The following is a 144,179-nucleotide window of genomic DNA, read 5'->3' as shown; positions in this document are numbered from 1 at the left end:
GTCTCCATGTGCCACTCTGACCCTATCAGCTTCTGCCTGTGACCCTGACCTTGAGAGAGGGAGAGAGAGACTTACGAATTTCTCGCATATAGGCTGATTACCCCTGATTGGAGGCAATCCCAATCATGGAGAGGACTTTCTCTATAGAGTACTCCTTACTTAAGTGGCCTCACCTGACACACCTGGGGGGTATCCAAGCAACGTTGCTAAAGGAAAATCCAGGCTTATTCTGATAAGTCTTGCGTGATTTATGAAAAATAAGCCTGGATCTTCCTTTAGCGACATGATGGAATACCCTCCTGTCCTTTATCTGACTATACTTTTTTTCCCCTATGACTTTACCTTAGTTGCCATGCGTGTATTCCTGAGACATTTATGTTTGTGACTATTTATGTTGCTTTGTGTTCATTTCTAGAATTAAAATCTCCCATGGTTTGCTACAATTGCAACCCCAGCCTGAATTAAGTGAATCCTTTTTAGAGATTGTGTGTGTGTGTGTGTGTGTGTGTGTGTGTGTGTGTGTCTGTGTGTGTGTGTGTGTGTGTGTGTGTGTGTGTGTGTGCGCACGTGCATGCGTGTGTGATCTTTCATGAGTCGTAGGATAAAAGAGAGAGAGAAAAAGTGACACAACACGAGTCCCTGTATTTGTACAAGTAGAAAAAAGAGTTCAAGGCAAAACCAGTCAATGAGTAATGTTAAGTAAGTAATGTGTAATGTATGTAATGTTACCAGAGGAACATACAACTCTACATGTGCAGACAGTTAACATGAAAAAGCCATGTGAAAGCTTCCTTATTATGGCTTTTTCATGTTGACGTAGAGCCCATTTGATGTAGCTTTTGCTTTAAAGTTGTAGTGGATAAAGTAGTATTTATAAAAAAGAAAAAAGGTTTTCTTTATCATCTGAAGTTTTACATTATTGTCATACCACTCAGTGGCCCTGACTTTATGCACAGTATTTCATCACTTATCTGGCTTTGAACTGCTTTTCTGGCTGATTTGGCTCAAGCTTTTTCGGACTCCTTGTTCCTCCTCTCTGATTAAATTTTTCCTCCACAGCTGAAGGGCCATGAGAACTCCAAAGCACTCATTCCTGTTGTTGAGCTACCAGAGGGTAGAATTCATAGCTCTGTCTAAGAGTTGGTCTTCCTGGCAATGACCACGACCCTGGCCCCAATTGTCTTCCGCAGAGCAGAACAGAGCAGTCCCCTCTTACTCAGCCGTATATACCCTGCCCTGTCCATCCTTTGCTGCATCCGTCACTTCTGTGTTTTGAACAAAGGTTATATTTGATCTTATATTCCAGAAAACATACACTGGAAGCAGGCATATAATGATATAACTAGATTAGATTAGATTAGATTCAACTTTATTGTCATCGCAGAGTACAAGTACTATACAACAAAATGCAGTTTAGTATCCAACCAAAAGTGCAAATAGTGATATAAGGACAAGACATACATAAAACAAGAATGGTAGTGATTGGTAACTATGCAATATACAGTATGTGCAGAGGTAGTGTTGTAAACATCAGTTTAGTTTAGTTTAGTTTAGGTATATACAGTTATGGGCTATATACAGTTATGAGCTATGTGCAGTGAGGTAGTTTATGTACAGTATTTAATGTGCAGAAGTATAAAACAAACTATCTCAGGAGTCATGTACAATATACAGTGCTGCTTGAAAGTATGTGAACCCCTTGTGCAATTATAGATTATTTTAGTTTTTACCATGAAATCTTTATTTAATCAGAACCAGTCTTTTTTATCAGACATAACAAGTTTATATTTACCAATTCCATATGTTGGTTTAGAGGGAATCATGCATGTAGTAGGAAAACTAAATTATAATGAAATTAGTGCAGGTGCAAAAATAAGGGATTGCATATCTGGATGATGACATAGTAGCTTTAATATCTTTTTTGTAGAATTAGTAGTAGTAGTAGTATTTAATACTATGGTAAAGTGATTGCATCATAATCAAAGAATACCATGACAATGAAGCTGTCTTTGGACAATCATCAACAAGTTTGGCTCGACATTCTGAAAGTTTGGATTTGAAATCTAACAATTACTGTATGATTAATGTATGATGTTAGATGGTATTCGTGTAGATATTGGTTTCACTATACAGAAATTTCAACAGTTTGTATGCATAGTCCCCCTATTCCAGGATACCCAAAGGTCATTTCTGATTTGTTAGCTATTAGACTTAATAAAATATGCGGTTTAGAACATCATTAAAAAGAAAGACGGCATTGGCGAGCTCAGAAATCATAAATGGCTTGGTAGGCCAAGGAAGACTTCTACAGTGGATGACTGAAGAATGCTCATTATTATTAAGAACCCCCAAAACCTCTGCCGTACAGATCAGGAACACTCTCCAGGAGGTAGGTGTGAATTTGTCAGAGACTTCGATCTGCAAAAGACTTCACCAGCAGGACTACTGAGGCTACACTGCAAGGTGCAAACCACTTAAGTCATAAACAGGATGGCCAGGTTATGGTTTTCTAAAAAGTACCTAATAGAGCTTTCAGAGTTCTGGAAAAAGGTCTTATGAACAGATGACACAAAGATTAATTAAAGATGACAAAATGATCTTACCCTAACCCTAACCTTAAAATGTGTTGTAATTACCTAATGGTGATGACACAACCCTAACCCTAAAATGTGTTGTAATTACCTAATGGTGAAACCAATATTTACACAAATACCATTAAATAAAAGCTGAGTATCTCAATTTACGAATCCTAATTTGAAACCAAACTTTTGTAGAGCCAAAAGATTAAATAATGCTGAATTATATTTGTGTTATAATATATATTTGTTGATATTTGAGACAAGTGTACTGGTACATGTAACATGCCTAATGTTAATATAGCTAATATAGCTGAATATTTACTTTTGAAAAACAAAAATCCACACTGTTTTTCCACACTGTCTCTGTTTCTGAGATGGTAGGGAGAGTTAAATAATGAACACTAATCGATCGGTGGAATCAAGTTTAACAGCCAAATATGACAATTTCCTGTCGGTAGGAGTAGGGTTAGGGTTAGTGCTCAAAGTTTGTCTGGGTGTCTCCAGTGACGTTCCACTCTACCAGCTAATTAGCCTCTAATGAACAACTATCTGTGTTCTTCTTGACCATTTTCCTGATCATACATTTCTTTGTTAAAGTCGACTCTTGTCTATGGTGCTCATTTTGTATTAATGCTACTCAGTGCTACTAGTTATTTAGTTATTACCAAACCTGTAACATACTTATTGGTGCTTGTTGGTGAAGGTTGACAGTCTTAAGTTTAGTGCCAGATGTGCCAGATCTCTATGGAGTAGGGTTCCAGACAGCTCATTATCCTGATGCAAACACAACAGATGCTGTGTGTGTGTGTGTGTGTGTGTGTGTGTGTGTGTGTGTGTGTGTGTGTGTGTGTGTGTGAGAGACAGAGAGAGAGAGAAAGAGTTTGTGTGTGTGCGATCTTTCATGAGCCGTAGGATATCTTCACTCATACTGACTGTACTCTGAAGTACGATTGCATTTTCACATGTTCCCTCCCAGCACCTCCCTCTCTAATCTCCAACACGTTGGAAATAGAAGAGTTTTACATTTACTCTGTGGTCTCTGAGTTTTGACACTTTGGGAGAAATCGCTGGATTGGAGTGAAATAACTACAAGAATGTATTCAGTTGTGCTTGATAACCTACAGTACGTATATCAGTAGAGGTAACTCGATTGTGAGGATTACAGATTAATTAGATAGTGTTCTGTTAAAGGGATATAAAAGGGCTATAAATTAGATAACAGGTGTGATACTAATAGCCTGTGCTGCCGTGGCAACACAGGGACATAATGTGACATATGCCTGGGTCAGAGAGATATCGGTCAATATGGCCTTTAACCAAAGCCTCTGCAAGCATTACATTTCACCAGACTTGGAGGATGTTTAGACCTAGAGTGAATGTGACCACATCCGTTTGTCTAGACAGGGTCATTCAACTGTATTTTGCACTCAATAGTTAAGTTAAGAAGTCTAGTTTGAGAGTCTGTGAAGTTATGAAAGTATGGAATGTACATTATACAGTATTCTTATGTAAGTATTGTACATTTGCAAACTCCCAAACACAGATAATAAACTGCATTTCTGTTTTATAAGTCATGGTTATGTAATCTGTAGCATTGCTTGCGCACATGTCATCCCATCCCAGCACTAACACACTAATAAACAATAATAAACTAACTTCACATTCAAATTTGTGTTAGTGCTAGTTTTGAGCTAAAGGACATTGGGCCATTCAATCGTAGCCTAATGATGAAATATTTGGATATTTGATGACTTCTGTAAAAAATGTAATTCTCTCCCTTGCTCTGCTGTCAGCTTTCATGTTTCAGCTGCTGTGCTGTCATGCCAACAGCTCAGGCCGATGCATTAACCATATTAATATATATTAATATGGTTAATATATATATATGTACAGTATATATATACAGTACCAGTCAAATGTTTGGACACACTTCCCCATTCAATTGGATATATAGACAGAGATCTTTTTTTTCTGTCATCTGCTAATCCGTCAAGTTTGTATGGCCTTTGGTTGGAACGTCTCAACCTAGAAATGTGTGTGTGTGTGTATGCATTTGTTTTTGAACATAGTTTGACAACACGACCAGAGAGTTGCATTTCTAGCCCCCAGGCCTCACCAACTCATCTGCATAATATTTGCCTTCTCCTATGGGGGGAACCAGTGTGAGACGGGAGATCTTACGTAATTCCGAGTGTTGGACTGACGCAAAGACGACAGCACTGATCTCCTAGACCCCCCCGGGGGAGGAAAGGTTAGGGGGAGGCAGGGGTGTCTCAGGGAACACTCCCAACGGGTGTCACTCGCCAAAATAACCACGTCAACCTTCTGGGGGAGCGGTGTCATGAATTTCATATTTCCATCCGGCGTCTCACCTCTTGGGGTGGCTGACTGATGTTCAGAGCCAGAGGTCTCAAACCCACTCCTACTGAGAGTTATTTTCCCAGTTACATGGTCCCTCTGCAGCCTGTGTTTTGTGGAGTGAAAGGGCAACTTATATTGCCCCTTTGTCTCATGAAAACCATCCATCCATGACCTTGTGCTCTGATTAGAAAGGTGATCATATAATCATTTTTGTCACATCTTAGGATCAGGATCTATTATTTGTGGATCTGACAACCCTGGCAAAACTGTTGTTTACAACGGGTGTTTCCAACCTTCATATGTACATTACAAAAGTGTATGCAATTGTTTACCTCCAATTACAGCTCCAATTAGGTTATATTTGCATAAAACACACATGAATCCATTTATTATCTAATTCAACTATCTTTATTCCCCTACGTGTTACCAGGTATGAAGCATAACAGTGATTACTAAAGGTGCAGATGCATAAATCTATATAAATCTATATTATTTTTTTCTCTCTCAGTATCCCCAGTGATATGCTGCATCTTTAGAATGGAAAAGTTCAGATGCACCACCTTGGTCACTGTGGGGCTTTTCAGTCTTTCACAATCATCTTCAATCTGATACAATCTGACCTTGCTACAGTATTGACCCTCGGTCCTAATCAGTGTCTTATCTTCTTATCTTATCTTATCTTATCTCTACTGTCCTCAATGAAGATATGGCAAAAGTTAAGTTATAAAGTTCATGAAGACCTGCCAATTGGGAGTTTCTCCCAACCATGTGATCTGACTAGGAAAAACTGATCGTTCTAGTTATTGCCTAGCAACAGACCCTTGAGCCAATAGCAGTGCCAGGATTCGAATATTGGCTAGGCCGGACACATTTGTGGGTGGAAATAATGTCTGTTTAAACATGACTTAAGCCTATTCCAGACCAACATTATAGCTCATACTGTACATGTAGTGCAAGTATAAGTGACTAAATGTAATATTGCAACACAGGCCTAAGCCCAACAGGCCAAAGCGTGCAGCCGCCACTGCCTTGAGTGCCAATTGAGGAGATATGGGTGAAATGGACTCATAAGTACAGTAGAGCTATGAGTTTTCTTAAGGCCCTGGGTTTTTCTTATTTAACTCTGAGCCCTGCTTATGCTCACCAACACTCTTTTTTACTCCCACCCATTCCTTAAGTTCAAGAGCCTGTTTGTTTGCATGAATTGCTCCTCTATTATTGTCACTCTTTCGTTCACCATGGAAACACCTCAGTAGTGACAGAGTGTTCCGTTAGTCTAATTAGAGGTGGCTGGCAGATTGATTCTCGCCAGCACTGCAATCTCAAACGGCAGTCATAATTACAGACTTGACCTTTGCCATTACGGAAAGGTCAAAGGTTAATGACCTCCTAAGAAGCGGGCAACCTGGTGAGGGATCCATACTCTAAGTGAAAGGCCATACTTGTCGCCACAATAGAAACGCAGTCGTGCAAAATGCCACTGACTGACTACTTCTGTCAACTAATGACACAAGTAAACATAGTGCCAATTTAGTCACAGGTCCCAAAATCGATATGTAATCATGATTCTGAGGTAGTGTGGGTTTCACGTAATGAATATATGTACTCAAGAGGGAAAGCTGGCTGGTTGAAATCCTGTCTCTTACAGTACATTTTGCAGTTTTACCTCTGTGTAAGATTGCAAGACATGAGAGTTGAACAGCATCTACAATGGAAAGATATACTTAACACTTAATAATTAAATACTTCAGTTTTCCGAAATCTTTGTAGCTACTTAATTTTTCCTGACAACCTAATCACAAAGCTTGTAAAATCAATGTTTCACTGTCGACTTTCTGTGCGTGAAATAACAAAATCTGTTTATGAAATACTTTGCTGATCAGAATTTTTCAAAAGAGATGGGGACTGAATATATATATATATATATATATATATATATATATATATATATATAACTCTATAATAATTAAAGGTTTTGAGAAAACTGTAACTATTCAATCAGAAGTGTTTGTAAACAATCTGAAAATGCATTGTATATATAATTATTATTATTTAGGGATTTTAACAACCAGTCCTATTAAGAATCCATGCATAAGCTAGATTCAAAAATCTCATTAGATTATTTCTCATTGCGTCTATTAGAGGTATTAAGGTATGGCCTTAATTTGTCCCAATTTGTCCCAATTTTACACATTTCGAACAGACCTGCTCACTTTCATGATGCTTTGATGTTTATTTGTGTCTAGAAAGAGCTGAGTCAGACTTCTCTTAAGCATATTTAGAATTAAATATCTATAACCATCGATTGCCTTGCTGAGGGAGACAGGAGAAATATCCTTCTAAACATTTTAAATGAGAGATTTTTGCAAACTCAAGATTGAATCTTATTTCTAATACCTCAAGGTATTCTGCTACTGTGTTAGGGTGCCTATCAATGTTATCATGTGACTAGCAAGGAGGCGGAAGAACACTCAAAAGGACATCAACATTCAAGGGAATGAATTGTGTTACTGTTGATGTCTGTAAGCCCCACTGGGTATGATGTTATATTGCTGAATCTACTTTTAATCATTATACAATCAAAAATCAAGTATTTTCCCATGAGGAACATAATTCAATTCAATTCAATTCAACTTTATTCGCCATGTGCAGTGCACTAGGTACATGATTTGGTATTCTACCATACTAAACAAGCTACAGTACATACAACAACAAGACGACAACACGACAATACTCAAGACAAAATATACAGTACCAATATGAGTGGATATTATTAATAAATACTGTACAACTAAGTGCAAGAACATGTAAAGTGCAAGGTGCAATGATCAGCAGTTATTGAGAAGGGCTATGGCTTTGGGGAAGAAACAACTGTTCAAGTGGCGTGATGTTTTTGTCCTGGTGGCCCTGTACCGCTGTCCAGAAGGGAGTAATGCAAACAAGCTGTGAGCTGGATGAGAAGGGTCAGCCACAATCTTGCGTGCTCTCTTCAGTGATCTGGAGCTATGGAGGTCTGTGATGGGAGACAGGGGGCAGCCGATGATCCGCTCAGCTGTCCGTACGACTCTTTGTAGCTTGGCCTTGGATCGGGCAGACGCAGAGTCGTACCAGACAGTGATGGAGGATGTCAGGATGCTTTCATGATTTCATGATTCAGACACCCATGACACTCGTCATCGACCTCTGTAACATCACCTCATTGTGGGCCCTTTGCAGGAGTATAATGTCAGATAGTTCACCATGCCCGTGAAGGGGGGGACCATGAAAGGGCACATCACAATGTTGAGCAGGCCCCCTTACTTTGGCCAGCATAAATAGTATTACATAACTGGTGTGTCTCCTTATTTTGTGTATTGTGAATTGATGATAATAGTCAATCTATTTCATTTACACAACAAATCCTTCGAAATAATACACTGAACAAAAATATAAAGGCGTTTATAAAGGTGTTTCTGAGAATTGGAATTGGAATTGGAAATGACTTTGGAGACGGCTTATGGTAGAGAAATGAACATTCAATTCACCGGCAACAGCTCTGGTGGACATTCCTGGAGTCAACATGCCAATTGCACGCTCCCTCAAAACTTGCGACATCTGTGGCATTGTGCTGTGTGATAAAACCGCACATTTTAGAGTGGCCTTTTGTTGTGACCAGCCTAAGGCACCACTGTGCAATAATCATGCTGTCTAATCAGCATCTGGATATGCCACACCTGTCAGGTGGATGGATTATCTTGTTAAAGGAGAAGTGCTCACTAACACAGATTTAAAAAAAAATTGAGAACACAATTTGAGAGAAATAGGCCTTTTGTGTACAAAAAGTCTTAGGTCTTTGATTTCAACTCATGAAAAAATTGGAGCAAAAACAAAAGTGTTGCTGCGCCTCTCGTCACTCTTGGTCGTGGCAGAGGACGGTGAGAGTCTATCAGCCTTTACCAAGCCAGTTGAGCTGTCGGGCGTCAGGATATGCTCACTAATCTCAGGAAGGTACTGGGGGTGAGGAGCAGGAGATCCCCCCCCTGCTGGGTTGGGAGTTGATCAAGCACAGAGATAAAACTCCCTGCAAGCTCCACCTCACCAGTGACCTCAGTTAAGAGGCTAACAGCCTCCTTGGCCCCAGAATCCAATCCTAACAGAACAAAGTTGAAATTAGCATACAATGGGTATGTTAATTCTGTTGTTGAATGACTGCCAAATTTACTTTATGACTTTAAGGACCTCTGAGTCATGCATTTGAGACCTTTGCCTGAGTACTCCAGTTACAAGGATGAGTCACAGTATTTCAATAAGAAGAATCATAGTACTCATGACTGCATTTACCCTCTTTTTCAGGAGCTCTCTGCTGACTAATGAATAAAACTAATGAATAACATATTTCACTGGTAAACATATTGACAACTAACAAACTGGTGTACAAGGCTACTGTGTTTCTATTGCACATAAGGAGGTTCACAGTAGGACCTAGGTGTGAGACATCAAGAGCTCTGCCACTGTGAACCCCTCCACACTAATAAGGGACAAAGGTGTGGAGGGACACACCATGGAATACAATTGAATTTCAATAGGGAATTATAGAAAGGAGGGGATGATGGTGGTTACTTACTATTCTTTCTGGCCCGATGAGAGTGTGTGCTGTCACTGAAATGACGCGGCTCTACCTACAAGAAAAGTCGCTGGACTCCACTAATGAACCCCTGGCGCGATGGAGTGACAACCAGGGTCGCTTTCCTCTGATGGCGAAACTTGAAAGCCAATGTTGTCAATATGCGGAAAACATGCACAGCCTCAGAGAGAGTTTTTAGTACAGCGGGGAACATTGTTACCCTGTTACAGTTATTTGCACTAACTAGTGCAAGTGCTATAATATAGGGTAGTCGTTCGTCTGGAAGTGGGAGAGGGCAGAGAAGGGTGGCTTCTCGGTAAGTTGCATTTGTAACCTTTGATCATGACAACTAACCAGGCAAATGCTTATACTTAGTACTCAAGTTGTAAAAGAAAATCAGGGGAGGTGGTGGATTTTATCATATGAGGACAATTTTAGCATCCCCTCAGCATCAGTGACTTCAGTGTCAGTAACTTGGTAAACATGTCATTGCATGTGTGCGTGGCCCCTCAACTCGAGTGCTGCTTATACTGTAATAATATAATGGTCTTATTCTTATCAGGTGGTCTTATTCTTATATGGCTGCTCACTCCCTTTGCTCACTCTACGTACGACATGCGTAAGATCAAAATTGATCTGAGTACTTTCTATAAATGAGGCCCCTGATGTTCTTTGTTGAATCAATAAATATGTTGGATGTAGGGATGGGAATTGATGAGATGTTATTGATACCGATTCTGTTATCGATTCTGCTTATCGGTTCGATTATTTATCGATTCCCTCATCGGTAGGCCTATACAGGTTTTTAAGTGTCAACGCAGCTCTTTTATTATCTCGAGTCTCTGAACACAGTGTATAATATCTGAACATAACATTTGAACATACATTTAAATACATTTTAAAAATAAATAATAATACATTAAATGTGTTTTCTTGAAAGGGTATAACTTTAGCTGTAGCTTCCGAGCTATCTGTAGCAACAGTCTGTCTGTCATCATCTAAAATTGATGAAATGGGAGAACATTTGTACAGCATTCTTTTTCATTTGGCATTTCTTAGGGTGCGTTCGTAAATACGCTCTGGAAATCTGCTCTGGTTTCAACATCATAGAGCGCTCTGAAATCAGTTAATTTACGAACAGTCAGTTAAAAGTCTTTACAAAATAACTGTAAACATGGTGGGCACCAACGACAACATTAAAAATAATTTTGCTGGTGGCCAACAATTTTACATTATTGTGTTAACATTAATGTTAGATAGCCTTCTGTTGCTATTTTTTGTGATGTTGACAGTATATACTAACGTTGACATTTACATCTTTTAAAATGAATTCAAATGAACGTTGTGAATAATGAAGTTATTTTCCTTTCAATTAAATGGTGGTGATCAACAGTCCACAATACAAATGAAGGACATTGTTTATTCAACCCTAATACTGTCACCGCTTAACTTATGTGAAATCACCCAATCAACACCAGCTAATTGGGTGGCAGAAGGCAATTAATCTGGGCAACTTTCTGACATGAGAAAGACGTGCTCTGATCTCGCAGATGAGAGTGGTGACACAAAGACAAGAGCTCCAAAGGCTCCACATGAAGAGCTAAATACACAAAGAGGGAGCTTGAAGTATAGCTAGCATTGAAGAGACACCCTGTGGTTGGAATGGAAATGTGTAAACAAACAGGGGCTTATTTGGTAGGGTGCAATATTAAGAATAGGTAATAAAATGGTTGTGATTGTTTATACAACAAAACAGTTCTACACAACACATTTCCATCTAGATGCTACCTTGTGTACTCTTGAATAAACATGATAATGTCCTAAATGTATCTGCAGTGCCAGTGACTAGTGGAGAAAAGGACATTGTGACACGTTCTAGTGTTTTGGTCCGCATGTCGGCAACCAATCAAAATATTCAGACTTTTATTTTGAAACATGGAAATACATTTCACCATTGCTGAAAATCACAACACAAACTCACTAGTCAAGCCAAAATACTGTTACGCATGATTTGGGGGGCCAATATCTTTAGCTAGCTCAAGTAACTAGCTTCCTGTATTGTTGTCTTGGTAAAAGAACAGGATTAAAATAAATATATATGAGCAATAACATATCGTGGGCTTGCTGCAGCAAGCACAATAACAACCAACTTGTCCGTCTGAAGCTACAATACTGGGATCATTTGTGATTGGGCTACAGGCAGTCAAATACTAGGCGAATGTGTGTAGGACACGAATAAACTTGGATTTCATCCATTTCAAGTGGCATCTTTGTAATCATGATGACGTAGACATGTCTAAGAATACATTTAACCATGTAGATTCCCAATATAGGGAAAATACCACCGCTCATCCGTGATCAGACTTAGCTGGGGTGCTGCAGCTGAAGAGTATCAAATAGAGTGCAAAAAAACAGCATCTGCACACTCATCTGTGCAAAAAACAATGTTTATTGCGAGCTTTCGGTCTCCAGGCTATTGGACAATGTAAACAACAGCTGTATGACGAATTTGTATGACGAGGTTTGACGAGACTGAAGAGACGCACAATGCATTTTGGGGATTTAGTACCCCAGTAGTGTCCAGTCATATAAATAATTCCGAAAATCTAGTATACATACTACATTTCTCGCATACTCAAATCTTGCATACTGTACAGTGTGAACGGTCTCGCATACTCAAATCTATGTCATATCTAGTATGAGTAGTATGCTAGTATGCCATTCCGAACACAGCCAATTACTTGCTCCTAAAAATTTTTATTGAAAAGTTCAGACGCTTGGACAAACCGTCTTTTCAGTTAGAGCTCTCTGAATTTTTTAACGGGACACTCTGAATTTCCAGAGACCACCCCGGGTGTGCTCCAGTGCTCTCCATTGCTTGTATATTTCATTGACATATCACTATAGGTATAAATTGCATCCAAATCCAACTGTTTACTCTGTTTGAATCCAGCAGGGGTCGCCTGCGCGGTTTTCTGCGCGCCCCTCTTGCGCACCCGCCTCGTTTTCACACCAGCTCTGGTTACGCAGTCAATTTTCTCCCGAACCCATTGGTCAAAATGTCATGATTGACCACTCATTTGAAGCGTTAGAGCCAATAGAATCGAGCAGAGGCAAAAATTACCTTCGAGGACCAATGATATGGAAATTCGGGGGTTGAAACCAAGCACGCCTGGTTTTCCTATGTGACGTGATTGTAAACAAGGGCTTGTGACTCGCACTCTATTTACCGGCCGACAAAAAAACCGATATGGACGTTTAGAATGGAATCTAATGAATATTCTGCGACATCGATGAACATTATTGATAAAGGTAAGCTCTTTATATCTGTTATATTAAACATAGATCCGACTTTCCCCCCAAATATGAGGGAGTGGATAGGGTTTTGTGTTTTGTAATCATTGCTCACTTCATGGCTGACTACATTCTTAGACACAAACATCAACTGTGAGTTGATAAATGCTTCTAATTTTTTCTCACCTGTAATAGAAATCTGGCAGAAGTGCTTTGAACTCTAATGCTAATTTATTAAGTATGTACATGCATGAGAGGATATAACTAATTGGGTAATAGTTGGACAGCATTAAATACATACATTTGTAATGTCAATCTTCTCATCTCTGATTTTAAAATGCAACAGGTATAACATAAGATAACAATGCTGGCAGTAATAAATGACTCTCAGTGCAAAATGTAAAGGCTGCAGTATATGCCATAATATAAGCCAATTAAAGTATATAAATACGAAAATGGGACATAAAACTTAGGTTGAAGGACACTGGTGATTGTTTCACTCCACTGTGGTTACTGAGCAATTACAGGTATACACATCAGTGAAGGCTGGTGACATTTTTAGGAAGATGAGAGACTCGACGGCGGATTGCATATAGAGAGCAAAGCTGGTTTAAAGCATTATTATGGAGAATGGCACAATTAAGGAGACAATCTAATGAATGGAAGTGTGCAGGATAGTGTATGGACGGTGTTGGAGAAAAGCTCAACTCTTCCACTCAGGGTAGGACCGTGTTTACTGTGAAGACAAACACCACACAGGGGTACTCACAGTGCTTGGAGATGAAACAATAATGCCCCAGGAGATGAGAGGGCACATGGGACATGGCTTCAGTTTAGGTCAGGAGAGAGTTGACAAGAACTAGATAGTTAGCTGCCTGATTAGGTGACTGGTTATTCTAACAATTTGTATAAAAATCTAACTAAAAACTAGAATTTAAAGAAACCAAAACAAAAACTAGGTGCTGGGGAGGATCCTGAGGGTGTGCGTCGTAATCGCCCATCTGGGATTTCACAAACCCTCAGCACGACACAAATCACAGCCATAATATCTAAATGTGAATGAAGCATTACGTAGGCCTAGAGTGTAGAATATTTTCTCTGTTTCAGTGATACAAGAAGAGATGAAAACTTCTGGCCCAGGTTAAAAGTATTTATTCAAAAAGGTCGGTTCTTCAGATTACAGGCACACTAAAACAGTCACCGTCGAGATAGTCAAAAAAGCAGGCCGCTCACGCCTCTGCACGGAAGTCTTATAGTCCTCCTCCTAGGCCTCTGATTGGCCCAGACCCTCGGGGGCGTGCATATGCGTGTGTGTGTGACTGCGCATGCGCAACAATTCGTGTGTGTGTGTCTCAGCGCATGTGCGACAAGATCGTTTATAATGAAGTATCAAAAGTATTTAATAAAGTGTATATGAAGTAACAAAAATATACGTGAATATATGTGTAAAATATACGTGAATATATGTGTAAAATATACGTGAATATAAGAAGGCCGTTAATGTGTAAAAATATACTACACATCCCCCCTCGGACCACCCAGAGGGTGTTCCGAAACTAAATGATCACATAAACCAAAACAAAAACACAAACCCCACATATCACAGCTAAGAAAATATAAAAAAATTAAAAAAATAAAAAATCAAAAAAAAAAAAAAAAAAAAATAACTAATAAGAACCCAAAGACATCATGCAAAAAATAGAAATCAACCAATAACAAAAAGAATCTTGAAAATAACAACCACAATTAAACTAAACACAATCCATCATGCACAAATTAACATAGAAACTTCCAACGACCGATGTTTTCTTTGTCCTAGAAGCGTCGGGGTCAGAGGTTACTAGCACTTGTACCCAGTTGGAGAACAGCCTTTACCGCTGTCTCAGATTGATATCCTTTCCCAGTCAAGAGCGTTTTCTTCGTTGCGCTAGGAACAGAACCGCTTTCCTATCTTTGCATAACCACCACACCACTTCTCAACTGACATTAATCACATGATATAGAAAGAAACAAACAGTAATCGACGCAAATAATCACAAACCATCACTTAATAAACAAATCATCAAAAGAGGAAACAAAATCAGAAAGCAAAACAGAATCCAGCTTTTGCTCATCAGCTACGTTGGTCAACACCAAAGCATTAATAGGAACATCCGAAATACACTTTCCAAAACATTTGATCAAAATACCAAGTAACATAATACAGATGATAATGACAACAAAAATAATAGCGACGGACCTGATCATATTACCAATACCTGAAAAAGCAGAATCAAAGAAATCTAACATATTCCAACCGTGTTCTTTATGTAAATCCTCAACACCCTTCTTGTTAGATTCATGAAAATCATGCAAAGCGTTACCAGAATCCGAAATATAACTGCAGCATTCACCGCCTATCAAAGCACAAGTACCACCCTGACTGGCCAAAATAATGTCCAAAGCCATTCTATTTTGGAGAGCTACATTCTTAGTTTCAGTCAATTCAGTGGCCAGGGCAGACACTACAGCATCCGAAGCATTAATGTGTTTTTCAAGAACGGATGATAAGGCACTTAATTCAGTCTGAGTGTTGTAGACACCATAACTTGGGAATATTAGGCCAAAAAACTTCTGAGCGGCAGACAACGCCCTACGACTACGATGGGTTGCTTGTTTGTGAAGTACAGACATCTCCTCCCGAGTAACTTTCCTAATCAAAGGTATCAGATGAGCCAAATAACAACCACCCTCAATGAAAGCAGGAAGCTTAGAGAATGCATCATTATCACACACAAGAAACACATGTTCCGGGAGTTGAAGCTCCGTACCAGGATACGAGAAAATGGTTCCACCTACACAAGACGCAGCCCCTAACTGACGAACCGAGCTGATCTTGGGCCGTACTTGAATGTCAATACAGGTTGTAACATTTACGAGAGGCATGACTTTAAGCTGCGTGGTGCCTCTCTGCCGTCTGGTAGTATTGGTATCATGTAATTTCATTTGAGGCACCATAGCACAATCAACAACTTTACATTTTAATCCAGAAATAACAACTGAACCCCTCCACCGTGTAGAAGTCACACTCCCAGAACATGACAGATGAGGACTCAATGCAGTACCATTTAATTGAGCGAACATAGCTTGGATAATATATATCTTCTTCGGACCTGTTGGTTGTGACAAATGTGTAAGCCTATCAATAATAACCTTCCCCACACCGCTAGGCCTATGGTGTTTGTTAACCGCTGCTGTCAGACGTTCCAACACACCAATATCCACACCTGCATAGGAAGAATTTAAAGGAACCAGAATCGTGCTGGGCTGACAAGAAGAGCTCTGGTTCTTGCCCTGTAAAACAAATGGGGCTAAACCCTGCCAATTATAATGAAGCCATTCTGCTTTAGTTAACGGGATGGGGAAAAACATAGGAGCAGACGCACTTACAGGGACCTGTTGACAAATCCAGCAATCAGAATAATTCATTTTTGAAGCAAAATCTTTCATGATACTAGTGGCAGAATTAGGGTGGGACCGTGTCCCCAGGTGATTAGAATCATACAACAAATAATCGTCAGTAGCAACTACAATCGCCTTCGTAGGAGCCTTCACAGCAACATTTTCAACCTTTCCTGGTAACTCATCGTGAACATATTTATGCACCAATGTCTCACAGTCCGAGGTCCTATAGTGGTGTGGATAGTCAGGCCTGGTCCTACAAATATTGTCCTTGAAATTGTTGGATTTACTAGACACCGGTTCACCGATATCACGTCTAGCACACCAATACGAGCTCTCTTCCTGGTCAACATTAGTTAATGTCACACGAGTTTCTTGCATGTTGCTTGAGTACTGATCAAGTGTAATATATGTAGTATCCAATAAATACCACTCGCTCTCTTCGGCGGTATAGATCAAACAATCATCAATAGTACAACGTGAATGTGGGCAAGTAAAAGCTCTACTTGCTATGATCATTCTTCTCTGACGTCCAGGCATAACAGTGTGTGAGTAAAGTGTAACATTGTCCAAAGAAGTCAATGGGGTAGGAACACTAAGGGGTATATCAGTCTCTGAAACGGCATGGCTTGAGTTTCCTCCTAATTGGCCTTGGTGTTTTACGGGGTCTGTCTGGTTGAGGTGTATCACTGACAGGTCTGTGTCTCTCAATGGTACCTCGGTCCGGGCATCCGCCCGGGTTGCTGACATCTCCGTCTGGAGCATTGTCAGGGTCGGAAGGGGTGACAACAGGGGCAACACCAGGCTCGGTAGAACCCCCAAGAGGGGTGTCGCAGTCACTGGATCCTTCACGGTCTCCGTTGACCCACTCATCAGTGGGCTGGACAGGGTCTGGGACGAGGCCCCCGGCATCATCTGCATCATGACGCAGATACTCACCAACATCTTCGTCAGCCTGGATGTCCAAGCTGTGGATTTCCTCGTCCCCAGGGATCTCCTCACCATCCTGCTGAGGTTCTCCCTCATCGTCCTCATTGGGTGCCTTGATGCAGTGATGAACGTGATACCAGGTGGGGGACCCCTTGATCTGGAGGGCAGTCCCAGTGCACCGAACGACCTCGTAAGGTCCTTCCCGTCGAGCCTCATGCCACTTCCGTCTGTAGACCTTCACGTAGACCTTGTCACCCGGTTGCAACGCGTCCTTCCTCTCCTGTGCGTTCACCTCCTCCTCACGTTCCTGTTTGTGGAGCACATAAGAAGAGATACTCTTTTGCCGGTTAGTCATGTACTGTACATAGGCTTTCATGTCACTCTCCAGGAGAGCCAAACTTGGCCCTTTCCCACTGGTTCGTACACAGGGAGCTGTCATTATCCTCCCCATTACCAGTTCGTGGGGAGTCAAGTGCAGCCCTCGAATCTCACTGGAACGACAGGCCATCAATGCAAGAGGGAGTCCTTCCAACCAATTAAGACCTGTATGCTTACAGACCTTAGAAAGACGGTTCTTAAGGACCCCGTTCATCCTCTCTACTATCCCCTGGCTTTGAGGTGAGTAAATACACCCAAGTCTCTGCTTGATTCCCAACTTTTGTAGTATAAGCTTTACCGTCTTATCCACAAATTCCTTACCATTGTCTGACGATATCCTATCTGGAATTCCAAACCTAGGCATGACTTCCCTGCATAGGAACTTTGCTACAGACTGAGCATCCTTTCTTCGAGTGGGGCAAGCTTCTACCCATCTGCTGAACCTGTCTACTACAACTAGCATGTACCTGTATCCTGCAATAGGTTGAATCATGTCCACATAATCAATCACTAAATGTTTCATTGGCCCGTTTGGGGTAGGGATATGCCCAGTTCCCACTGGTATTCCAGGTCTGATATTGTTCTTCAAACAGACCACACATTGACCAAGGACATGGTCTATTTGTTCCAACAAATATGGAGCCCAAAAACCATATTCCTTGGTGATCTTGCGTCTTACCTCCCCCCTGGACACATGTGCTAATCCATGAGCTTCCTGTATCAGTACGCCTAATAAATCTGGGGGTGCCACAACCAGCCCCTCATGATTTCTCCATAGACCTGTGTCATCCTGACTAGCTCCTCTTGTTAACCATAAGTTTTTGTCTAGCGCATTTGCCTCACTCTGTAACATCAACAAATCCTCAAGCGTGACCATGCCCTGTAACTGTACTTCATGTGTGACCAGCAGAACTTTACCTGCTTTGTCTGCTCCTGTAATAGCTTTGGCTGCATCATCTGCAGCCCTGTTACCTTGTGTGACATGTGATGAGTCAGATCTGTGTGCGGCACACTTCACTATGGCTAATTCCCTTGGTTTCATCATGGCTTGTAACAGCTTCATGATTTGAGCGTGGTGCTGAATAGGTGAACCATCAGTTTTCTTAAAACCCCGTCCCTTCCATACAGCTCCATGTAAATGACACACATTGTGGGCATAGGCAGAGTCGGTGTATACTGTCACTCTTTGTCCGGTTCCCAAATTGCATGCTTCTGTGAGGGCAATCAATTCAGCCAACTGAGCTGAACAAGGCTGAGGAACAGCCTCGGCTCGTTCCACAATGAACCCCGAATTTTGGGATCGGACTATGGCATACCCGGCACGTAAATGTTCTCCTACCCGGTAACAAGATCCATCAGTCCAATACTCAACGTCAGCTTCCTTTAAAGGCAAAGCTAGTAGATCTGCTCTAAGCTTAGAGTACCTCGTAGCTTCCTTCACACAATCATGTGGTTCCCCATCTTCTGGGGTTGGCAAGGTCTCTGCTGGGTTAAGTGTGTTACATCTTAGTAAGGTTACATCTTCCCTTTCCAACATCCTGTAATAATCCCTAATCCTAGGCATCGTCAAAGTGTACTTGCCTTGATTCAAGAGGTTCCTTAGACTGTGGTGGCAGAGAATGGTAATTGGGTACCCCATGGTTAAGGCTGTTGCCTTCTCGTACATAAGATAAGCCCCGGCCATTGCTCTGTAACATGGCGCGAAACCCATTTCTACCTCTGAATATGCGACAGAGTAATAGGCTATGGGCTGTGGACTAGGTCCAATGCCTGTTGGTTGCGTAAGAACAGCGCAGGCATACTTCCCCTCGGCTGAAGAAGAAACATACAATCCAAATTCTTTGGAATAATCTGGAAGCGCTAAAGCTGGCGCTTCTTGCAATTTGTGTTTAATTGTCTCAAACGCCAAATCAGCTTCCCTTGTCCAAGTAATGCAAGATTGGAGGTTATCGCTACCTGTTTCCTTAATCATCCCCCTCAATGGAGCGACTAGTCTAGAGTAATCCTCCACCCATGCTGAACTATACCCAGTAATGCCCAAAAACATCATCATTTCCCTAACCGTTCGTGGTTTTGGAGCCCTCTGAATAGCTTCCAAATGTTCATTTGTGACGCTGCGATGTCCCTGTGTAATGGATTGTCCTAAGTAAGTTACCTTTTCCTGACAATACTGTAGCTTCTTTTTAGACACCTTGTGTCCCTTCTCCGCCAAAACCTTTAACAGTTTGACGGAATCCCTGTGACATGTTTCTTCATCTGGGGCACAAAGGAGTATGTCATCCATGTACTGAATGGCAGTACTACTTATCATCTGTTCTAACCCGTCTAAGTCCTCCCTTAAGACCTGATTAAAAACATGAGGACTGTGTTTGTACCCCTGTGGCATTCTGGTATATTGATAATGCTGACCTTTGTAGGTAAACCCAAATAACCCTTGACTTTCTACACTAAGAGGTATAGAGAAGAAAGCCCCGCATAAATCAATCACTGTAAATACTTTGGCTGTAGATGGAATCTGAGTCAACAGCACATGAGGATCAGGAACTTCAGCTGGATAGCTGACGACTACCTCATTCACAGCCCGTAGGTCATGTACCAGACGATATGAACCATCAGGTTTCGTCACTGGCAGAAGAGGTGTATTGCTTAACGGATATTGAGTTATCTTCAGGACTCCTGCCTCTAACAGTCCTTTGATCTGTGGCTCAATTCCATCAATTGCTTCCTGTTTCAATGGGTATTGGTTTTTCCAAGGGGGTTCTGCACCCGGTATGAGTTCAACTCTCAATGGACGAGCTGATTTCACAAATCCAATGTCCGTACTGTTCTTTGCCCACAGGTCGGCTGGCACGTTCTGCATCATTTCTTCTCTGAGGTCTCTGTCAGCTTGTACAGGAAGGATTAGCTGGTTCATTAGCTTCACAGTCTGCGGATGTCCTATTCCTTGAGCAGAGATCATCAGTTTTGTGAACTGTCCATCAATGCTCCTCCAGATAGCAGGGTTTTCTTTTGTCGTTACAAATCTGGCTTTTTCTGAGTCTGCCATCATTGCCCCTAAATGCTTCTGCTTATAGTGTTCAGATATCATAAGTGTCACATGAGGGATGCTACCCTCAATCTTATGCTCCTGATCTAGATAAGTGTCACTGTTTATCTTCATAGCCACTCCCTGAGGGCCTAGGATTATACAACTTGCACTAAGCTGTACCTGTTTTGGCTGATGCTTCAGCCACTCATCTGGGGTTGCATCTGCAACTTCTCTAAAATACTGGAGTGTACAATGCAATGGATCAGTAGGCCTTCTGGCCTCTGCCATGTGTGCCAGGATATAATTGTCCCACATCCTTGCTGGTTCCATTAGGTCTGGGCTAAGCCCTCCCACCCAATATACCATAGATGCGTTGTTGTCCATCATGACAGACAGTTGTCTGTTCTCTTGTGGCACTGTCACCTGACAGCCGTCCGGTGTGCATTTCACGGTACAATTTAACTGGCATAGTGCATCTCTCCCTAGTAGCCCTATTGGCGTGTGTTCTGATACAAGTATTGACAGATTTGCTCTCTGTCCTTTGTACTCTAAGCTTACAAGCTCAGTAGTAGGGATCAGCTGTTTAATTCCCTCGAATCCGATTGTCTTCACATATCTCCCAGACATAGGAAGGTGCGTGGCGTCTTCAGGCTTCAGACAGGTGTAGGCTGCTCCACTGTCCACCATCAATTCTAATGGACGTTGGTTGACCGACACCCATATTGTAGGTTCATCTTCAGGCCTGTTTGTCACCACCAGCTGGCACCCCCCTTTCGGATCTTCCGGGCACCCCTATAGCGCAGCTGCTGGGCCTCCATAGGGGTTCACCACTCCTGGAGCCGGTGCAGCAGGGGGCTTATTTCCTCCTTTCTGTTTCCCCCCTGCGCCCCCCTGGTTCTTCTTAAAGCAGGTACGTTTTAAGTGTCCATACTGGCCGCATACGAAACATGGTCCTAGTACCCTCCTCGGTGCTGTGGTCCATCCCTCTTGCGGTGGTCCTTGGCCAGGCTGGTTGTATGGAACCACTTGCACCCCTGGTGGCCCCTGTGGGTATGGATTCCCCCCTTGTGGCCCCTGTGGGTATGACTGGGGAGGGACAATTTGCAGTTGCTGTGGCTGAGATGGGACCTGTAGGGCTATAGTCTGCTCTCTCTCTTTGGTTTTCTTGCCTTCTTGCAATTGCACTTGAGTTAGTTTTCTGAGTGAGTCCTCGTCTTGTGCCTTCTGTGCCTGAATCTTCTTTCTAAATAATTCTACTTGGTGTGCTATGTTGTCTATATAAACAGCCTTGCTCATGTGTCGTAGGCCCACCACTTCTGCTAACTTGTTCTTAACTGGGGTAGGGAGACCTTGTTGAATCTTTTCCCTGATTATGGCTTTTTCTAACGGGTTATCTTCGGCATCCTTCCCTGTCACACTTCTCCATTGAGAGTGCACACGGGCAACGTACCCCCGGGGATTTTCATCTCCCCCCAGTGGCTTCACAATGACATTGTCTGGGTGAATGTGAGTAGGGTATGTTTCTCTGATTGCCTTCCACAGCTTGCCTCTGTTTGCTGCGAAGAGTTCTGGATCATAAACGGATGTATCGATATATCTATGAAGTCCCGCCTTCATCAATATTTCCTGCATGGTGTCCAATCCTGTAATGGTAGCTAAGAGTCTTTTCAAATCCCCCATAGCAGCGTGCGTCCCTGTCAATCTCACGTCGACTTGTGCCGTCCAAGGATGACCTCCATCTTCCAGGACTGGGAGTTTTTCGATCACTTCTGACAGATCCGTATGATTCCAAGGACGATATTCCATCTGGTTACCTCGAATCAGCACTGGGAAGTTCCCCTGAGTTTCCTCTTCTTCCGATGCTGTTTCATAATCGCTTACTTGTGGCTCTTGTGGCTCCGTTTTTATTTCCCGCCTTGGTGTCGCTTCCCGCCTTGGTGTCGCTTCCCGCCTTGGTGTCGCTCCGGACCTTGGGGAGTTCAACCGGGATGCAGGTGATGCTGCCGCTTGAGATTGACGACACGTTTCTCTCTCTACGTCTAGGTCCTGCAGCTGTTGTCTGTAGTCCTCTTCGTTTCTTAGGATTTTCGCACGGAGTTTTCTTGCCCTCCTTTCTCCCTCCTCTTCATCCTTGTCTTCCTGCAGCTTCTTCTTCTTTTGCTCTAAGCTCTCTCTTCTCTTCCCTGCCTTCAGAGACTTCTGCTCATCTTCCGAACTATTTTCTTCTTTTCCCTTCTTATAGCGTATTTTCCCTCCCTGCTTTTCGGCCCTGGCTAGTAGTTTTCTTATCGGAGAACTGTAGCCTCCTTGTGCATTGCTGTCATCACTGGAATCTTTGCCATCTCCTCCACTGCCATCTTCACCGTCATCCGTCTTGTCCCTCCTGTCGTCCCCTTTTTCCCTCGGCTCCTCCTTTATTTTCGGTTTGGCACCAGACCTGTTCTCTGGTTCGAAGTCCACGGTCACTTTCGCTCTTCCCCTCTCCAGTACATTGTCATCCTTATCTTTGATAGTGAAGGTTCCACTCGTACTTAGGACAGGGACCTGAGGGTAGATCCGCTGAGAATTGTCCTCCAGTCTCTTGGCATAGGGAGGAGGACTGGAGATTGGAGCTGTGTGTGAGAATGGAATGTTCACTTTCTCTTCCATTGCTTTGGCCAATTCATCTCTTTTTTCTGGATCCATGTGAGCTGTTTTCTCTTTCCAAGCTAATGCTACTTTCTGCCCCTCTACCTTGAAGAGGTCTAAAATAGCTAACTCTAACCTGCGTTTCTCTGATCTAATCTTTCCTTTTTGATGCGCCTTATGTACATTGATAAGTATCTCCAATGTTGCAATTAATTGTAAATCAAAGGTGCCCTCTGCTGGCCATGGTTGTTCAATGTCTGCCCAACGAATATTCCATTTCGTTGATATCTCGCTAATCTCCTTAACAAGAGGATTCATTTTTTCCACTATAGCCACAGGAGATGAATTGGCTAATATTCCCTTGGCTGTATTAACAGCCCTCACAATGTTACTGGGTTTGGCTCCCATGTTTGAAGTATTTATACTGCTTAATATGCTGAAAATATGCTATAAGGTGTACTTTCCTTACAACCCACCTTCTGTTGCTGTATCTGCTAAACAGATGCTAGTCCAACTCTTAACTGTGTCAACTGTCCACACAGAACACTACAACTCCGGAACAACGGATTGTTTCAGTGGTATTGTGTATTATTGACTTAAATGTAATCTATGTGTATGCGTTTTAATCTAAATGGTTTTTTCCCTTATTATGTATGAATGTGTCACTTACTTGCTCAATCAATACTAATTATAGTTTAGGTCAACTTAATTATTAAACTACAAAGGCTGTTCAACACAATTATCAAATTACAAAAAGCAGGTCACGCTTTAAGTCTTTCTGATCCACAACCCCTTGCTTGATCAATCCTCTGATAGAAACTGTTCTGCTATTCTTTAATCAAGAACTGTGAAAAAAGAACTTAGCTTCAAATAAAAAGATGTAAAACACGAATATTAATCACAACCTGAAAAGAAATCGACTTGTCATTGGGAAGGAATAAAATGATTAATTATTCATTACAATCTGTAAGGAAATCGATTTGTTATTTGAAAGGAACAAAATGATCAATTATCAATTACAATCTGGAAGGAAATCGACCTGCTACTTGGAAGGAATGCACAATCAACTAGACTTAGTCATTTACACTTCATTGATGAAATCCTGTGGAAGAAAACGTCATCCCTAGACCACTATAAACCAATTGCTCAAAGTTTTGTGAAAACTGAAAATGAAATAATCTGAATAATTAATTAAATCAATTTGTAATTACTTAAATTAATTGAAGTAACCCTCCATTTATCATTGTAAAAGACTATATCGTCGACCTCAGGCGGATGCACTGATGGAGAACCAGTGGTCCAGTGTGATTCGTATTCCGTCCACTGGAGAGCAGCAAACAATTAAAAATGTCTTATATTGTTTCATCCACTAGAGGGCAGTACACAATTAAAAACGTCCTGTCTTGTTTTATCCACCAGAGGGCAGTACACAATTAAAAACGTCCTGTCTTGTTTTAACCACCAGAGGGCAGTACACAATTAAAAACGTCCTGTCTTGTTCTAACCACCAGAGGGCAGTACACAATTAAAAACGTCCTGTCTTGTTTTATCCACCAGAGGGCAGTACACAATTAAAAACGTCCTATCTTGTGTCAACCACTAGATGGCAGTCAAGAATTAAAAACGTCCTATCGTGTCTCGACCAATAGAGGCCGCCACACCGAAGATGTTTTACAGAATGACTACCTTACCTAAAACTCTCAATCTTCTGATTTATTTTTACAATCTATCCCTAAATCAATTGTTTAAGTGAAATGAATGAATGATTCGTTAGAATTATTCACTATATCATCATATACATTGATTTAAAACTTATGGAATCAATCTATTGTTCTGGGAAACAGAAAATGAATGCTCTGAATAATTAATTCAACTGATAAGTAATTAATTAAATTAATTAAAGTAATTTGCTATAGGACAATCAATTAAAAACATCAATCTATGAGTGATCTCTACAGATCTCTCGTCAGCATTCTATGCAAGCAGACAGGGCCGTTTTATGGGGGTCTGTGACCCTGCTGTGATTCTGCTCAGGGAAAGCAGCCTTGTCTAGACTCACGCACAAATGCCACATATGCTTTGAATCTAACCTAAAGTCACAATCTATCTTTACTTTTAACAAACTATGACAAATATCTTTAAACTACGTTAAATCTATGTAATGCAACAATCCCACGCAACGTGTCTGTATGTTTGAACAACAGAAGAAGAAGGAAGAGAGGGAGGGCCTTTGTCCTTCTCTGTGGGGCAACCCCCGCGTGTTTGTAGCCTGCTTTAAAACAATCTCTTTAAACTTATTTGAAATACCCCGAGATCAATTCACTCTATCTGTATGGTTTTATCGTTATCTTTTAAAAGATGAGTACTGACATTTATCAAAACCCGCGCGTGTGTATTTGAAAAAAATTGAATGTCAGGGGGGAAAAAAAACCAAAACTGTAAGATTAATCTTCACAACACTGCTTTTCCACAATAATTATTATTCTCCACGACACAGCAATTCTCAAGATAATCTCTACAGTCTACAATCTCTATAGTCTACACAAAGGAAGAAATTGGCGCCAACTCAGACATGCATCTACACAAAGGGAAAACTAGCGGCCTTGTTCACAGGTCTGACATGCGTTTCAGACAAAGGAATATTATGGCGCCCTTTTCAACCAGCCACGTTTCTCCTCCGTACTCCCAAGTAATTTAACAATGCATATCTCTAAAATAGCACGGACTCTGCTCTTTCAAACTAGGAATTCCAATTCCATTACCATTTGAATAAAGCTATTTTACACTCCACCAGACTATTGCCTGACACAAATCACAGTTATTAGCCCGCTTAGAAAAACGTCTTTCCCTAGCTTATGCCAATACCTTGTTCTTAAAACAAGACCACAATAATAACCACACACACGATAGAAATCGTACAATTAAAACACTTTCCTCAATACAGGCTTTATAACCCGGCTCTCTCTGACTAATCTCGACCCAGTTATATATTAAAGAGGATCCGTTTAAAATATAGCTTACACAGTCTTATTTGCACAGCTCGCCTTGTACTTACCCTGGAGAGCTGCAAAACGACCGATCCAAAGCTATTAAAAAGGGTCCCTTCGTGGTTGCCACTTATGTAGAATATTTTCTCTGTTTCAGTGATACAAGAAGAGATGAAAACTTCTGGCCCAGGTTAAAAGTATTTATTCAAAAAGGTCGGTTCTTCAGATTACAGGCACACTAAAACAGTCACCGTCGAGATAGTCAAAAAAGCAGGCCGCTCACGCCTCTGCACGGAAGTCTTATAGTCCTCCTCCTAGGCCTCTGATTGGCCCAGACCCTCGGGGGCGTGCATATGCGTGTGTGTGTGACTGCGCATGCGCAACAATTCGTGTGTGTGTGTCTCAGCGCATGTGCGACAAGATCGTTTATAATGAAGTATCAAAAGTATTTAATAAAGTGTATATGAAGTAACAAAAATATACGTGAATATATGTGTAAAATATACGTGAATATATGTGTAAAATATACGTGAATATAAGAAGGCCGTTAATGTGTAAAAATATACTACAAGAGCAACACATTAAGATATCCAACAACTTTGATTGATAGAGCTTGATATGACCGATACAGGCTCCTATTGCGGTGCTCATTACCAACACCATTCATTTTGAGAATGAGACTAGCGAGCAGGATTAATTCATTTCATTAATGTAATCAATTAATGGTTTTTGGTTAGTCTGATCATCAATCTGTCAAATACAGTATAATGAGTTTTTAGGTAATTATACTTATCACATTTCAGTAGATGTTTTATGTTGATGTTTGATGTTTACTATGTTCATTATACCACAAGTGCTGCAATTGATGAGTATGGAAGTTTGAACCATAGAACCGTATGTACAGTGGGGGGAACACATCCACAATTGTTTTATTCAACATATTTCCATTGTAGCTATTCACGTGAAATTTAGACCGTTGATATTAACTCAACAAAAGTAGACATCTAAAGAAATTGTAACATTCCAATCCATAAACAAAGCCATGTGGAATAAAGTGGAATGACGCAGGAGGAAAGTACCGAACACTGTAAGAAAAAGCACTGAACCAGCTTATGCCACTAATGAGTTCTAATTAGAATCAGCTGGGTTAGTGCATGTTGGTGGGTAAGTACTTCCACTCTTTGAAAAAGGATTTCCCACTTCTGAATGCAGGTAGAAAAATCATTTGTCAACAAGCTTTCCTGTAAGAAACATCTCATGATGGGTAGAGAGGCAAAGAGCTCCCCCAAGACTCAACAAGACTGTCGAGCAGCATAGTAATGGCACTGGTTACTGATGGATTTCTCAACTCCTAAATGTTCCTGGAATGGAATGGAATGGTCTTTATTTGTCATTGCTACAGTACAGGTACCAAACAACGAAATTTAGGAGGGGTGGCTCCCCTGGTGCTAGGAAAGGAAAAAAAAAAAAAAAGGGAAGGAGCTGGTTTACATAAATAAAGGCTATGTACACTATCCACTATACTATACTGTACAGATAGACGACTAGGGTTGTCATATTGCACCAGGGCCATTATCCACAAGTGGAAGGAACATCACTCGACCATCAACCGGGCAGTCAATGTCCAACATAAGGGGGCACGTTCTCAACAGCATAAACTTTATTCTAAACACTCCTCTCTATTCTATTTTGAAAGTGAAACCATCTTATTATATTTCATCAGGGGTATTTTATTTCTGCTCTTTAGATGTCATTTGAGACGCATATCCCATTTCCTCGTTATAAATGTTGGAAATCCCTGAGGCGCATTACCTGAAGAAGTTAATCTATCCTGGATTTAAATTAATTTTCCTCCTACACAGTACCTTTTGGCATTTTTTTTTATATTGGAGCCGTCTTTATGAATGAAGCCTCTCTGAAAGTTCCAGAGGCATGTTTTTCCCTCTTAATCTATGCCCAAAATACCAAACTGTGAATACCAAACTGCTGTGAGCTCTCATGACCACAATAAACAAACCAACAGATAAAGGGACGTGCGTGTCTGTTTAATTGCACTTGATACTGCTGAAAATGGACCGATAATTCATGCAAGTTTTTTTTACCTTATCTGAATCTGAGTTTTGTATGCCTTTATATATTTATGGAATTCATTACGAGCCCGTTACTGTCGTGAGAAGAGACGACAGGGCCATTCAGTTTGGGCGCCTTTTGTTCTCCAAAATGCCAGCAGCTTAAATCGACATGCTGTCGCCATCGCAGACTTCTCTCCACAGAGGAATGGGTGGTCAGGCTATGAATTTAAAAGCAATGGAGACAGGAGGCAGACAAGATCATGAAGGAAGGTGAAAATACTCAGGTCTCCAGCCATCTTTGCGTGTTGAGAAAATTGTAGATAGTAAATAGATGAATTCAGTTACTTCCCCCTCTTCCTCCTCCTCAACTCGGCCTTCACTCTCCATACCTTTCCTAGGATATAGGTAAACAAAAAGTATTTTAATATGGAATTACACACTGTCATGAGGTTGTGGAAGTACGTTCATTCAGTTTTTAAGGTTATATAGCTTCTGAAATACTGTTCAACAAGAGAGAGTTCACCACAGATAATAAATGTCATCCTGCCATCGCAACAGTGGACTACGGGTTGTCCTATTTCATAGGGGAAGATTTCAACCACTACCACTTGTATCTCTGTTCGGAGGGGTAGGGGTAAGAAATGCCAAAGAATGGAAATGTACAATCTAATTTACTGGAACAAACTCCCTGAAGAAATCAAACAGGCCCAAACCCTAAAAATATTTAAATCTAAGCTAAAAACCCTAATGTTTTGCAGCAGTTATGATTAAACACAAACACTTCTATCAATGTATTTTATCCATTAACTATTGTCTTGATTTTTATTTTCTTACTATGCTCCTGAATCTTTAAATAATGTGTGGAACTGTTGTATGAAATGTGCTATTGTAGTGCCGAGACGGGAGTCGTAGGCGGTGTATCAAATGTCACAGCTAAACGTTTAATGTAGGACATGAACGATTGTCAACAACACACTCAGAGCAGTAAGTAGAACTGAACTAAACAACTCGGGTACCACGCACTTAACTGTCCGTGCGGAACAATACTCCCAACCCATAGTTCCGTGGGTGAATTATGTCAACCCACCACACTATACAAATAAACTTGCCTTGTCTTGCCTAACAGGAGGGAGCAATAGCAAGTGTGCTCGGGAATTGTGAATTTCTTTCTTTTTTTTTATTTTGGAATATCTCATTAACAGATATACCTGTGATGTTGGTTCTTATTTGATTCTAACTGTATTCCATCTGTCCTCATGTTCATGTGACATCCCAACTTCAAACAGGGGCTTGAAAGGAATGAGAATAACAGGTTACAAACAGTACCAGGAGGAAAATGACTATGTGACTTTGTTGTACCTCAATGGTGCCATATGGCGCATAAGAGCTTTTTTTTCTAATAGTGCACTGCCTTTGCCTTTCTGAGTTTCCTGAGTAGGTCAGTGACACAGTTGGACATCTCCTTAGGAGCTTCCTCTGTGTTTCTGTGTATCCGGATATAATGAAGCTACTCTGACCTTCAACATCAACGTCCGCTTGAAACGGCTTGGTTTCCCAGTGATGGTCTGTTGTAGTGAGTCACTTCGTCAACAACACTGGATGCTCTTGTTATTAGTGAGCCTACTCAACAAACTATCTATCTAACTAACCTTCTCTCATCTCTCTATCTATATATTGTACATCTATCTTTCCTTCATCTATCCATCTGTTCCCATATAGATTCATCTTCAAACGTTATGTATCTCTCTCATCTATCCATATTCTCTATCCTTCTATCCTAACCTAACCTCTCATTTATCTGTCTATCCTACCCTCTGACCATCTTTTTATCCATCTGTTCTTCCTACTATCTCACTTTCTTTCAACTACTTGGCTAACAACCTTTCTTCCTATCGCCAGCCACTACTGCTTTCACAGTATACCTCACACTTAAGAAACTCTTCATTGTATTGATCTATCCCTCCCCTCTTTAATCTACAAACCTATCTATCTACGTACAGTGCCCTCCACAATTATTGGCACCCCTGGATGAGTAAAAAGGGTTATTCTGAGAAAAACTAAATCTGTCATCAAATGGACTGCACTTATATAGCGCCTTATTCCAAAGCGCTTTACAATGGCCTCTCATTCACCCATTCACACACCAATGGCTGAAAGCTTCCATGCAAGGTGCCGGCCAGCTCATTGTGAGCAATTTGGGGTTCAGTGTCTTGCCCAAGGACACCTCGACATGTGGCCAGCTGGGGGTCGAAGTGCCGAACCGTCAACCTTGCGATCATTAGACGCCGACTCTACCTCCTGAGCCAGAGCCACCCTTCATCAAGAAATAATAATTTCTAACGAATGAATGAATGAATGATAAATACATGCACAACAAAACCATGTGTACCACAATTATTGCCAATTCATTTATTCATCCGCCTATCAGATCTATAGTTCAAACTTTTAAATGTCACAACTACTGAAATAACACTAAGCAAGCCCACAAATTTCTTCTGGAACTTATTTCTCTAGCTGTTACCATCATAACATGACGTTGAAAAGTGAAAGTGAAAATGCTGGGTAGGGCCTGTGGCATTCCACAAACTGGTGCATGCCACTTGATTGAAGTGGAATTGATCTTATTCAGTCAACACATGTTCTGTTTTTGACAGTGAGAGACATTGTATTAAAACAATTTTCCATATGTTTATTAATGCATAGAGGGATGATGTGTATGAATGCATGTATTGATGTTGGAGCTGATACTGTTATGGCCCAGACCGTTCCCCTGTGGCGCATATTTAAATGATGTCTGTGTTGTATCATTACTGTGTGAGCGTATGTTGTGTGTGTGACAGAAAGAGAGAGAGAGAGAGCCTCTGGCCTCTAATGTCACCACATTATTGCCTTCAGAAAACCAAGCCTTCCTCTGAGAGCCTACGGCTAGAAAATAATTCATTGGTTCATCAGCTGAGAAGAGCTTGACGAGAAAGCTTGACGATAGCAAGTGTCCCCTCTGTTTCATATCAGAACAGAAACATGGCACTGACATACTGGGTCATGCAATGGAACGCCAAAACAACATATCATACATCACATCAGGGAAACATATTTCAGAGAATGGTGCTCCATCCATAGCCCTGAGGAATGAAACGTGTCAGCTGAAACTCATTTTAGTCACGCAGCTTGGTAGGGTTTATAGGTTATAAAAAACATATAAACCTAATACATTGTTATGAAAATGTACATCATCCAATTTGTTTTCATACAAAGGTTCTTATTAAATAAGCATGTAATACTGATGAATATAATTCAACGCTTCAATGAGTTTAAATCCAATACCGATACCACTGCCAGGTAGCAATGCTGGGTCTGAGAGGAATGTTTGTAGAGGACAGCAACATTTTATTGGAATATTACTGTAATCTTACTGACGTTTTGTAGATGGTATTGCATTAAACAGGCCTGACCATCTACTATACATATACAGTATAATTAGTACCACAGCATAGGCAGGAGTAAGGCCTGAAGTTAGACGCCACTAGTTTAATTTCCTCCGCTTTTCATCCTATTATACGCCAGCCTTTCTCAACCCTGGGCTGTTGTCTGACTTCGTCAGGGGTGCCGTCAAATGAAATATTCTGACGTTGCTGACATAATAAAATAGATTCCATTTCCAAAAAACGTTACTTATGCAGTTTATTATGAAAAAGCAGATCATTAGCCGTCTCATACATCATCAAAATCTGTCTCACATGTCCCTTTCTCCATGTCACAACTTCAACGCAGGGGTCCGTGTATGACGTAAATAGCCTACTATGCAATGCATTCGAGTGTTGTGTGAAGCACATGGAACTAGCATGGAATGGTTTTTAAGAATCACATAACTCTGGATTTGAGCCATCAACTTCATCATCCAGTGGTAGCTCGGCAGTGAGGGTAATAGAGGCCAGCAGCAAGACAGTATGATGACAGCTACTTGTCGCATGGTTTCATCTTTACCGGGGATCCATCATGCCCTCTCCCTATGGGCCTGGTAATTTAAATAAATTGTCAAACCAACCAATGATTTTGAGCACTTAAAAGACACCTGACAACAAATTATCCGTCACTAGCCAGCAAGAGTGCAGAGTATTTGTGACAGGGTCTGGTGAAAGAGGTGACAAGTCAGGAATCGTCAAGTCGTGCAAATGACCCAAAAAATGTGTTCTCCATTTTTTTTCATTTTCATATTATGAAGGTTCAAGTGTTGAAGAGCCCGCTCAATATGATAAACAATAGTTTTAGGATCGCTAAATACTTACTGAATTTGTCAGCTTGTTTTGGATTCACTGTATCATCTGTCGTCCTGCTTTAGTGTGTTGGCCGTCAGGGGGATGCAGAGTGTCCATTTTTAAATACATTTTAGATTGGGGTGACTCGATATTTTGCATACTTTTAAAGGGTGCCATGACTCAAAAAAGGTTGAGAAAATCAGTAATAGGCAAATGCATGAATGTGTGCTATAAATAAAATAAAAAACTCACTGTCTACCTCCCCTCTCTAGTGTGAAATTTACAGGCATTGAGGAGTAAATGAAAACGGCTCACACAATGGTGGGAGCCGTCAAGCAGGCTAAAACGAATTGGTAATTACCTTCTCTGTTCATCAGCTGGAACCAGTTTGAGAGGCATAAATTATTTCAACTCTTCTAGATTCCATTTACTACTTATTGTTAAAGGAACAAAATGGTTGACTAGGCGCAGTAGAGGCCATTCAATTGCCAATATAAGGACACAGTAGAAAGTGAATTAAAGTGTCATCTACGATGGTGAAGTGACAGTTTAGTAAAATTGCCCACTTATTGTAGGGCCATGGAAAAAGGGCCATGAAAAAGACAACCTTACGTAGTCACTGCTCTATATGAACTGATAAGCTTGAATTAGACATTAGACAAATGCTATGGTGAAGACAATCAAGATGAGATGGTATTTGTGGTATATATAACACCAGCGTACTTAATTAAATGAACATTCCACTAATCTATAGTTCTCCCCCGTTGACTCCTCCCTCATCACTACCATCATTACCGCCTCCAAAACAACCACCTGCTCCCCGACCCCCTCCCTACCACCCTGACCAAGGCCTGCCTCCCTGCCCTCATCCCCCACCTCACTGCCCTCTTCAATCAGTCACTATCCCAAGGCCACATTCCCTCAATATACAAACTCGCCGCTGCCCCATTCTCAAAAAGCCCACTCTTAATCCAGCCAACCTCTCCAACTACCGCCCCATCTCCAACCTATCATTCTTCTCCAAAACCCTTGAGTAAGCTTGTCTCTGTCCAACTTCACTCCCACCTTCAGTCCAACAACCTGTATGAACCCCTTCAGTCTGGGTTCCGCCCACATCACAGCACCGAAACAGCCCTGGTCAAGGTCATCAATGATCTCCTCACCTCTGCAGATTCAGGTGCCCTCAACATCCTGATTCTACTCGACCTGAGCGCAGCCTTCGACACAGTGTCTCACCTCATCCTCCTTCAAAGGCTGCGCCAACTGGGTGTTGAGGGCACTGGACTGGCTCACCTCTTACCTCACCAACAGACAACAGTTCATCTCCCTCTCCGGTCACACCTCCACCTCCTCCTCTGTCACACAGGGGGTCCCCCAAGGCTCAGTCCTCGGCCCCCTGCTCTTCCTCTGGTACATACTCCCCCTCTGTCTCATCATCCGCCAATTCAACCTGGACCTCCACTGCTACGCTGATGACACCCAGATTTAATCACAATCAGCACAAAATCCACCCAGAACCCACCCCTCAGTCACATTGAAAAATGCATATCTGCAATAAAAACCTGGCTAACCCACAACTTCGTCAAACTCAACAGTGACAAGACAGAAGTCATCCTCATCGGCACCAAATCCACAGTCAATAAAACCGGACCCATCACATTCACCATTGAGGACACTACCCTCACCCCCTCCCGCCTGGTCTCGCAACCTTGGCTTCATCCTGGACCCCACCCTCTCATTTGATCCCCACGTCAGCTCCATCATCAAGACCTCCTACTTTCACCTCCGAAACATTGCCAAAATTAGACACTGCCTCTCCCCCCCCGCTGCTGAATCCCTCATCCACGCCTTCATCTCCTCCCGCCTTGACTTCTGCAACTCCCTACTCACCGGCATCACCTCCCGCTCCCTCCATAGACTCCAGATGGTCCAAAACTCAGCCGCCCGCCTGCTCTCAAACACCCGGTCCCGTGACCACATCACCGTACCCTCCGATCCTCATCCACTGTTCCCCTCACTGTCCCACCCTCAAAACTCAAAGGCTTCGGAGACCGTGCCTTTTCACGAGCTGCACCCCGCCTCTGGAACTCTCTCCCTCAACCACTCAGAAACTCACCCTCACTCTCCACTTTAAAATCCCACCTCAAAACCTACCTGTTCTCCCATGCATACCACCTCCCCTACCCCTAACCCTGCCACCCCCCTCCCCCCTGGACATTGCTGCGTTACTGTGTTCCCCGTTCGTTAACTCTGTGTTCTATGTGCTCATCTTATCTGTTGCTTGTTGTTTCTGTGTTTTCTGTTTTTCCCATATTGTCAGCGTCTTTGAGCCTCGTAAAAACACTATATAAATACAATGAATTATTATTATTATTATTATTATTATTATATATAGTTAGTCTATGTATGCTGTGAATATCTAGATCTCCAATTGGTATTTATGCCTATCTCTCAATCAACAGAATCTTATTAGAAAAAGAAATGTGTGTCTTGCCTAATTTCCTTGCAGTTTTCCTGTTCTCATTTGTTGGCAGTGGTCAAAGAGACCAGTTCTCTAACCATGTCTTGAATTTTCATCAGGCAAATTATACAGCCGCCTAACAAGGTCCCCTCAGAGGGCGGCACTCAGGGGTCTGGCTCTGTTGCCAACAGCGTTGGGGAACATTACTTTTAAAAGTAATTTGTTACAATACGACATTACTTCCAGTAAAATGAACTTCTTATGTTACAACATTACTTACTGTGGAAAGTACCGTGTTATATTACTTCTGCGTTACCAAATATTTTAAAAATCTTTTGAAGATGCTTTGTTGCATGTTGGTCATTCTTATACCCAGTAGAGGGCTACCGTTGAATGGCTTGACTGACTTGACTGACAGGCCTAGTGGCTTCTATCATCAACAATGACATTCACTAAAGAAATCATCCAACCAGCTACTATCGGACATTTCAGCTGTCAATCGCACAGATTTAGCTGGTGTTTCAGAATGTAATAAAATAGCTAGCTCAGAGAATCAGAATTGCTTTTATTACATCCAATGTATGGGTACACAACAATACAATTCTTAGGTTCAAGTTCTTTCGAATTAGTATTGCAGAATACAAAATCAACAATAATAGAATAAAGTAAAATAAGTAAGGTAATTAATAATAAAAAAATCGAATATGGTAATAACGTGATAAAGTGATGGTAGTTATACTACAGCGGGACCAGTTGTACTGCAGTAGAACAGTAGGGCAAAATTCTGGGCAGGTTACAATGAGATGAAATGCAATATCATACAATATGAAATAATATAGTACAGATATGATACAGTACAGGAAGTTCAAGTTGTAGTCAGATAGTGTTCAGGTAAGCAGGTAATCATAATATATATTATTTATGCAGTCAGGATGGTTTGGGGGAGACAGTCTTTTTCTTTCTTCCAGTGCATTTCCCCAGGAGCCTAATTGCTTGAGGGAAATAGCTGTTCGACATCCTCTGGGTTTTAGCCCCAACAGCAGTAGTTCGAACAGTTTCTGATTTGAGTGGCTGGGGTCTTTGATAACCCTGAGGGCCTTTCTGACACACCGGTCGCTGTAGGTGTCCTGGATGGAGGGAAGCTCACAGCCGCTGATCTTCTTGGCTGTCCGCACCACCCTTTGCTGCACTTTGCGGTTTAACTAGCGGTTAAAGTAAAGCTAGCTGGTTAGCACAGATAGCTAGTTAGCAACTACATCAACAGAATACGGCACCTTTTGCGGAAATAAATGGTCAAATACCAATCAGATTAAAGGGGCAAATTGGGATTTGTACATTAATATTTGGAGTTCTAAATGAATTATGTATTATTACCCCATCAGAACCCAAAAGCATGTTTTACCATGTTGTTGTAAACAATAGCTTTATAACATAGTTAAAACTATCATTTTCATCTCATGTCTATGAATTAGTTTTCTCCAACCCCATCCCTCAGCTGTTTACCCAAAAAGTGGCGAATTTGGCTTATAACTTGCAGGATTTTATGGTAGCCAATATTTGTAGTATTCATTATAACCAGATTTACTACTACTACTACTGCGCTCAGGGTAGCATGTGGATAACTAGCGACCATTGGCCATAACAACAGAGTTGTAATATAGCACTGTCTACTATGATGGGTTTAAAGGTTTATCTTGATTTCGTGTGACAGTATGTTGATAATATGTAACTTATTTAAAATGAAAAATAAATGTGTAAGTTACTCATTAACACAAAAAAAGTAATCTGAGTAGTATTACCTCCAATACTGGCTGCCAGTCATTAGCATTAGCATGTGTGCACTTAAATAAGTTGTTTCGGCTAACGCTAAGTCAAAAGGTCATAAGCTATTAGCAAAACTTCAGGTGGCTGGGTGAATGCCTGAGACTTTGAATTGTGACTGGTCTGTGTAGATGGAAAACTGACCCCAGAGAAGAAACACCTTTTAAATCAAAGCCGTTGTGATAGATTTGATTCCTGCTGCATATTTTTACTGTTACTTTTCAAACAAGTTAAGCATCTTGACCTTTTAGCACACCTGTAAAAGGCTGATGATTGGGATACTTGACTTTTATCAAGCTGCATATATTGTGAAATATTCATGATATGCTCCCATAAACAATGGCTGGCTGACTAAAGAGACTTTGACTTTGACAAACTTTGACTTTGAAGAATTGGTGGCCATTATATGCAGAATTAGAATTACACTGGAATTAGAATTAAATACAGTGTTGTTCTGAGAAAACATGTTGACTCAAACATACACATTGACTGGATACACTGTACAGCACTGTACTGGTAAGTAAGAGATTTTCAATTGTTAGCAGCAGTTAGAAGTATAGCAGCCTCCCAATTATCTCCATCCTGCAAGGTTCATCTGTCCATCTGACGTCCTTCCCAGTCTTTGTCTCATTGATGTGACTACTACAGTATCTTCACAGTATCGTCACACAGTTTCCTTGCAAAACATGCAGGCAGAAACAATAGTACAAGGTCACCATAATTATTATACACCATATATAGGGTTTTTTGCTGTCCATTTGTGAATTGATAAGTGGGTGTGGCTGCGCCTTGCTATTTAACATCAGAAGCCATGGGACGTCATTATTAACCAAAGTACCCAGAGTGATATCCAGAGAAGTAATTTGTTAACGTTAGTCTAACAGTGGAATCATTGAATTACATGAATACCATGCAAACAATAATGCACTGGTTGTGTTTACTCAGGACTTAAGAATTATTAGACTACCACGTTTTGTAATTTAAAGAGCTACATATTCAATCTAAAATATTGACAGACGTATTTCAACCTGTGGTCAAATGTGGAGAGCATTACAGAATGGGAGTTGCTTCTCTCTTTACCACCTGTAGCCATGCTGACATGGCGAGGGAGAGAGAGGGCGGAAAGCTCTGGGTTCAGTTTTTGCAATTAACTTGTTTGCCAGGGAAATTGATGTGAATAATTTGCCCATTTCTGCCTTTGCAGCCAACTGAGGTTTCGATGGACTGAGCGCAGTAACTGTTTTTTCATAAACACATAAACACACACGGGAGAACAAACAAATGATTTGCCTCATCCGTTAACCACGTCATTACGCATTGACTGCCCACTCTCTGTATTGTTATTAACATCACTGGCCTACGCCCAGACACACATACGGTAGCCGACATACACACAGGAGGAGATATCATAGGATGCTCAGTGAAAACAAAGTCTAAATACACTGAGAAAACAATAAGGCTGTGTTTCAACATAGGGGGTGATGAAGGGTACGTCTCTTCTTCTGAGGCTGGGTGCGCGCTGGCCTTCATTCTCATGTAATGACACATTGATCATGCAAATAACTGTTATTGTCTTTCTGTCTATATGTGTGACCCATTACAGTTGAAATGGTAAGCCATTCATAACTGTAAGGTCAGTTTCAATTTACCGTGATGAGGGTAAAGCTACAGTAATGCTTGGGGGCGGCTGTTAATCGCTTCTGTCAACAGCAGAGTAATTACACAGCACGAGAGTTATTTTATTATAAAGTGTCACATCAGCCTTCCCTTTGCATAAATAAAACATTGTATATGTCCTAGGTCAGCTTTTTCATGAGAAATGGAAATGTATCCATCACTGTTGCTGCTCCAGTATCAGTCAGTGATTACAGTACAGCTCTTGGGGCACCAGGTTTAATTCAAACTCTGTGATGTAGTTACAGTAGCTTTTTTATTCTGTATCCATTTCGCCACAGCGTTCAACTAGTCGTGTCCCCCCAGGCTTCTCCTGTCACTGAGGCCAATCACAAGGAGAAACCAATTCCCCTCTCTCTTTCTCTCTCTCTCCCTCTCCTCTCTCTCTCTCTCTCTCTCTCTCTCTCTCTCTCTCTCTCTCGCTCTCTCTCTCTCTCTCTCTCTCTCTCCCTCTCTCTCTCTCTCTCTCTCTCTCTCTCTCTCTTTCTCTCTCTCTCTTTCTCTCTCTCTCTCTCTCTTTCTCTCACTCTCTCTCTCTCTCTCTCTCTCGCACATTTTAAATGCTTTATTTATGTCCACATAAATACAAAGTGCATTAAGAACATAAACACTAACAGTGCAATCAGTTCATTGGGAGTCATTCAGTTACGTTTGTGACTGTACAGCAACCATCATACACATACAATGTTAACACAGAGGATGTTTCAAATGTGGGTTAACAGAAGCAATAGCACAAAGATACAAAAAGAAACGCTGTCTCCATATTGAGCGGCTACCGATAATAGCAGATATAGAGCAATACCTTGCTAACTGTTTAGCCTTTCTCTTGGAGATGTGGACCATCTGAAGGCCCCTAACCACCTGCTTGTGAACATGACCCAGGCTGCCAAAAATGAAAACTAAAAGTTGACACTTGTAGCCTAGTTGTGAGACGTTCAGCTTGAGCTGCTGATATTTCAGCAACTTGGTTAAAAAGGCTTCTCCAGGCTGTGGTCGAAGGTACAGCCAACCTCTAGAATGAACACCTCTCTACTACTCTCATTAACCACCACAACGTCAGGGGTGTTGGCTGAGATGTTACGGAACACCTCTGAATCATTATCACACAGGCCAAACATGCTGGGCTTAACAGTACAGTGCTTGTACAGTGATGCAGAGGACCCAAAGGTCGAGCCGATATCTTTCGAAATCAAGTCTACAATTCTGTTGTGCCTACATATGTAAAGCCCTTTGTCAGCATGGCAACCATTTAGGATGTGCAACATGGTTTCAGTGATCTGCACATGGTCATGGTGTATACAGTGAGGGCTATGACTGCCAGGTGGAAAGATTCAGCTTAGTTGGTAAAACCTGCAGTCTAGCTTTTAGAGTGAAGATGATAATACTCTCATCGAGAGCTACACTCTTAAACACTGCATGTGAGACAGTGAGTCTCTGCTGAGTGCTGCTGAGTGATCAGCAGCAGGGAGACAGGCAAGCTTCCCTTGTAATTTCAGCTCAGTCCAGTGTTGACGTTGACGTTGCTGCTGCGCTGACATGAGATGACCACGGCATTGGTAGGTGGGAGTTCATGCTCTGTTCCACAAATGTTGATGGTTACCCTCACAGATACGTTAGGGCCAGAGATTATCTCATCAGAGACATACACAGTCTCTGAGTTTGGCCCCACCCACTCTAGGGCCGTATTGGACCAGCCGCATAGGTCATTCAAGTCCGGCCAGTCAGACCACACCCCGAATCCTGGGGAGCGACTGTCCAGCTTCCCGCTGGGTTTCCTCCTGTAGCCCAGGAAGCTTGGGTCCAACCCCTGCGCCAGGGGGACCTTGTGCCTCTGCAGGTCCAGGAACAGAGAGGCTCTGGCCTGCTCTCTGACGTGCTGGTCGTCACTGTTCAGCATGTTGAGAAGATGGCTGAGCCTTGTGGCAATGTAAGTCCATTCAAAGTTGGGAACACTCAGCCCACCCTCCTGCTTGGTGTGAAATAATCTAATCCAGACCACTCCAAAAAGGAGTCAGTTCTGGAGAGCATGGTGTTAATGACATCCTCCTGCCTGAAGGCTATTACTACGTCATCTGCATCCCGGACGGACGGGGTTTGGGGAAATTACATTTAGGAGAGCCCATCTACAAAGCTACTTTAATCACTGGTTGATAGCGAGTACAAGTGGGAGTGGGGTTGAGTTTGTGAGCTGTTTGCCACAAATCACCTGCATGTATGAACCAGAGTATCTCGAACAATGTCAATAAAAACCTGGGGTAGATGTATTTCCTCAAGGGCTTTCACCATGACATTATGTGCTAGAGTTCCAAAAGCATCACGAAAAACAAAAAATGATTTACTGGACATCGATGAAATCATCAATACCTGTTTTGAGACAGAACACATGTTCATTCATGCTTTTGCCTGTTAATGTAGGCCTTTTGCTTAGGGGAAAGGATGTTTTCATCTACTAGCTAAGGCAAAACACGGGCAAGAATGCATTTCATAAACACCTTGTAGATGGTGGGAAGGAGTGAAATGTCTCTCCAGGTTGATGGGTTGTTTGGGATATTGTCCTTTTGGGGGATTCTGTGAACAAGGGCGCGGTGTCCGGGAGACAGGCTGGCTCTGTGTGGGGTGCAGCATTGTGCCATGGAGGTGGTGGGAGGGGTTAATCAATAGACGTCTCCCCCCGGCACTTTTGCTGATAATATAACTGCACTTGTTCACAGTTACTGGGGCACGGAGGGGGGTTGGGATATTCACTGTTGTTCAAAACAATCTGGATGGCTTTAAATCGTTTGCATTATCAGAGGTAGGACAGCTTGTTTCGGCTCACCTTCCTCCTCCGTTGGCCGCCTCCCCTTGATGTTATTGACAAACACACACACACACACACACACACACACACACACACACACACAAACACACTGCCACAGTCTTTATTTTAGAATTAGAGGGAGAAATCAAGGCCAAAGGGCAGGACGCAATGATGTGTTGATGGTAAATAGAAATAGAGATGTTGTGTGTGTGTGTGTGTGTGTGTGTGTGTGTGGGTGTGTGTGTGTGTGGGTGGGTGATATGGTGTATGTGGCTCAAGAAAGAGAGGGAGAGACTAACAAAAGGCAAGAGCCAAGTGGGAAGTAAGGCAGAGGGAGGGGAGATGAGATGAGATGGTGGATAAATCAATGGAATAGAAAGAGAGATTTACAGAAAAATGCCACAAGTTTCATCAAATGAATAGGAGTGAAAAGGTCGGATGTTAAAGGTGAGGTATGGGATAGAGGTCGACAGGCAGGTATCCGTCTCTGTGAATAGCTGGAGATGGAGAGAGCTTGTGTACACAAACGTGTCTGTATTGTTCACTGTTACACTAACTGACTAAGACTGGTTGGCTGAGATATCAAGTTCAAGTTTGTGATATATTATTCACCCTGTTGTGTGTGTGTGTGTGTGTGTGTGTGTGTGTGTGTGTGTGTGTGTGTGTGTGTGTGTGTGTGTGTGCGAGAGAGATTATGTGTGTACCTATGTATGCATTCTCGATTGTGTGTCCTCTTTCATGCATACAAGAGATTTTTGGATGATACGTAAAAAAACTGCTGCGACAGATGGGAGTCCCAGGACAGGCCCTCCAGCAAGCCATCAGGTCGCTGTCAGAGGCTGCTGAGTGAAGCAGCAACTGGCTGCGGTTGAAAAAGAAAGGACCCCAACAGGACTGCAAGATGACCATCATACAACAGTAGGGGTAAAAGCAGAGGGAGGTGCACCTGGGAGGCCATCAACGACAGTCCTCATTCTGACACGATTTTGGGTTGGGATGGTTCCCATCTTCTTCAGTTCTGCCTCAGTGTCTCGCCCTCCAGGTGTTTCCGACCGTGCTTCCTTTTCCCCTGCAGTTTCTAAGTCAAAGCTTGGCGGGTGATTCTGAAAATTCTCAGAGTGTGTCCATTCCTGCCCCACTTCCGCCCCAGAATCTATTGGGTAACAGGATCCTGCCTTTCTTTCCTCCCCAGTTCTTCGTTGCTGATTCAGTCCGGCCATCTCACACGAATATGTTCCTCAGACAGGTGTTAGTGAATGTCTGAATCTTCTGTATAGTTGCCTTCGTCCTCCACCACGTCTCGCAACCGTAGAGGAGGACGGATTTGACATTTTTGTGTTGAAGATGCACAACTTGGCAACGTGGCCATTCAATGTTTTTTTGAGGACCAGATGTTTTTTTAGCATAACAAATGCTGTTCTTGCCTTTCCTATCCTGAGCTTAATGTCTCGGTCAATAACCCCCTCTCGGTCAACCACATTTCCCAGGTATACAAATGACTCGACTTCGGCAAGGCAAGGAGGTATGTCAGGCGGAGTTTCAGGGACCGGGTGATTCAGGATCTCCCTGAAATGCTCTGCCCATCTCATCAGCTGCTCTTCTGTTGTTGTGAGGGAGTTTCCATTTTTGTCTTCAACAGGCTGGTCAGTTTGTTAAAATGTTCCTGCTTGATCATCATGTAAAATTCTCTAAAATGTCCCTTTCTGACAGCCTCTTCTGCTTGTTTGGCTATGCCTTCAAAGTAGCTTCTTTTGTTGTTTTTAACGCTTCGCTCTACTTCTTCTTATCAGCAGCCATGTACTCTTTCTGCATCTTCCAGCCTTCGACATTCTTGTTCAGCTCCGGTTAAGCTTCGCTTTCTTGATTCGAATTTCTGTAAGCTGCCTACAGAAATCTACTTCTTGTGCTGTCTTTTTGATTTTCCTAATATTTCTTTGCAGGTTTCGAGACACGTTTTCTTCGAATGTTGCCATTTATTCATGGCTCTCAAGATCTGTGCTGTCACCTTCAAACAGATTCTGAAGTGGCTCGAATCTGTTTCGTATCTCTGAGCAGTCCAACGTTATCTGTTAAGCATGCTGGTTGTATTGGCATGCTTCTTTAGTCTGAGCTTCCTTGTCATCACAAGCAGATGGTGCTCGGATGCAACATTGGCTCTCCACATCACTTGCACATCCTGACACAAGCGCCTGAAGTTCTGGCTGATACAGATATTATCTATCTAATTCTCTGTGATGTGATCTGGAGATCTCCATGTCGCCTTGTGTATGCATTTATGAGGGAAGATACTACCTCCTATCACCATCTGGTTCAGGGAGCACAGATCTACAAATCGTTCACCGTTCTCGTTCTTCTGACCCAACCATGTTTACCCATGGCCTCTTCGTGGCCTGCATTGTCTGGCCCTATTTTGGCGTTGAAGTCACCCATCAGTATAGTAACATCCTTTGTTCTTCTCTTGTTAAGCACTGCTTGTAGTTGGTGATAAAAGTAATCTTTCGTTTCCTCTTCAAATGAGTGTACAAATGAGTCCCTCCAGATGTTAATCTATGCTGGCCTGCCAGCAACCATCTCGTCTCACTCAATCCCAAAAGGGAGATATTGTATTTTCTCATGAAACCTACCAACGCTACCTGAAATGTCTTGCCCCTCTCATACATCGTTCTTACATTCTATGTGGCAATTTTAGTGTTTTTTTTAGGAGTCAGAGGGGGCGTTGCATCATTGATGCTTTTGTAACTTGTGTTTTTTAAAGATAGGGGTGTTGTTGGCCCTATGCGGAGGTTTGGTCCAATTTTGTCTGGCTTCTTTCCATTGACCAGCATGGGTAACCCTACCAGGAACTTACAATCCCACTGACATAGCTCTCCGGATCATTGAAGCACACAAGCCCTCACAACTCGGCATGGTATGGACCACATGAAGGAATTAGCAACAATAATTAGCATATATTGTTGTCCATAGCGTGATTGGAACCAACACAGTGCAAGTTGCAAGGCAAATTGTTAATGCCTCCAGCATCCACCAAACCCCTTATACGTCGTTCCACCTTTCTGTATTCACCTGCCAATATAGCTATCTGCATGTACCATACCAGAACATGCAATTGGGAACGCATAGGTACATAATTTATGTAGGAAACCACTCTGGTATGTGCACATGTGAACAGTACCCTGTGTGTGACGAGAGAGAGAGATTAAAGTTTGTGTGTATATGGTATTACGGTATATGTGAGAAAGAGAGATTGCTGTGTGTGCGCTACAGGATTTGTAGGATGTGTACCTATTATATACATGTATATTTTTTGCCAACATCTAGTTATTGAGCAGTTATTGAGAGTGTCACTGTCTTTCACCCAAAAGAGTGGTTGAAAAGACAGTGACACAGTTGTGAGAGAGGTGTGGCCAGGCAAGCCCTTGACCATGCACTGACAGGATCTACTCTTTTTCTTCTCTGCTGTCAACGAAGGCAGTCGCATCCTCCTCTCTCGCCCTCCCACACTGTCCCACACTGTCTCGTCTCGTCTGCCTCTGAGCCCTTCTTTGCACACGTCTTTTTTTTTTTACTATCTGAGGTAAAATTATGGAATTGATAAGCTGGTCTCTCAACGCAATTGACAAAAAACATTCTACAAGAAACTCAGGCCCGGGGGAGCCTACTTGCCCAGTTGGCACCTTCGCCGCGGGCTACATGATGGACTCGTGGGAGAAGTGGAGGGTTGTGTGCCTGGAAATTCTCTCACTAGAGGACATCGAAGACATGTACCTTTTTGGATTTATGATAACAGGACACCTGCTGTGTTATCGCAATGACACTCTGCGGACACAGACTTCCTTTCCAAGGACTCACACACATATATGGACTTCCTTCCCAAGGACTCACACACACATATGGGTGTCATCATTGATGTTTCAAATTTGCTCTGTTATGTTGTCTAATCATTGATGTTTCAAATTATATGTAAAGCACCCTGTGCATTCGTGCTGAGAAGGGTGCTATATAAATAAAGTTTTACTTACTTACTTTACTTACTCTGTGTTCATCATCAATAGGTGCTGTATGGTAGAAGCTCTGTGTCCACTGTTGATGGGGACCAAGTGATAGGTGAATCAATGCTGAAATTGGACCATAATCACTGTCTGGAGTGGGTAGTTCCACCACGCAGACCAAAACACTAGGACGTGTCACATTGGCATACACGCAAGCACACACACACACACACACACACACACACACACACACACACACACATACACACATACACACACACACACACACACACACACACACACACACATCTGTGCTGTTTCTACTACAACAAGGCTTGCTGGAATTGCTTTCTTGCCCTGGGGGGTGATTGATTCATAGCAGAGAGGACTGTTGTTTGCATTGTTTCATTATCCTCCACACAGCCATTTTCCATTTGATAGGCAGGTCTGATACAGTACAGTGGATGAATGGCCAATACTCCAGGACATTCACTCGGAGCACAGCCCCTGAAAAGAGCCATCCCAGGATGAGGAGCCCCAGAGGAGACCAGTAAGAACTAGTGAGAACCAGAAATGTCATGCAACGAAAAGTTGTCTTTCTGTTTGTATATTAAAAATATTGACACATGCAGTACCTTTTTGTGAGTCTTTCAGCATTAATGTAGTTTGTATAGTAGCAATATCTAGGTATATATCTATAATATATCTGTAATAAGTTGAAAAGTTGCCACTGTGCAGAAAGTTACCATTGTGCAGAAAGTTGCCATTGTGAAGAACACCATTCACAGAATGTGCAGTTCTAATGAGGATTTTCTGCTTTGGGCTCAGGTTCAATAATAGTATTATAATAGTATTATTTTGCGACGCAGGTGAAATCAAAATGGCTGCAATTTGCCTGGCGGAAACTGTTCACAATAGGAGGTCCGCTCCTAGAGCCAAATAATCAAATCAGTGTTGTGTCTCCCTGTGGCTCTAATAACAGTCTCCCATAGCGTGGCTGTCATTTCGCCCAGCATCGAAAGGGAAAAGATTACAGCCTGAGATAATGATGACGATGATGATGATGATGATAATAATAATAATAACTAAATGCATCTTCCAGCAAGCCACTTTCCAGGGACAGCCGGTGGCAAGGGTGGTGTGTGTGTGTGTGTGTGTGTGTGTGTGTGTGTGTGTGTGTGTGTGAGTGTTTGAATGAGTGTATGTGTATGTGTATTTGTGTAGAGTGCCAAATAAAAAATAATGGACAGGAAATTAGCATTTAGCATTGCCAGTCAGCTCCCAGGAGGACTACAGGAATGAGGATAGTCGCAGGAGGATATGGTGCAGTTTTACTGCTTTACAATGTACAACAATGTATTTGTAGATGGTTAGGAATTGATTTGTGAGTGATACGTCTTTGCAATGTCTTTGTTGGTTGCTATTAGAGATCTTAGTGGTTTAACAATGTTGTCGACAGATAGAAGCTTGTTTTTGCACCTAGTGAAAAGCTAGTAGTCAAGTGAACAGTTATGGCGCTTTTCCATTGACCAGACTGGCACGGCTCGGAACGGCACGCATTTGAAAGTACGGTATGGTGCGGGTAGGATACCCTTCTCCATTATACACAACAGACCTGGAACGAGCGGGGACAGTAGGAGGAGTTAAGTGTCATAAGAGCACTTCACTTTAATAAGTGATACAGCTCAACAGGGGGAAATGCGATAACAATGATGTCAAAATGCAGCACTAACATGCACAGATCAGCCTTAAAACATATAACGTTAGATATATAACGTTAGACAGGGAGCGATGTATTTCTACGGAAAGGCTGTGCTTGACGCTTCCATTGGACTGACGCCGGGCTCATACAATCTCTGCGTTTGTTATAGATACGAGTGCTCCGGTGTCTTGCTGGTAGTGAAATATATTTATTTATACAGCATATGGATATTACGTGCCTGTTACTTGCCGCTTTCAGTTCTAGTAGATGTAGTTCTAGTTAGATCGCGCAACCAGGGAATCGCCGACATGTGTGAAAGGGAGCAACACGGAAATCTACCATAATAGCGTTTTTTTTGTTATGCTTGTTGTAAATAAAAGTTCTAAGATGCATTGAAATGACATTAAACTAAGATAATGCGTTAGTTATCACAATTCTTCAAATCTTTATTAATAAGTAATTACAGAAAAAGTAAATGACATTTTCCGAGAGCGAAATCTGTTGTGGTATTTTAAAATGGCGGTTAGCGGTGAACTCTATGAACATGGGATGACGATGTTGTGACCAATCAACGGTCTGCAGCGTCACACGTCACACACAGTCTGGCAAAAAGTACCTTTCGCTGCCCCTTCCGAAGTGTAGCTAAATCGGCCCGGCTCGGCGCGGCACGGCTCGGTTGGCAGTGGAGAAAGCAAACCAAACCGGGCTCACGTGGTATGGTACTGTAGTGGAAAAGCGCCATTATCGGATCACCCGCCTCATCAAACCAACACTACAAAGTAGAACAGAGTGTAGAGCTGACGCTGGGCACTACATCAACAGGTGTTGATGCACGGCAGGACACTTTTTTTGTGCATTAAAACAATTGAAAACCATCAGCTTACCTCTTATGAAGTTTAAGAACACTCTATTCATAGCACCTTTCCAATACAGTCATCAAGCATTATACAACAGCATAATGAAATAATACGTCACAAACTACAGTTCTACAAATGTTTATGAAGCTATGAGTCTACAGAGCACTTCACCCAATTTCCAATGGAAGCCTTTTCAATGTAACTGCCTCATTTTAATCTAGACAGTGTTGCAATGGTGGTTCTTTTGGCACGACCTTACCCATCAGTTGCTGTCAGAATATATTTTGGGTGTTGAGCTAACATAAGAACAACAATATAAAATTCTGTATCTCTTTCTAATGCGCATTATCTACAAGTGGTGATGGCATGTGGCGATCAGTTAAGCAAAGTTTGAGATGAGATTTGCAGTGTCAATGTATTTACTGAGGCACTGGGTGGGGCTGGTTGGCCTTACACTTTCTATTGCTTTTAATGAGGATGTTACTATGACAACTAATGGTTTAGTAAGGCACCCAGCGAGGGGTGCCTCACACGGAAGCGGCACACTCCTCAAGGAGCTACAGAATGTTCATGACATTACAGTAAATCGCATGTTTACATTTTTACATTTTTGGCATTTAGCAGACAGTAATCTAGCTCAGGCCAGGGACCATTGGCAGTCGTTGTGATAGAAGTTTTGTTTAAAAAATTTTTTTTTATTGACATTGGAGAAACAGTACAAGGGGGGCAGTAGAAGTCATAGGAGACACAGTATAGGGGAAAAGCAGGTAACTCAGGAGACGCAGTGCTGGGGGGTAGTAGATGTCTCAGAGGAGCAGTTAAGGTGTAACCTGAAGAGATGGGTCTTCAGTCTCCAACGAAAGTTGGGTAGTGACTCTGCAGTTCTGACAGCCGTGGGAAGCTCATTCCACCAGCGGGGAGCCAGTGTAGTGAAGAGACGTGACCAGGCAGCACGACTGCCATGTTGGCGTGGAGGTGGTGGGGCCAGTCGGCCAGCAGAGGTGGAGGAGCGGAGTGAACGGGCTGAAGTTTGGGAGGTGACCATTGCCTGCAGGTATAGGCAGGGGCTGTCCCTTTTGCTGCCTGGTAGGCAAGTACCAGGGTCTTGAATCTGATGCGAGCTGCTATCGGGAGCCAGTGCAGGGTGTGAAGGTGGGGGGTGACATGAGAACATTTGGGGAGGTTAAACACCAGACGGGCAGCAGCATTCTGGATGAGCTGCAGAGGTCTGATGGCGGAGCCGGGGAGCCCGGCCAGGAGTGCATTGCAGTAGTCAAGACGGGAGTTGCTAACAAAAAAAACACAACACCTTATGCATAAACGATGGCGGTGGCCAACATTGGCCAAACGCAAGTTAGAAAAAAGTCAATCAAGGTGATGAGACCATTTAAATTGTTTTAATGCGCACATTTGAAACATAGCCTGCCCAAAAATGGATCTAGTGTCTTACCAATTAAAAAAGCCACAAGCCACCTCTGACAGTGTGTGGGGTGCCATCTCTGACAGTGTGTGGGGTGCCACCAGTGTCAACCAGCCAGAGAGTCACCACAGCGCGGGCATCTGGTGAACGTCACAAGTCGCTGGAAATGCTAGGCGGGCATTGAGCAGGGGGCCGACTCCATAGAGGGGGTGATCATGGCAACTGTGCCCTAATTTAACCACATATAGTGTGTAGTATTAGAATGCACAGGAAGGGAACCACATATAGTGCGTAGTATTAGATCTCATTCCCTCATCGCTACTGATTAGACATAGTCCAATCAAAAGCAAATGTGATCAAGACAAGATTTCAATGTAAAGCAAAAAGACACTTGACGGTAGGGCTGCACGATTAATCGATTTTAAATCGAAATCGCGATTTGAAATGATGCGATTAGCTAATCGCAAAGCCTGCGATTTGCCTGCGATTTTTTTTTTTTTTTTTTTTTTTGCTTTGCCATTTAGCAGACGCTTTTAATCCAAAGCGATTTACAATTACGAATTACAGGGACATTGCCCCTGGAGTAACTGAGGGCTAAGTGCCTTACTCTAGGGCACACTAGTAGTGGTGTGGTTTCAGGCGGGATTTGAACTCACAACCTTCCGATCACAAGTCCAACTCACTATCCACTAGACCACCACTACCCGTATGGGATACGTCATACAGCGCGTCGGATTCAACGTCAATGAACGTCAACGTCAATGAACGTCAATGTCAATGAACGCACACGCACAACAACAACATCGCACGTGAAACGCCCACGTTTCGGTAGCTAGCAACATTCATGGTGGATAAATGACTTCAGCAGAGCCAGAAGCAACGATTTAGTCCCGAAGAAAAACAGCACTTCTGTTGTAAGTATTTCGGGTTTAGGACGACAGATGTGCAACAAAAGCAGGTGTTGGGCACGACCTGTCGTGGAACAGTCGCTACATCCAGACGCAACGCCACAAACCTGTATCAGCACTTGAAAAAGTACCACGGGCAGCTCTATGACGGAGAGTTAAGTGAAAGTCCCGTAGCCCAGTCTAACGTTAAGCAAACTAGAGTTTTAGAGTCGTTTGCGGCTGTTACCCTGTATGAAAAGGGCTCACGAATGCACCGTGAAATAACAAATTCCATCACGCATTACCTCGCTAAAGACATGGTGTCTATTAACACTGTGAGCAACGAAGAGTTTAAAAAACTAATCCAAACGCTGGATAAAAGATAATGTGATTCCATCCCGCACGTACGGAGCTGAAACATGTGGAGTACTATGCAACAACAACCGATCTGCGGTCGAGCCGTGCACTTACATAGGCCTACATTACGACGAGTTGAAGAGCTTTATCTATTTCAATGTTTACAGAAAGGACCTATTCTTTTTTACTGGACATTTTTATTAGCACTTTATTTAACTTGATTGCAGTATGTGCAATATTTAGATGCTGCTCCTGAGCCATAATTAAATAACCTTGTTTGTAGAAAGGTCATTTTATTTTCATATTGGAATTGTTCAAAAGAAATGGACACTTGAGAGAAACAAAATGGCAGCTGTTTAAAAAAAACATACATAAATATGTTGTTCCAATTCATATCTTTTAAGTTCTCATCCTTGCATTAGAACAGTTTGATGGCATAAGAGCAGTTAACAGTTTGATGGTATCATGTGGTAATGCTCTCTGAAATTAGCCCATGATAGACAGATTCATCCAATCACCTGCCAAGTATTTTTTGAAAGTACCTGCCCTTTTCCAAACAGCTTCCAATTAAGCTTTCCTAGATGGTTGTGTGAAACAAACCACCTGAGTCAGGTTAGTAATGCTCCATCACATGTTTTAATCTGAAGCTTGATTTTAAAGCAACCCAACTTTAAAGCAACCCAATGTAAGTTTAGTTCTTTCACTCGTAGCTCGGGCTGTGGGGGTGCTAGAGGAGGGAGCCTCTAAGTCCCCTGAAGACGTACAAACAAACTGCACGTTGATACGACCTTCCTAGCCGGAGATATGGCCACACTTTACAAAAACTCTCTTTTTTTTTTTTTTTTTTTTGCTATTTAAAAAAAAAAAATTCGCAAATTAATCGCAATCGCGATATCTGTCCAAATAATCGCAATTCGATTTTTTCCCCAAATCGTGCAGCCATACTAATTTAGAAATAATGTTATTTTTGCCTTCTGCAAATCAACACTTCTGGTCACCAGCTTAGATAGGTTCCTTGCTTTACATTCAAACCCATAAAGGAAAGGATGTCCACATATCTTAAAATCACCATTTCAACACAAAGAAACATCAAACAAAACATCAAACAAGATCTCTCTCTCCAACAACTGAAAGGCTTGTATTCGCATTTGAGTCATAAAGAGGGACAGGTTGAATGATGCCACTATCAACCGTGTGTCAAAGACGTAATTACCAATGATCAGACATCAGAGGACAACAGACACAGGAGTAAATGACGGAGTCTGAACTGATCCATCAGAATTTGGATTTGTGTTTGTTCTGTGTGGTTCAATGAATTACCTGACTGACAAAATCCATCAGAAACCTATTCAATCACACGCCTGTTATCTGACTGATTATACATCATAAGATCATCTCAGTCACAAGGCATCCTATTTAGAGAGGAAAAGAAACGTTAATGACAAGAGAAGGCTCTGAAATGAATGCTGTGGTGGCATCTGAAAACATTATGCTTGATGGTGTTATGACACGGGGGCGAGGGAGCTCAAGGACACGACACCGGAGGCAGAATACAGTGTTAGCCCCGTAGGGTATTTATTTACAGTGCAGGTGGGTGGAAACACAGATGATGAGTCCGGAGGTTTCAGCCTGGCGGGCTGGGGGTTTCAACCTGGCGGGATGGCGGTAGTGGTTGGCATGGGCTGTGGAGGAACAGGAAAGCAGGGTAAGTCTCCACGGTAGGCCAGTACATAAGATATCAACGAATCACAAGAATAGGCACAAGAGCAAAGTTCATAACTAATCACAGAGGATACTTGCCAGGTCATTCTTAGGGAAGAACTGACGATGAATGAAGGGAGTCCAGGGTAGATGTAGCCAGAGGGTAATTGGGAGTGGAGACAGGTGTGTTGGTTTGACTGTGGCTGGATAACCCTCCAATCACCGGGAACGAGCTTCACCTGCGGCGGAGAGCACGCTGTGCTCGAGTTGTGGGGGCGGGGGAGGGCGTGTGTGACGGCCCAGCCGTAACAGGACCCCCCCCCGAGGGGGAGCCTCCTGGCGACCGGCCCGGAGCCTCCGGGTGGGCCCGATAGAAGTCCCTGAGGAGGACTGGGGACATGATCTGGGACCGGGGAATCCAGCTCCGTTCCTCTGGGCCATATCCCTCCCAGTCCACCAGGTACTGGAAACCCCGGCCACAGCGACGAGCCCTGAGGAGCCTCCTTACCGCCCACTGGGGGTGGCCATCCACCAACTGAGGAGGGGGCGGTGCAGGGGCTGGTGGCATCAGGTCGCTGGCGACATGGGGCTTAACCCGGGAGACGTGGAACACCGGGTGGATCCGACGGAGGGAGTGAGGGAGGACCAGCCGGATGGCAGCGGGGTTGATGACCCGGTCGATGACGTAGGGGCCGATGTACCTCGACGCCAACTTCCGGGAGGGGACATTGAGGGGGAGATCCGCCGTGGAGAGCCAGACCCTCTGGCCCACCTGGTACACCGGAGCTGGAGTGCGACGACGGTTGGCGCTTCGGGTAGTTCGGGCGGTGGCCCGAAGCAAGGCCGAGCGTACGGAGGTCCAGACCCGACGACAGCGAAGGAGGTGTGCCTGGACTGATGGTACCGACGCTTCGCCCTCCTGGGTAGAAAGCAGGGGTGGCTGGTACCCCAAGGAGCACTCGAAGGGGGACCGGCCGGTGGCTTCATTCACCATGGCGTTCAGAGAGTACTCCACCCAGGGTAGGTCCTTGCTCCAGGAGGATGGATGGAGGGAGGACATGCAGCGGAGTGCCGACTCCAGGCTCTGGTTGGCTCTCTCCGCCTGCCCATTGGTCTGGGGATGGTAGCCGGAGGAGAGGCTGGTCGTGGCCCCAATCCCAGAACAGAAGGCCTGCCACACCCTGGATGTGAACTGGGGGCCACGGTCGGAAACCACATCCTGGGGAAGCCCGTAAAGCCGGAAGACGTGGGTGGTGAGTAGCTCCGCCGTCTCCGCCGAGGTCGGTAGCTTTGCCAGAGCTACCAACCGCACGGACTTGGAGAAGCGGTCCACGATGGTGAGGATGACCGTGTTGCCTAGGGACGGGGGAAGGCCGGTCACGAAGTCCATGGCGAGGTGGGACCACGGTCGACCGGGCACGGGTAGAGGCCGCAGCAGTCCTGAAGGCGGCCGGTGGGATGCCTTGCTGCGAGCGCAGGTAGGGCAGGCCGAGACGAACTCCCTGAAGTTCGCGGCCATGGTGGACCACCAGAACCGCCGGCGCAGGAAGGACAGTGTGCGTAGGGCCCCAGGATGGCAGGCGAAGCGGCTGGCGTGGCCCCACTGCATCACCTTGGTCCTGACGGCGTCCGGGACGAAGAGACGGCCGGGGGACCCCGGTCGGGGATCTGGCTGGGTGCGCTGTGCAGCTCTGACCACCGCCTCGATCTCCAGGGTGACCACTCCAACGACCCGGGAGGATGTAACGATGGTGTCAGGAGTGGTGGGTTCCTCCTCTGCGGCATGGAGCCGAGAAAGGGAGTCAGCCTTGGCGTTCAGGGAGCCCGGACGGAACGTGAGGTGGAAGTTAAACCGCCCGAGGAACAGGGCCCAGCGTGCCTGACGGGAGTTCAACCGCCTGGCCGACTTGATGTAGGTTAGGTTCTTGTGGTCCGACCAGACGGTGAAGGGGTGCTCTGCACCCTCCAGCCAGTGCCGCCACTCGTGGAACGCCTCCACCACCGCCAGCAGCTCGCGGTTCCCGATGTCGTAGTTGGCCTCGGCGGAGGTATAACGGCGGGAGTAGAAGGCGCAGGGGTGCACGGTCTGGTCCTCCGATCGTTGAGAGAGCACGCCACCGACGCCCGTGTCTGAGGCGTCCACTTCCACAATGAAGGGCCTAGAGGGGTCTGGGTTGATTAGGACCGGCGCCGAGGTGAAGAGCCTCTTCAGGTCACTGAAGGCAGCGCTGGCTGCTGGTGTCCACGTGAACTGGCGCAGGGGGGAGGTGAGGGCAGTGAGGGGGGCGGCTACCCGGCTGAAGTCCCGGATGAATCGCCGGTAGAAGTTGGCAAAGCCGAGGAATGACTGCAGCTGTTTCCGGGTGGTAGGTTGGCCCCACTCGACGACGGCCCGAGTCTTCTTGGGGTCAGGGCGAGTCAACCCACCCTCCACGATGAGCCCCAGGAATTCCACAGAGTGAGTGTGGAACGAGCACTTCTCAGCCTTAATAAAAAGGCGATTCTCCAGTAGGCGCTGGAGGACTAGGCGGACATGTTGGACATGCTCCTCAGGGTTCCTGGAGAATACTAGGATGTCATCCAGGTAGAGGACGACAAAGATGTCCAGCATGTCCCTGAGGACGTCGTTCATGAGGGCCTGAAAGACGGAGGGGGCGTTAGTGAGACCAAAGGGCATGACAAGGTACTCATAGTGGCCACGGGGGGTCTTGAACGCCGTCTTCCACTCGTCACCCTCACGAATCCGGACCAGATGGTAGGCGTTCCGGAGGTCCAGCTTGGTGAAGATGGTGGCCCCAAGGAGGGGCTCAAAGTTGGAGCTCATGAGGGGGAGAGGATAGGTGTTCCGGACGGTGATGGCATTGAGCTCACGGTAGTCAATGCATGGCCTGAGGGTTCCATCCTTCTTCTTCACGAAGAAAAACCCCGCTGCCACCGGGGAGTGTGATGGACGGATGAGCCCCTCAGCCAGACAGTCGGAGATGTAGGTGTCCATGGCTGCCTTCTCCGGGGGGGCAAGGTTGTAGAGGCGACTGACCGGAAGTTTGTTGCCAGGGCGGAGCTCGACGGCACAGTCGTAGGGCCGGTGAGGCGGCAGGGTGCGAGCACGCTCCTTGCTGAAGGCCTCTCCGAGGTCGTGGTAGACCTCTGGGATGGAGGAGAGGTCAGGGGGAGCCGGAGGCGGTCGCAGAGGCGATGTGGGGGTATGGGCGGCACGGAGGCACCGGGCGTAGCATGCGGTACTCCAGCTCAGGATACGTCCCTCACCATAGCTGACATGGGGAATGTGGAGCTCGAGCCACGGTCGTCCCAGGATGAGCGGGGACTGGGGGGTCTTGAGGATGTAAAACCGGATCTCCTCCACATGGTTCCCAGAGACGGTCAAGGAGAGGGGTGTAGAGCGGTGGGTGAGAGGCCCCAGGCTGTGTCCGTCTAGGGCTGAGACGGAGAGGGGGGTCTCGAGGGCAACGAGGGGAACGGCAGCTGAGCGGGCCAGCTGGGCGTCCATAAAGTTCTCGTCTGCTCCCGAGTCAATAATGGCCTCGACCGTGAGGTTCTGCCCCTGCCAGGAGAGGGTGACAGAGAACCTGGCTGGGCTGGTGGTAGGTGGGGATTGAGAGACACGGCTCACCCGGATTCCCCCTTCGGGTGAGCCTGCCCTTTTGATAGGGACGGGCAGGTGTCACGGAGGTGTCCCTTCTCTCCACAGTAGAGGCACAGGCCCTGGGCCCTTCTCCTCTCCTTCTCCGCCGTGGTGAGGCGGGCTCGACCAAGCTGCATCGGCTCCTCGCCAGTGCATGGGGTGTAGGTCGACTCCCGTGCGGAGGAGGGGTTGGCTGTGACGATAGGGTCCTGGGGGCGTGGCGAGCTGGTCTGGTAGCGCCCTCTCTCTCTCCGACGCTCCCGGGAGCGCTCGTCAACGTCGATGGCTAGGGCCACTAGTTCGTCCAGGGCGGCGGGTCTGTCCCGGACGAGCTCGTCCTTGATGGCCTCACTCAGCCCCTGGCGGAAAGCAGATCGCAGTGCCCTGTCATTCCATCCGCTTCCGGCTGCCAGGGTGCGAAACTCGGTAGAGTAGGCCGCCGCGGTCCGGTTCCCCTGGTGGAGTGACATCAGTCGCGCCCCGACCTCCTGTCCTGCAGTGGGGTGGTCGAAAACCCTCTTGAACTCCGTGAGGAAGGTAGCGTAGTCACCGAACAGGTCAGGGCGGGCGCAGAGGGTGGCCTGGACCCAATTCAGGGCGTCGCCGGTGGTGAGGTTGGTGATGAACGCCACCCGGGCTGCCGGCGACCAGAACTGGCTGGGCTGATGCGAGAACACCAACTCGCACTGGAGGATGAAGCCTCGGAACTGGGCGAAGGCTCCGTCGAAGGGGCGGGGGCTGGCTAGGTGGGGCTCCCGTGGCTGTCCAGTAGGTGGTGCCGGTAGCTGGGCAGGGTCAGGGAGAGCAGGGGGGGGGGCAAAGGCTGCGAGCGCGGCCACCTGTGCTGTAAGCGCTTGGGTCGTAGAGATGAGGTGCTGCATCTGGGTGGCGCGGTGCTCCTGGTTAGCCTCCTGGGTTGTCATGCGAGTGTTCAGGGCCTGGCACGCTGTAGCGGCCGCCTGGAGGAGGTGAGTGTGTTCAGCGAGGATCTGGATAGCCGTCGGACCGGATCCAGGGGTGGGAGATGGTGCCCGGTCCTTCGTGTCGTCTGAGCCCAATTGCATGGTCAGTTCTTCTGTTATGACACGGGGGCGAGGGAGCTCAAGGACACGACACCGGAGGCAGAATACAGTGTTAGCCCCGTAGGGTATTTATTTACAGTGCAGGTGGGTGGAAACACAGATGATGAGTCCGGAGGTTTCAGCCTGGCGGGCTGGGGGTTTCAACCTGGCGGGATGGCGGTAGTGGTTGGCATGGGCTGTGGAGGAACAGGAAAGCAGGGTAAGTCTCCACGGTAGGCCAGTACATAAGATATCAACGAATCACAAGAATAGGCACAAGAGCAAAGTTCATAACTAATCACAGAGGATACTTGCCAGGTCATTCTTAGGGAAGAACTGACGATGAATGAAGGGAGTCCAGGGTAGATGTAGCCAGAGGGTAATTGGGAGTGGAGACAGGTGTGTTGGTTTGACTGTGGCTGGATAACCCTCCAATCACCGGGAACGAGCTTCACCTGCGGCGGAGAGCACGCTGTGCTCGAGTTGTGGGGGCGGGGGAGGGCGTGTGTGACGGCCCAGCCGTAACAGATGGCACCTGATACTGAACGGAGGATATTGACAGATTAATTTGTGATTTATTTTCATTTTATAATTTGCTTTGTATTAGCCTGAGACATTTGGGGATTATCAAAGGGCATTATATTAAAGGGTAATCCACTGAGTGTACAATCCAACTACCGGTAGTGTTAGTTGTCACATCAGATTGAGATGAGTAGTTACATACTGTAGATACTGGTGTTGTTGATGATGCATTTGAGCAGACAAAACAGGATCAGTTTCGTGTTTAGGCCTTAGAGCGTCCCAACCCCACCACACACATTTGTTTGTTTTCCTGCCTCATATCATTTTAGCTGAGGTGTCTGTTAATATTTTACATTTAATTGTTTTATTTTGTAATTGTTCATCTCATCTTTGTCTTTCTCAGTGATTTTGGAATACCTCCATTTGATATCTCAATATGTGCACTTACGGTATGATTACAGTATAATTAAAATTAACTAATTAATTTCAATTACTATATAAAGTTGATGATTACTGTCATTGTACATACATCACATTCAGTATCTACTTTAAAAAAAAAGAAATCATACATACTAGGCAGGTGGCAGGTGCGTGACAAACCCTTCAGCACTCACATGTCCTCTACATGAATCCCTCCACCAACTCTTCACCTCAGTGCTCTTATGACATTTTGGTCACAATAACATTGATTTCTACAGTCAATGATACTAAATTGTAGCCTGTACGTAATAACACCAGAACACCTCGATTATTGTGCTCTATTGAAACCTTAACCTTAAGCACCTGAAGCCCCGTCACTTCATCTGAGTGGTTGGGGTGGTGTCTTGAGTTGCTGTTTGTGGTTGCTTTTGCTAATCACTGTGGAGAATGATTGGTCCACCGCATCTTTATTGATGCTTGGCCCCAGTGATTTCACAGGGGGAAAGGTCAAGTAGATGCAGATGAGGACACACAGAATGTTGATCGAAGATTCTGTTCAGATTTGTTCAAAAAAATGAAAGTATGTCCTTCCTTGACCTATTTATCAAGAGTTTTCACTATGCAAAATTAGAAGGTTTTGCAGTATGCAAAATTAGAAGGTTTTGCAGTATGCAAAATGTATGCAATTGAGTATGTATAAAATGACAGGATGTCATACTAGATTTGCCTTTCCATGGACATTGAATTGTGTAGTATGTTGAAATGTACCACTTACTTATTTGACTAAACAGTAGGTTTTAAATAGTATGTGTCTGTAAGAGTCTAGGCACAGAGGGAGGTCGACACAGAGGAACGATGTATGAAACACGGTTTGTGTCTCTCTCTCTCTCTCTCTCTCTCTCTCTCTCTCTCTCTCTCTCTCTCTCTCTCTCTCTCTCTCTCTCTCTCTTTCTCCCCACAGTGTCATGGTTAGTATGTAGTAGATACCTTTTGTAAACAGTAGGCAATATGAGCTTTCAGTCAAAGAAAGGAATCTACTACTTTACTTTGGGTCACATTCAGTCTTTAGCTTTTTTTTTGTCTTGTTGAAATACTATGCCACCCTTTGATATAACAGCATCATTCATTTACCGTAACATTTCTTGTATGTATTTGCCTTAAAATCAGCCAGTACAGCTCCTCTTTAACCAGCCCCATTCCAGTACAAACTCCTGTTTAAGTTAGTAGGCATCAGGCTTGTTACACTTTCCATTTGGCCAACAGTGAAACCTCATTAATCAAACGTGCAGCTGCTGCCTCTGTCATCATTATTTGAGGAATTAAACAGAGGTCCCCTCAAGGACGAAGGCCTGTAAATATAAATCTCTATATTCTCTATTTGTCTTCTTGTTATCCTGGACGGCTCAATCTCTTCTCTTCTTGCCCCCTCAGATCTATTCTATATTCTCTCCTTTCTTCCACTCTCTCTTTCTCTCTTGTTTGTCTCCATTCCACCTCTCTCCCATTGTACTGCACTTTTCTACTTCTCTTCTTAGCTCAAGTCTTTTTCATCTTCCATGTCCCTTTCTCTCCTCTCTTTCTCTCTTTCTGTCTCCCCCTCTCTCATGCTTGTTCTTTATCACTCACTTCTCTTTCCACCTCTCTGTCCCATCATCCTCCCTTCTATACCTCATCTCTTCTCTCCCATTAGCTATAATCCTGTTTTATCCTCCACCCTCCCTCTCTCCCTCCCTCCCCCTCTTCTCTTCTCCTTTCCTCCCATCTCACTTCTTCCTCTCTGTCAGGCGGTGTAGCTGCCATTGGTGCTGAAGTGAGCCTTACCTAACATCTCCAAGTATTACTCTACAACTGTGTGTGTGTGTGTGTGTGTGTGTGTGTGTGTGTGAGTGAGTGTGCGCATGAATGTGCATGTGTGTGTGCGTGTGTGTGTGCATGTGAACGAGAGGGCAAAAGAAAGAATGTGTCAGTGTCCACGTAGGAACTACAATCAATGTAATGATAATGGTATTGCCCTAATGATTATGGTCCTTATCGAGAGGATTTGATGACGTTCCTTAGTTTTCTACCATATATCGTGTTTGCTCCAAACATTGACTGTCCAATGCAGTCGTAGTGATACTCTGTAAGTTAATAATCATTCATGTCACGGGAGGGCTTTAATACAGTTCAGAGGTCAAGGAGGATGAGGATGGTGAGGTGGCCAGAGTCAGCAGAGAGGAGTATGTCATTTGTGATTTTTAGTAGTGCTGTTTCAGTGCTGTGTTTGGAACGGAAGCCAGATTGAAATGGTTCATACAGGTTATTGGAGTCAAGGTGGGATTTGAGTTGGGCAGCAACAACTTTCTCAAGGATTTTGGACAGGAAGGTGAGATTGGAAATGGGCCGGTAGTTGTTGGGGGTGTTGGGGCGAGACCGGGTTTTTGAAGTATGGGGTAATAGCAGCGAACTTGAGGGCAGTGGGGACAAAGCCGGTGGACAGGGAGGAGTTAATTATGTTTGTGATGAGTGGGGGGAGTGTGGGGAGACAGGCCTTGACTAGGAAGGAAAGAATGGGGTCCAAGGCGCAGGTTAAGGACTTCATGCTGGTGACAGTCTGGTTTCCGCTCCGCCCATAGCACTGAAACAGCACTGGTCAGGGTGACAAACGACATTCTCATGGCAGCCGATGCCGGCTCTCCTTCTCTCCTCATCCTCCTGGACCTCACAGCCGCCTTTGACACCGTCGACCACACCACCCTCCTAGACCGCCTTCACTCCACTATCGGACTCTGCTACACTGTTCTGGACTGGTTCACATCCTATCTTTCCGAACGCACCGAGTGCATCTCCTTGGGAGGTGCAAAGTCCCGGACCCAGCCTGTCACCTGTGGTGTCCCCCAAGGATCCGTACTCGGACCCACCCTCTTCACCCTGTACATGTTACCCCTCGGCCGTGTCATCAGCAAGCATGGTATCCCCTACCATTGCTATGCTGACGACACACAACTCTACATTAAACTGGACCCAACCCCTCAGTCAACCTCATCTGCACTCACCATCTGCCTGGAGGAGATAAAGGCGTGGATGAGAGTTAACTTCCTTCAATTAAATAGCTGCAAAACAGAAGCCATCCTCATCGGCACCCCTCACCAGGTTAAATCATCCCCCATAACAAGCATCACTTTCTCTGGACAGGTTATCCCTCTGTCATCCGTCGTCACCAACCTTGGTGTTCGAATGGACCCCCACCTCAACTACGAGGCCCACATTAAACACATATCCAAAACGTCATTCTTCCACCTTAGAAATATAGCAAAACTCCGCCCCACCCTGTCTTTGCCCGATGCCGAGAAGTTAGTCCATGCCTTTGTCTCCTCCAGGCTCGACTACTGCAACGCACTTCTCATCGGGATCCCTAGCAAGAGCCTTCAGAAGCTCCAGTACATTCAGAACAGCGCTGCTAGGATCCTGATGAGAGTGCGCAAATACGATCACATCACACCCATCCTCCACTCACTACACTGGCTCCCCATCTCCTCTCGGATCATTTACAAAATCTCACTGTTAACTCATCAATGCATTCACAGCAACGCACCCCCTTACCTCAAGGACCTGGTCAAATCCCACAGCCCCTCCACTCGCACTCTCGGCTCATCAAATGCAAACCTCCTCAAACCCACCAAAACCCACCTCCGCTCCATGGGAGACCGGGCCTTCTGCTCCATCGCCCCCGAACTGTGGAACGCCCTCCCTGCCCACCTGAGAGCACCACAGTCGGTCGACTCTTTTAAGAGCGGACTTAAGACTCATCTTTTTAACAAAGCGTTCCAGTAGCCAGATTTGTATTTATTTTTTTCTTTAGTTTTATGCCACAGTGTCTTTTTAACCTTTCTGCTTTTGATGTTTTTTAGTGATCTTTATTGTGTTGTGCTGTTTTTGTTTCTTTTATTGACTGTAGCACTTTGAGATTCTTGAAATGTAAAGTGCTTTATAAATAAAATCCATTATTATTATTATTATTATTATTATTATTATTATTATTATTATTATTACTGTGGAGGATAGGACGGAATCAGTGATATTCTGGTTCCTAGTGAGCACCTTGATGTTCCCCACTGTCATTGAACTGGGCCGAAGGTTACATATTGTAGCATTCCCTCGCCTCGGCCCGACAACAGGTGCCGCGGAGAAGGCAATCACCGCAACGCTATCCAATCAGCCCGACTCGGCACACCTGGGTGGTTCAGAGGTGCGGGCTGAAAAGGGGACAATAACCAGCAGACGACAGGGGATGGTGATGAGAGTACCCTGAGTAAAGCCAGAGAACTCAGTGAGCGAGACAGGGAAGGGTGGAGCGCCGAACGCAGACATGCGATTTACAAACAAGGTACTTACACGTCTCTTTCTCTCTCTCTTTATTACACTGCGGGTAGGGGTGTGCTGGAGGAGGAGGGTGTGTCAGAGAAGTAGGAGGGTGCCATGTTGATGAGGGCTTTGTAGTGAGGAGAATCTTAAACTGAATCCTAAATCAGCTTGGGAGCCAGTGGAGTTTTTGGAGGATTGGAGTGATGAGGTCTCTGGAGGGGGTTCTAATGAGCAAGCGGGCAGCTGAGTTCTGAAAAGGTTGGAGTCTGTTGAGGGCTCCGTTGGTGGCCCCAAATACAACTGTGTCGCAGTAGTCCAGCCTGGAGGTGACAAACACATGCATGACGATCCATCAATGAAGGACAGGGAGGGTCGGAGACGGGCAACATTCCTGAGGCAGTTTTAGCCATGTGTTTGACATGAGGTTCAAATGAGAGGGTGGAGTCCAGGATGATGCTGAGGTTACGGACCTGGCTTGATGTGGAGACAGTGAAGCTATCAATGTTGAGGGTGCAGTCTTGGGTAGAGTGGGAGAGGAACTTTGGGCTAACAAGTATGATTTCTGATTTGTTGCAGTTCAGTTTGAGACATACCACCAGTGTTGGCAATTTCGGGATGAGACCATTACTGACATCTATTCAAATTCACATTTTCAATGCTTTCATTAAAAGGCTGATGAACAATGATTTATTATATGGCTTTTATATGGTACGCTTTAAGATTAGGCTTTGCAATTTGCAATGTTTTTCAAAAGTGTGGTAGGATTCAGTTTAAGATGTTACATCAGGGACGGACCAGCTACCACGACAGGCTGGCTATGGGAAAAGCTTTCAAACCAGACATGGGGCCCTTTTAAGATTAATGACTGACCACTCATCCAAATCTAGTGATTTCGAAAATCTAGTGAGTCCAAGGAGTGTCGCACACCACAGCAGCAATCCCACTGTGACCAAGGAAGTTAGCCAGTTGTGTGGCACACTACAGCAGCAACTCTGTTGGTACTGCTGAAGTTAGCCAGTCGTGCTGGGCTAATGTAAAAACATAACAGAATGTCAGGCCCCCCATCTCTATATATATATACTGTATATATCTCTCTCTCAAACACTCACATACAAACACACACACACACATTACACACACACACACACACACACACACACACACACACAGTCTTTGTCACAGAGTTTAAACTGGGCTCAAACATCCGACAGACAATGTATTTCGATGAAACAACAATGAGCATATCTTACTTCTGTTGTGTAACCTCAATGTGATAGCAATTAATTTGACAGGAGGTCATTATTTAACAGTGTACTGCACTCCTGAAACCAATATTTCCAACTTCTCTCATTGATATGCTTGATCATCAATATTATTAGTATGCATCAAAGTTCTGCAGACAAGGTCACAATCTTCTATCCAGTGGTCACTACTCTCTGGCTCTCTGAAAAAAAAGTGATGCACCTGATTATACAGCTTTCTACCCAACCCAAACAGTCACTTCCTGAACCCTTTCTGAGGCCGGCAGCTACCCCCAAATCGAGAGGTGGTCGGGGTGGGGAAACAATGGGGAACTAGTCTGCTGATACAGGCGTTTTGAAAATAAACAAACTTTGACAGGATCGGTGAGAAGGGAACAGGAGGAGGGGGTCACTGTGGACTTGCAGTTACTGTACAAAGGGGGGAGGATGGGGAATTGATTACGCAAATGAGGTAGCGGGAGGGAGGATGGAGGAGAAAATAAAGGGCGATGGAGGAGGAAGGAAGACGCTTCAATGGAAGGACAAAGAGGTGGTGACAGAGAGACGTATTACATTTGTTTTTCATTAGAGGGGCTGTCTTGGCGTACTGCAGAGGCGAGGAATTAGGACGAAGCTGGTCCGCACTGTGTTGAAGGGGAGGTTGGAACAGTACAGGGACAAGGAAGAAAGCTACTGCTCCCTTCTCTCTGACCTTGTGACATAATTTATTGATGTAATGTAATGTGTTCAGAGTTTTTAAAAATAATAATAGAAAGTCAAATGCTGCACAAAATACATACACAAGGTCAAGACCTGATGCAAATTCAAAACCACCCCCAAAACCATCAAATGGCCAACATATCTGCCTTGAATTAGCTTAAAAGCACTTATTCGGTCCAGCTTGCCAACTGTATGTGAAGGATGTATGTGAACTGACCTGAAGGATTAAACTAACATGACTCCATAACATGTACAGTTATGTCATAAATGACTTTTAGTTGAGAAACTGAATTTTTGAATTTCATGACTAAAGTAAAAACTTTAACACAATATAATGAAAATAAGTACTCGTAGACCAAGTAATCGTTACCTGTTCCATTTTATTGTTTTAGTGCTAGTTGTATTCATTTAGATAATGAATGACATGAATGCAAAGTAGATTTAATGTTGATTATTTGCAAAAAGCTCATTGAATTACTTTAAGACAGGTGGAGGATTTGATGCCTTATTACAATGACTCAGCATAGCTAAAAGCACAGTATCCCCATAGATGGTAATCTAGTGGATATAGCGCCTTCTAGAGGATGATCTGTTGAAGTTCAGGGAGGAGTCAAGCTCTGTTTGAAATACTTGCAATGCATCCTTCCTACCTTCATGTTTTTCTTCCTTCATTCCTTCCTTCCACCCTGAAGTAATGAACACTGATCTAATACAATTGGAGAGGTGGAGACAAGAATTGTTCTACATGGCTTTTTCGCCTATCAAATCATTACAAATCAGTGTTTACTTTAGGTACTGTATGGAGGATGCCTTCTTGGAATTCATGAATGAATGAATGGTCTTTATTGTCATTGCTACAGTACAGGTACCATACAACGAAATTTAGGAGGGGTGGCTCCCCTGGTGTTAGGAAAGAAAAAAAAACACTTTAAAAAAAAAACACAAGAAGGGAAGGAGCTGGTTTACATAAATAAAGGCTATGTACACTATCCACTATATACTATACTGTACAGATAGACGACTAGGGTTGTCATATTGCACATAGTGTTATTGCACATTTATTTAAAGTGTCGCAGTTTGCAGGCTTGAAATTTACATATTTGTGCCTCAGCACTACACCTGATCATGAAGAGGATCCCAGATTCTTATAGACATCCAACCATGAGTGGTTAAGGTTAGCCAATGGCATTTCTTGTCTCTAGCAATTATGTTTTGAAAGGAGCATGGACACAATAAATGTACTTTAAATAAATGCTCAAACATGTCATAATTAATGACACTACCAAAGATTATGAATGAAACTTCATTGAATGTCTGTGCTTTTAGTCAGATTTCAACCTTGAAGACAAAGTAAGTAGAGATAATCCCTTTAACCTGGGTCACTAGTATTGCTTAGGTGCGTGTTTGTTTGTAATCACAGAAGTGGAGGAATAACTTTTTCTCGGTCATCTTGAAACCCTCTATCCTTTCCCAGCATCTTCTTTTTTTCACTTGAGCAATTGGCCACCACCCGCAGAACGCACCCAGCTTTTGTGTGATTGACAGACAGGCTCTTATCTGAGGCTCTAAATGGAGAATGTGCTTGTGCATTCATATACACTTATGCTAACCCGGCTCCCTGTAGCCATGCCAGTAACAAATAATTCCTCATGTTGACAGACTGCCATCTCTCCTAATTTCCGGCCGACTGTGCCGACATATTTCCATTCGGCTTGGATTAAACAGCTGAGAAAATGAGCTACCAATCAATTTTCCAAATGAAAACACAGGGCCCTGTCAGGCCGTCTCTCCCCCAAAGAAGATATTCCTATCCATCTAATGCAGACAGGAGTGTGTGCAGTGTTCCTGCAGGAGATAACTCAGAAAACAACCTGAGCAGGAAGAGAGAGACAACAAGCACACAAACACACACACAGGCAAACACAAACACACACACACACACACACAAGCACACAAACACACACACACACACACACACACACACACACACACACACGCACACACACACACAGGCAATTTTCAAGGAATATCACACAAATAGACGAAATAATGTGATCAGCAGTAAAAAACTAATTATCTATAGTATTTGTCCAAACAAATCATCAGCCTTGCGGCCAACATCCTCCACTTCCCCTTCTTAAAAGGCTGGAGTCAGCTGCTCTGTTTGCATACCCATTGATGCACGATATTGATAGCAAAATGTTCAATGCATTTAAATGAGGAGGCATTAATTCCTGAGGTTATCTGTAACAGAGAACTCCAAGATGGAAGGGGAAAAAAAACTTAAGAAATAGTCCGAAACAGACACCATTTATTAGATGCTCTGTCAGTCTTTAATGCAATTCTCAACCAGTATAGCAGCTTGCAGGTTCTGACCGTTGTCACTAAAACAGTTTAAGGTTGGCGGTAGTCTTAGTTTTTGGTCCCTATCTGATGTTGTCACCTTGATGAGATGATGGGTACAGTTTCTATCCATCACCATCCCTCTCACACAGTGAGATGCTTTGGCTCTATTTAGGACTGTAATAAAATGGCTAGCTAGGTAATATTCCCAGGGCTATCTTTGTTTCTGAATAGGATAAATGACCATATTCTTGGAGGTCATTCTCCTCCTCTCTGTGTTTGACGTAGTAACAGGGACAATCTGAGATGTGCTCAGGGTTCCCTCTACTGGAAGAAAACAAGAGCAGACTTGAAAATAACTTTGAAAACAACCCCTTTAGCTGGTACCACCTTCTCAACCTCTTAAGCTCATACAAACTTCTCAAAATGCATTGGAGGAGAATATACACTACCCTCTATAATTATTGCAAGAGTGAGAGTTTTTGGTTCTTTCCTCAAAAGTTTATATTCTAAATCAGGCATTTACTATGAGGTAAAGAAAATATTGTGAGCTTTTATTTAAGTGTACATATTGATTTCACCATTTAGAAACAAGAACACTTTTTATACATATTCCCTTCCCATTTCAGGGCACTAAAATTACAATTGGCTTAAGGAGGTGTTTTTTTCAGATGTGTTTTGTCACATCATTTGTGCAGACAAAAGAGGACTGTCAATGTTTAGTCTTGATTCTAGGCTTTGCGTTTACTTTTGAGTCTGCTTTCGGTGTCTGTCAACATGGGGACCAAAGAGGTGTAAAGCCATTATGAGGCTGAAAATCATTAAAAAAAAGACAAATAAGAGAATCAGAAACATAGCCAAAAACATATTTAAAAAGTACTAATGAGCAATTACAAACGGCCTGGTAGACCAAGGAAGATCTACAGTGGATGACTGAAAAATGCTGATGGCACTGTGAGATGAAACTCACAGTAATGCCCCATTGTAATTCTTGTCTTTCAAAGAGTAGAATTTAAGGAACCGTTTTATAATAGCAATAAGGCTCTTGAGCCTGTGATATATCTCCACCTTACCTTGTGACAATAATGTCGTAGCTTGCCATGTTTTGTGTAATGTATAAACCGGGTCAGGTGTCATAAGTGTTTCCTTGTAATGTTGGATTTGTTCATTATCTACTGTATCTGTATCTGTAGCATTATGTTAAGTCATGATAGGGAATGTCATAAAAGACAACCCAAAGGCCTGAACAAAATATGTAATGGAAAACGACTATCTAGCTACTAGAAACATCGGTCAATCCAATTATTCAATACTTAGTCTGTGACTATGTAAAGGGTTGTCATTTCTAAATGGTGAAACCAATCAGAAAAAAATCTCTAGTTTAGAGAATCTCTACTTTAATCTTGTAGTAATTGTTTGATTTCAAATCCAATGTGTTGGAGTATAGAGCAAAAAAAAAAGAGACAAAATGCTTCTTTCCCATATTGATGGATGGCACTGTAACTTCTCACTACATACAAAATCAGTTGTGTTCAGGTCTCAAGCAGGGTTACTCATCACACCAGTGTGAGCTCCGAACCACATCTGTTACTTGTGTGTGTTTACTGGGATAGTGACTTTCCCTATCATGACTTACTGTTATGCTAAGATCTCTTCCCTGATGACAAATGCGCTCTCCGTTGCCCTGACAGCCTCCTCCGGGAGGGGAGGGGTGGGACTGCCCTGACTGGAACAGTATAAAAATCCAGGCTCAACAACATAGCACAGGCAGAACAGTTCCTTTTAATACCCACATTAGCTTCCTCTCTGAAGATGTCCAGTGCTGTAACATCCACTAACGGGGTGGTAGTGGTCACCCATGTGTACCCTACTGTGAATGGGACTGGTGCCGCTTCTCCCCCTCACTCTCTGGGACAGGTCATATCATCACCACTTGTAAATTTCCGGAAGGGAGATCCAAAAGCATTGGGGGTAAGAATTGCTATTTTCAATCATTAGAAATTGTTTTTAGGTGGCTTTGGCAAGATAAAGTTGCATAGTATGTAGTTGTTTATAGTATTAGTCATAGTTATAGTATTTATGAGTCGCCATTGTCAGACAGGAACTAGAAAACATTATACACATTTTTTTTCTCACACAGACTGTCCAAATAATGATTGGGTTGATGATGGGATTGACAGGAATCGTGAAGACCTTTAGTTGGAGCAGTTTGGGACTGGGAGTATGCACTGGAATCTTTATCTGGGGAACTACTTTTGTAAGTCTTCCACAAATATAATCTTTATCTTAATCTTCTTTTTTTCTTTCTTTCTTTTTTTAATAAGAAATAATTCAAAGTACAAGATCCAAATATTTGAATTATGTTAGATTATGTTAGAAAATGTAAAAACAATTAGGGCACCTTAATTTATGACCGTTTTGACATAGACATAGACATAGAGTATAGTATTTTGGCTGCATTGAGACAGGGTTTATGTTTGGGGTCACCTTACACTGCATTTGAGAAAGTGTCTACTGTAATAATAATGGATTTAATTTATAAAGCACTTTACATTCCAAGAATCTCAAAGTGCTACAGTCAATAAAAGAAACAAAAACAGCACAACACAATAAAGATCACTAAAAACATCAAAAGCAGAAAGGTTAAAAAGACACTGTGGCATAAAACTAAAGAAAAAAAATAAATACAAATCTGGCTACTGGAACGCTTTGTTAAAAAGATGAGTCTTAAGTCCGCTCTTAAAAGAGTCGACCGACTGTGGTGCTCTCAGGTGGGCAGGGAGGGCGTTCCACAGTTCGGGGGCGATGGAGCAGAAGGCCCGGTCTCCCATGGAGCGGAGGTGGGTTTTGGTGGGTTTGAGGAGGTTTGTATTTGATGAGCGGAGAGTGCGAGTGGAGAGGCTGTGGGATTTGACCAGGTCCTTGAGGTAAGGGGGTGCAATTACGGGTTGCCGTAAATGCATTGATGAGTTAACAGTGAGATTTTGTAAATGATCCGAGAGGAGATGGGAAGCCAGTACTGTCTCTTAAGTTGCTCGAAGTTGCTACTTTTGCAAAACCATACAGGTAAATTGGTTTTCTATAAAATGTGTGATCTTTAGTTACAGTTACAGTTCGCTCCTTATTAACTATTTGTAACTATGAGTTTGGTTTTCTGGAGAGATGTAAGATGGCCTTGAAGTCTGCCTAACCACTGCAGCGATGTATACTTTATTATACTGTAATTAAATGACTATGACATTGATAAATTCAGAATATCGTTTATTCCTTCCCAGTATATCATTGCAGGCTCTCTCACTGTTGCTGCAGACAAAAAACTGAATAAATGTCTGGTCAGTATCTACTTTTCTAACCTTTACGTTTTTGGTTAATAATGTTTCATATATAATCGTCAACATCTTGTAGATACTGTATGTCAATGATTATTAGCATATCCATTAGTTATGTTTATTGACTTCCAATGGCCAATAGTATCGTTTACATTTACAAAGCGACTTACAACAAATACATTAACTAAATCATCTATCCACCAGTCATAGCAGGAAAGATTATCCCTCTCTCTCTCCCACAGGTGAATGGCTCACTGGGAATGAATATTATTGCTGCCATAACTGCTTCCATAGGCACCATTGTTTATTCTTACGACGCGGCTTATATAAATTGCTATTATGAGCCAGACCTTTGGTTGTGTCCACAATATATGGTATGCAAATTATTTATTTATTTAGTATTTGTCCAGTTACTGATAAATGTTTGATCAAATCAGTAAAGTGGTGCAAGCCACAGTGATTTGCATCATTGCTGTTTCTGTACTGGAAATGAATAACATGTTCTATTTGCCATCTACACATTGGTCAGGGTGCATTAAATTAATTATCAATGCATTTGCAATAAGCAACACATGTATTTCAAATGTGTTTGCTAAAGTCTTTACATGGTGAAATTGTGTTTGAATACAACACAAAATAAATACACTTTCAATGCATTTTTACCAAGTAAAAGCTTACAAGGGCACTTCAAAAAAAGAATTTGCTCAAATTGGTTATCTCCAGGATCATACATAATATGACATTTCCCGCAAGATGAATGTGTTCCATTCGTACAGATTTCTAGAACATTAATTTTGCTCTAGTCTGATTGTAGTAGTTCATAATTATTGGAGTGAATGTTTGACTGTTCCAACATGTTGATGTGGTATCTTAAGGGGCTATTTCCTGTGCCTTCCTGACCACAGGACACTCTCAAGGGCATTTCAGGTGTCATGGCTGTTTTCAACTTTCTTGAATTTATCATCTCCATCTACGTCTCATCATTTGCCTGCAAAGCTGTCTGCAACGATGTCTGCACCCCCATGCCTGAGGTAAGTCAAAAGTCATGAAACAGAGAAACAAAGTTATACACTCACTAAATACTTTATTAGGGACACAATTATTACAATTATTGAATCACCCAATTGTGTAGCAGAAGCGCAATGCATAACATCCTGCAGATACGGGCCAGCAGCTTCAGGTATTGTTCACCAACAACCATCAGATTTTCACGTACAACAGTCTCTACAGTTTACTGTAGAATAGTACAATAACGAGAGAACATCCAGTGAACGGTGGTTCTGCAGACAAAAACACCTTGTTGATGAGAGAGGTCAACAGAGAATGGCCAGACTGGTTCAAGGTGACAGAAAAGCTGCGGAAACTCAGATAACCACTCTGTACAATTGTGGTGAGCAGAAAAGTATCTCAGAGTGCACAATGTATCGAACCTTGAGGCGGATGGGCTACAAAAGCAGAAGTCCACGTCGGGTTCCACTTCTGTCAGCCAAAGACAGAAAGCTTAGGATAGTGAGTTGGTCTAGGGGATAGTGAGTTGGATTGGTGACCGGAAGGTCATGAGTTCAAATCCTGCCTGAAACTTCATCACTGGTGTGCGCTTGAGTAAGGCACTTAGCCCTTAATTACTCCAGGGAGAATGTTCCTGTAATCTCTAGTTGTAAGTTGCTTTCGATTAAAAGCGCATGGTAATTTTTTTTATTTTTTTTTAGAAAGCTGAAGCTGCAGTGGGCACAGGCTCACCAAAACTGGACAGTTGAAGACTGGAAAAACGTAGCCTGGTCTGATGAATCTCAATTTCTGCTGAGGCACACAGAAGGTAGCGTCAGAATTTGGCTCCAACAGCATGAATCCATGGACCCAACCTGCCTTGTGTCAACAGTGCAAGCTGGTGGAGGTGGAGGAATGGTGTAGGGAATGTTTTCTTGGCACACTGGGCCTGTTAACACCAATCAATCATCACTTGAATGCCACAGCCTATTTGAGTATTGTTGCTGCCCATGTGCATCCCGTCATGGCTACAATTTACCCGTCTTCTAATGGCTACTACCAGCATTATAATGCATCATGTCACAAGGCAAAAGTAATCTCAAACTGGTTTCATGAACATGACAATGAATACAGTGTTCTTCATTGGCCTTTCCAGTCACCAGATCTGCAGGAATTGCATGATGCAGTCATGTCATCATGGACCAGAATCTCAAAGAAATGTTTCCAACATCTTGTGGAATCAATGCCACGAAGAATTGAGGAGGCCCTACCCAGTATTAGTATAGTGTTCCTAATAAAGTGTTCAGTGAGTGACATGTTTTCACAAAGAATGTATTAAGATGAACCACTCAGAATAAGAACAGAGAAAAAAATCAAGCTAGTTCAAATGCGCTTAATTTGTATGAATCTACTAACAATAAATTATTTCGTGTCTGTCTTTTAGCAAGTGTTCATTATTGGGAATCAGATGCCTCAAGGCAGCACTATGACTCCAAACGTCACACCTTACAACCCACAACACTACGAGGTAAAACTAGTTAAATCAGCAAAAGATTGATCAATATCTGAAATATGGTTGATCAATATCTGAAATATGGTTGATCAATATCTGAAATATCAGTTTTCTCTTTAGATAGATGATTATTTAGTCTTTTTCTCTTTTAGTTTTTTCTTTAGATAGATGATTCACTTATTTAGTCAAATGTATTTGTTGGAAGTCTCTTTGGATAAAGGTGTCTGCTAATTGCCCCCCCAAAATAAAATTAAATGTAAATGTAATATGAATCTCCTAGATACTGTGTACATCTCATAATAATGGTTATAAATATAATGGCCTATGATGCTCTATCTATGTTACTGCAGACTGTTGGATACCCTAAAGGTCCAGAGGAGGTGTGTACAGCTGTTCCACAGAACAACCTGCCACCCCAGTACACGGCTACCATTGCTTGAGAGGCTGCTCTTTGAAAGCCTTTGAAAGAATACATCTGTTTTCGTGAGTCAAGCCTTTTGTAGATAACAATTCTGTTTATATCATTCAAATGGTTTTCTTTTCTGTATTACTGCTTCAAGTCAGGATTTATCTCACACCACCCCTTTTATCTTACTTATTCACAAGCAGAAGTACCATTGGAAATGTGCACATCTGGGCAGATCAGGCTCAATCTAATAAAACCTATCGCAAAGAAATACTTCAATCATTGTTGTTTTTGTGTTGCTTTTGATTTAAAACCATTGTATAAAAGCAATAACACACTCAAGGGTTGTCACTTATTGTGACAAAAACTGTGTTAGACGGCATGAGGTGCCATGCCGATATCCACAATCCAGAGTTTAAACCAACTCTCAGCAAGGACCTAGCAATGTTTGGCAAGTGCGAAAAAATAGAACATTTACATTATATTATGTACAGTTTGAGGAACTGTTTTATAAAAACAATAAGGCACTTGAGACTGTGATATACAGAGAACTGCCAAAGTAATGGGACCATTACAAATGTTTCTTCTTTTGGTTCTATACTCCAAAAATGTACTATGAGGTTACAGTAGAGATGCTAAGCTATAGTACACAGTACGTATTTGTGTACATTGGTTTCAACATGTGTGACATGTTCTAATGCTTAGGTCCTCATGTCGGGATCTGATGTAATGATCAGACTTTTCTTTTGAAAAATGTGACTACATTTCTGCGTTGTTGAAAATCAATGACACATCGCTAGTCAACTAACACAGCTTGTCTTTTGAGCCTGCTAACAATGTAAAGTATTGTTATAGTTAACTAGGTAGCAGTGGGAATTACTCACCAAATCCATTGCCTTGCAGTATTTTGGCTTGACTAACGAGTTTGTGTTGTGATTCTCAACAACGTTGAAACGTAGTTCCGTGTTTCAAAAGAAAAGTCTGAACATTTTGATTGGTTGCCGACATGCGGACCAAATGATCAGACTGTATTACATTTAGAAAGGAGAACTATTTTTACACAGTCTTCCTATTTCAGGACACCTAAAGTAATGGGACAATTGGCTTGACAGGTGTTTCTGTCTTGGTTTCTGTCACATCATTATGCAGGCATAAGAGTCCATGTGTATTCAAGTCTTTGCAATGACACCCTTAAAATGAGCTAAAATGCAAAACTGTCATCAACAAATCACCCAATAAGTTGAATTGAGTCCATCTTAATGCAAGGATAATAGTTCATGTAATTCTGGAATCAATATTTCTCGGATCTTTCTAAATTTACTGAAATTCACTATTATTCCCGTTTGCTCAAATAAAGAGTGCCTTTATTTTTGAATCATACTCCTGCATCTGTCTACTACTCTGTTCTGCTCTGCACCTGGGTCCAAATACATTAGCTCCGCGTAATTTACAGGTAAATCACTAAGTGATGGTAAACTTCACCAGCCGTGGTCTCCAGTGTGTGCTGTACTCTAAGTGTATGCGTCGGATACAATCTAGGGAAATGAGAAATCGAGTAGACATCAGATATCTGTGTTTTCCAGAGTGATCCATGTCTCTTTGAGAGGGAGAAAGTGGATGTGTGATTTCTTTTGATTTTCCCATGATATCAAGCAAAGAGACACTGAGTTTGAAGGTAGGCCTTAAAATACATCCACAGGTACACCTCCAATTGACTCAAATGATGTCAATTAGCCTATCAGAAGCTTCTAAAGTCATGACATCATTTTCTGGAATTTTGCGTGCTGTTTAAAGGCACAGTGAACTTAGTGTATGTAAACTTATGACTCACTGGAATTATGATATAGTGAATTATAAGTGAAATAATCTGTCTGTAAACAATTGATGGAAAAATGACTTGTGTCATGCACAAAGTAGAGGTCCGAAAAGCTAATTCAGGCAGAAGGGCAGGTGCACACACTGTCACAGACTGCAAAGTTATGATTCAGCATGATTTCTTAGTGACATTTCAAGGGGAAAAAGCTACATAGAATACATAGAATTCAATCATTACACTAGTATACTAACAGTGTTATTATGTCCTTTCTAATAATCTCAATCTATTTGTCTGTATTTTAAAAATAAAACGTTCTTATCAACAGTTTGTTGCAACAGTGAGTTTTCCATTAATAGTGCATCAAATAAGGCATGTGGTAGAATGTATTCAAATGATCAGGAGACCGAAGGTTATCAGAAGAATTCAGTCTTTATTTTATTATAACAAAGACGTGAATAGGTTTGCAAAGCCATGCCAAATTGTTCAACATGAAACACATCATTTATACTACAAGAACACGAGAACACTCCCCGACCACTATTTTAATCCAATCTAAATCAACAAATGAAGAGACAGGATCATCTTTTTCCCATAAACTTCAGCTCTGTAGGTGAAGGTGTCCCTGCTTATCACGATGAAGTGATGTAGTTCCAAAAACACGTCATTCCAACCCTGTCTTTGCCAGAGTGAACTTATGAGCATTTTATGTGGGGAAAGATGAGTCTGTCAGCTCAATAAAACTTGATACACATTTAATCATTCACAGAAAGTTTCAATAAATTGTCTGTTTCATACATTGGGATTTTCCACCACATAATTAAATGATTTTCCACCACAGCATTTAGAAAGTCATTAACAGGAAGGTCAATGCAAAGAAGAAAATGATATACGATGAATGGAATAAAATATTTATCGACACCAATTCAGTATCACCCATTGGGAAGCCTACAATAGCTTATGAATGTGTCATGAAGTCCGGGACGGTCTCTGCATTGTCGGTAGCGGTGTGGGTGTCATACTGGGATGATTGTCTTGCAGACCCAGCGGAGGCTAGTTTCTCTGGGAAACATAGGAAATTATTTGTGCATTTGTATTCATATCATGATTGTACTTTATTTCGTACCTTAGAGCTTATGGTGGAGAAAAGAAAATCGAATCTGTTCCTTGGTTTACTATTTCATTCCCTCAGTTAAAGAAACCTTCCTTCAAGGTTCCATAAATCATGCCCTCAATTTACTCAATTGTTCCCTCGATTCATGAATCTGTTCCCTCGATTCATGAATCTGTTCCCTCAATTTAGCATCTCGTTCCCAAAATTCACTGATTGGGCATTCCAAAGAATGATACATCTATACATCTAAATTGGTGGATGTGTATGCTTGGACTTATTCAATAATGTTTCTGCCAAGTTTACATACAGTTGTGAGGTCCTGTTTGGGCTACGTAATGTCAACTATACTGTGTTTTGGCTGGGTGGTTCTGTTAGGACAGGCTCAAAAGCGAGTGGCACTTGAAAACGAGCCTTAGGGGTAGGAAAAGGAATCGGGATTGGGCCCCACTCTGAACCAAGTTATTTTTTCTGAGTTTAGACAGGAAGGATGGGTGAGAGAGAGAGGAGGGATGACATGCAGGATATGTCCCCGACAGGCAGGATATGTCCCCGGTCCCCTCGAACCGGGGACCCTGCGGTTACATGGTCAGCGCTTAACCCGTTACGCCACCTAAGCGCCCCTCTAACCAATTATTTGCCTTTATCTATAGACCCTTGTTTAACTCATCAAGGTTGTAGGGCATAGGGACATAGCATTGATTGTTTGGAATTTTGCCCATAATTGGGTGGGTGTGGGTATAACTTACCTATAAGTGCTGCAGGAAGGTCCAGAGAAGCGACTACAGCAAAACGTTTTCTGTGGGCACTAGCGAAAGGAGCAATATGTTAATATTTGTGTTTCCTGGAAACAACCTGAGAAATTGCATGCAGTGGATTACTGAAAGGATGGAGCTAATGATTTGCTGAAAGGTGCTTGCATGCACCTCCACCTCACATACAGTTAGGGTTAGGTATTTATATCTTCCTGCTGTGTTCACTGGTGTGGTTGTAAAAACAATTACGGTACCTCAAAAGCGAGTGATAAATGAATATTTTGATTAATTTATGATTTGATTAGGCATTGATAATGTGGGTGGGGTATGGTGATTCATAGACACAGCATGGTTAAAAAGAGCAGGGAACTTGGCATAAGCAGTATAGTAATAGGGACATACTGTACTGTACTGTTGGTTTGAAAGAACTTGTTGGTGGATCATGTTCACCTGGGGGTGTTGTTGAGGGTGGGTTGATGTCTTCCTTAACAGTGCTGCTGTACACCTCCACCTCACACAGAGTAAGGTACTTCTTTTCCCCTGGTAGAATGACAGTGACATAGCGCCCCTCCATCTCCTTACATGGGAAATCTATGGTCTGTCCCTCTGTCATCTCGGAGATCACGGCACACCTATTGGAACATATGAACATATATGTTTATTTTTATTTAAATAACTTAAGATGTCTACGGTTAGCATATCATGTGTGCATGTTCAGTTGTCTCTATCTCAAATCCTTGTCAAACAGGCAGAGTGCCCGCTCAGACGACAGGAAATGTAATCTCTAGGTGCCGTGAGCCATGAGCCACTCATAGGGGCGAGGACCGCGAACCGCGGTACTTGCAAACCGGCCTGTGTTTTGCTGCCCTACTCCGATTGAATGTATACTGTATGAAATGTTTGCTGCTGCTGTGCCTAGTCTGTCAGCCCCTTAACACATCTTATCATCTCACAGTGGGTTGTTGGTGCCGTCTAAGTCATTTCCTACGCGGATCTCGGCCCCGTTGATCCTCTCGTGACAGCAGTCCCCTCTGTTGGTGATGGTGACAGTGGTGATGTTGTACACGTCCAGCAGGTCCACTCTCCACCAGGGATTGGTCTCTCCATTAGTGTGGGTACAAGAGCTATAATAGTATAACCACTCTCGCTTCCCGTCAATGGCGTTGGAGGCGGCGCCAAGGCTGTTGAACTGGGATGATTGGCTTGCTGACCCAGAGGAGGCTAGGTTCTCTAAGGACACAAAGGAGGAACATAGTTGTGAATGTGTTATTCATTTCCTTGTTGCACTTAATTTTACAGTGCTGTTTCCACTAGTATTTACCTAGTATTTACTAGGAAAGTAATTCATGGGTTGTTATTGTGTGATTACCTATCATGCAGTTTCTATGTGAATCATTGATGTATTGTGAAATAAATTGACATCTTCACAAAACGTTATTAAAGGTAAACTCTGTGGTATGACATCATAGCAAAACCAGCAGGGCGACGCTGCCAGAGACTTTAAAAAACGGAGATGCAATACACTAGAGAATACAGCCATGTTGCCACAGAGTCGAAATCCACTTAAAAAATCTAAATCCAAACCAAAGACATTTCAGGGAAGGGAAGAAAAGATTAGACTGTAGAGTTGAATGTAATTGGCGCATGCACTGTGTATCTTATTGCGGAGGGCCATGAAACGAGTGGGTGCTCTCGTTCGCTCTCGTTCACTACAATATCTTTGATAACAGTTGCTCTGTTTTCATAGGGCATGACGTCATAACCCAGAGTCTACTTTTGGCCCTAATCATTAAAGCTACTAAGCAAATTCCGGGATGAATTCCTTTTTTATGTATATTTTCTATTGATGATTTGATTAGGCATTGATAATATGGGTGGGGTATGGTGATTTATATACACAGCATGGTTAAAGAGAACAGGAAACTTGGCTTAAGCAGTATAGTAATAGGGACATACTGTACTGTACTGTTGGTTTGGATGGCCTTGTTGGTGGGGGTGTTGAGGGTGGGTTGGGGTCTTCCATTTGATTGCTACTGTACACCTCCACCTCACAAAGAGTAAGGTACTTATCATTCCCTGGTAGAATGACAGTGACGTAGCGCCCCTTCATCTCTGCACATGGGAAATCTCTGGTCTGACCCAGTTTCATGTAGGAGATCACGGCACATCTATTGGAACATATACACATATACACATATACACACACACGTACACACACACATTCACACTTGTTTACCTGCAAACTTATCACATGAATTGAAACACAGATGTTTACATTTATATGTTTGTAACGATATAAATATTTCACTCCTACAAACGGTTACATTCACTACTATACATGATTAGGCCCAGAAGTCTGCTGCTGCTGTGCCTAGTCTGTCAGCCCCTTAACACATCTTTTCATCTCACAGTGGGTTGTTGGTGCCGTCTAAGTCATTTCCTACGCGGATCTCGGCCCCGTTGATCCTCTCGGCACAGCAGTCCCCTCTGTTGGTGATGGTGACAGTGGTGATCATGTACATGTCCAGCAGGTCCACTCTCCACCAGGGATTGGTCTCTCCCTTAGTGTGGGTGCAAGAGTTATAAAAGTATGTAGAAGTTCGCTTCCCGTCGATGGCGTTGGAGGCGGCGCCAATGTAGTTGTACTGGGATGATTGGTTTGCTGATCCAGAGAAGGCTAGGTTCCCTTAAGGACACAAAGGAAGAACATATTTGTGACACGTTCTAGAGTTTTGTTCCGCATGTCGGCAACCAATCAAAAAGTTCAGACTTTTTTGAAACACGGAACTACATTTCAACGATGTTGAGAATCACAACACAAACTCACTAGTCAAACCAAAATACTCAATGGATACGCAATGGATTCGGTAACTAATCCCCACTGCTACCTAGTTAACTATAACATTACTTTACATTGTTAGCAGGCTCACAAAACAAGCTATGTTAGTTGACTAGCGACGTGTCTTTGATTTTCAACAACGCAGAAATTTATTAAATAGTTTTTAAAGAAAAGTCTGAAGATTACATCGGACGCCAACATGCGGACCAAAACACTAGAACGTGTCACATTTGTGAATTTGTTAATGTATTGATTGTAAGTCGCTTTGGAATAAGGCGTCTTCTAAAGGCCAAACATTTAAATGTAAAAAAAAATATTCATATCCTGGTTGCACTTTATTTTACATTGCTGATTCCACTGCTGTTTACCTGGTATTTACTTGGAAAGTAATTCATGGGTTGTTATTGTGTGATTATCTATCATGCAGTTTCTATGTGAATCATTGATGTATTGTGAAATAAAGTGACATCTTCACAAAACGTTATTAAAGGTAAACTCTGTGGTATGACATCATAGCAAAACCAGCAGGGCGTCGCTGCCAGAGACTTTAAAACACGGAGATGCAATACACTAGAGAATACAGCCATGTTGCCACAGAGTCGAAATCCACTTAAAAAATCTAAATCCAAACCAAAGACATTTCAGGGAAGGGAAGAAAAGATTAGACTGTAGAGTTGAATGTAATTGGCGCATGCACTGTGCCATCTTATGTTGGTGGGCATTGAAACGAGTGGGCACTCTTGTTCGCTCTTGTTTACTATGAATTAATGGACTTTATGAATGAATGAATGAATGAATGAATGGACTTTATTGTCATTGCTACAGTACAGGTACCAAACAACGACATTTGGGAGGGGTGGCTCCCCTGGTGTTAGGAAAGGGGAAAAAAAAAAAACTTTTAGAAAAAGAATAAAATCACAAAAAGGTAAGGAGCTGGTTTACATAAATAACGGCTATGTACACAATCCACTGTACTATACTGCACAGATAGTCAACTAGGGTTGTCATATTGCACAAAAGTATTTTTTCACGTTATTTAAAGTGTCACAGTTTGCAGGCTTGAAATGTACATGTTTGTGCCTCAGCACTAGCTGCCATACAATCCGTCCAGACTGTCCTGGGCCCAGAACTTAGGCCTTTGCTGTGTTCAGGGCCTTGACGGCCCTGTGGTAGAAGCAGTTCTTCAGTCTGTTTGTCTTAGCGGCCGGGGTCCTGTACCTCCTTTTCGAGGGCAGCCTGATAAAGTGTACGTGCCCAGGGTGGGTCGGGTCCCTGGAGATCTTGGAGGCCTTCCTGAGACAGCGTGTGTTGTACAGCTCTTCCAGAGAGGGGAGGGGGGCGCCGGTGATCTTCTGTGCTGTTCTCACGACTCTCTGTAGCGCATTTCTCTCCGCTGTTGTGCAGCTGTAGAACCAGTTGCAGATGCCGTAGGTGAGGATGCTCTCCACTGCGCCGCGGTAGAAGGCCACCAGTATCTCCTGCTTGTTGTGTTCTTTCCTGAGGCATCTCAGGGTGTATAGCCGCTGTTGTGCCCTCTTGATGGTGCCTTTTGTGTTGTCCTTCCAGGCCAGGTCATCCCGCATGTGATGTCCCAGGAATCGGAGGGTTGAGACTCTCTCCACGCTCTCTCCGTCGATGAGCAGGGGCTGGATCTCGGACTTTTTCCTCCTGAAGTCTACGATGAATTCCTGGGTCTTTGACTTGTTCAGCAGCAGGTTGTTAACCTTGCACAGCTTGCTCAGTTGCTCTACCTCATCCCTGTACGCCGCCTCGTCCCCCCCCGAGATACATCCCACCACGGTGGTGTCGTCTGCAAACTTTACGATGTAGTTGCTGGGGTGGACGGGGGTGAAGTCGTGGGTGTAGAGGTTGTAGAGGATGGGGCTTATCACGCAGCCCTGGGGGGACCCAGTGCTGAGGCTGAGGGCTGTGGAGGTGTGGGGGCCCACCCGCACCCTCTGGGGGCGGTCGGTCAGGAAGTCCTTGATCCACGCACATATAGAGTGTGATAGACCCAGGTCTAGTAGTTTGGTCACTAGCCTGTCTGGAAGGATGGTGTTGAAGGCGGAGCTGAAGTCCACGAAGAGCAGTCTCGCGTAGCTGTTTCCCCTCTCCAGGTGGGATAGAGTGGCGTGGAGAGTCGTCGCGATGGCGTCCTCTGTGGACCTGTGGGCTCTGTAGGCGAACTGGTATGGATCCAGGTTGGGCGGGAGGCGTGTGAGTATGTGGGCCTGGACTAGTTTCTCGAAGCACTTCATGATGATTGGTGTGAGTGCCACCGGGCGGTAGTCGTTTAGGCAGCTCACCGTGCTTTTCTTCGGGACTGGGATGATAGTTGAGGTTTTCAGGCAGGGTGGGACGGTGGCCTGGGACAGGGACTGGTTAAAGATGTTGGTGAAAACCCCGGCCAGCTGGTCGGCGCAGTCTCTCAGCACCCGTCCCAGGACGCCATCCGGCCCCGAGGCTTTCCTGGGGTCCACCGCCTTCAGTACGCGTCTCACTTCATGCTCTGTGAGGGTGAGGCTGCTGAGAGCTGGAGAGAGTGGTGTTTGTGTTGCGGTTACCTCCGTTCCCCCTCGTCGAACCGGGCGTAGAAGGTGTTCAGCTTTCCCGCCAGCAGGGGGTCGTCCTCTGCGGCTGTGAGCCTGTTGGCTCTGAAGTTTGTCATCTGCTGAACCCCCTGCCACATCCGCCTGGAGTCGTTGCTCAGGAGGCATTCCTCAATCTTCTCTCTGTGCTCTGCCTTGGCCGCTTTGATGCCGCGCTTTAGGTTGGCCCTGGTGGAGCTGTACAGCGGTGTGCTCTTCCCTGCGAAGAAGGCGTTGTCCCTCTCGTTGATCAGTTTTTGGACCTTCCCAGTCATCCATGGCTTCGTGTTGGGGTAGACCCGGACCCGTTTGTCCACGGTGACTGAGTTGGTGCAGTTCACTATGTGGTTCAGAACCGACGACGTGTACTGTTCCAGGTCCTCATGCTCATATTCCTGCCATAGGGTGTCATTTAGGCAGATCTGCAGTGGAGCGGACCCTTCTGGCCAGGTTCTAACAGTCTTAGTGGTGATGGGAGCACTTTTCCCCATTGTAGTGTATGCAGGAATCAGGAGGATTGACACATGGTCAGACATGCCTAGATGAGCTAGCGGACTAGCCTTGTAAGCACGTTTGATGTTGGTGTATACCTTATCCAGTGTTTTTTCTCCTCTCGTTGCACATTTCACATGCTGATAGAACTTGGGTAGTACTGCCTTCAGGTCGACATGATTGAAGTCCCCCGCTATGATGTGAATAGCCTGTGGATCAGTGCTTTGTTGGCTACTGATGACTTCATATAGTCGTGCCAATGCTACTCTGCTGTCTGCGCTAGGCGCTATATACACACATGTTATTAGCACCGCGTTAAACTCCCTAGGGAGGTATGTGGGTCGGCATTTAACAGTCAAGTATTCCAGGTCTGGGGAGCAGTGGCTACTTACAGTTTTCGTGTTTAAGCACCAGCTATCCTTCGTCGATATTATGATCCCACCTCCGCGGGACTTACCGCTAAGCTCCGTTCGGTCAGCGCGGTGTAGCGTACGCCCCTCCAAGCTAACAGTTGCGTCCACAATGTTGTCATTTAGCCAGGTTTCGGTCAGAATAATGTGTGTGTGTACTACAATTATCTTTGATAACAGTTGCTCTGTTTTCACAGGGAATGATGTCATAACCCAGAGTCTACTTTTGGCCCTAATCATTAAACCTACTAAGCAGATTTTGGGATGAATTCCTTTTTTATTTATATTTTCTGTTGATGATTTGATTAGGCATTGATAATGTGGGTGGGGTATTGTGATGATTCAAAGACACAACATGGTTAAAAAGAGCAGGGAACTTGGCTTAAGCAGTATAGTAATAGGGACATACTGTACTGTACTGTTGGTTTGAATGGCCTTGTTGGTGGGGGTGGTGGGAGTTTTGAGGGTGGGTTGGGGTCTTCCATTTGATTGCTACTGTACACCTCCACCTCACACAGAGTAAGGTACTTATCATTCCCTGGTAGAATGACAGTGACGTAGCGCCCCTCCATCTCCTTACAAGGGAAATCCATGGTCTGTCCCTCTGTCATCTCGGAGATCACGGCACACCTATTGGAACATATACGCACACGCGCACACACACGCACACACACACACACAGGCACACACACACACACACACACACACACACACACACACATACTCACACACACACACGCACACACACACACGTACTCACACACACACACACACACACACACACACACACACATTCACACTTGTTTACCTGTACAGTTATCACATGAATTGAAACAGATGTTCACATGTATATGTTTACATGCTAGAAATATTTCATTCCTACAGATGGTTACATTTGCTACTACAGTTTTATGTATAACCCAACCCTTCATGAGTCATGATTAGGGCCAGAGGTTTTGAGTGGTCAGGGAAAACTCAAGGCCCTAGTCATAAAGGTGTTTACAGACGAGCTGCTGTAGTGGCAATTTGAACCGTCCCAGTTGTCGCCTAGCATGTTTAGACATCAGCGGTCCTGGTGAAACGACAGCCACAAAGCTGCAGAGAGGGCAGTTCTTACCCTAGTAACCAACAACAACTTAGTTTTCTTAAGAGCAAGTGGGATAGGCTACTCTTCATCTGAAACTGATGATGAAATAATGTGTAAGTGCATCGATGATTTTATAGCCTAGATCTACATGATTATCTTATGTCTTAAAAAGGAAAGAAAATAAAGAGACTAATAATCTTCTCTTCTATTTATTTTTTATTTAAATAACTTAAGACGTCTACGGTTAGCATATCATGTGTGCATGTTCAGTTGTCTCTATCTCAAATCCTTGTCAAACAGGCAGAGTGCCCGCTCAGACGACAGGAAATGTAATCTCTAGGTGCCGTGAGCCATGAGCCACTCATAGGAGCGAGGACCGCGAACCGCGGTACTTGCAAACCGGCCTGTGTTTTGCTGCCCTACTCCGATTGAATGTATACTGTATGAAATGTTTGCTGCTGCTGTGCCTAGTCTGTCAGCCCCTTAACACATCTTATCATCTCACAGTGGGTTGTTGGTGCCGTCTAAGTCATTTCCTACGCGGATCTCGGCCCCGTTGATCCTCTCGTGACAGCAGTCCCCTCTGTTGGTGATGGTGACAGTGGTGATGTTGTACACGTCCAGCAGGTCCACTCTCCACCAGGGATTGGTCTCTCCATTAGTGTGGGTACAAGAGCTATAATAGTATAACCACTCTCGCTTCCCGTCAATGGCGTTGGAGGCGGCGCCAAGGCTGTTGAACTGGGATGATTGGCTTGCTGACCCAGAGGAGGCTAGGTTCTCTAAGGACACAAAGGAGGAACATATTTGTGAATGTGTTATTCATTTCCTTGTTGCACTTAATTTTACAGTGCTGTTTCCACTAGTATTTACCTAGTATTTACTAGGAAAGTAATTCATGGGTTGTTATTGTGTGATTACCTATCATGCAGTTTCTATGTGAATCATTGATGTATTGTGAAATAAATTGACATCTTCACAAAACGTTATTAAAGGTAAACTCTGTGGTATGACATCATAGCAAAACCAGCAGGGCGACGCTGCCAGAGACTTTAAAAAACGGAGATGCAATACACTAGAGAATACAGCCATGTTGCCACAGAGTCGAAATCCACTTTAAAAATCTAAATCCAAACCAAAGACATTTCAGGGAAGGGAAGAAAAGATTAGACTGTAGAGTTGAATGTTATTAGATTATGCACTGTGCCATCTTATTGCGGAGGGCCATGAAACGAGTGGGTGCTCTCGTTCGCTCTCGTTCACTACAATATCTTTGATAACAGTTGCTCTGTTTTCATAGGGCATGACGTCATAATCCAGAGTCTACTTTTGGCCCAATCATTAAAGCTACTGAGCAAATTCCGGGATGAATTCCTTTTTTATGTATATTTACATTTACATTTACATTTTTGGCATTTAGCAGACGCCTTATTCCAAAGCGACTTACAATCAATACATTTGAATACTAAGCATGTGAATCAGCAGTCCACTATTCGTTGCAGGAAGAGTACTCTAGCTCGGCCCGGGGCCACTGATAGAAGGAAAAACCTTCTCCCTATTATCGCCTTCTAGTAAAACTTTTATTTTTATTTATTTATTTTTATTTTTATTTTTTTTACTGGAGAAACTGAGAAACAGTACAAGGGGGGCAGTAGAAGTTCTTAGGGACACAGTAGAGGGGAAAGCGGGTGTCTTTAGGAGACGTAGTGGTGAGGGTCAGAAGATGTCTCAGGAGGAGCAGTTAAGATGTATTTTCTATTGATGATTTCATTAGGCATTGATAATATGGGTGGGGTATGGTGATTTATATACACAGCATGGTTAAAGAGAACAGGAAGCTTGGCTTAAGCAGTATAGTAATAGGGACATACTGTACTGTACTGTTGGTTTGGATGGCCTTGTTGGTGGGGGTGTTGAGGGTCGGTTGGGGTCTTCCATTTGATTGCTACTGTACACCTCCACCTCACAAAGAGTAAGGTACTTATCATTCCCTGGTAGAATGACAGTGACGTAGCGCCCCTTCATCTCTGCACATGGGAAATCTCTGGTCTGTCCCAGTTTCATGTAGGAGATCACGGCACATCTATTGGAACATACACATATACACACACACACGTACATGTACACACACACATATTCACACTTGTTTACCTGTAAACTTATCACATGAATTGAAACACAGATGTTTACATTTATATGTTTGTAACTATATAAATATTTCATTCCTACAAACGGTTACATTCACTACTATACATGATTAGGCCCAGAAGTCTGCCGCTGCTGTGCCTAGTCTGTCAGCCCCTTAACACATCTTATCATCTCACAGTGGGTTGTCGGTGCCGTCTAAGTCATTTCCTATGCGGATCTCGGCCCCGTTGAGCCTCTCGGCACAGCAGTCCCCTCTGTTGGTGATGGTGACAGTGGTGATCTTGTACATGTCCAGCAGGTCCACTCTCCACCAGGGATTGGTCTCTACCTTAGTGTGGGTGCAAGAGTTATAAAAGTATGTAGAAGTTCGCTTCCCGTCGATGGCGTTGGAGGCGGCGCCAATGTAGTTGTACTGGGATGATTGGTTTGCTGATCCAGAGAAGGCTAGGTTCCCTTAAGGACACAAAGGAAGAACATATTTGTGACACGTTCTAGAGTTTTGTTCCGCATGTCGGCAACCAATCAAAAAGTTCAGACTTTTTTGAAACACGGAACTACATTTCAACGATGTTGAGAATCACAACACAAACTCACTAGTCAAACCAAAATACTCAATGGATACGCAATGGATTCGGTAACTAATCCCCACTGCTACCTAGTTAACTATAACATTACTTTACATTGTTAGCAGGCTCACAAAACAAGCTATGTTAGTTGACTAGCGACGTGTCATTGATTTTCAACAACGCAGAAATGTATTCCAATTTTTGGAAAGAAAAGTCTGAACATTACATCGGACGGCAACATGCGGACCAAAACACTAGAATGTGTCACATTTGTGAATTTGTTAATGTACTGATTGTAAGTCGCTTTGGAATAAGGCGTCTGCTAAACGCCAAAAATGTCAACTAACATAGCTTGTTTTGTGTGATGTTGTACATGTCCAACACTAGAATGTGTAACATTTGTGAATGTGTTATTCATATCCTGGTTGTACTTAATTTTCCATTGCTGATTCTAATTCACTAGTGTTTACCTAGTATTTACTAGGAATGTGATTAACTGCTTATTATTGTCTGATTACCTGATTACCTATCATGTAGTTCATAAGTGAGAATCTGATCTCATTCATGCTCATTCATGCGCTGTGGAAAAAAAGTGATACTTTCATAATAAACCTAATCCGTAAAATTATATTGATTATCTGAAAAGACTACGATAAAGTGGATGAATTGGAAATATGTGTGGGGTATGGTGATTCATAGATCATGGTTACAGAGAGTGGGAAATGTCAGCAGCATAGTAAAGGGACATACTGTACAATGGTACAACTGTGCTTGGTTTGACTCGGTCTTCCCGGGATCTTTTTAGTTTTCTCTGCGGTGTTGAGGGTTGGTTGGGGTCATCCCTGTTAGTGCTACTGTACACCTCCACCTCACACAGAGTAAGGTACTTATTTTTCCCAGGGAGAATGACAGTGACGTAGCGCCCCTCCATCTCCTTACAAGGGAAATCCATGGTCTGTCCCTCTCTCATTTCAGAGATCAGGGCACACCTAATGGAACAGAAAACACACTTACACACGTATATTATACATATTCATACTGTATAATCTAATTCAGATTATCATCTACAGTGCCCTCTGTAAATACTAGGAGAGTGAAGCATTTAATAAACATATTTTGGCTCTATAATCCAACAGTTTGATGTACCAGAGCAGCAATTCCTTTGCTTTTGTTTGTGTTTGTTTTAGACTAAACATGTTAGTATCCACACTGTACTTTCTGTCATTTGAGCCTGCTACAAATGACTTTTGATATACAGTACAATGCAAAGTATCTTAGTGGGGAATAGTAAAAAATAGTATAATAATATATAATAGTCTGTATATATAATAGGGATGTTAAAATAGTCTGTTTGTGAGTTTTTTGGAACCAGAATCAATGCAGTTCAAGGGAGCAAACAATGCAAACTAAGCAGTTTTAAACATTTTGCCACCAGAAATCCTACTACCAGTGATCTTATCATCTCACAGTGGGTTGCTTGTGCCGTCTAAGTTGTTTCCAACACGGATCTCGGCCCCATTGATCCTCTCGTGACAGCAGTCCCCTCTGTTGGTGATGGTGACAGTGGCGATGTTGTACACGTCCAGCAGGTCCACTCTCCACCAGGGATTGGTCTCTCCCATAGTGTGTGTGCAAGATTCCCCCAGATAATCGGACTCTCGACTTCCATCAATGGCATTTTTAGCTTCACCATTTTTTGAGTATGTGTAAATGGAAGACTGGACTGCTCTGCCCTTCATAGCAACATTCACTGTGCGCCCCAAAAAAATACATTTGGATTTTTAATGCCCAGATCATACCACCTTGTGACAACATTCTCAAATATTCTCTGGGAGTTAAGAGCAGGTGTACAAGTTCAAACAGAGATTTAGGGCTAGGCTACACGGTGCCGGATTTGGCTGAAACGGCGATGATCTGATCGTTTTACTTTGTGAGGGTGTTTCCGTAATGTATTTTGAGTCGTGTGCTCAGCGATACGGGAGCGTGTGTTGAAAACGATGATATAGAGTCACTGGATAAAAGCATATACTAAATATAAAACATTTAAATGTACATATCATATCAATATGATACGTCTGTATGGTGTAAGTCATGGCTACCTACTATCTCAATGTCCACACTAGTACACAACTTAGAATGGATTGCCAATGAAGTGTAGCATTTTAGCTTCCTTTTTTTTGTGTGCATAATCTTGAATTTGTTTGTATTTGATATTCCATACATGTGTATAGGTGCAAGTAGCGTGACTTATGTGATCAGTCACTAATACAGCTGAAAAACGATTTTTGAAAATAAATTCGGTGGAGAATGTAATGTATTTTGGTTTATTTTAATACTGTTCAGCACTTGAGCTTACATTCAATGCATGACTTGTGCTATAAATAACATTCTGAAGCGGCAAGTAACAAGTGTGCGCATCAAAAGTCTATGCCTTAGGCACGTAACATCCATTTTATATCACATCCAGTATAACACATTTAAAATTACTACAAAACAAAACAGTGACCTCTCAATTATTTTACTGTTGAAATACATCTTGTCCTGGACAGTGGCGTAGGGGACGGGCCCGCAAGCGACGCACCGCGGGGGGGCCCCCAGCCTCTAGGGGGCCCCCTAACATTGGATACTGTGGTGGGTTGACATAATTCACCCACGGTGGGTTGGGAGTATTGTTCCGCACGGACAGTTAAGTGCGTGGTACCCGAGTTGTTTATTCAGTTACTGCTTGAGTGTGTTGTTGACAATCGTTCATGTCCTTCATTAAACGTTTAGCTTTGTCATTTGATACGCCGCCTACGACTCCTGTCTCTCGGCACTACGATACAAACTTTTTAATGCAATTTTATGCAATTAGCACTGGGTCAGGGACGAACGTCGTGGATGCACCTGTTGCACCGCGGTGAAGGTCAGTGTTGCTGACCCGGCCGAGAGATCGTTTTCAAAACTCAAAATGATCAAAAGCTATCTGAGAAGCACCATGTCCCAGGACAGACTCTCCAGACTAGCGATTCTCAGCATTGAAAGCCAGCGCGCACGTCAAATGGATTTAACAAACATACTATGTTACATAGTGAAGGACTTCGCACAGACGAATGCCAGGAGGAGAGGACGTGTTGGTCATTGTTAAGGGTAAGAATGGTCTATTATTATTTGATATTATTAGAGATATGTATTAATCTATTAATCAAATTAACTTGGGGTGGTGGGTAGCCTGTCGGTCTGTTCTTGTTGCCGTTTGTGTATGGACATGTCACACACACAGTCACACATACGGTGTCAGAATGATTCTGAGCAAACGGCCAGCGCGCTGTAGCTGATAGCTGTCCAGGCCAACCATAGGGTCTACTCTATGCTGTAGGCTTTATGCAGCCTTAAAATAAATGTACCGCTACATCCGTTTGAGTTAACCTCCGTTGCGAAAGGGCCCCCGCCGCCACCTTGCGGGTGGGCCTCGGGATTTTGCGGTACGCCACTGGTCCTGGATCAATGTATTTTCAATGGAAAACATGCCATGGGCATTCCGTCGCTGTTGTCTCATTGTGTTTCTTTCGATTGTCTCAAAACTCTCGCCGATGACCAAACATTCAATACATGACTTGAGCTACATAAATAAAGTTTGATTGGTTGATGTACTGTATATGCGCATTGCGCTACAGATTAATTGACTATATCATTGTTATTTTCACACGACAAACATGTGATACATGTTCCAGTTTTACAACAGAATAGCAAACGTTAAATTACACAGATTAATAATGTATGCATGCCATGCGTTTTTTTTATTTTTTTATTTTTTATTCTAATTTTACGATACTGTCTCAATTATACTTTAATAATTTCCTGGGTCTACCAGCACATGCATGCCCAGTGTACTATGATCCTGTAATACGCGATTCCACGTGGCCAGAGATTCTTTGGTGCAACAGTGTGAAAACGCTTGTGTGGCTAGAGAGCAGATCAGCTCCAGAATTGCGTTTTGTCATCGTGTAGCCATACCCTAGGCACAATCTTTATGTTGGATTTTGAGTTAGGTGTCATCCCAAATTGTTTGGAGGAATGTGGATCTTTTTAAATGTACCTGCCTGTAAATCCACAGAAGTAGGAGAAGTGGAATGATAGTCCAAAATAAACCACATTTTTTGTTGTGGTTATGGGTCATAGGTTTGTTATTTCTTGTAAGGATTGCACTTTTATATCTCTGAATAATATGAAATGGGATCCAACTGAAAATGAATTTACCTAAAATAGGATGTCCTTCAAAGATCCCCAGATATCCCAGAGTTCCCAAAATTCCCAGAATTCCCAGAACTCCAAGCAGGAAGAGGAAAATAATATTTCTAATAGAGAAAATGAGTGATGTTAACATGACATATCACAAATCATAGAAATTGCACTCTATTGTTTGACATCTCGCTTCAACATCACAAAGTTGTAATTACGGTAATGTCATGATGTTCGCATACTTTCAATTAGGCTGCATTACTATCTTGCATGATTTTGCAGTAGCAAGTTAGAACCATTGTTGAGAACATAATTAGGCTTCATGTAGTGGTCTTGTCGTGCATTTACTATAGAGAATCTACTATAATATACTGTAGCCTAGTTGCAGCTGTTTCTAACAGTTTTCAATGCTGATCACACATTCTCTGAGCGTGCCCTGGCCAACAGCCCTGGCTGGCGTAGGCACTACCATATGACGTCAGCACTTTAAAGAAGTAAGACAAATGCTTCTATCGTCCAATCATGGCTATAAAAAAATGTTGTGTCAACTACAATGGTACCACGAATGGCCATAGTTTTGCGGCGTGCCTGTCAGACGGCTAATTGATCCCCTGGCCTGCAACATACAGCTCTGGAAAAAATGAAGAGACCACTCCAATTTATTTCCGTCTCTACATGTATAGCAGCAATTCCATTCTAGTGAATTCCAACACCTCATTCTACTGAATCTTATTTAACACGGAAAGGTACAAAAAAACACACTACTGTGGTCATCACTATCCTTTTGCAGTAGGACCAGCTGAATGGCAAAAACAGTGCTAGTAGTACCTCAAAAGTAATTGGAATAAAAAAACAACAACTATTGACCATGCCAAAAGAGTTGATAAGAAAATCTTTGAGTGAGGAAAATGCGGGTTCAATTCAGGCTTTACTGGCAGAGGGACACAGTGAGCGTCTGGTCGCTTCCAACCTTTAAAAAAGACGGCGGTTCATAAGAACCAGGTCAAGAAGCAGACAATGGGGACAACAGAGTTCCAGACCAACAGAGGGTGAAAACAACTCTCCACTGACCGGGAAGACCGCCAAGTGATTATATAATAATGGCAAATGGCAGCTGGGGTGAAGTGCACGGCGAGGACAGTTTGAAATAGGCTCCTAGGGGCAGGGCTGAAGTCGTTCAAAGCTAGAAAAAGCCCTTCATCAATGAGAAGCATAAGGATTTGACTGTGGAGGACTGGACTCTGGAGTGAGGTCATCTTGACTGATGTGTCAAATTGTCAGGTTTGCCCAACACCTGATCATCTAATGATTAGACGGAGACCTGGAGAAGCCTATAAGCCACAGTGTCTCGCACCCACTGTTAAATTTGGTGGAGGATCAGTCATGATCTGGGGGTGCTTCAACAAGGCTGGAATCGGCCAGTTTTGTCTTTGTGAAGGACACATGAATGAAGCCACATACAAGGTTGTCCTGGAAGTAAAACTTGCTTCCTTCTGCTCTGACAATGTTTCCTCAACTCTGAGGATTGTTTTTTCCAGCAGGACAATGCTCCATGCCACACAGCTAGGTCAAGGTGTGGATGGAGATCAAGACCCTGTCATGGACAGCCCAATCTCCAGACCTGAACCCCATTGAAAACCTCTGGAATGTGATCAAGAGGAAGATGGATGGCCATCAAACAAAGCTGAGTTGTTTGAATTTTTGCACCAGGAGTGGCATAAAGTCACCCAACAGCAATGTGAAAGACTGGTGGAGAGCATGCCAAAACACATGAAAGCTGTAAGATGCTGGTTATGGAAGATTGCAGTTGCTGGTTGCAGAAGATAAGCATAGATTCAAAATGGGAAGTGTTTTGAGAAATATTAAACACAGAATAGGTAATAAATGCATGTTCTTACCGTGCCTGTTTTTGCATGCTGTGCACTGATGGGGGTTTCATCTTCTCATAAGGTTGTAATACCCCCATTGGGACGGTGGCAAAAAGGTCAAAGGTCAATTAAAATTAGCTCTGACAGGAAGGGTCCACTGACCTCCGATTCTCTGTGTTTGCAAAAGACAGAGAACTATTTACTTTTCAGAAATTACAAACAAGACTGTGGCATGGAACATTTTATCAGAGCTGTGTCAACATCACCGCATTTATATATCAAGTTGCTTCTCTTTGATTTTAATTTTTTAATCACAATGTTGTAAGTGCAATGCCCTTAAATAATGTAGCCTATTGTTGTGCCTTTGAACAATTCATGAACACAAAATAAACTGCAAACTCTGTTTGTTACTCTGAGGGTCAAATTAAGCACATCAATTCTGTTTGATTTTACAGTAAGATAACACGACTGACTCCAGCATATTGAATGCTTTGATCTTGAAGGCATAGTTCACCCAAATCATAAAATGACTTGAGCATGAGCAGTCATGGACAAGGAGAAGTGCATCAACACATTAGGTCTTATTACCTAGCCATTTTTACCAGGTTCTTACTTCAGCATTTACCCAACCCATGGAAGTGAATATAGTGAAGAATAATTTGACAGTGGCTACATAAACAAACCCAAAGAGTGGATTAACACTAGAACAGCCATGGATGGGGTCATCTTTGCACTCGATCAAATTTCAGGACCCTCCTTTCATGACTTTTCCTAGATATGTGCGTTCTACCACCCAGTATTCGTACATTTTCAAAGTCACATCAGGATAAACTAGTATAAAGCTATTTTGCTGTTTTTCTGTGTAGGAGGCAGGCTAATTTACAATATGTGCTAACTAGTGTAAGTAGCAGCTCCCAATTCTAAAGACTGATCATTTGCAATGTTCGCAGGAAAAGTACTATACAAATAAAGGTTATTATTATTATTATTTGACCCCTGAGGTGGCTCTAATAGTAGGTAAAATAGGCACGGCTGTTCTAGCGTTAAACTCCTTCTCCAAAGACTGCTGACAAGGTCAGGAAACAAACATGTCTTTTTTTCTGTGAACTATCCCTTTAACTGTCCCAAATTAAGAGCAAAACTATTAAATATACAATATGCAGTAATCATATGCAATTGAGCATCATGCAAATGATATTGCTTAAACATGGACAACTTTACTTGAATAACATTTTTAAAAAAAGGCAAAATAGGGCAAACTACAGTACCAAAGCAACAACACAGGAAAGTACAGCAGGAGAAGATTAAAGATGATTTTTTTGAGAGACACATAGGCCTCACACCATAAAGCCAGAAGGATAATTACCTCTTGGATGGACAACAACAAGACAGCACTCCTCAATTTCTGTTTCCACTCAGTATACACTGAAGAAGGATTCAGCTGAAATGTTTTGTTATGCTGAAATGTAATGGTGATTTTTTTTTATAGGATTATATAATTGCCCCATGGGCATGCTGGCCTTAAGCTAGCTAAAGAAAAGCTGAAAGGTCAATCGAACTTAGCTCTGACAAAAATAGGCTGTGTTCGAAATGGCATACTAACATACTGCAAACTAGCATACTCAATGAGTATATACTGCATACTGCATACTAAATTCACAATAAGTATGCCAAAACCAGATGACCGTTTACACTGCAGTATGCATACTGCATCCCAGAATGCATTTCACACCGGCCGGTCCAGGAGCGGGGATTTTAAATCCTCCATTTTAAACCTCCATTGGCTAAAAGCTGTAATTTTGGCTCTACAAGTTTTAATATGTTTTCAGGCGAGAAAGTAACCATATTCCAAAAATGTGTCCAGTTTATCAAAATAACCCGTTTATATATCTGATCTGACGTTTTTACATCTGTTCGCTAGCTACGTTACCTTAGTTACCGTAGATACCCGTAGATACTACTTCGACAGCTACCGTATTTTCCGGACTATAAGTCGCTCCTGAGTATAAGTCGCATCAGTCAAAAAATGCATCATTAAGAGGAAAAAAACACATATAAGTCGCACTGGACTATAAGTCGCATTTATTTAGAAATATATTTCACAAAATCCAAGACCAAGAACAGACATTTAATCTGGAAAGGCAAGTTTATTCAACTACACAACAGCACACAGAACAACAGGCTGAATAGAAGTCCGGTATGTTAACATAACACATTAACAGTTATTCAGCAACACAATAGCATAAAGAACATACCTGGGAGGCTGAATAGGCTAAATGAACATAACAAGCCAGTGAGTCCAACGAGCAAGTTACCAGTAAGCAAGTTCACCAAGCTACCGTTTGCTTAGCTTCAACAAGCTAATGTTTTAGATAGCTTCTTCAGGGGTTTCGGAGTAGCATATAGTTGTCACAAGCCCAGAGCGGCCCAGAGCGCCCTCTGTCGGCTGTAATAATAATAATACATTGAATTTATATAGCGCTTTTCCGAGGCTCAAAGACGCTGACAATGTAGACGGCAATGTTTACTCCTTGGTTCATGTCAGTCAGTATGAAATTATATATATATATTGATATATAAGTCGCACCTGACTATAAGTCGCAGGACCAGCCAAACTATGAATAAAGCGCGACTTATAGTCCGGAAAATACGGTAACTTAATAGCTAAACAAGTTGTAAAATGATTTGGGGGCCCAATACCTTTAGCTAGCTCAAGTAACTAGCTTACTATATTGTTGTCTTGGCAGTTGGTAAAAGAACAGGATTGGTAAAAGAACAGGATCATCTGAAGCTACAATACTGGGACCATTCATGACTGGGCTACAGGCAGTCAAATACCAGGCGAACCTGAGTGTGTATACGTGTGTGTAAGACACGAATAAACTTAGATTTTATGCATTTCAAGTGGCATCTTTGTAATCATGACGATGAAGACATGTCTAAGAATGCATGTCACCATGTAGATTCCCAAAATAACAGCTGTAGGTACATTTGCTGCATGTAGGCTATTGCCAGATTTGTTATGTTCGATTCATAACAAACTTGGCCAGCAGCCCCGTTCCCATGCCCTTTCCTCTTACCTTACCTCACGGGACGTCCTGGGTCCAGCTCAGCTCCTGCTTCACTCACCAACATATTTTTATTAGTGATCATTTACTAATACAAATGTATCCAACCAACATGCCTCTTAACAGACGACGGAGGCAATCAGCTTGTCGTATGCGGTACTTGATTCAGATGTACATTATTTTTCACCCCGTAAGTAAGTAGCCCTATATTAACTTGTTAGCAGCCCTACATTAACTTGTTAGCTAGCTCACTTACAGTACTAGCTCCTATAGGCTATTGTGATGTGAGATGAGAGAAAGTGAGGATCTTCTTAAATTACAATCTTTTATAGCATCAGAACACTGACAGACTCATGAATAAATTTGCAGGGTGGAGTGTACTCCCGACCGCTAGGGGGCGGGCCGATTACTGTTCGGCCGATTACTGCGGCCGATTACTGTTCGGCCGCAGCCGGTGTGCCTCTCCACTGGCAGCAGAAGGTCCACGACGACCTTCTCCGGGACGAGGCCCTTGGTGTCATCGAGCGTGTGCCGTACGGCGAACCGGTTACATGGTGCCACCGGATGGTGGTTACCCGGAAGCACGACGGGTCCCCCCGCAGGACCGTGGACCTTTCCCCTCTCAATAAGTTCTGCCAGCGTGAGACGTTCGCCACTGAGTCCCCATTCCACCTCGCACGTCGTGTCCCGAAGGGCACCTGGAAGACAGTCACGGACGCTTGGAATGGTTATCACAGTGTGCCACTGCGCGAGTCTGACCGTCATCTGACAACGTTCATCACTCCCTTTGGCCGGTGGCGTTACACCAGGGCACCACAGGGTTTCCTCTCGTCGGGTGATGGCTACAACCGCCGTTTTGACGCTATCCTCTCAGACTTTGAACGCAAGGAACGGTGTGTGGATGACACGGTCCACTACGACACCGACTTGGAGCAGCACTGGTGGAGGACCATCGATTTCCTGACACGTGTCGGGCGGTCAGGCGTCGTGTTGAACCCGGGCAAGTTTCAGTTTGCGCAGAGGAGCGTGGACTTCGCTGGCTTCAGGGTGTCGGACGCTACCATCGAGCCACTTCCCAAATACCTGGACGCCATCCGGGACTTCCCCAGCCCGGTCTCCACGACAGATATCAGAAGCTGGTTCGGCCTTGTAAATCAAGTGACTAACTACGCCCAGTTGCGCGATACTATGGCTCCTTTCAAGCCCTTCCTCAGCCCACGCTGCAAGTTCGCATGGTCAACCGAGCTGGAGGAGGCCTTCCAGGCGTCTAAGCATGCCATAATTGGGGCCATTCGCGAAGGTGTAGAGATCTATGACATGCAGAAGCGCACCTGCCTCCGCCCCGACTGGTCCAGGCGAGGCATTGGCTACTTCCTTCTCCAACAGCATTGCAGCTGTGCCTCGGGCGTGCCGGACTGCTGCCCGGGAGGTTGGAGAATCACACTCGCTGGGTCTCGCTTCCTGTCCTCCGCGGAGCAGCGTTATGCGGCTATCGAAGGGGAGGCCCTGGCCGTGGCCTGGGGTCTGGAGCAGGCACGATACTTCACGCAGGGATGCGACGATCTCGTCGTGGTCACCGACCACAAGCCCCTGGTGAAGATCTTCGGGGACCGCACACTCGACGAGATCACAAACTCACGCTTGTTCAGGCTCAAACAGCGTACCCTCCCATGGCGTTTCGAGATTGTTTACCTCCCTGGCGTGAGCAACCATGCCGCTGACGCTGCCTCAAGGCACCCTTCCCCCTCGGGCTCGGCTAGCGGCCTCTCCCTGGAACCGCCAGGCGTGCCTGACACTGTCGAGTTGGCACTCATGGCTTCCATCTGCGTCGATGCTCAAGAGCTCGGCGCCGTCTCCTGGCCCCTCCTCGCGCAAGAGACAGCGGCTGACGCATGCCTCGGCCGCCTGCTGGACATGATTGAGCACGGGGACGGAGTGGACGCGCATGACCCTGCCGTGGTGAGTTTGTCGCCGGTCTGTGACTCCATCTATGCGCAGGACGGGGTCTTGCTGTATCAGGATCGCGTCGTGATTCCCCTATCCCTCCGCGGGAGAGTCCTTCGACACCTTCATGCTGCCCACCAGGGGGTTTCGGCGATGGAGCAGCACGCCCGGGCCATAGTCTACTGGCCTGGGATGTCTGGGGATATCCGCACTGTCAGGACCGGGTGCGCGGACTGCAACCGCAATGCTCCATCACAGGCAGCTACGCCCCCTCTGTCATCTCCGCCACCGTCCACCCCGTTCGAGGCAGTGTTTGCTGACTTCTTTGATTACGGGGGCCGCCACTACCTGGTCGTCGGGGATCGGCTCTCAGGCTGGGTGGAGGTCCTGGGCGCTGCGGCCGGGACTGATGCTGGAGGCGCAGCTGGCCTTGTTCGCCACCTCCGCTCATTCTTCCGGACCTTTGGGGTGCCTGAGGAGCTTTCAAGCGATGGCGGCCCGGAATTTATGGCAAGCCACACTCAGGACTTCTTCCGCCTATGGCAGATCAGGCATCGTGTGTCCTCCGTCAGTTTCCCACAGTCTAACGGGAGAGCGGAGGTCGCTGTTAAGACTGCGAAGCGGCTTCTGATGTCCAACAGTGGCCCGGCGGGCAGTCTCGACCAGGATCGCTTCTTGCGCGCGATGATACAGTTGCGTAACACACCCGACCCAGACTGCAACCTCTCACCAGCACAGATCATTTTCGGTCACCCCCTTCGAGGCTCGCTCTCCTTCGTTAACAGGCTGGAGAAGTTTTCGAACCCGCATATCCGTCCTCTCTGGCGTCAGGCATGGGCTGTGAAGGAGGATGCCCTTCGTACGCGGATGTCCCGTACCACCGAGTCTCTGGGGGTTCATTCAAGACCACTTCGCCCTCTGGCACTCGGTGAGAGGGTGTTCGTCCAGAATCAGCAGGGCCCGAGCCCCAATAAGTGGGACAGGTCTGGGGTGGTGGTGGAGTCGCTTGGCCACGATCAGTATCGGGTGAGAGTTGATGGCTCAGGACGCCTGACGTTGCGCAACCGGCGGTTCCTCCGTGGCTACACGCCAGTCGCCCCATGTACCCAGCGGCTGCCGTCGCCGCCTCCCCTGCCTCCTCCCTCCCTGGACTCTCTGCCCCTAGCTACCCCCTCTGGTCCAGTGGTGCCCCAGGGTGACGCCCGGCTGGGGACGGATGGGCCCCGTGTTGCTGTTCTGGGCCCCTCTCTGCTAGGGCCTTCAGGCGGGGCGTCGTCTCTCCCCGCGCCCCTAGTTCCCGCTGGTGTGGCTCCCGCTACACCTCTTCCTGCGCCGTCGCCACTGCGGCCCGCCCGGCCGGCCCGTGCTAGGAGGCCACCTAAGCGATATGAAGCTGAGTCTGGCCAATGGATTTGAGCCCGTGGACCCACGTGGATTCGTGGCTCCCCGGTCTGGGGGGGATGCAGGGTGGAGTGTACTCCCGACCGCTAGGGGCCGATAGTATTGGTTTATGTGTTTAGTACTCTCTGTTAAGAGGTTAGAGTTAGGAGAAGTTGTGGCGGCCATTGTGGATGCCAGGTGGTCCGAGGATACACGCTGTTTCTCCTATCTCTTTAGGACGTGTTTGCCTGTTATACGTAAGTCTGTTATTAGTTATATGTATCTTATTATCAGATTGTGGTTAACAGTAATCGTTCATGTTTGTTTATATCTTGTTATGTATGTCTTGTTTTGGTAATTGTATTTACTCATACGCTGTATTCCCACCCACAGGGTGTTGACATCTTTGTCTGAATAAATAGTATAAACCGACATTGAGGAGTCTTCTTCAAAATTCATCTTTAATCATCAAACTAACATCAATCTAACTTGTACAATATGCATTATTATACATTACAATATGCATTATTATACATTGCAATATGCACGATTATACATTGCCGTTTCACAACTGAAGAGACGCTCTCGGAATGAACATGATTTGGGGGGCCAATATCTTTAGCTAGCTAAAGTAACTAGCTTACTATATTGTTGTCTTAGCAGTTGGTAAAATAACAGGATTAAAATAAGTATATATGAGCTATAACATATTGTGGGCTTGCTACAGCAAGCACAATAATAACCAACTTCTTCCGTCTGAAGCTACAATACTGGGAGTCTGGGACCATTCGTGACTGGGCTACAGGCAGTCAAATACTAGGCGAACATGTGTGTAAGACATGAATAAACTTGGATTTCATGCATTTCAAGTGGCATCTTTGTAATCATGATGTAGTCATGTCTAGGAATGCATTTCACCATGTAAATTCCCAATATCATAATAATATTCTCATCCGTGATCAGACTTTGGTGCTGGGGTGCTGCAGCTGAAGAGTATCAAATAGAGTGCGAAAAACTGCATCTGCACACTCAAATCTGTGAAAAAAAGATGTTTATTGCGAGCTTTCGGTCTCCAGGCTATCGGACCATGTAAACAACAGCTGTATGACAAGTTTGTATGACGCAGTTTGACGAGACTGAAGAGACACGCAATGCATTTTGAGGGATTTAGTACCCCAGTAGTGTCCAGTCATGGCGTACTCAAATATTTGCCAAAATCTAGTATACATACTAGATTTCTCGTATACTCAAATCTCGCATACTGTACAGTGCTCGGATACTAAAATCTACGTCATATCTAGTATGAGTAGTATGTGTAACAGAGTTGGGAATGTATGTTTAGTTGTGATGAATGTAGATGAGTTTCGCCGTGCTTTGAGCAGCCCTGGTTGTTGTTGGAGCCCCCCTTTGGAGTTTGGGTGTACTGCAGGTCTGCACGTTCGTTTGTCCTTCTCTTGTTGCCGTACTTGCGGTGGTGCGTCAGAAAATGGCCGCCAGCTTAATGGGTATGTGTGCATGTAAAACGCTCCTCGTGTTTTGTTGTTTGTATGGAGAATCTTGTAATGTAGGGTGAAAATGTTGGTGTAGTACTGTGCTGTTTGTTTTTACATGTATTGTGATGTATTGTGATGATGTGAAACAGAACATTTATTGTATGTTGTTTTGAACGTGCAGATTCACAAGCAGACCAGAGAAGAATTATGTTCTATATGTCTTCTCTGCAGGTATGTCGCTCCACATGTTGTTTGTAATTGTTATTTGTAATGTTTGAGGGAAGTTTGTGTTCTTTCTGTGAACAAACTGTCCTGATGTGAAATGTACATAGACGGTGGACCGAGAAAATGGCCGCCAGCTTAATGGATTCACAAGCAGACCAGAGAAGAATTATGTTCTATATGTCTTCTCTGCAGGTCAAATAAACGAATTAAATGAAAGAAGTTTGGCTGTTTGACCATCGTTACATATGCTAGTATGCCATTCCGAACACAGCCACAGAGACAACTATTTACTTTAAAAATAGCAAACAAGTCTCTTATCAAAGGCAAAGACCAAACAAGGTCTTATTTGGGCACAGAGGGAAAATAGGGGTTAGGTAAAGTGACTAATCATTGCCAAGCAGCGTTTTCACCCATTGGCCAATAGGGATGAAAAAACATGGGCAAAATATTTTTTGTCTGACTGATTATACAGTATGACAAAAGATGACAAAACATTTTTTCTTTCTAGACCTAACTCATATGTTAAGTTTTATCAATGAAATTAACTACATTTGACAATTCTACTTGATTTTTACTCTTTCACCCTGTTTGAGATCTAAAAGATTTTCCATTACAAATAAAGCTCTTCTTATGAACCATTAGATGTTGCTGTTGTATTGTGAACAGTATTGTCTCTCAATGTTGGATGAAAGTTGTTAAATACAGCGATTCTTCTCCTGGTATTATGGCTTTACTTCAAAGATATTTAGACAGCAACTACAGTCATGTGAAAAGGACGATGAAATCTCATGAAAACCTTTGTCTTTATCAGCATATTTAAACATATGGACATTTGATCTTCATTTGAACAATATTGAGAGATGGAGGCAATATACAGTAGCTAAACCAATAAAACAGAAAAAACAAATCTTTTAAAAATGATTTGTAAAATCTAATAAATACAAATGTGAGGAAAAAGTTAAGAGGCCACACATTTATTACTACTTAAAATGCCTAAAATTAGAATCAAGTGCATCACATCAGGTGCACATGCACATCGTTAGAGAGGATTCTGGAGGAGCCTGTCTTATTTAAACCTCTGAACTTTAGTTTGGTTTGCTCTTCATTGTTGAAATGAGCGGTATCACCATAGCAAGATCAAAAGAGCTCTCTGAGGCCTTCAGAAAGAAGGTTGTAAATGCATATGAGTCTGGGAAGGGATTGAAAAAGATCTCCAAACAATTAGAAGTCAACTGTCCAGAAAATTATTTACAAGTGGAAAACATTTTTAAAAAACTGCCAACATGGCCAGGTCAGGCCGTCCTAGCTAGTTCAGCTCAAGAGTAGACTGCAAGATGCTTAAAGGTGTCTCCAACAATCTTAACATGTCATCATGAGACCTACAGGCAGCTCTTGCCACAGTTGATGTCAAAGTACATGCATCTGCCATCAGAAAGAGACTGCACATGTTTGATTTTCATGGGAGGTGTGCAAGGAGGAAACTCCTACCTAGACAATGACCAGGACTAATGGAACAGCGTGATCTGGACAGATGAATCCAAAGTTGAATTATTTGGGTAATGACATCTCTCATTATTCTTGATGTCAGAGACTGGTAGACAGTTATAGGCAACGTCTAATTGAGGTTATTACAGCCAACGGGGGGGTATCATTTAAAAATAAAAGTTAAATTTTCATTGTTTTGGATATTTCATGGGGTGTCCTAATGATGGTGTTTGACGGTGCTTGTTTTAGACAACTGGTAGCATGGAAATGGCATCGAAATTTCAGCAAACTTGCCACATTAAATTTGCTTTCGTTTCTTTTGCTATAACAATGTGTTAAGAACATCATGACCTAAAACAATGTAGCTTATTACAGTTTCTCGTCACACATCATAGACCTAGCATAAACAAAAGCAATCAGAGTCATATAGAGCAATAACGTTTAAAGGTCCAGTATGTAACATTCTAATGGTTGTAATGACTTAATGAATGTTTAATCAGTAGTGATCAGGGAATGAGATCTCTTAAAATAAATATGTAATTTAGAATGCAGTTTTGGTCCGGAAAAAGCACTTTTTTATGTGTGTCCTACATGACACTCACACATGTTGTTGCTGCCATGACTCCTTGACTGCACTGAGCTCTAAGAGAATTTGTAATGTAGAGATCAAACTACCAAAAGCAACAACACGCAATGGATGGGTTTTCAGGATGGATGGATGTCTTGTCGTCTATGTGGGAAATGATTAGTAATTGTGGGTAGATGGTATCTGTATGAAATTAAAATGGCTGGCATCACATTAAAAAGACCATACCCTCAGTGCTTGCTCCCTGCAAGATTTCTCTCAAAACCTCTTTTTAAATGTCCCTGGGAAACCCACAATTAATGGATTTGAGGTGAGCAGAATAATAAAACACTTATATTTAATCTCTTCTATTTCACCCCCATTGCAATGACACCGCCAAAATGAGCTCAAATGCAAACACAAGTCAATCAATAAGTTGAACTGAGTCTATCTGAGTGCAAGGATAATAGTTCAAGTGATTTCTGAATAAATATCTTTATAGGGTCTCTACATTTCATAGGAATCAATTATACACTGTGTGGATTAGGCTGTCACTACCAACTCAAAACATTCATCATCATTATTTGTGATCCTGACAAACTCCCTAGTTCCTGCCAGTGACAAGCATGCCCATATTCTTCTCATGAGGGATGGTGCAGAAACAGAATTGCATGTGCTGGATTTGCACTAAACTTAAAGCTGTGTAGTAAAAAAATAAATACATTTCCAGCCACTTTCTTTGATGTGTCACATGAATTAATAAGATGTGAAATATATTTCATTAAAACTCATCTTCTCATGACCGCTTTACCTGATTCAGTCAGACGGGGGTGGCATACTATGCTAGGCTTGCATAATATAGTGTAAGCACATTATAAGTAGTGAAATGCTTGACATAAACTATACAACATGATCATAACTGGGGAAGGTTAATCCACAATGCATTTTCGTATTTACGCCTAGTGTGTATTATCATCATAGCATAGTAGCCTACATATCCGGCCATAATTAGGTGACTGGTACCTTACAGGCCCGTGGTCCTAGGGTACTTCATAATAGCATAGCTTAGTATATCATGAGTTCAACTTGGCCCATATTAGGTGAGTGGTCACAGTGTTTCTCAACCCTCTCCTCGGGGCGCCCCAGCCGCTCCACATATTTGATCTGTTCCACCACCAGCACACCTGATTCAACTAATCAAGTCCAAATCATAATTGCTTTGGACTTGATTAGTTGAATCAGGTGTGCTGGTGGTGGAACAGATCAAATATGTGGAGCGGCTGGGGCGCCCCGAGGAGAGGGTTGAGAAACACTATAGGTCTACCCCCTATCTGTCAATCTACAACCTGTCTGTAGGTCTACCCCCTATCTGTCAATCTCACCCCATTTATGGTTATGGGGGCATATATATAGGAACACGCCCCATTGCCACTTGCGGTTATATTTATTATTATTATCATTATTATTATTATTATTATTATTATTATTATTATTATTATTACTATCCTGTATAATGTATTCTGAAGTCTATAGAAACATTGTACAAGCAAACGCGCCCAAATTCACTGGATGGCAGTTCATCATTAAGAAAATGATCCCAAACATACTGCCATAGCAACTAAAGTTTTTCAGAGCCAAAAAGGAGAACATTCTCACATTTTTGCCAAATCTACCTAAAACTAACAACAGTTTAAGATGGCTCCAGTACAGGACTTGCAGAGCATCACCAGAATATACCCAGTATCAGAGGGTCAATGGGTCGCAGACTTCAGGCACTTATTGCATGCAAAGGATTATCGACCAAAACTATAAGATAAGATATGGTACAACATGATAAGACATGGTACCTAATTGTTTGCCTTTTTGAAAAGCAAATAGTTCCCGGTCCTTTGCAAACAAGGAAGGTCCTTTGCTCAGTGGTCAATGAACCCTTGCTCTCAGAGCTAAGTTTGTCCCCACCGATGCAGAGCCTGCCAATACTGACAAGGTAAGTTCATGCATGTATAACCAATTCAGTATTAATCATTTAATATGTTTCTAAATGTGGAATAATGCTTCACATATTTAATCTGTGCTAATCTCCCGCAACCAAAATAATAACATTTAAAACAGAATAGAACATCTAATTATAGAGAGCTGGTTGAAAACAGTGCTGCAAGAGTAAGCTAATCTGGGTAGTGTTGCTATCACTATGCTATATGTTTTTCAAACATGTGGTAATCATACTTTCAGTTTGTTTGTTAAAATCACTACATTTTGTGACCATGGTGCTTTTCTAGAGTATTATTTAGCAATTATTTATTTTGTTGTTTTTCTCACCCTTATTTGTATTTGCCTTTCAAAATCTACCATCTTGGACTACCAGTAGTGAACTAATCAGCTGGTACAGTAACTACTTCCTCATTAACAAGAAACACAAGTTAATATTTTTTTCTTGACATCCTGATTATGCATTAGTGTAATGTCTATAGTTTTTTGTCTATGGTGATTTTCTTTGGTCTTCAAAGTAATAATTACATTTTTGATGTGACATAATAATAAGGAGGCAGCAAAAATTAACATCACTCCTTTTCTCTCTCAGAAAGATGAGAGGAGTTATTTTACTGTTCTTGCTTGGAATTCTGGGAATTGTACGGTGCTCTGAAGGAGATCCTACTTCAGGTAAATTCCTTTCCACGTGGACTTCATTTCATAGTTTTATATGAGCCTAGCCACAAAAAAACATTGTTTCAGACCTCTCGTCCTTCTTTGGTTTTATAGACAGGTACACTTGAAATGACCCACAGTCTTCCAGACATTTTTGGGCTACACTTTGTAACCAAAATCTAACAAAGATTGTTCTTAATCTCTTTTGAAATTTTCACCTACTTTTTTATTTTTATTTATTTTTTACAGTTTGTCACACAGTGAATGTTGCTATGAGGGGTAGAGCAGTCCAGTCATCTACATACTCAGGGGTGACTGCTGACCCTAAAAATGCCATTGATGGAACACGGCAGTCAGATTATTTCAGGGGCTCTTGCTCCCACACTATGGGAGAGACCAACCCCTGGTGGAGAGTTGACCTGCTGAACACTTATACAGTCATTTCCATCACCATCACCAACAGAGACGACCTCCCTGAGAGACTCAATGGGGCTGAGATACGGATCGGAAACACCCTAGAAAACAATGGCAACGGTAATCCCAGGTAGTCAAAATAGCTTCATTTCATAATTAAAGACACATGGGATTTATTCTGCTGTATAAATGAGTACTTTTTTCATTAGTCCACCATAAGTATGGTGCCAAAATATAATTGTACTTGGAATTATTACTTGTCAGTATTAATTTAATGATAATTTAAGTTAATGATATTTAGCCATTAATTTAGGAAGAATATGACTTATCTGCGTGCTGATCATAATGTTGTCATAACTGCAAATATAAGGTTGTTTTATCTCATTGTTTGAGGTAATGATGTTTTATTAGAGAGATTATTAGTGCCGACAACTGCAACAGACTTCACCCAGATGCTGTTGCCATCTCTGGCATAAGAGAGTGATGGACAACATGAGGCTGAGAGGTCAGTCTGCAACTCCTCCCAGTAATTCAGCTTGATATTCCACACAGGTGTGCTGTGATCTCCTCCATTCCAGCGGGGGGCTCCACCACATTTCAATGCAATGGGATGCAGGGGCGCTACGTCAATGTGTTCCTCCGGGGGTACAAGCAGTACCTGACTCTATGTGAGGTGGAGGTGAATGCTCATCCTACTCCTGGTATGGACCTAAACATCATAAACACATTGACAACTTTTAAGTTTGATTCAGTCACAGTTTTCAGACCTCAAAAGGTGTTAAAATGTAATGTGGCACCAGTTGATGTTCCATGACATTTGTTGCATTAATCCAACCTACATTTCCAAATGATATAAAGAGTGGGCCTAAGCCATCGCACTGTGATAGCTGCTTAGCTGTCATGGATACAGAAACTGAAGGAGTCACTGTCTCAGACACATATCACTGAAATAGACTGTGAGTGAAACTAGAGTAACTGGCAATGAGCAAGCAAGCACTGACCCTTATATAGTATAACCATTATACTGTTGGGGCCACTTCTATTGGCACTAGGGATGGGAATTGATAAGATGTTATTGATACCGATTCCATTATCGATTCTGCTTATCAGTTTGATTCTTTATCGATTCCATTATTGAGTCCTGATACATTTTCTGTGGAAAAAAAGTACGCCTACATAGGTTTTCAGCGTCAACGCAGCTGTTGTATTATCTTGAGTCTCTGAACACAGTGTATAATATCTGAACATAACATTTGAACATAAATAAATAAAATAAATTAAATTAAATGGTCCTTTTCTTAAAAGGATATCACTTTGAAAACAAATATAAAACGGATAAACTAAAAAAGAATTCTGCAGAAAAATTAGCATGTCTACTTTCTCTGGGAGGCTCCTAGATCTCTCTGGGATAATGGTGTCTCCAGCTGTGGAGAACACCCACTCAGATGGGGTTGAGTACGCCTGAACACAGAGAGTTATCTGTAGCAACAGTCTCTCTGTCATCTAAAATGGATGAAATGGGAGAAATTTGTACAGCATTCGTTTTCATTTAGGGTTCCTTAGTCAAAGAAAAAATCTGCTAAGTCTGTGGTGCTAATATTATTAGCATAGAATATATACCCTCAATAACAGACGTGTTGCTTGCTTGGAAAGCAGTGGCGATTGTGCGTAGATTTTCAAAGACATGCATGGCATTCCTATAATTTTAGCCCATGTTGCGTCGAAAGATGTTTTAACATATTGCTGGTGTTTCCACCCTTACTTGAAATGATAATTTTACAGATGTTACAAGTAGCAATGTTGTCATTTTTCTCTGTGAAATGAAGCCAGGCTTTGGACTGTTTCCTCCTAGACTCCGCCATGAATCGTGGTTGCAAGTTTCCTTGTTGCAAGTTTCACGTCATCATGACGCACAGGTTTTTGCCATGTGTATCTGTCAGTGCATGTGCAAAACATGTCGGCATCGATACGAGGAATCGATAACCTCTGAGGTATACAATTCCGATGCATCTGACAATTTGTAACCGGCTCTCAACTGGAACCGGTTCTCGACCCCTATCCCATAGTTGCCACCCTCAGATTTTTTGCAGATTGTTTGCTGTTTCTTAAAAAATAAATACAAATTCAACAAATGTTTGTTCTTCCCATGTTTAGAATTGCATGTACAATTGCTAGCTTTTCGATAGTGTAAGGCGATCAACTTCTCCAGTATCGATTTAATTGAGTCGTCACTTTACAAGCGAGTTCGTTTAATCTCAACGAGACGTCCTTGATATCACTTCTTAAGATGATATGATCCAATCAAATATTAGGCACCACTACTGAACTGTTCATTAAGATAATATTTATTCAAGCACATCAGCAAGCAATAATAGTTCATTTCCATGGAAAAGTGGTCTCATCTAGTTTCACCTCTGCAGGCCCGTCTCAGCTAGCCGTCAACAAGTTAACTGCAAGAGCTCCACCAGACAAGAGTCCCCTTTTTCCTTGGTACATAGTGTTTATACATTTGATTTAACATTTGGGCTGGGTGGTGCCTCCCCCCCCCCCCCTATCTAGTAGTTTTCCACTTGTCCGTACAAAATCCGTTGCAGCTGCTCGTTAGCATTGGCCTTCAATTCCTCCTGTGTGGGTGCGAAACTGTACTGTATGTTATCAGCTTGAGTGTCCTGCTAGCGTCTCGTTCCCATGGTGATATCATACTTTTGTGAGGAGAGCAGTGAGTTGAGTTCTTATCAGTAGCTTGTGAAAACATTTGAAGTTGCACAGTAATATGAGTTAGGATTCGATTTACAAGTTAAAGTATAGTATAGAAGAATAGACTTATCATTAATCATTAGTTATGAAAGTATAAAATCAGTACAGAAAAATAGAATATCATAACAGCAGGTATACAATGGTTGTTAGCACATAGGTAAAAATAAGTAATTTATAGGCAGTTTGAATCATAAAACGTTCTTTTAGTCAGGAGCTTGTCTTCTTCTTGTCGCTCAAAAACAGAACCTCTCTTTTGGCTTTGCGTGACCTTCCTATTGTTCTCAACTGACCGCATTCACATATTATTTAAATGAGCACATAGTACATGATTTATCACTTCTAGTGATTTTAATACAAATTCCCAACAATAGCATAGCTGGTTAACATCGGGTATTTGAGGAGACAGTCTTGTGTGTTGGCAAGCCAGAGGTCACAAGTTCAAGGCTTGGTCAGAGCAAGTTAAATTGCAGGCCTATTGTTTGCAACAACTTGATGTGTGTTTCATGTAAAGAACAAACATTTGTTATTTTTGAAGAAACAGCAAAACAATCTGAGGAAGCCAACAGAATTGGCCACAACTGTATACCAAATGGTTGTAGTGGCACACTGACTAGACCATCTTAGAGTTGACAAAGTGTGATTTTTTGTAGTTTCTCTCTATTGTTGTTGACTGCTCACCAATGTATAATATCTTATTTTGTCCTTTGTACAGCCGTTATACAAACAGAAGCTTCAGAACTGGATTTAATTAATACAGGTAATACAGGTAAGCCCATATGGATCCCGCATACTTATGTTTTACACATAAATCCAGAAATAGGGGTGACAAGTATATACAGTATATACATCATAATTACAGAAGGCATTATTATTAGTAAAAGGCAATTGACTCGGATATTGAGAGCTAATGGATGTCGGCAATACCCTGACTTGGACGATTCTATCGACTTCATAATTGGTCAATTGCAAGGCCCTGGAAAAATGTATTTGTGGGAATGACAACCAAAACGAGGTAACAAATGAATCAAAACGAAGGAATTATTAGTTAAAATTAGTGCGCTCTATGTTATTTTTTTCTCTCTCTTTGGCCACTCTAGGGCTTGGTACACATGTCTCAAATATCAAATAAAAATATATTATTACTTTCATTTGAGGTCCAGCTTGACTTTGAATGTGATATTTGAAAATGTTTCATTATCAAATTATGAAAACATTACAATGCAGTCATACATGTTTAGAAAAAAATATTATACTTCACTATTAATAATGGTATGCTCTAAGTAAAGTGTTTCCCCCTTTATATTACTCAAGACAATGTGGCTTTAGGAAAAGCAGCGACCCAATCATCACAGTACAACTATATGGGGATAGCCGGCAATGCCGTAGATGGAAGACGCCTTTCCTGGTACAATGACAGATCATGCAGCCGTACAGATACCCAGGCGAGCCCATGGTGGAGGGTGGACTTGGGGCAGGTTCACAACGTCACGTCTGTAACAGTCACCAATATGGAAGACATGGATCCAGAGATGATCGACGGATCAGAGATCCGCATCGGAAACTCACTGGAGAACAACGGCAACAACAATCCACTGTGAGGAGCTACTTACAGTATTTCCAATTTCATTACTTAGCACATCTCATAGGACAGTTGATATGGGAACTGATTAAGAAAAATCATCTCCATATTTTTGCATAAAGAAAAAAACTATATTAGGTACAGTATGAGGAATAGTGTTCTAATAAAAAAAGAACTAAAGGAGTAACGTTTCAGGAGTGCTTGTCTAGCTGGATGACGTGTGTTTGTGTTTGGCTCATCCACTGCAGGTGTGCTGTGATCTCCTCGTATCCGGCATGGGAGGACATGACCTTTCACTGCAGAGGGATAGAGGGTCGCTATGTGAACATCTTCTTGCCAGGTTGTGATAAACACCTGTCACTGTGTGAGGTGAAGGTTCATGTGGGTCACCACCTTGGTAAGTATAACATCATATTAAAAACTTAAGTAAACAAGTCAGCACATTAGTATTACTGTCCTCAGCCTTGCATCATCAGTATTGCACATGGAACCAAAAATATGTTTTCAAAGGGTTCTTCCTCAGGAACCCTTTTTGGTTCTAGGTAGAATGTTTTTTTTTTTTAAAGGAGCTGTACTAGTTGACTTAACCTTGATTGACACTTGATCAACACTTGTTTCTTGGAGGTGTGGTTTGATGTACCAGCCAAAGCTCAACCTTCAGAATTGCTCTGGGTGAATCAGGATATAACAATTCAGCACCAACCACACTCTATCCACTCTATTACGTTTTTTGTACATTTTGGGGCTAGAATTTATGTATAATACTACCAAGGCCACATAGACCATTTTCAACTGCATGGAAAAGTTGTTTTTCATTTCAGTTCCTCTGCTTTGTCCTTTCATATATATTGTTTATATATAAATATATGTATATATAGATGGATCTCTCTCCTCCAAAGCCAAGGAAGACTCAGGTATGTATAGTAACTGAGTTTTAAACATGTTCTGGATTGAAGTTGTTGGCACGTCAAGTCAGTAATGACTGGGTTGAAAAACAGCTTCACAAATTGCGGATTGTGGATTTTCTTTGATGAATTCATCACTTTCATTTTAATGTATCTGTGTCGTTTGAGGGTAGTTACAGAGACATCGCTGAATGCCTAAACAATTAGCTAACCCCTCTCAAAAGCAGGCAACTGCTTCTAAAACTATAATCAAAATATACAGTATAAATAATGTAAACATTGCCCTGCATAAATGGCACAGTGAAGCTTTTTTTGCTTCTTTTGGCTCTATACTCCAGGGCTTTGAATATGTAATCAAACAATTACTATGAGGTACTAGAGATTCTCAGCATTTATTTTATGGTATTTGAGGGCGCTGTAGGAATGACACTTTTTATACATAGTCCACCTATTTCAGGGCACCAAAACTCTACTTACAATCACGCTGGTACATCATAATATTCATCTTATCTGTCCACAATACATTTCCAAACATCTGCAGGATTTACAGGTACTTGCAAACCGTAACCTGACCGTCCTTTTGAGGATAACTAGTGGTTTTCACCTTGCAGTGAAGCTGCTTTAGTTCGGCTTGGCCTTTTTCTTAATGGTGAGCATTCTTTGGTCACACACTGTAGAAGTCTTCCATGGCCTATACCAGCCCATTTGTGATTGCTGTGCTCATCAGTGCTTTCTTTTATTTTGAATGGTGTTCCAAACTGATGGTTTTTGGCAAGCCTAGCAAGGTTTTATCTACTGTATGTTTCTGATTTTACAGCCTAATAACGGCTTCCTTGACTTTCATTGACTTTGGTCCTCTTGTTGACAGACACCAATAGCAGACTCCAAAGGCAAACGCAAAGCATAGAATCAATACTAGACATTAACAGCTCTCTTATGCCTGCACAAAAATGATCTGACGAAACATACCTGACTTAGCGAAAACACCTGTCAAGCCAACTGTCCCGTTACATTTGGTCCGCTGAGATAGGAGGAATATGTATATGAAGAGTTGTAGCTTCGAATTGGTGAAACCAAAGTACACAAATACCCTTAAATAGAAGCTGAGAATCACTACTGTAACCGTATACATGTTTTCTGTCGGACCCAAAGGAAGAAAAAATGCTTCACTTTCCCATGACTTACTCCGGGCACTGTATGTACATAGAGTACTGTAGAGCTTAGTGCTAACCCCCCCCCCCCCCCAGATTTACAAGGTACAGTATGCCCCAGTGGCGGGCGGTGCATTTCACACCTAGGCCTTCAGTGATGTCCGACACATTCCTACCTGAATTATTCTACCTCTTAATACCATCGTTATGACGCCATGGCTCTAGAAACTAGACAGAAACACAGTATAACCGGGCGTTGCATCACCTTAACATAGTCAGACAAGTACAACAGAGTTATATTAATATTTCCGAAGCATTTTTAATCAATAAATCCGCATTTACAATGAAGAGTGTTAAACTAACATCTTTAAGATCGCTACATTACCCACGTCTGTCGTCTCGTCCACCATAATAGCGACAAAGGGTGCCTTTTTAATCTCCATTTTGATCTCTTCTTCCATCACTTCAGCAATAGCAAAAATCAGGTCGTTTTGTATTTTGCCTGACGTCCCAGTAAACACTTTGTTTGTGGACAGGTGGTAATGTAAATCTGCGTTGTTTTCAGCCAGAAAAGAAAGAAGCTCAACGTAGTTTCCTCTGTTTGTGGACTTGGCGCTTTCATTGTGTCCCCTAAATGAAAGTTATTGTTTACCCAAAAACAGGACACAATCGATCAGTATTATCGATCAGTCAACGAAAGCTTTCGTTGTGAGGCTCCGTTTCCCTGCGCACTTTCAAAAGTTTCACATCTACCGGCATAGTTCCGCATCTCAATAGTGAATATCAATAGTGCGTATCAATAGTGCGTAGCAATAGTGCGTATCCAATCAAAAGACGTGCTGGGTGCTGACATCATTGAGCCTTACAGCAGGCGCCGTTGTTGCTTTTGCTCGCATCTACGTAGGTTTACTAGGTACGCCACAGGTTTTCTCGTTCCAATGTTAAGTTACAGGTCGAATCCGCAGCACCGTTTAATGTGAAGGCGGGCAGATTTTTGAGCCCCCTAGCAACACATTTTGATTGGATAAAAGCTCTAACATAAAGGCCAGCCCTCCAAATCTCAATCGGAGACTGGAAGCAGCGCAACCAAGAGGAAAGCTATGAAATGAAGAGAATAGACTATGGGGAATCATTAATACATATTTGTGGAAAATATATATTAAAATAAAATGTATATTCTGATGATGTTTAGGCCAGCAGAGAAGGCCTTGCTGGCCCTGACGGCACACCACTGGTATGCCCCTGCTTTTGATAAGTGCTAGCTAGTTGTTCTACCATTAACTTCCATGAATTTAGCAATGGCTTCGGAACTAACTTCTTTGAACTGCACGCAGAGACATACAAATGGTGTTGATGAGTTCTGACATGATTCTCAGCATATGTGTGATGTCTGCTGTGACTCACATTCTTATTTACTGTATGATGTCTACTACAGAGAGGAGAGTGCTGGATACGACGAGAGGGCAAGAAGACATATTATGCCCAGACAACAAGACACTATATGGTACACATTTCTGATCACTCTTCTTGCATACACAGAGTTCTAATCTCGTCTTGAGTTTAAAATCGAAAACATTCAGGTGACTCGCTTTTGAAGTGATTTTGTTAACAACCACACCAATTAAGAAGACATTCTGGCAATGATGTTGGTAGCCTCAGGTCACTGTAATACAGAGATCTAATCTTATCGGTAAACTGGTAATATTCTTCATTTACCATATCAAGAGAATGCAGCCACTGACGGAAAAGCCAAACAGTCGTCACATTGGGATGAATATGGAAATGCCAGCAATGCCATTGACGGGAACAAGGAAAGTGAATATATGAAGGGGTTCTGCAGCCACACAGACGCAGAGATCGACCCCTGGTGGCAAGTGGACCTGAGGAAGACTCACAACGTCACCTTTGTCACTGTTACCAACAGAGGCGACTGCTGCTCTGACAGAATCAGTGGAGCAGAGATCCACGTTGGGGAATCACTGGTGAATAATGGCAATAGCAACCCACTGTAAGTAATCCCTGTTACACAACTACTACAACGAGTAATGACAGATAGGTAGCGTGAAGCAGGACACTTTACTAACCGTCCTTTTTGTCAGGAGGCATGATAGTGCACCTACAGAATCTTGCTTGAATTAACCTGAAACATTGAAGTCATTTAACTTCCTGTGGTAACGTGACGTCACATGAGTGAGTCTACGTTTCAGCAAGCAACACCATAAACTCTCACATAGAGACAAAACAGAACACTAAACACAGAACACATAACACAGAACACAGAACACAGAACACAGAACACAGAACACAGAACACCGAACACCGAACACCGAACACCGAACACAGAACACCGAACACAGAACACAGAACACAGAACACAGAACACAGAACCTTCCATGTTTTAGCATGCAACTCATGAGGCCTCTGTCTGCAGGTGTGCTGTGATTCCTTACATCCCTTTGGGCCAAACCAGGACATTTCCATGTGGTGGGATGGAGGGGCGCTACGTTAACATTCTACTTCCAGGAAGAAATAAATACCTTACTTTGTGTGAGGTGGAGGTGCATACAAGCACCTTTCAGCCAGGTATGAGCTCCATCCTTTCAGTAATCCAATGCCATGAAATGCAGGATACACCAATATTAACATAATTGCTTCTTTCACTAGTGCTTGAATCAGAAACCTCTGAAACAGTCCCCAACCCATACCTCGATTGGCTATGGGAGCTTCCCTGGAGATCCCTGCTTAGACCAGCCATTCGTAGAGGTAAGTTATACCCACAATCACCCAAATATGGGCAGAATTCCAAACAATGCTATCAATGCTATATCCCTACATCCTGAGGTATAGGTCATATTATACCTGTGGTAGTTTAAAGAGAGTTTAGGATGCACAAGAGGGAGTCAACAAGGGTGCAACCTCAGACGTACCAGAAAAAAAAGTCCAATGCTGTGCACACCTGCACCTCATATTATTACAATACTCATTATGACTGTAGCCTATACTCAGTCTACACTCAATGCCTCATTTCCACAGAGCTCAATATTACAATGTCTAGTCAAACTCGATGAATGGCTTATTTTCGAGACAAGTTCATCTGTGGGCATCTGAAGGTTAGAACTAAATCTTATAATTGTACACCCCTGGTCTATCGTATCTAAGGCAAGTAATTGGTTTGGGATTGGGCCATATTCTCAGGATAGAGCACAAGGAAGTGAGACAAAATGGAATAGTAGTAAGTGGCAGAAGTGATGCTCTTTCAGGAAACTGTTGTATGAAATCTATATAAATCAGTGTAACTGAATCATCGAATCAGTATAGAGAAAAGTGTGCCCCACCCGTACCCTATTGTCCTCTGGCAGAGGAGAATGTGGCGCTGATGGGCAGAGCCACCCAATCATCCCAACTGAGCAGTTTGACCAAAGCTGAGAATGCCATCGACGGTCGACTGGACACAGAGTTCCTCTCTGGCTCCTGCGCCCACACTCGGCTCCAGAGTGACCCCTGGTGGAGGGTGGACCTGCTGGCAGTCCACAGAGTCACCTCCGTCACCGTCACCAACCGTGAGGACTGCTGTGCTTGGAGGCTGGATGGGGCTGAGATCCTCATCGGAAATACTTTGGAGAATAACGGCAACAGCAACCCAAAGTATGTTGAGCAGAAGAAGTTCTGCTCAAGAAGATAATACTATCAAAGCAGTACTGCTACAGTACTTTACATCATCAATAAAGTGCAGTACTGCTACAGTACTTTACATCGTCAATACAGTGCCACCAGAAACAGACTACTGCCAACTTGGTACTACAACTTGGTACTTGGTACTACTTAATTATTATTATTATTATTTTTTATTAAATGACCAACATAAGTAGTATGGTGGTGGAAAACCATATGCTTGCTGAAATCCTATCATCACACATACTAGTATCACTCAAGGACTACTTCAGAATCACTAACAAATAACTAACCCCAAAAACAAAACAACCCTCCATATAGACCTAACCTTGCAGTAGCATTACCACCACCATTACAGCGAAACCACTGGTCTAGTGGTTAGGGCCACCAAATCAATCACTATGCCTGTGTCTGCATGTGTGGGATTAAAGACATGAAACAGACTAGGAATTATCACTGCTTGATCTCTGCACTCTAACCTATGTGCCAGGTGTGCTGTGATCTCCTCCATACCGGCTGGGGACTCAGTCACCTTCCAATGCAACAGAATGGAGGGCCGCTACGTCAACATCATCCGCCCAGGCTGCTACAAGTTCCTCTCTGTCTGTGAGGTGGAGGTGCATGCCGAGCCCTTACATGGTCTGTATATGGAGAACCAGAATTCATAGTGGTCCTTTTACTGATGTGTGTTGCGAAGCATAGATAGGGGTTACATTTGGTAACACAAATTCTGTATGTTAAACTCCAATCCATAACTTGAGATCTGTGCATGAAGAATTGGGATTTGGATGGATATGAACTTTAATGTACTGTATATAGAGGATTTCCAGCCTTGCTATTTGCATTCACTTCATCACGTCTTGTTTCCTTTTTTTTGTCCACAGAGGGAGAGAGACTTAATCAAACGAACACAGAGGCAGATGTATTTTCTCCTGAGGACACCGTTGAGACACAGTGTCAAGTTGATACAGTACCTGGTAAGGAACAACCACTGTCTACCAAACCAACAGTTTTACCACAGTACAGTATGTCCAGTATGTACATTACTACACTAGACGTTCTGTAACTACAGAAGACACTCTCTGTAACTATGCTGTATCTACTGTATGAATCACCCTACCCATATTATCAATTCATCCACTTCATCATAGTCTTAACAGATCGTCAATGGAAAAAATAAAGGAAAAAGGAAAAAATGTCCTTAGTAACTTATAAGAATAAGAGGAGTAAGAATAACAATGGATAGTATTTGAAGGACCCAAGGAAGTTAAAAATGAAAAGTCCAGTTAGGGGAAAGCCAGTCTGAATAGGTGTTTTTGAGTCTTGTTTAGAAGGTGGAGATTGCGTCAGAGTTTTGTATTGGGGAGAGGGTTCCAGAAATGAGGGGCAACAGCACTGAAGGCACTGAATTATAGGTGTTCCCTACTTTTCCTCACTGGAAATTAGGATAATATCTTCCACTACAGTATCTGAAATAAACACTATTTTCTATGAAACAAAACAAAAGACACTTTCTACACGCCTTCTCTTACTTACCAGCTGCTCCACTACTGGAATAGAAATGGCTTACGAAATTTGCGTTCGCGCGTGTGTGTGTGTGTTTGCTGAGCATGTGAGGAAGATAGAGAGAATGATGAAACTTTTGATATTTTTATTATCACTAATGATTAGATTTAGATTACATTACATTTTGTCTCCTTCCTTCTTGCTGGTCTTTGCAACCTAGAATATGACACACCCACTGACGACGTGACTGTTCTACGTTTTGGTTCCCACTTGAGAACCACTATTTTCTGCTTCCCGCTGCGATCCAACTTTTCAGGCTCTGAAGTTGAACCAATTTATTTTCGGTCGGAACGCGCCGGCCGGTTCCAGGAACGGTTCCATGGCGGTGGGAAAGCCCTAACAGTGGTGTTTTTAACCCCACATGGGGTTACTATGGTGGGACTATTGTGGGGCCGATGGCGCTCGGCCCCTTGAGTTTGACTCAACAGAGATGCACACTTTGAGCATGGCCCCACTACCATATGTGACAGCAGCTGGTGAAAACGGCGATGGTGAAAAATTGGCTGCCGACTAGTTCCCGCTTTCACCAGCTGCTGTCACATATGGTGGTGGGGCCAGTCCTGTTTGGCCCCTCTCTTGTCAATGTAATGCTATGAGCAGGGAAAATGGGTGTGCACATGCTCAAAGTATGATTGTAACATTTGGTCCCGAAAAGTAACTTTGGGGGAAGCACACGAGGTGGCCAATCCAATCGCATTTCTTCTCGATCACATATCAAAAGTTTATGTAAGTAATGGGCCGACATTAGAATCCGTGCTGGAGCTCTGCACGCGCACTTGCGTGTGTAAAGTGATGTCAAGGAAATGAGACTAGACCCCTTAGAAACTGCAGGATAGGTAATGACATAATTATAACTCATGAATTCTGAGTAAATACTACATAAAAAAAAAAAAAATCCTATGTGTCCCAGAGAACCTAGCCTCCACTGGGTCAGCAAGCCAATCCTCCCAGTATGACAACCACACCGCTGCCGACGATGCCATTGACAGGAAGCGAACCCCGCTGTACCACGCCGGCTCCTGCACCCACACTAAGGCAGAGACTAACCCCTGGTGGAGAGTGGACCTGCTGGACGTGTACAACATCACCACTGTCACCATCACCAACAGAGGGGACTGCTGTCACGAAAGGATCAACGGGGCCGAGATCCACATAGGAAACGACTTAGATGGTGCCAACAACCCACTGTGAGAGGATAAGTTGAGGCCTGGAGTTTTACCTGACCAGTCAAAACTCATGGCCCTAATCATGACTCATGAAGGGTTAGGTTAAATAAAAATAAAAATAAAATACTATAGTGGTGAATGTAACAGTATGTTTTTGTGTTTCAGCTAATTTTACTGAAATAAGTTGGCACAGAAACAAGTGTGTCCTCTAACACGTGTGTGTGTGTGTGTGTGTGTGTGTGTGTGTGTGTGTGTGTGTGTGTGTGTATGTTCCAATAGGTGTGCTGTGATCTCCGAGATGAGAGAGGGACAGACCATGGATTTCCCTTGTAAGGAGATGGAGGGGCGCTACGTCACTGTCATTCTCCCTGGGGAAAATAAGTACCTTACTCTGTGCGAGGTGGAGGTGTACAGTAGCACTAAAAAGGAGGTTCCCAGCCAACCCTCAATACCTCCACACACAGAAGGTTCAAATACAAACTGAATATGATATACACTGAATATACTAAATGTGGCCAACTAGGAAACAGCTTACACTTTATTTTAAGGATAGCTATAATATAAGGACTTCATGACACATTCAATAGGTGTTACTGAATTAATGTGGGGTCAAAGTAAAGATTCTCAGCTTTAATTCAATGTTGTTGTTGTTGTTGTTGTTGTTGTTGTTGTTGTTTTTTGTCCGATTGGTTTCACCATTTAGAAAGTACAACATTTTTTAAACATAAAAAAACAGGCCTTCAGGCCTCCAGAAGTAATGTCCAAATAAAGTAATCATGCTTAGTATTTGGTTGACAATCCTTTATATGCAATAACTGCCCGAAGTCTGTGACCCATTGACCCTAGGACCACGGGCCTGTAAGGTACCAGTCACCTAATTATGGCCTGATATACATAGGCTACTATGCTATGATGATAATATACACTAAGCGTAAATACAAAAATGCATTGTGGATTAACCTTCCCCAGTTAATGACCATGTTGTATAGTTTATGTCAAGCCTTTCACTACTTATAATGTGCTTACACTACATTCTGCAAGCCTAGCATACTATGCCACCCCCATCTGACTGAATCAGGTAGAGGTCATAAAAGAGGTAAAGAGGTCAAATGCAATTTTGGACCAATCAGACTTACAGTTGATTTTAAGTTAATGTTTATAAGTTTGGCCAAATTTTGCACCTGCAGAAAAATCCACCATGGCGGACCTTATGGGTTGTTCAGGCAAATATGTTCCCCATGAGGAAAGACACATATGTACCAAGTTTCATAATTTTTCATCCAACGGGGTGGAAATGCCAGCATTCTGAAGTTAATTATTTACTTTTGGTTATTATAGCGCCGCCTATGGTCTAATCATGGTCATTCTTTCTGCCATAGTTACTGATGCTCTCTAGTTGTGGCATGCAAATTCATAGCATTTTTGGTCAGGGACTTTTTTAGCTATTTGACCAAAGCCAGGAAAATAATAATAAGAAGTAAACTACCAATAACAATACTGTTCCTACTACATAGTAGTAGTAGTAGTAGTAGTAGTAGTAGTAGTAGTAGTAGTAGTAGTAGTAGTAGTAGTAGTAGTAGTAGTAGTAGTAGTAGTAGTAGTAGTAGTAGTAGTAGTAGTAGTAGTAGTAGTAGTAGTAGTAGTAGTAGTAGTAGTAGTAGTAGTAGTAGTAGTAGTAGTAGTAGTAGTAGTAGTAGTAGTAGTAGTAGTAGTAGTAGTAGTAGTAGTAGTAGTAGTAGTAGTAGTAGTAGTAGTAGTAGTAGTAGTAGTAGTAGTAGTAGTAGTAGTAGTAGTAGTAGTAGTAGTAGTAGTAGTAGTAGTAGTAGTAGTAGTAGTAGTAGTAGTAGTAGTAGTAGTAGTAGTAGTAGTAGTAGTAGTAGTAGTAGTAGTAGTAGTAGTAGTAGTAGTAGTAGTAGTAGTAGTAGTAGTAGTAGTAGTAGTAGTAGTAGTAGTAGTAGTAGTAGTAGTAGTAGTAGTAGTAGTAGTAGTAGTAGTAGTAGTAGTAGTAGTAGTAGTAGTAGTAGTAGTAGTAGTAGTAGTAGTAGTAGTAGTAGTAGTAGTAGTAGTAGTAGTAGTAGTAGTAGTAGTAGTAGTAGTAGTAGTAGTAGTAGTAGTAGTAGTAGTAGTAGTAGTAGTAGTAGTAGTAGTAGTAGTAGTAGTAGTAGTAGTAGTAGTAGTAGTAGGAACACAAATTAAGTTAGGCAGTTCTTGTGGCAGCTATAATGCCCAAACTAATGGGCACACTATTAACTAATTTGACACACTATTAATCCAATGTAACTCAATGTACACAAACTGCTTATAAGAAACATTTTATTTCCAAAATACAGACAAAATAGACAAGTATTAGAAAATACATCTTAAACAAAGCTAGGCCTGTCACAAGAAAACCAACTCTTTGTTAAAATAGTGACATCGAAATAGTTCAAGCTGTGTGGACACAGCCCATCTTCCTAAAACAGAATTCTCCTATCAAGAACAATTCAGTACCTTTTATCTCAAGTAGCCATATGGGCAAGGGAAATCAACAAAATAAACTAGCCATCAAACACAAAAAGCCAAGTCAAGTAATACATTGCTAGCTTCTGCCTTGCATTTGTTTGTACCGTTGCTTGTTATTATTCATGAATGTTGTACTGTATGTGTAAAAACTTTGAAAACAAAAACCTAGCTGCTTGTGTTTATTGCTAAAAAAGCCCCACCTTTAATGGTGAGATGATCATGACTGAACAGTACTGTAACTTGTGGCTTTGTACACTGGAATGATACCCTAGTGGCAACCCTAGTGTAACAGACTTACAAAAAAAAGAAGAAAGTAAAAGGCCCCTGAAATTGGTGCCACTTGTGGGGATCTAAGCTTGCAGTCAATTCCCACTCCTTTAATTCCAGTGCCACACTGTTCAAGAGATACAGTGAATCGTTGCCATAATGAGGTCACAAGTACAGCAGCCCGTTCAACCTTTGACAGCTTTTGTGCCGAAATTAAAGAAAGAGTCACTCTTGACTGCAAGCCATATATATAAATAATACTGCAAGAGCATTTTAGTTCTAACCCCAAAACTTGGGGGAGTAATACACTATACTGTAGCATTGGATATAACTCTTCTGACCGCATTATGAATGTGGCTAATACAGCCACAGTGGCTTTACTCAGGGCATTTGCTAAGACTGTTTGAGGTGGTAAATGAATGAATGAATGAATGAATGGTCTTTATTTTTTATTTTTTTTGTTGTACAAATTCAGTAACATAGAATGAGGCCTTGACAAATGGAAATTGAACCAAAATATGACTGCTCAGTAGCTAAGGAAGAAACATACAGTATGTAGCTAAAAAACTGCCTGGGCTAATACAACACCCTACGATCAGGGCCAAACCAGGAAAAAGATAACTGGGTGGAACATCCCTTTAATAAACTGTACTGTTAAGAAACTTCACAGATGTTAAGCTTCATATTCCGCATAACTAAAAGGGATGTATTTCAGGGTGTGCTACATTTTCCTGAAATTTGCAGCTGTAACACCTAGTTATACTACAATTTGCTTTGGCAACAACAAAATTAAAACATCAGTGAACCAGAAAACAACACTGTCTAAATACCCACAACGCTTTAGAAACAGGGCATTGACATTAATGCATATCAAAAAGGCATATAAATGCAGACATTATGTCTGTTTATGACATCCAAAATATACCGTACCACAAGTTTACAATTTTCAGTCTCAAAACAACAACAACTTTCAGTACAAGTTTGCATAAAATCATAAAAATAAAGAAACCCTATAAATTATAAAAATATAGATTTAACGATGAGAACTTTTTTAGAGATTAGAATCAATACTGAGCATCACATATTTTGAATGTGTATAACTGTTGCCAAGTTTGCAAATGGTATTTGTACATTAGACAGACATCTTTGATAGCTCATGGCTGACAAAATGTACCTTTGTTTAGAGCAAAAATATACCCCCCCCCAAAAAACAACTCATTATGAGTTTTAAAACTTTCAACCTCATAAGAAATGAACTTAACACTCACATAACATATCTCACAAATTAACAAATAGAAATTCAACTCAACTGCTAAAAAAAAAAAAAAAAACTGCCTTGATTTGTCCCTGCTCTAAAACAAAGCAACAAAGTTGCTTAATTAAATGTGAACATACTGGACAGGCAAAAATGCAGCAACAAGGATGACAGAATTGTCAGGACATGGACCTTACAAATCACAACACAAGTGAGAAACCAAGGGGTCCTCATAAGTCACAATTACAAGAGGGGACAGACACATCCTTATCCCACTCACATCATATCAGTTCGCTGCACCTCCATATCAGAGCCTCACAAAAAAATGATAAGTAAAAAGCAGCAGTGGTGAGAATAGTTCCTCCAATACGGAAACTGACCAGCGGAAACAAGAGTAACTCTATATAAAAACACACCAGGTTGTTGTTGTTGGTGATGAAAATACTAGGTGGCGTCATTAAAAACAAGGTTGACACACTGCTGTTATCTGATGTCTTTGGCCGCTTTGGGAACCTTTAAAACTTTGTAAACACTGTTGGCAAAGACTGTGGTAAAGTGGGGCCTGGAGTCCCGGGACATAAGTGTACAAAGGGGAACCTTGCCGGCGTTCTGAGGGTCCTCCACATCCCAGATCTCAGGCATACTGCAGCCAGGCCTGCAGAGAAAGAGAGTGAAGACCGGAGAGGTAGAAACAAATGACTCTTTTGATCTCTAAGCAAAAGTCAACAACCAAATGAGATTGATCAAGCAAGTTGGAAAAATGCCTCAATGACTCAACATTGACTGGCAGTGATACAAGTATAACAGTAAATGCACAGTACGACAGTAGTGTGAATTAGCCCCTCAGGGTCACCTGGTGCGACGGGTGCACCACGAGTCCTCAAGGACAAAGTAGTCAACCTCCAGGTGCATCAGGTTCATCTTGACAGCCTCAGGAGACTTGCGGCTGTACATGGCATACACCAACTTGGTCCTCTCTCTGGGTATAACAGAGCAGAGCAACGTTCCCACAACCCTCAGAGAACTCTTAGATCATGTTTACAGAACAGGGAAAATCACAAAGCTCAATGGAGAAAAAGAAGACAGAAGGCCTGATGTAACCAGGTAAATATAGCAGATATAAACAAAAAGCATCAGAATACACTCTCAAACTGAGAAACATCCACACAAAATGACTGAATTATTTGTCCACGGTTAGAGAATGAAAACGACTAGGCCAAAGGTAACTGAGCCTGCAGAAGACTATTATCAACTGGGTGACTTCATGACAGGAATGGAAAGACATTCATAGCACCAAGAATCATAGAGGACAGTTCTACATCTGCCTAAAATCATTTTCAAGAGATGGTGGACCTATGAATATGAATGGTGGACCTATGAATATGAATGTCCTAATGTTTGAATAAATAAACTAAACAAACAAACAAACAAACATTTCTACTGATACAGGCTTTCGTTTAGCTTACAAGTGGCACAATTCTCCAGTTCTATCCTCACCTCAGTCCTGCATCCTCATAGTGGGGGTGGTTCACGATGGGTCGGTTAGTAGACAGCTTGACACTGGCCATGGTGGGCATGGCTCCAGCAAACACAGCATCTGTACCACACAAAGCAAAACCATGGTGCCTCTGAGAGAATAGTGCACAAAGGACTGTTAGGGCTTTCACACCGCCAAGGCTCTGCACCAGTTCCGGTTCCCGAACCTAATCTTGAACCAGTTGGCGCGTTCAAACCGAAAATAAATTGGTTCAGAACCTGAAAAGTTGGTTTGCAGCAGGAACCAGAAACTAGAGCCGTGACGTCGTCAGTGGGTGTGTCATATGACACATTCTACACCAAAAAGTAACAACAAGATGGCGACTTCTTCACTGGAGAACGTGTTTAGAAAGTGTTATTTCAGATACTGTAGTGGAAGATATTATCCTAATTTCCAGTGAAGTAGCCGCCATCTTGTTGTGACATTTTTGTTTATCCCGCCCCTTCGTCACTCAACGTCGATAACGTTGATGCTTAAACTGGTATGAACGCGGGCTGATTCGCACCAAGGATTTGAGGTTCCAGAACGGGAACCGGAACCGGCACGGAGCCTTGGCGGAGTGAAAGCCCTGTGTGTGTTGGCACGTAAGTAACGATCGTGAACCCTAATCTGCAAGAGACTGGATGAGTAAAGCAGGGTCACCAAGCTATTTTATTTCAGTGTACTTTCTGTTTTACACCCCCTTGTATCCCGGCACATAATAAAGTTGAACTTGAACTGTTGCTTTCACCAATCCAACCTGATCAGATCAGTGATTACCTCAAGAAAGCAAGGCAGGGTGAATTTCAAGACTATTGGAACCAAGCTTGTTTGAGGTTTCAGGTGCGTTTTAAACAGGAATGGGATGGAATTGCCCCTCAACACACACTGATCCAAGACAGTACATATACCCCCCCCATGACAAAGGTAAGCATAATCGAGGCCTGTGGTTTGATCCTTAAATTGCCTCATTCACTACCACTAAGGACTATGGTGGACTCCTTTAACCCCATGCCTAAACCAATCCCAAAGGTTTAAATAGACTGGATGAGTGCACACTTCTGAGCGAGGGGCAAAGAACCGGGCTGCAGCCTGGGTCTTTTTTTCATTCCAGAAAGTTATTTCCCATACCCTCCTTCACCGATCTCATAATAATGGGTGAAGCACAACCTAGATCTTTGGCTAAGCACAGGAGCCATCTACCAGAAGGGGGCATGTCGATGACATCACTCACTGGGCTGGGTGTTGTCTCGGATCCAGTCCAGCAGCTGCTCCTGGGGCAGGTTGCTGAATTCTCCCATGATGCCCCACTGGGCCTGCAGGTTGGCTGCCCCCTGGATGGCCATGATGGACAGGATGGCGAAGACCGCCATGTGAAGCTTGAACTTCTCCCCGATCCAGCCAAACAACTGACATACACAGATAGAGAACTTACATCAGGAATGCCCACAGGTGTCTGACTTTTGGTCTCAAGGTTCAGGAATGGCTGGCAAAAACTATATTATTCTCAAAATATCTCTACAAAAAACACTATTGGGTGACTTAGTATCTGATGGGCAATCAATAATCAATTAAATTCTAGTCTTACAAAACCATTAATTTTATTTTATAATCTGTGCAAGCTCTACAATTAGAAACGTTCTGGGACTATGCAAGACATCACAGCACAATTGAGAAATATATGGAAAGGGGTTCATACAGGGAAAGGGTTCATACAGACACGAGGAAGTGAGGAAGGACTTTTAATGACTTAAAGCACTTAAATTGTCATTTTCAACGATTTTTTATTGAAACTGCAGGACATAAAATATCTGAGGATAATTATACTGGAACTGGGGAACTTCTAGATTAGTTATAACATATAAATGACCAACTTGAGAAAGTGTCAAATTAAAGTACTTTAAGCTTTTTATTGATTTGACTTGACTGTGCTTATGGTGTTTTGAAGTGATTTGTCTGTGGTATTGTTATGTCTGTGTTAATACTGTAGTATTGTGATGTAAGTGGTAATGGTGTTGTGTTTTGGATCTGTCAGTGGTACCGGTAGTGGGGGGGACTGACTGACCTGTCTGGAGCAGATGAGGGAGGCCATGATGCACATGTGAGGGGTGAGGAAGAGCTTCAGTCTCATAATGAGCACTGCCAGGACAGCAAACGCTATCAGCTGCAGACTGTGGTACACCATCTGACAGAGGAAGAGGGAGAGAGACTGGTAAGTTGTGTGTGTGTGTGTGTGTGTGTGTGTGTGTGTGTGTGTGTGTGTGTGTGTGTGTGTGTATGCGTTTGCTGCAGAAAAAAATAATAAATAAAGGTTTGGTGCAAAGTGCAGAGTGGGGCAGCAAGAAAAGATTGAGGCAGAGATGGCAGGATGTCAAGAGCCAGAGAGAAACATAGTGAGAGAAATGTTGAGAGAGAGAGAGTTACAGGTAATAAAGTCAGCACAATTTACTGCCAGGACATTTCTCTTAATTTCCAATAATGACACAGGTTATGAAAATCACATTACCGCATTAGAGAAGAAAAAGGAACATCTGTCTCAGATTAGTGAGGTTTACTGTGAGGTAGAGACAGAAAATGGGAGTTTTATGAAAGTGTGTATAAAAAAAGGGGGGGCGGGGAGAGTTCCACTGAGTTAGCGTGTGAGAATTGGAGATATGAAACATGCGCTAGGTGCATGCTAGGGTGGTATGTGCGTGTGCATGGTAGGGAGGTGTGTGTGTGTTTGTGTGTGTGTGTTTGTGCTTGCGTGTATCAGTATTGAATCAGTATTGACCATGCACCATTGATGTACACAGCAGAACCATTTAAAGGATATGATTACCTCTCCTTTTGCCAACATTTCCGGCCTGCAAAATTACATAAATTAGAGAAAAGGTCAGTCATCACAGTTCAGTGTGAATCAGCAAGATACCAACATTCTTTAAAAATGCACTCTGTGAGATTCACTTGTGGGAAGTAAAACATATTATTATGATTTCAGAAAAGGAGATGCTCCAGGCAATGCTCATCATTGTGAAGAGGAGTAAATACATAAATGTAGGGTTCCTATTTCATTTGTGGGTTTGTGTATCTGTCAGAAATGCATGTGTGTAGCACCTCTGTCAGAAATGCATGTGTGTAGCACCTCTGTCAGAAATGCATGTGTGTACTAGCACCTCTAAATGCATGTGTGTAGCACCTCTGTCAAATGTATCACAACAACATCTGTCATCTGGTTAATTATTTGGCATTGAAAAAATATTGAATACAATTCTGAACTCTACTGGTACGAATATGGCACCTGTCTGGATCAAGGCAGTCTGTGACATCAACATGGTAAGTGTAAACACATGTTTAAGCTTTATATATCTTTGCTGTAATGAGATCATGAGCCATCTATACTCCACTTACACTCCTCAAGAATCAATGGATACATCATATTATTATACTGCTGTTATTAATGTAACCAAAAACATATTTTTTCACTACAAGACTGACCCAAACATTACTGTGCTAGCTTGGGTATTTTATTCCTTTCACATTGTCCTTTTCAGCACTGTTAAAGCACATATTGTGAATGCTGAACAGTTCAGCTTAGTTCGGCTTATTAGCTTCAATAATAGCTTGATGAGGGTAACAGACAGGTCAGTGAGACTGAGATACTCACTGTTCTGAGTCGTCCTCGGATTCCACTGATGGATTTCCCCCTTCCCTCAGGAAGTTCACAACATCCTGGATAGTCTGTACAGGGCGGGAGAAGGGAAAAATAGTGTTATGATCACAAACAACAACATCGCAGAGGGGATATTCTGACAACGCTTATTCCTTCTTCGATTCCTCCACTTGAAGCACATTTCAATCATTCAACATTTCTGAATTTAATGGCACTTTTTTGAAGCCCTCCTTTTTCCAAGAGTCGTGGAGTCAGGCATCACTGAACGGGCCTTTCTCATTAGTTGAGTTCCACATTTAACAGGCACATTGAGATCAAACTATCGGATTTGGACAAGCTTGTCAATTTCTGTACACAATTCTCTTGCGTCTCTTCAAGCTGCTTAAAACGGGACAATTTGATCTTAATGTGCGCGTCCAATGCATTACTAATAGAACAAGTGCATTTCAATGATGTCTGATTCAACGCTTTCTGACAGCGAAAGCATGTGTAAAGTGCTGGTGTGTGTGTGTGTGTGTGTGTGTGTGTGTGTGTGTGTGTGTGTGTGTGTGTGGTAGTAGTGAATTGAGTCTTCACCCGTGCAGCGACAACAGCGACGACCAGCACGTTGATGGGGAGCAGTAATGTCTTGATGTAGCGCAGTGGGGTCTGAGAGGAGAAATATGACATGCTTCATTTTGTATAAGAAGAATGTAAACATTACCTGACTATTGCTTGTTCTTTCTGGAAGTAGTGCTGACACAGATATGGTTGGATGCCGATTTATGTATTGGTCAGGTTATAGTTCTTGTTGAAGCAATTATGCACACCACATGGTGTCATGACCTTTACCACATGGCTAATAATGGCTGCCAATAACATTTCTAGTATAGAAAGAATAACCATTCTAGTGTAACAGGGTTGAATCTATGCCACGAAGAATTAAGGCAGTTCTGAAGGCAAAAGGGGGTCCAACCCGGTACTAGCAAGGTGTACCTAATGAAGTATGTACACATACACATATACACACTCATCATTGAGAGTTTGGTGTTCCAACATTTAAATGGCCTTAAATAGTGTAACAATGAAATGAAGGGTGACATTGTGAACCAAAAAAAGAAGCATAGGATCACATCACTGCAAATATTCAGCAAAACACTTGTTTCAAAACACCATTTTAATGCCATAAACGATTGTAGCCTTTAATTGTTGAACGATGGGTCCTGAAGTGTCTGTTTTGAAACCAGTGGTACTTTCTTTTCGTTTCTTTTACTGAAAATGGTGCAGACAAAGTGTTCCTGATAGAGTGCCTTACCTCAATCTCCATGAAGTCAAACTCAGCAGCACACGTGTACATCATGGTGTCAAAGTCCTTGTAGCTGGAGAACTTGGACTTGATCAGGCTGCTGATGTGAGCCTGGGAAATTGAGTTTCACAAAGTCAAGTTTGGGTTTTACAGCACAATTCCTACATAAAGTGCAAAACACACAAACTGTATAAAAAAAAAAGAAAAAAGAAAAAAGAAAAAGAAGGACAAGGGCAATACATTTAAGAAGATGTGTCTGTTGTAGGCTATAGCTTGAATCAAATGTGGTTAAGCTTGTTTCAGGTGCACATGGATACTTCACTAACATCATCTGCAGCTCCCAAGATTGCTGACAGCATGGATTTGAAGATGACCGTGGAGATGACCCAAGCCAGACCCTGCATGACCTGAGAGACAAGTTGGGCAGGTGAAACACACACACACACACACACACACACACACACACACACACACACACACACACACACACACGCCAGCCATGGGGTCCTCTTACCCATGTGACAAGTCCAGGTCTAAAAGCATCAGCAAATCTGTCCCTGAGCGCAATTATTCCCTGCAAACAGAAAGGAACAGCTTAAAACTTCTTCATGATCACGCCACACAGGAGACACTACTGACTATTGAGATGAAAACCCAGGACAACAGGTCATACTTCAAGCAAAGGCTTTATGAAGTCTCTATAAACCCTTTCATAAATCATTCATGAGCAAATTTAGTTAGATATTTGAAGTAGGGTTGGACGGTTTCCAATTAGCACAGATTTAAACAAATTTGTGAACACAATGAGAGAAATAGGCCTTTTAGTATACATAGCCTTTAGCCTTTTTGTATACATAGAAAAAGTCGTAGGTCTTTGATTTCAACTCGATTTTTTTTTGGCAAAAACAAGTATATTTCCGATATGTCTCCGGATTTGAATGCCGTCCTCCTTGCGGTCAGAGCTGTCTGGATTTCAATGTTAATCCATGGTTTCTGGTTTGGAAACACCCAGGCTGTTTTTGTGGGGACCACTTCCTCTATAATCTTTTCCATAAATCCCAGGGTTTCTGACGTGATCTTGTTTATGTCACTGCTATCCTCTGCGAACACTTTCACTGTATCATAAACAGTCCTGGAGAATGGCATCTGATTCGCCAGACCAGCGGCGACTCGTGTGCATGATTGGTGGTGACAATTTCAGCTTAGTAGGGCACAAGGAGGATGGAAGAGTGGTCTGATTTGCCAAACGATGGGCGGCTTTAAGCAGCAAGCAAAACAAAAGACGAAGATTAATAATAGATAAGACACATATTTATAACCAGCAATTTGGTGATTTGTTACATGAAAAAATAACTGTAAAACGAACTACAAGTCAATCGATATCTAAGAGTGGTTATTTTGGTCTAAAAATAAAAAGCACTGTTAGAATTCTAGGCCCAGAGAAATATTTGTCGCTCTCTTATTCAACTCAAAAGTCCCACCCCACACCACACTTTCTATTGTGTTTTTTTTCAAACTATTACGGTACTCAAATAAGAGCCAACTCCTGTCTTATCGCCACCCCGGTTGTTGGAATTTGATTGCATTAGGATTAAAGGGTGACATTTTTTTAAAAAATCTTGACCTCAATGGCCAGCTCCAGAATTACAATCCCACAAGCTGAATTTTAAATGAGTGTCTTCGTCAATGACAACAAACTGAAAACCACTAACTGTTTCTGTCTTTTTACATTTTATTTGTGAAAACAGCAGACGGGCGAAGCAAAATCCTCTCACTCAGTGCCAAGTTGTCTGAGAGAGGCAACGCTGCATGTATATTCGCAACCGTGTGTGTCAATCGGCTATTATTCAAGATACTCCCAATGTACATGCAGGATATAATGCCTCAATGCCTACCCTCAGTCTGTAATGCAAATCACATTTTTGTTGATATTTCAAAATACAAAAAGTAATACTATAATATATAGTGGCATATATTAACTAATACGAGTCCATGACTAACTAAAATGGCCATATGGAAAACAAACGCTCTTGAAAGAAGAAGATGAAATGGCTTGATATCAACTACATCAACGATTTCCATTCAATTCAGCGAGACTGCTTCACTCAGAATTCCAACCTCTCCACCGCTAGGTTTTAAAAAAAGCTTTTTTGTAACATTAGCGGTTTTCAGGTACCGGTACTTTTAAAGTAAATGGAAGCTAATCAAACATGATATGGGCACCGATACTTTAAGTCTGTTAATTTTACTGTATATATCTCTATATTGTCGAAATGACTGAACAGTTGAATAACAAAAAACGTTGTATTGAAAATGGGCAACTGACCCGGTGAACGGGAAGAAAACAGGAAGTGTAGTAAGAACTCAAAATAATTATTTTAGGGATATAAACGGTCATTTTAGAGTGAGTTTGAGATTTACATTTGTTTTTTGAAGCAAATATATATTTGAGTATTTAAGAGTTGAGAGTGGGACCTGGCATCTACTACCTCCACTCACCCAGATGGAGACCAGTGAGGAGGCGTAGAAGGACGTCAGCAGCATGGAGTTCCCAAACATCAGAACAAAACACACACCCAGCGTGATCTGGAGAGAGAGAATGGGAGTGTTGGGAGGCAGTTATTTTTAAGTCCAACATTTTCAAATACAGCTATTCATTTGTGCAGTGTAGGAAATGTATACTGTATGTTCTATTGCCCACACACATTACACAATGGGGTTTTATGAAATGGACTGCAATAAAGTGACAGACCATAGGTCAACCATTGCATAGAAGAATAACGGTAGGTTCCCTGCCACTCGTATGAATTATGCATAGCCATATGCCCTCCTCTGATAAAAATCTCCACCATCTCAACACAAAGGACCCTATCCCCTTATCTCTGGAGCACACTGGGCCTAGTCCGCAACGCCAGAGCTACTGAGAGGATTATGGAAAAATGTAGAGAGGGATGTTAACGGTCAGATTCCTACCACCACGGACAGACACACACACACAGACGGACAGACACTCCTTCTTGGTAGAGCTCAAGGCCCTGGTTTACTTTGTACACACCCACACACACACACACACACACACAAACAAACGATGCAAGGACACAGACGTCTGTAATCACAATTAGAAGCTTTTTCTCTTCTGTGGGGGTTGTGCTTGGTTGTGAAAAACGCATACACAACTTTTTCAAAGTCCAAAGTTTCAAGTAGAGAATTTGGGAGACATGGGCATGGACAACATGGATGACTAGGACTGATAAATGAACAAAACCAATAGATGCAATAGAACAAAATGCTAGCTTGCTTAACTGTGGTGTAAAATCTAAAGGCAGTTTACTGTTTATCAGTTGGCTAGATAGCATTTTGTGGTTGCAGGCCACTGTGTTTTTAAGATGTACCATAGGCGTACTACAAAGACTACTGAAACACAAAAAAAGCAATCACAGCGAAAATCGAAGATAGGCATAAATAAGCTACTTGTGATGACAAATGAGGGGAACGCTCTCTTGTCCCGTCAAAGGGGCGTTTCTAACGTGTCATCTCCATGGATATCAATCATATACTATGAATAAGTGTAGGTTAGGGCATGGGGAGGAGGCACGCACCATGTGTGTGACCAGGAGGGACTGCATCTTGGAGGGGCTGAGGTACCCCAGGATGTATGAGGCAAACAGAGAGGCCACCTGAAACACAAGAGTAAACAAAACAACAACTAACAATCAGTTGACATCACACATCTCTGAACTTCGACTGTGATTCAACCATGTTTTCTTGGTAATGACGTGGATTAATTCCTCAACCAAACAAAGTCTAATGAATCTGAATGATGCATTTCATATTGAATATGCTTGCTTTCTGCATAATAACAATCATATGTTTGAGTCATCTTTGAAACGTAATGTAATGGATTGAATCTCAGTTATAGTAATAATGCCATACTGAGTTAACCTGAGATTAATCTTTTACAGTGATAGATACACATTATTAATGGGTTATAAGTGGTTTATAATCACTAAGAAGTGGATCCTAATAGTTTACGAGTGCTTAGGTTATGTGAAATCCCCATACTAACAGAGGTAGGGCTGTTCAGATTATCATTGGTACCTATAGCGAGCACAGTCGCTATTCTCTCGCCAGACTGAGAGCAAAGCTGTTGCTAAGCAAAGATTCCAGCAAATCCTCTCCTCCACAAACTCTCTCTCTCATGTTCTCTTTATTCATCTACGCCATCTCTCTTACACTATCCTCCTTCACTCTTTGTTTGTCGGTCTATTTCACTCACACCATCTGTCTTTCTCTCTTTCTCCATTTTGCTCTCTCTTATCAGTTTCTTTCTTTCTCTGTCTAGCTCGTACTTTTCTCTCTCTCTCTCTCTCGATCTCTTTTACCTGGGTGAGGAGGACAAACTGGGCAAATTGCCACGGCAGCATGAAGAACAAATTGGAGATGCCCAGAGCCACCATGGCCTTTTTGCTTGGATTTGAGGTCCTGGAGGGAGAGAGGGAGAAAGAAAGAGAGACAGAGATAAGGAAAGGCATTAAACACACCATCCCACACACACAGTTCAGGCTACCTCTCTGCCGTAGAGAGAGACACAGTGTGTCTGACACCAGCCCCAACACAATGACAGCCTGCTTTTACTAGATTATTTCTAATGGTTCAGGCCTTCTTGTCCCCTTAGATAAAAGTCTTTGCTCAGACTATTACATCACAATACTCCAACCATGTGATCTGCCACTGAACCACAATCAAATCTTCTACATGACATATCATTTGCATATGAAGAGGCATCTGAAGAGACTTGAGAGGAGAGGGGGGGGATAGAGCGGAGGGAGGGGAGAATGAGAGGTGGAAAGACGTTGTCTTGCGACAGATAGCATGACTTCGTCCACGCTGATCAGTCTGATAACCTGCGACGCAATTTTGAGAAGGATAAAAAGTAGCCGCTAAATCGTGTGCTGTCAAAAACGTACATAAAATACATAAGGGATTTTCAAGTTTCTTTCCAGTAAATGTCTTAATTAGATATGACTGGCAAAGGAGTTTTGAGGGAGGTAGAGAGGGATGGTGAACGAGAAAGAAAGAGAGGGAAGAGGAAGAGGAGTAGTGAATGAGAGGGGAAGAGAAGAGGGAGGGAGAGAGAGAGATGGTGAATGAGAGAGAAAGAGAGTACAGAGGAAGAGGAGGGAAGGGTGGTGAATGAGAGGAGAGGAGGCAGAGATGGTGAATAAGAGAGGAAGAAAGGGATGGTGAATGGTGGGGAGTTGGTGAATGAGAGAGAAAGAAGGGATGTGAATGAGAGAGGGAGAGAGGAGGGGAAAAGAGATGGGAGGAAGAGAGGAAGGAGGGATGGTGAATGAGAGAGGAAGTGGAGGTGAATGAGAGGAAGAGAGAAGGGAAGAAGGGATAATGAATGACAGAGGAAGATAGGAGGGGAATGAGAGGAGGGAAGATGGGATGGTGAATGAGAGAGGAAAAGAGATGGGAAGATGGGATGGTGAATGAGAGAGGATGGGAAGATGGGATGGTGAATGAGAGAGGAAGAGAGGAGGTGAATGAGAGGGAGAGAGGAGGGATGGGTGGCGAGTTACCGGAGGATGTAGGTGAGCAGCAGCATCTGCAGGACCAGGAAGGGGTAGGAGAAGCTCTCCCTCAGGGGCGGGGTCCACATGACCCGAGTGCTCTGGTAGACCAAGACACACACACACACACACACACACACACACACACACACACAGCCCTTTAACGTGACAGCAGTGTGGCGTGGGAAGGGATTTCCTGTACACTGTGTGTGTGTGTACCCTGCATTCTGATAGATAATCTCATAACAACCATACATGGAGTCATCATCCTACAGGCCACATTCGTGACGCAGACACATTCTCACCACAGCCCTCTTGATGCTAAATCCCAGATGCTGCTAAATAAAACATCAAAAACAAAAACAGCAGAGGGAGGAGGCGAAGGAAACACAGGCGTGGGTGGGGAGAGGAGGAGAGCGGAGAGTGTGTCATTGAAGATGTCCAGTGTATTGATCTGTGGGATGTACAGAGGCTTGCTGACAGAGGTACTGAAGCACTGAAGCCAGGGAGGAAACCGCACTCTCACTGATGCTGGCTTTGAGACTTGTTTAGAGTTGGCTATAGTGTGTCTACCTACCTAAACACCCTCCATCTCTGACACTATAGGGCTGTGTGTGTGTGTGTGTGTCTCGCTCACCTCGCCGTGGTTGAAGAAGAAACACAGGGTGGTGACCGTGCCACCCAGTCGACTGCCACTGAAGGTAGGGGGGATTGAGGGAGAGAAAGAGAGTCGAGGTCAATTGTGATGGGGTCTATGCGGTGCATTCATTTTACCAAAGAGTGAGACAAACAGAGGTAAGGGAGACAGAGGTGACAAATAGAAGAATCCATAAAAACAAAATAAAGGAAAAATAAATGTCAGTGCTTTCTTTAACCATACCACTCCTTCTAAAAAGTCCACTAAATATTGATGCCCTAACCGGTTAAGTTGAGGTTACCTGAGATATGTCCCGTAGATGAAGAACAGACTCATCATCAGGCCGTTCAGTAGGAACACAAAGGCCACGTAGAAGTAGGCCGGGTCTCCCATACCTGACACACACACACACACACACACACACACACACACACACACACGTTGGAACGAACAGTCTTTTCAAAGTGTGGATTGTTGTCAATACAAGTCAAATATTGGACTAGACAGACTAAAACATTGTACAATAAAATCTGCTTTTTTGAGACTTTTGAGCTGGTAACAGCATGATTTCTGTAAGAGCTAAAAATAGGAAAATAGGTATATTGATGGACACCTACTTGTTCATAGTGAATTAGAGACACAATAAAAACCTCCAAAAAGCCTTTAACCAGCATTTCCATTCTTCCCTGAAGACAGGCTTCTCTTCCATGACCTACTAACTACACCATAAAACTGCTCAACAGAGGGCTATTCTGAGTTGTATTGTGATTTTCTTTGAACGGCAAAGAAACGGCTGAGAAGACTGCACAGTATGCACCAGCCCTGGGTTCACTGAGCAATCGTTGTCTCTCCAATACTTGTGTTTACGTGTGATTGAGCCTGGCTTGAGTGCCAGACTGCCCAGGCTTGCCTTGCACTTCTGGTTCCATTGCACCAGGCCAAGCTCAATCAAGCATCAACAAAGTACTTGACACAAAACAAACCCTGGGCCCCAATTTGCTGGAGCAAATAGTGCTGACCAGAGCAAAAAACACCAAACAATTCTACAGCTTGAGAGAGAATACTCCACACAGCATGGTTTTTATTAATTTGTATTATTATTTTCTGTCTGAAAATGCATCTGTGCATTGTATTTCATATTGTGCCTATTAGAATAGCCATTTTAGCACATGCACAAATTGGAGCCCCCTGTACAACTTGAACCAAGGTCTGGTCTGTCTGAACTTTCTCATGAACAAGTAGCACATTCAAGCTGGTGCGCCACACTTGACTAAACAGTGTTAACATGTGTACACAGCATGATGCTTGAGTGCTAAAGAGGCCAAATGAGACACATATTTCAACACCTGAAAATGTTAACAACCTTCTCTCATAAAGCAAAATACCTTTCATAGAAATATATATTTGCATGTGTGAATATTATCCTGAAAATAGAAAAGTGTTAATTTCTTATAATAGTCTTCTTCTTTAGTTTTTTTCATGTGCACAAAACAGACAAAATAGATTATCATTAGGCAATTGCATGACATTTCAGGGACACAGACACCGACTAAGAACTGCGATAAGAGGCCTGCTGCTGAATAAACATTGTGTAACGTTTGAGTAAAACATTCACAAAACAGACATTTATGCAGCAAAGAAATAATGCCTAACTTTACTGAATGTCTCCTGTAGGTTTGACTCCATTCAGGTGGGGAAGGGAAGTAAAAAGAGGGGGCAATTAGTCCTACAATCATTGTTTATGTGAGTGTGTGTGTGTGTGTGTGTGTGTGTCCAAATTAAACAAGACCGCCTTGGTACCTTCTAGGGGTGTGAACGTGTACTCGAGTACTCGTACATGGACTTATAATCGATTAGGAAAATATCCCTATTCAAAAATCGTTTTCCTTTTTGCATAGCTCAGCTGTGAGAGCACAAGAAGGAGGGAGGGGCTGGTGCACTGACTAATACATACACAGCACTGCGCTAGTGGAGAGAAATGTTAGAGAAACGTTATGGATGATGAAGTTTGTGAAGTGACTGAAATCTTATGTTTTGCCAAGATAGCACCAGTCACCTATGTAAAAAATTGCTAGTTTTCCAGCTGACCCTGTTTTGCCCCCCTTCACATGTCTTAGTACCTTCACAGCTGTCCACTGGGGCCAACCCGTCTCCTCTGTTGATGGACCAGCACATCTTGGTGGGGATTCCAAAAAATGCCATTGTCCCGGTGTAGATTCGGTACCAGCTGGCCAAGACCACCTAGGGAGCAGGGGGTTCAGCGTGAAGGCCCTCAGCAAAACCATCAAATCCCAAGAGTGCCCATTTCCCCTGCTATCACATGATAAAGATCACAATGATCACAAATGAGTTTTCCTTGCAGAATATGTCCATTCTTCATAGGATTGCTGTAGTTCTATGGAAATAAATACAGTTAAGCTACATATATGTGTCAGTTATGCCTAGGTCTTAATAACTAACAGAAACCAAACAATATCCTGAGAGCAGACTACATGCAAAAGCTGCAACAAGACCCCACATCGTTTTGAAATAGGTTTTTCTGTGCATAGGTCCGTTATTCTTCTCTGTTCTCCAATTTTCTCCCTTAACGGCAGTCCACTGCACTCATCTGAAAACATGAATTCTTGGGTGGTGCGTGGGAGAAAATAACTCTTGCACACACTTTTCATAATGAACGTTATTGTGAGAACACTGAGAAGTCATTACATCTTTATTGTTATCGTAATAATTAAATAATTACTATGCTCTATTGACAAAAAAATATATACACACACACACACACACAAAAACCTTACCTCTGGGTACAGATTGAATCTCTTCAGAGTGTTTATAACCAGCGGATACTCTGTAACCCGATCGTTCATGATCAGATACAGTCCGTTGAGGAATGTTGGGGCCTCACTGATGGTCTTGAAGTAAGAGTAGTATAAGCCCTAAAACAGGAAGCACAAAGTAGCTCTCATATACAACCTGACTCAAGAGAAGAAAGAAACTGTTTGGGATGATGGTAATAGCTCTCACAAAGAAGTCATCATTAGGGTCACAAGGGTTTATCATGTCTCAATACATCTGTGGAGTCACTTTTAAGTGTGAACTCAAGAATAGGCCTATTTGACAGCAAAGATGACATATGTCTGAAGGGGAAAGATCTTATGGAAAACACATGGACCACAACTCTGACTTACCATTTCTGTTCGAAATGCCATTTCCTTTTCCAAAGCAGACAGATGTGAAAAATGTCTGTCATTCTCAAAGAGATGTGTAAGATGGTACCTACACAAATAGATGAATTAAGTTATTATTAATCAATGTATACGAGATATATAGTAGAACACTTACATGTATTGTTTGAAGCACAACACACAATACTGATGGATCCAAACAAGCTACTTACCAATGGAGATATCCGGCCACGGCAGCTGTTAAGAAAGAGAGATCACTTTAGCTGCAGTTAAGATCTGGCGTTATCGTGTGATTGTGTTGGTTTTCCAATACAAGCTTGAGAAGTAGGATAGTGACACATTGCAAAAGTGACTATGTATGAATGGTAGCTGTTTATATCAACTCTCTCTGAGGTCCCATTGCTTATCAATACTGTCTGGCAATAAGTACATGCTCATGAGATGCTCATCTCAGTGATCAGTCAACTTTGTAGGCACTGTTACTGAGTTAGCAAATGTTGTAGCTAGCTAGCTACTTCAGCTTCAGCTTGCATTGCGAAGTAGCTAGCTAGATTGTCTACCGACTGGATGAGTTTTAGTAGACCGAAATAGCATCGCGTGGCCCAACCTGTGACAGTTATGCGCTGTGAGAGTTAGCTTAGTAGCTAGCTAACGTCGTTCTCCATTTGGACAGCCTTAGCTGTACCGTTAGCTAGCTACTGTGATGGGGCAAGTGACACATCGACTTACCGAGGATCAGAGTGATTCCAATCTTGACAAAAGCAGATGTAGTAAGTCCAAGTTGGCTCGTAATGAATGAAAACCCAGCAGAAAACAGCCCATTCCTGTTATGGAGCAAGCTGTTGAAACTGCCTTTGCCATCTTTGCCTGGTCGTCTACTTTTCCCAGTTCCCGGCGACACAAGCGGACTCCTGTCTCTGTCGCTGCCCTGCGGCGTTTGGTCCTTTTGTTTTCTGTTTTTCACAGCCATGTTTTCATAAACCTTCAATCTACGGCAGAGAAATCCGCGGCAGGAGTACCTGGACGGGTGAACTCAGTTGTACCTGATGTCCCCCGTGTAGGATCTGTTCCTTTCTACCTGAGTGATGCTGGAAGTCTGTTCCCTCTCAGAGCTGCCCCCTACTGGAGTTAGCTCGCTACTACAAGCATGCACGCTTTGGTAACCATGGTTACCACAAGGATGTGTCCGTTGGTACTATGGCTTGCAAGCTAGGGCTAACAAACCTTTTTTTATCCTGAAAACTTTGATGACATGAAAACATTTATGTTGTTTAGTTCCTACAATAAAACAAACTGTTGTTTAAAACGTTGTCGATTCCAACACTATTCCGGTTCAAGCAAAACCGTGGTAACATTGGTCGGTGGCCAAACGAGCATACAAAGAGGACTAATGACAGTAGAGCTAGAGTTAAGTAGAACGTTGACGTTGACGCAACGCAGTGGGTGGAGCTTGGCCGTTATGTAGATTCTGTAGAACACTCACTGAAGTTTCAAATACAAACCGTTTTACTATAACTGTTATACTATAACGTTTGTATTTGAAACTTTATTTTGTATTTATAGGTTGCCCTGTGTGATAATAATCATAAACTTTATTTTGTATTTATTTATAAACTTTATTTTGTATTTATTTATAAACTTTATTTTGTATTTATAGGTTGCGCTGTGTGATCATAATCATAATCATAATAATAACCTTTATTTGTATAGCACCTTTCCTGCAAACGTTGCAGCTCAAAGTGCTTTAATCATTATATAATCATAATGTAATTATTTAGTCATTTAAAGGCAATATTAAAAAGATGGGTTTTTAGTCTTGACTTGAACATATTTGCTGAGGTAGCTAGCTAGCTTGTCTACCGACTTGATGAGTTTTAGTAGACCGAAATAGCATCGCGTGGCCCAACCTGTGACAGTTATGCGCTGTGAGAGTTAGCTTAGTAGCTAGCTAACGTCGTTCTCCATTTGGACAGCCTTAGCTGTACCGTTAGCTAGCTACTGTGATGGGGGCAAGTGACACATCGACTTACCGAGGATCAGAGTGATTCCAATCTTGACAAAAGCAGATGTAGTAAGTCCAAGTTGGCTTGTAATGAATGAAAGCCCAGCAGAAAACAGCCCATTACTGTTATGCAGCAAGCTGTTGAAACTGCCTTCGCCATCTTTGCCTGGTCGTCGACTTTTCCCAGTTCCCGGCGACACAAGCGGATTCCTGTCTCTGTCCGGGGTTTGGTCCTTTTGTTTTCTGTTAACCATGTTTTCATAAACCTTAAATAATAATATTAAATCTACGGTGGAGAAATCCGCGGCAGAAGCACCTGGACGGGTGAACTCAGTTGTCTTCTCACTCTCAGAGCTGCCCCCTACTGAGGTAACTAGAGCATGCGCGCTTTAGTAACCATGGTTACCACAAGGATGTGTCAGTTGGTACCGGATACCGGATACCGATTATATTAATATATAATCTGATTAACACAACAATTAATTAATATATAATCTGATTAATATTAATATTAATTAATTAATTGATTAATATGATTATAGGATATTATAATCATAATAATAACCTTTATTTGTATAGCACTTTTCCTGCAAACATTGCAGCTCAAAGTGCTTTAATCATTATATAATCATAATTTAATTATTTAGCCATTTAAAGGCAATATTAAAAAGATGGGTTTTTAAAAAATATTTGCTGCATCCATAATGTAAACGGGCAGTGCATTCCACAATTTGGGTGCATAAAATGAGATGCAAGAGCAGGTAGAGAGGCAGGTGATGGACTGCAGACAGAGGTGACTGAACCTCATCCAGGAGATGGCCAGGGGTGAGGCATGAGTTTATGGATCAAGGATATCCTGATTGACCATAAATATTAAATCCAAATTAACTTTCCTTTTACTAATAAACATGCTGCTGATCAATACAGAACCAGTTTATTTGACCCAGCCTGGAAGAAAAACAACGACTGGCTTGTCTTGACACTTGAGGGGATGGTTTGTGCAGTGTGTTGCAAGCACAGCTCCTCTGCCCCTTGGCACTTGATTCGTGAAGCAGCCAAGCACAAATTACCAGCTAGATGCCATTAACAGACACACAAATTATGTGTTTCATAAACAGGCTGTAGAGAGGCAGCTGAACCTCTGAACAGGCATGAATGAAGGTAATGTCACTGTAATGTCATTATTAAGCCTAACATGCTAAGAGTAAGCCGTGTCAACCTGTTGCATAATGGTTTTGCTCAGGGAAAACACTGCTTAAGGCTTTCACACCACAAGTTGGGCAGAGCACAAGACCCTTGAGGGTTGGAAGTGGCCACACCACACATCCTATGTGCCCATAATGAATCTGTATAAGAGACTGGGCTGCTTAACAAAATCAATTATTCAGAATGTTATAATACAAAGCCTGTACATAATAAGTTATTTGATTTAATTATTTTAAGGTTGGCACCAATCCAACTTACACCAGCTCACACATCATAGATGAGCTGCTGGAAATCATTGGGAGAATGATGGATGACCAGGTCGTGACTGAGTTATCAAAGTCTCCTGTTTGGGGTCTTATGGTCAAACTGACATCTCTGTCACTAAGCAGCTGGGAGTAATGATCAGGTAGAATTTCCTATAAAGAAAACAACATGGTTTCTATGTAGTTATAGTTAACACAACAGTAAGACCTGTAACTTATGTTCTCTGATTTCTAGGGCCTGATGAAAAGGGACACACTGCTGTCAAAACAAAAGTGTTAAACAGCCACACTGACAAAAACCATTTTGCCCAAGAAAGGGCTGCCAATGAACAACTTTGCATCATTTGTGAGTGATGGTGCCTCTGCTATAATTGGTACATTTCCATGTCTGGGATTATATTTGTTTAAACTGTTTGTTCAAATAGTTTAAACACAAAGCCAAGCTTAATGTTATATGTTATTTTAGTCTACTGTGTGGCACATTATTTGAATCTGGCAGTGTCTGACTGCATAAAGGAGCACAATGGGGTGCCATACTACTACTAGTAGTAGAAGAAGTTTATTTCAGTCATAGAAAAAGTAAGGCATTAAATGGAATAGAAATATAAATATTTTTTTTTGTTCTTACCTGTGTTGTTTTCAAAGAAAATGGTTTGATATTAAAAAGTACTGTATTGGTTTTGGTATTTGGTATTGGTATAATTACCCTGATATGAATAATATATTAATAATATATACATTATTGTAGATCACAGAACCCTTCCAGGACATGCTTGTCCACAATGTTGAAAGCTGTTTCCCAAACATGGGAACTTTGGCCAATTTCAATGTATTTACCCCAAAGCTAATTGGGATTGAGGACATGTGCCCTCTCAGAACAGTTCCCCAGGTTTAAATAATGAGATCTCTGTCTGGAATGGGGCACATACAGAGGGTGAAAAGACCAGACTTAAGGGTTTGAGACAAATTACAAAGATGCTGAACTTGATGACAAACACGATTAGAGCATTGAATCTTAACCACATTTGCATGTTGCAGTCTACATGTCTGGAGGAAATTGTTCTGTGGCTGGGGGCTTCAGAGGTGTGTGACCTGTTCCCTGCCCTCAACCTGGCTGCAGCCATTGCTTCTCTCCCCTCAAACTGGTAAATGTAAACAAGGAAATATAATGTCCTGTTCTCTGAACATAATAGAGAATTATAATTAAAATGAATACAGATTCATGCTTGTAAAGCACACAGCATGATAAATAGATTAAATGTAATGCTGCAATGTTTCAATAGGTGAAGACACCTAAGACACAGAGTAATAGGCTGAAGAACGTCCACCTGGATGTCTGCTGCAGGGTGGCAGTGGATGGGCCACAACAGGAATAGATAGACTTCAGGGGCCTTGTTAAAATGTTTTATAGGGCAAACTAAATTAGGAGGGTCAAATGCTCATTCACTGGATGTGACATCTGCTGTGATTGGAAAAGTCGTCACAAGCACAAATATTTATTTTCTGTTTTAAAGGCACTTTGTAGCTTTTTAATTATGACACGTTGTTATTTCAGTGGAACTTTAATGCTGTTTCAGTGGTTTACAAATCCTCCAATAAATATGTGACAGGGCCTGGTGAAGGGGGACAAGACGATTATTATTATTTATTTATTTTAATTTAACAAAGGTTTAAGAGCCCAATCAATCCCAATAAAGCAAACAACAGTTTTAGGATCACCAGCTTGTTTTCGATTCACTGTATCGCCTGGGGGGATTCCATCAAGGGAAGACTTCAGCTGGTACAGGAGGACTGAAATGACAACATGAAACCTGTAGTGTTCCTTAAACCGTGGCCAGGAAACCCCACCAGAGGTGCAGGTATGTGTTCCTGCTGAGTACTGTGTCCTGCTGTGTTCCTGCTGAGTACTGGCACAACTGAAACAAATCAATCTGTCATGTCCATCAGCTGACCTATATACTGTAAGTGCTTGGCTAAAACAAAAGCCTGCAAAGCCTGTTGGTCTCCAGGTTCAGGATTGATTGAATAAACACTAAACGAAGGGGTGAGCATAGCAAGCCTTTAACCACTAGATGTCACTGTAGGTTCATATATGTATTGAAAACTTGACATTAACCTCTGCCTCAAGGATAGTTCAACCAAGGGGGTGCTATTATCCACCACAAGT

General features: G+C 42.7%; 3 protein-coding genes across 7 annotated transcripts; 1 reads left to right on the top strand and 2 right to left on the bottom strand.

The window, feature by feature from the left end:
• Positions 1 to 74,987: 74,987 nt before the first annotated feature.
• On the bottom strand, positions 74,988 to 94,178 carry LOC308166062 (uncharacterized protein). The gene is made up of 15 exons (XM_080540302.1): positions 94,020 to 94,178; positions 92,684 to 92,825; positions 90,804 to 90,901; positions 88,032 to 88,314; positions 87,315 to 87,553; positions 86,175 to 86,451; positions 85,722 to 85,933; positions 84,356 to 84,632; positions 83,173 to 83,393; positions 78,844 to 79,120; positions 78,391 to 78,602; positions 77,388 to 77,664; positions 76,885 to 77,066; positions 76,429 to 76,487; positions 74,988 to 75,630 (listed from the first exon to the last, which is right to left on the bottom strand). The coding sequence occupies exons 2-14, from the start codon at positions 92,749 to 92,751 to the stop codon at positions 76,462 to 76,464; spliced, it is 2,649 nt and encodes an 882-aa protein (XP_080396428.1). The 5' UTR covers positions 92,752 to 92,825; positions 94,020 to 94,178; the 3' UTR covers positions 74,988 to 75,630; positions 76,429 to 76,461.
• Positions 94,179 to 104,742: 10,564 nt separating this feature from the next.
• Positions 104,743 to 119,455, top strand: LOC308166447 (uncharacterized protein). 5 transcript variants are annotated; one of them, XM_080540752.1, is made up of 18 exons: positions 104,743 to 104,800; positions 105,179 to 105,232; positions 105,395 to 105,474; positions 105,709 to 106,003; positions 106,426 to 106,574; positions 109,343 to 109,387; positions 109,942 to 110,224; positions 110,458 to 110,606; positions 111,088 to 111,123; positions 113,701 to 113,769; positions 113,991 to 114,273; positions 114,697 to 114,848; positions 114,930 to 115,028; positions 115,625 to 115,910; positions 116,428 to 116,576; positions 116,822 to 116,914; positions 118,414 to 118,690; positions 118,949 to 119,455. In XM_080540752.1, the coding sequence occupies exons 1-18, from the start codon at positions 104,775 to 104,777 to the stop codon at positions 119,151 to 119,153; spliced, it is 2,730 nt and encodes a 909-aa protein (XP_080396878.1). In that variant the 5' UTR covers positions 104,743 to 104,774; the 3' UTR covers positions 119,154 to 119,455. The 5 variants fall into 5 exon arrangements, with proteins under 5 accessions (XP_080396878.1, XP_080396877.1, XP_080396879.1 ...); XM_080540751.1 differs by having other exon boundaries at positions 109,343 to 109,396; XM_080540755.1 differs by having other exon boundaries at positions 104,757 to 104,800; positions 105,179 to 105,196; positions 109,343 to 109,396.
• Positions 119,456 to 121,889: 2,434 nt separating this feature from the next.
• On the bottom strand, positions 121,890 to 139,589 carry dpy19l1l (dpy-19-like 1, like (H. sapiens)). The gene is made up of 22 exons (XM_080540371.1): positions 139,271 to 139,589; positions 138,754 to 138,778; positions 138,545 to 138,632; positions 138,155 to 138,292; positions 137,480 to 137,600; positions 135,661 to 135,754; positions 135,360 to 135,417; positions 134,732 to 134,823; positions 133,529 to 133,628; positions 132,746 to 132,823; positions 131,646 to 131,732; positions 129,661 to 129,720; positions 129,473 to 129,553; positions 129,156 to 129,257; positions 128,438 to 128,509; positions 127,856 to 127,929; positions 127,031 to 127,055; positions 126,275 to 126,394; positions 125,444 to 125,618; positions 124,191 to 124,290; positions 123,547 to 123,672; positions 121,890 to 123,348 (listed from the first exon to the last, which is right to left on the bottom strand). The coding sequence occupies exons 1-22, from the start codon at positions 139,509 to 139,511 to the stop codon at positions 123,177 to 123,179; spliced, it is 2,229 nt and encodes a 742-aa protein (XP_080396497.1). The 5' UTR covers positions 139,512 to 139,589; the 3' UTR covers positions 121,890 to 123,176.
• Between the last annotated feature and the right edge of the window lie 4,590 nt (positions 139,590 to 144,179).

This window comes from Nansenia antarctica (genome assembly GCF_963989245.1).
Source record: "Nansenia antarctica genome assembly, chromosome: 10".
Taxonomy (NCBI): Eukaryota; Metazoa; Chordata; class Actinopteri; order Argentiniformes; family Microstomatidae; genus Nansenia; species Nansenia antarctica.
The sequence above is the reverse complement of the archived record's forward strand: the minus strand, read 5'-3'. Positions and strand labels throughout refer to the sequence as shown.

What these genes read in the sequence shown, in the direction of transcription:
- LOC308166447 (XM_080540751.1), top strand. Translation starts at nt 104,775, where the DNA reads ATGCAGAGCCTGCCAATACTGACAAG. An exon ending in TGAAGGAGATCCTACTTCAG is followed by an intron (nt 105,475 to 105,708) that starts GTAAATTCCTTT and finishes TATTTTTTACAG; the next exon opens with TTTGTCACACAGTGAATGTT. An exon ending in CAAAGCCAAGGAAGACTCAG is followed by an intron (nt 111,124 to 113,700) that starts GTATGTATAGTA and finishes TGTCTACTACAG; the next exon opens with AGAGGAGAGTGCTGGATACG.
- dpy19l1l (XM_080540371.1), bottom strand. Translation starts at nt 139,511, where the DNA reads ATGGCTGTGAAAAACAGAAAACAAAAGGACCAAACGCCGCAGGGCAGC. An exon ending in TCTTCTTCAACCACGGCGAG is followed by an intron (nt 134,824 to 135,359) that starts GTGAGCGAGACA and finishes TTGGTCTACCAG; the next exon opens with AGCACTCGGGTCATGTGGAC. An exon ending in CCCTCATCTGCTCCAGACAG is followed by an intron (nt 125,619 to 126,274) that starts GTCAGTCAGTCC and finishes TGTGTATGTCAG; the next exon opens with TTGTTTGGCTGGATCGGGGA.
- LOC308166062 (XM_080540302.1), bottom strand. Translation starts at nt 92,751, where the DNA reads ATGGGGGTATTACAACCTTATGAGAAGATGAAACCCCCATCAGTGCAC. An exon ending in TGAAGGACATCCTATTTTAG is followed by an intron (nt 88,315 to 90,803) that starts GTAAATTCATTT and finishes TGGGGCGCACAG; the next exon opens with TGAATGTTGCTATGAAGGGC. An exon ending in ACCCTCAACAACACCCCCAG is followed by an intron (nt 76,488 to 76,884) that starts GTGAACATGATC and finishes TCCTTTCGCTAG; the next exon opens with TGCCCACAGAAAACGTTTTG.